At 33.7% G+C, this 144179-nt stretch overlaps 2 protein-coding genes across 9 annotated transcripts; both read right to left on the minus strand.

Moving 5' to 3' along the window:
* Positions 1 to 6872: 6872 nt before the first annotated feature.
* GET4 (guided entry of tail-anchored proteins factor 4) lies at positions 6873 to 27572 on the minus strand. Of its 2 annotated transcripts, none has more exons than XM_052000583.1 (9): positions 26272 to 27572; positions 18106 to 18184; positions 17517 to 17598; positions 16383 to 16532; positions 12387 to 12525; positions 10608 to 10748; positions 10417 to 10492; positions 10067 to 10139; positions 6873 to 9598 (listed from the first exon to the last, which is right to left on the minus strand). In XM_052000583.1, exons 1-9 carry the CDS (start codon positions 26427 to 26429, stop codon positions 9510 to 9512), a joined length of 987 nt encoding a protein of 328 aa, XP_051856543.1. In that variant the 5' UTR covers positions 26430 to 27572; the 3' UTR covers positions 6873 to 9509. The 2 variants fall into 2 exon arrangements, with proteins under 2 accessions (XP_051856543.1, XP_051856551.1); XM_052000591.1 differs by lacking the exon at positions 26272 to 27572 and adding an exon at positions 25855 to 26040.
* A 1462-nt stretch (positions 27573 to 29034) lies between these two features.
* Positions 29035 to 99480, minus strand: SUN1 (Sad1 and UNC84 domain containing 1). 7 transcript variants are annotated; one of them, XM_052000472.1, is made up of 22 exons: positions 98988 to 99480; positions 77480 to 77577; positions 66959 to 67144; positions 65359 to 65552; positions 61216 to 61242; positions 60930 to 61115; positions 55740 to 55937; positions 55073 to 55156; positions 54652 to 54762; positions 53148 to 53246; positions 52512 to 52605; positions 50853 to 50911; positions 50541 to 50686; positions 49385 to 49471; positions 46080 to 46123; positions 45104 to 45239; positions 40066 to 40317; positions 39189 to 39273; positions 35700 to 35815; positions 33713 to 33880; positions 32085 to 32177; positions 29035 to 30826 (listed from the first exon to the last, which is right to left on the minus strand). In XM_052000472.1, the coding sequence occupies exons 2-22, from the start codon at positions 77554 to 77556 to the stop codon at positions 30713 to 30715; spliced, it is 2556 nt and encodes an 851-aa protein (XP_051856432.1). In that variant the 5' UTR covers positions 77557 to 77577; positions 98988 to 99480; the 3' UTR covers positions 29035 to 30712. The 7 variants fall into 7 exon arrangements, with proteins under 7 accessions (XP_051856432.1, XP_051856441.1, XP_051856450.1 ...); XM_052000481.1 differs by lacking the exon at positions 98988 to 99480 and adding an exon at positions 84985 to 85168 and having other exon boundaries at positions 29035 to 30823; XM_052000490.1 differs by lacking the exon at positions 98988 to 99480 and adding an exon at positions 84985 to 85166 and having other exon boundaries at positions 66959 to 67072.
* Between the last annotated feature and the right edge of the window lie 44699 nt (positions 99481 to 144179).

Genomic DNA, 144179 nt, shown 5'->3' on the forward strand with positions numbered 1-144179 from the left:
CTTAGGTATTATGGACAGAATCGGACAACCCATCTAAAGATGATTCAGCTTTTTTTTTTTTTTTTTTTTTTTTTTTTTTTTTTTTTGAGACTACATTACATAAAGGGAGGACATATAGAAGGGGGGAGGAGGGATCAGATGAACAGAAGGGAATGGGTGATGTTTGTTGTCCAGCCATGTCCAACTCTTAATTTGGAATTTTTTTGACAAAGATACTGAAATAGTTTTCCATTTTTTCCTCTGGCTCATTTTATAGTTGAAGAAAGAGAAAAATAAGATAAGGTGACTTGTATAGAACCACACAGCTAGAGTCTAAAGGCAGAGTTGAACACTGGTTTTCCCAATTCCAGGTCTGGCTGCCAAAGGTTAAATTGAGGGGTTAAACACCCAGGGAGATGTTAAGGCAAATGAGCAAAGAAGGTAACCAAAAGGAGGATTATAAACCAGTGGTGAACTGCAAAATCAAGAATGTGGCAGGTGAGGCTACCATAGGGCATTGTCCTCTAAGTCAGGGCTTCTTAAAACTTTTTCTATGCATGACCCTTTTCTGCTCCCAAATTTTTTATACAACCCTTCTTCAATCTGAGCCAAGGTATTTCTGGCAGCATTTATGTATGTACAGTGCAAAATGAACATGCTGTATACTCAGAACCAAGGCTGCAGTGAAGTTGCATGATGCAATATAGGCAAACACTATCAGAAACACTTTGGAATCCTTATATGTTTGAGTTTGAATTAAGTTTTTGGTCATTGCATTCAGAAATGTTTTTACTGTTGCCAATTTTTTCACAACCCCCACATTCAGTTATATGACCCCATATGGGATTGCAACCTACAATTTAAGAGATTTTGTTTTATGTCACCTGCTATGTCAGCCTTTTTTTTTTGATTCAGGCACAACAGAAAATAGTAATCTTTGTGACATAAATTCTACAAGGCAGTAGCAGAGCCCAAAATAAAAATCTCAGAAATTCTTATTCCAAGAGGAATAGAGAGAATAGGAATGGATTAAATAATTATGAATCATGAAAACAGAGAAAGATGATGAATAATGAAGAATGCTGAGAAAAATTCTCTCTGGAAAGGGGTACAAAAAAACAAAATTAAAAAATTAGTGAACAGGACTAATTGAAGGGGAAGAATGGAGGAAGAGTGAGGAAAAGAGGAAAAATTAAATAATCAGTTAAAAGAAGGGGAGAGAGGAAGAAATTAATAAGCAAAACTTGGAAGGGAAAGGAGCAAAAAAATAGGGAGGAGGGAATCTGAGTGAGAGAAAAAGAATCAATGGGAATAGGGTCATCATTTTAAAAAAAAAAAGATCAAGCTAAAATAATTGAAGAAACATAGTATTTTTTTTACATTGAGAAAGAGGGAAAATTTTAATTTGAAAAAGGAAAAAGAATTAAATGAAGAAAAATAAACCTAACAATTTTAAACGTGAATGGATTAAACAATCCAATAAAAATGAAAAAGTGACAGGCTGAATAAGAAAACAAAAGCATATTAATATGTTGCTTACAGGAAAAGATTTTTTAAAAATATACACAATAAAACTGAGGAAATGAAACAAAATTTACTATGAACTAAGTAAATCCAAAAAAGCAAGAGTTAGTCATATTATCTAACAAAGCAAAAAATAAACAATTCAAAAAATAAAAAAGGGATAAAGAAGCTACATTATGCTAAAAAAGAAGTACAGACAACAAATAAATATTAAACTTACATGTTTCAAAGGCCTAAGTATTTTTTTCCTTTAGCAAAGTGCCTTTAAAAATGCCTTGGCATTTTAGTCTTAACAAATTTGCAGATTCATAAGAGAAACATTAACTGAGCTACAAGAATAGCTCAGTCAACAACAACAGGCAACTTCAATATCCCTCTCCGTTTTAGATAAGTCTAGTAGAAAGACTAACAAAAGAGAAACAAAGAACACTAAACAAACTTTTTTGCAAAAAAGCATATAGGAAACTTCTACTAAAACTGGCCATGTTTGATACTTGTGGAAATATGTAGAGAGGAACTGCTGTCTAACATATCTATGATCACATGCCAACTGGGAAAGGGGATGGGAAGGAGGGAAAAAAATTAGAATGCAAAGGTTTGTAGAGCGCAGGGTGAATGTTGAAAATTATCAATATATATATTTTGAAAATAAAAAATTTTAATTTTAAAAATAAAAAAAAAGAAAGGCAGAAAAGGAAAATAATTGAAGGGGAAGAAAAAATGTGGGAATCTACTGAGAGTGAGGAAAAGAGGAAGAATTAAATAATCAGTTAAAAGAAGGGGAAGGTATAGAAATTTTGCAAACAATTGTAAAAAGGCAGAAATACTAAATACAGCTTTTCTATATCATAATGCAACAAAAAGTCACTGGTTCAGGATAACAAACAAAAAGACATGGACCCAAATTGAGAATTAATAATGGAATCCTAAATAATGAACAGATAGAAGAATAAATCATAAAAAAAAAATGTTAAAGACAATGATAATGATACAACAATATACCAACATTCTGGAAAGCAACTAAAGCAATTTTCAGGGGGAAAATCATGTCCCTGAAAATATACATTAACAAAACAGGAAAAAATGGGATTACTAAATTGAGTACAAAAAAGGAAATATTAAAAATTAGGGGAGAAATAGGTAAATTTGAATAAATAGAAATCAGGAATAAATAAATTAGAAACAAAAACCCAATAGAAATGATAAATAAAACTAGAGTTGGTTCTTTGAAAAGACTACCAAACCTAACAACAGAAAAGAATTAGAGATCTTCAAAAATATAAAATACCCAAACTATTAGATGATCAGAGAGATTTTAAAAAAACTCAATCTCAGAAAGGAAATAAAGCTAGCAGTAAAGAATCTACCAAAATAAAAAAAATACCTGATCATGATTCACTGGTGAGTTCTATTAAACTTTTAAAGAACTATTAGTTCTTTCATCTATAAGGGATTTTTTTTTAAATGATAAAAGCAAAAGCAAAAGTTATATTCAATGAATACACACTAGAACTTTTCCCAATAAATGTAGAGGTGAATGAAGAATTACCCACTCTCCCCTCTTTTATTTGATATAGGTATAAAAATATTAGCAAAAATATTAGGCAAAAAAAAGAAATTTAAAGCACAAAGATCAATAGAGAAGAAATAAATCTATCTCTATTTGCTGATATAATGGCATACCTGGAAAATCCTAAGGAACCAGCAGATATTAGTTGATACAATAGCTTCAACCAAATTGCAGGTTACAAAATAAAACCTGAAAAATCCATTTAACAGCAAACTCCAAAATACAAAAATATAAATTCTACAACAAATAATAAAATGCATAAACTACCCAAGGATCAATCTTCCAAAGCACACAAAAGACTTGTGTAGACTTAATTACAAATGCTCCTTATTTAAAAAATAAAATAAAAAAGAACAGCTGAATGAATACTCAAGTACCAATATTAAAAAAAAAAAAGACAACACTACCACAGTTAATTTATATTTTTTATTGCTATACTAAACAAATTACCAAGGAAATACTTTATAGAAGTTGATAAAATAACTATAATTCATTTGGAAAAACAAAAGGATCCAGAACACGAGTGTCAAACACATAGACTACAACACTCCCAACTGAAGCCTGAATCAGATTACAACATAAATGGGAACCAATCAAATAAACAAGAGAAGATTTTATTGAACTTGGGAAAATAATAAAATTCATTTGAAAAGGAAAAAATAGACAATCAAGGGAAATGATGAAAAGAAGCAGGGACAAAGAAAGAATAGTACTTAACCTCAAATTCTATCATAAAGTGGCAGTCATCAAAACCATCTGGTATTGACTAAAGAATAGAAAGATCAATGGAACAGACAACAGGAGAATCAGAAACAATAGAATTCAGTAATCCAGTGTCTGATAAAAATGGGAAAAAAAATTATCTAGGAAAAATATCCTTATTTGATTAAAAAAAAAGAGTGGTGGGAAGATTGAAAAAATCTGGCAGAAAACAAGCTTTAAACTAACACCTTAAACTATATTCCACAATACGTTATTAATGGAGATAACACTTAATATTAAAGATCATATATACAAAAATTAAGTGATCAAGATATCATATTCTTACAAAATTATGGGAAGATGTTATTTTTTTTTCCCCTGAGGCAATTGGGATTAAGTGACTTGCTCAGGGTCACATAGCTAGAAGTGTTAAGTGCCTGAATTCAAATCTGAACTCAGGTCCTCCTGACTTCAGGGCTGGTGCTCTAGTGCACCACCTAACTGCCCCAGAAAACATATTCTTAATCAAACTATAGAAGTATTACAAAGGATAAAATTGATCTCTGATTACGTGACACAGAAAAGCTTCTATAGACAAAATTAATGCGCCTAGAATAAAATGGTCAAATGGGAAAAAATAATCATGTCAAATTTCTGATTAATAGTTGGTAGCCAAGATATGTAAGCAATTAAATATATATGACTAGTAGCCATTCCCCAATATATAGATTAAAGGAGTTGAAGTTTTTGAAAGAATGGGCCAAATTACTAATGACAAGAGAAATGAAACTCAAAACAACCCTGATATTTCACCTCATAACCTGCAAACTGGCAAAAAGAATAAAAAATGTGAACAATCAATGATGGGAGATATCATCGAAAGATACATAAACTAGCTATGAATTGTGTGATCACTTGGGAAAGCAATTTGGAATTACAAAAATAAAATTATTTAAATATCTATCCTTTGAATCAGAGACTCCATCACTAAGCTTATACCTCAAGGAAGTAATCAATAAGAATAAAGTCCTCATACTCCAAAATATTTATATAGCAAAGAAAATTGAGACAAAGCATTTGTCAATTGACTGAGGAAGAGTTAAATTGTGTACGTGAATATTATGTTGTATCTTAAGAAATTATGTTTGCTGAGTGTTCCAAATCATTATTGATCAGAGAAATGCAAATTAAGACAACTCTGAGATACCACTATACACCTGTTAGATTGGCTAAGATGACAGGAAAAAATAATGATGAATGTTGGAGGGGATGCAGGAAAACTGGGACACTGATGCATTGTTGGTGGAACTGTGAACGAATCCAACTATTCTGGAGAGCAATCTGGAATTATGCCCAAAAAGTTATCAAATTGTGCATACCCTTTGATCCAGCAGTGTTACTTCTGGGCTTATATCCCAAAGAAATACTAAAGAAGGGAAAGGGACCTGTATGTGCTAAAATGTTTGTGGCAGCCCTGTTTGTAGTGGCTAGAAACTGGAAATTGAATGGATGCCCATCAATTGGAGAATGGTTGAGTAAATTGTGGTATATGAATGTTATGGAATATTATTGTTCTGTAAGAAATGACCAGCAGGATGAATACAGAGAGGACTGGCGAGACTTACATGAACTGATGCTGAGTGAAATGAGCAGAACCAGGAGATCACTTTACACTTCGACAACGATATTGTATGAGGATGTATTCTGATGGAAGTGGATTTCTTTGACAAAGACTCAGTTTCAATTGATAAATGATGGACAGAAGCAGCTACACCCAAAGAAAGAACACTGGGAAACAAATGTGAACTATTTGAATTTTTATTTTTCTTTCCAAGTTGTTTTTATCTCCTGAATCCAATTCTCCCTGTGCAACAAGAGAACTGCTCGGTTCTGCACACATATATTGTATCTAGGATATACTGCAACATATTTAACATATATAGGACTGCTTGCCATCTAGGGGAGGGGGTGGAGGGAGGGAGGGGAAAAATCGGAACAGAAGCGAGTGCAAGGGATAATGTTGTAAAAAAATTACCCTGGCATGGATTCTGTCAATATAAAGTTATTATAAAATTAAAATAAGAAGGGAAAAACAAAAGAAACAAAAAAAAAAAACAAAAAAAAGCAAACAAAAAAAAGAAATTATGTTTGCGTATAACCTATATCAAATTGCTTGTTATTTTGGGAAGGGGGGAAGTTAGGGAAGGAGGGAGAAAAAATTTGGAACACAAAATCTTATAAAAATGAATGTTGAAAACTATCTTTACATATATTTGGAAAAATAAGATACTATTGAGGAAAAAATATTATATATGACTACAGAAAAGCATGAAAAGATCAATATGAATTGATGCAGTAAAGTAAGCAGAGCTAAGAAAACAATATACACTAAAATGTTTATTTTGTACTATATATGTAACTAAAATGTAAATTTTTTAAGACAAACCAAACATGAGAAAATTAAGTGAATGTAACAAAATTAAAGATTAAGTATGACCTAAGGAGATGAAACTTCCAACCTACCCCTTTTTGTAGAATTGAGAGATCCACAGCACTTGCTTTCACACTTTTTTAATATATCCATCAGTTATGATTTTTTTCTCCTCTTCAAAAATATTATTTACTATATAAGATGGTTCTTGAGGAGAGAGGAAGACACTTGGGGAAGGTAAGGTTAAGTTAAAAAAAAAAAAACAACCATCACAAATGACATCAGTAAAAACTTATTTTAAAAAACTTCTATAAATTGATTGTAGAACACTCTAAAATCAGAACCAAGACATATATAATGTCCATGATAAAGAGCAAAAGACAACAGAATTCAGACAAATGTAGTGACAAACTTTGAAACATCTTGACAAGAGGTGGTTGAATGCAGGTGTGAAATGATACATTTGTCACAGATATGTCTATTTTACTTAACTATTTTTCTTTTAAGTAGAGTTTCTATATGAAAGGGTAAGTACACAGAAACAAAGATGTTAACAAAAAACAGTAAAGGATCAACAAACACTTTTTAAAAGACCAACAAAAAAGACCATGTAAGAACAGGCTAGAAAATAAGAATAGGAAATGACATATGGATGGAGCCAAGTGATTTATTTCAAATTTTATTGATTTATTACATCTCTCTGGATCTGGAACTGTGAAGTAGAATTCTCTGATTGTAGATTTTGTTCAGGATTCTTCCCACAATTGCACGTGATCTATTTGGGGACATGAGGAAACATTTAAGAAGAAAAAAATCTGTACAGAAGTGGAATTAGTGGCAAGAAAACAGAATGCTAACATTATACTTAGTACAGTCACTCCACAGAGTCCAATCAGATGATGTCATATCTCTAACTCACACACTTTATAGGCTGGAAAGGTTTTATTGACAAGCTTATTACTGCACATGCTTAAATACACTACAGTAATGATACAAGGTACATGATTGTGTGATCGTAACATGGTCAAACTGCCCTGTCACTATTATAAACATCTGTGCCACAAAGAGGTTTTAATCTCTAAAAATTTTCTGATAAAAAGCAAATGAAATACCAAAGCCAAAAAAAAAGAAAGAAAAAAAATAAACAGTAGGGTTGGTAATCAAGTCATTATCAAAACTTAATTCTCTGGAGAATCTGATGGATGCCTAATCACAACACAACAAGAAAATACCAGATTACTTTGTAGATACCACCAATGAGCCATAAGCCTAAGAGCTGCTGGGAGGTCTCTTAGTTGGATGGAATAATTTTAATTTTTACAGCAAGTATACAGAACACCACACATTTTTCAAAAGGTCTTTACTAAGTGGAAGTAGTTACACTATTTAAAGTATCTTGACATTTCAACAGACCAAAGTTTTAATTATACTTATCTAGATGATTTCTAGATGTAGCTCTATACCAGGAAGGGGCAAACTAAAAAAATAAAAAATTAAGCATCGATGACAGACAGAAAACATCTATGCCAGTATGGTATGTTAAAAGGAATAATGGATTTGGAATCAGAAAACCTGGATTTTAATCTAGACTTTACCACCTATGTGAAGTCTTGGACAAATCACTTCCCTTTCTGTCTCAACTCAAAATGAGTAATTTGGATGAAATGGCCTCTAAAATCTCTTCCTTTAAACTTTAGCATCCTATTGTATGTGTGTGAGTATATGGAAATTGATGTTTTCTGTGTACCATCAGTGCCCAATAAAGAAAAATATCTCACCTTCTAAACTACACTAGAGAAGTTCTGATCTGTGTTACAGACATGGGGTACATGTATAGCTTATTGAAATAAGCTAGCCCAGCCTTGAGTAAAGAAACAAGGCCTAGCAACTAAAGAGCAGCTTGTAACTAACTGCTGCTCCTACCCATCAGAAATTTGATGGAATATAGTACTCAGTGTTTTCATGTTGGAGAGAAAAAGGCTTAAAATGAGACACTTCCCCTCCCCATTTAGATACTTCAAAAATCAACAGTGCTTCAAGTCCCAGTATAAAGTATTTATTTGAACTCAACATTAACACAAAACCTTCCTTTAAATTCCATTTGTTTGTACAGTAAATAAAATTGGATTTCCCTCCTCCCCATGCATGATCACTGTGTATTAATCTACGTCTTTTAACTGTGAAAAAATAAAGTGTTTCCCCCCCACCCCCTTTTGTAATTATATTGGTACTATCTGGCATACTGCACTGCATCATAAGGTGATAAAATGTAGACTTCCTACTTCCTGGTCTGCAGTTATTCCTGTAATTTCATGTCTTTTTTCTCTAAAATGTTAAGTTAAAGGAATCATTCACCCAATAAAAATAAATATTGCATTAAGATAGAAATTAAAGTTTTGCAGTATCCCTTTTCTTTAAATGACATTTCAAAAGTGGTTGTACTTAGAGAAAAAGGCAGGGGTTGCTGACTTGCTTTATTAAACACAACTGTCACCTTACATACATATACAACTAATACTATTAAAGTCCATCAAAGGCAGCAAAATCCCATGGATGAAGGAGATCAACATGAGAATTTGTTATGTATAAAGTCAGTAGGATGGACTTCAGTATCTTCAGCTTCTTACCTACATGCGACAAAGATCCATTCAAATTTTAAAGCAAAAATCAGAACGCACACATTTGAAAGGTTAAAAAAAAAAAAAATCAGTTTTGATGGGCACAAGTTACACTGTGATTTGAGATAGCCAACTCTTGTTTTCCAAAAATTTGCTGTACTCCAAAAAGTAGTTAGCTTGATGTTATCTAGTTAATGAAATAAACCTTTTCTTTTGGCATGTCTTAAAAACACATTTGGCACCAGGCTCAGAGAAAAAGCTAAAAACTATCCTGTCTTTTAAGACATTCCTCTGTGACAGCAAAGGTTGAATGTATCATTTTCCCCCATAAGAAACTGAAACAAAATGATTTTGAAAGGGTAAAAGTAACAGTAATGCCTGTGCTTTATTTTGTATTAATCTGAAAAGGAATACTGCATTTGAAACCATAAATGACTATATAACTCAATCAAAAGTCACTGGTCAGCATACTGAAAGGCTGCTAACAATCACTCCAATCAGTTCTTCTGGCTACCCTTTTTACATAAATAATATAGACCAAACATTATAAACATCTCAGCAACCTTTTTTACAGAATGGAGAGCCCTCCTAGTTGTGAAAAACAAAATTTCAGGGCTCATATTCTGAAAATGTCTTTTGAGTTATCAAGTTGTCTGATTCATGCAGTTCCTAATGAAAAGAGTTTTCAATCTAGTTCAATAGGACTGCTATCTTCTTGACCATCTTCTGCATCCTCTTCCTCCCCTGATCCCATAAGACTGTTCAAAAGGTTCCCTACAATAAATGAGAAATTAATTTAGGAAAAAGTCATAAACATTTCAAAGTATATTTTTAAAGTTTCAAAATTTATCATTTTCAAATTACAAAAAAATTTTTAAGTGTTCAGCCACTCCTAGTAAAGCCAATGGTAACAAGTAGGTACATTATGAGCCACTGCTACCTAGACAGCTTCAGAGGCTAGTAAGTGATGTTTCTTGTTCACATGAGATCTACTACACATCAAGTCAAAGGAAAGTACAGCTCCTTAGCATAATTTCTGCTATCAACTGAGATAAAAGGATGCCTGCCTTTATGGGAATTCAAGTAAATGATTTCTCATCATGTTGTTATTATTTTGTGCTTAAAGATGGAACATATGGCTAAACAAAACATATATAACAATATGAATTTAAATTCAAAAATTAAGCAAGGATAGTTAGATTAGTAATATTTGCAAATAAATTTCTCTGTACGAGTTTTTACCTAATAAGCCTCCATAGGATGATGTCTGCTTGGGTGGTACTCCAAAAAAGAGCTGTCCTATTCTATCGAGATACTAAAAAAGAGGAAAGAGATACTATTGTCAATTACAAATACTGGAAAAGGAAGTTTGACTTACATAGCTCACACAGATCCATCATAATTTTCATGACAATTCTTTATATCCAGTGTTTTCAAAAGACATTACATTTTGGTTAAATTTGTATCATCAAGAAGGGTAACATCATTCTATCCTATTGAGGGCAAAAATAAGTTTATGAAGTCCTTTTCATTTTAAATAGCATGTAGTGTTTAATAATACAACTTCAAATAAAACACAGCTGGCTACTAACCTCGTTGTACATAGGATCTCTCTTGAGTGAGGGCTGATATTGCTCACATAATACTGTAAATACGGTTAGTTTGCCTCTGAAAAAACAAACAGAAAAGAATGATGAAACCTTACACCATAAATCAAAATACTGCTGTCCACTCCCCTCCCCCCCAAAACCAAACAAACCCAACAACACCCAATAAAATTTACCCTTCAACAGCCAGCAGTAGAAACCAAATAAAGTTGAGCAAAGGCTGTACAAATGGAGGTCCCTTCTGTATTGAAGGATGTTTCTGTGTATATGTTGTGAACACCACTGAAGCACTGCTTTTATTTTTTAAACAGAGAAACCTAAGGGGAAAAAATTTTAAAAGATCATAAAAAGTAGTATGATTTCAGATTTTAAAATTTCATAGAAATGTCAAAGTATTTTTGGTTAATTTTTACAAGCAATTATTATCTCTATCAAAGGGAATTAAAAAGAACTGGCCCAAATTAGACAAAAATTTGTCAATTTGATATAATTCAAAGATCTAAGAAGCATTCTCTCATATCATTTTATTGCATACAATAATGAAAACATTTATCCCTTGGAAAAACTCAAATATTATATGATTATTATTCTCACACAGCATATAAGGGTAACGCCACTAGAAGCAAATTCCATATATGTCATAATATGTAAAGATCACATTAGAATCCCTTAAGCCAGGAAATAAGGAGCATAAACAACTTCTGTTTAACAGTCAAAAGCATTAAATGAATTTTTTCTTTTCCATGCTACAGCTCTACAACTGTACTTCATTGAAACATCTTCCCCACAAATATTAATCTCAGAACAATTTGGGGGTACAAAAATAGGCTATAATTAATTCATTAAAAGTATTGAGTTCAGTTCTAAAGAGACTATTTAGACCAATAAAAAACTTTTAAACTTTTATATCAATTAAATTCAAAAACATTATTGCACAACTCATAGTTTCCAACAAGACACTTGAAGACAAGAACACATTCTTAGATGTTTAACATATTCCTTTATCAATGAACCATCTGTCACCAAAAAAAAACAAACAACCCTGTGATAATGTTATTAAACAAAGCAAATATGAACCAGTATATCAAGTTCTGCACTTAAAGTGCCACAAAGCAAATCTCATCCAAATGTATCTATATGCCAAACCAAAATGGGTTTTAGTAGAATAGAAAAGTAAATTACACATGTAAAAAATATGCATATAAAGGAGAAAGATTTAGGGGAAAAAATCAAAATCCAAGCATCTAAGATAGATGACTTCTATCTTGTTTGGACACTACAATACATTACTCTACAACACATTTAGGTTATTCTCTTCCCTTTTGCTTCCTTTGTCTCTTAGGGGAATCTCCACTTCTGTAAATCCATCATTATTACATTTAAAAAATATTAGTAAAAATCAACACTACACAGAACTTTAATCATTATTACAAGAAAAAAAATTTTTTTAAGAAAATCAAATTTCAATTTCATTATGTTGGTGTTATTTAGAGTAAAAAACTTTCATGCATTTCTCATAATCAAATGTGTATCTCTTTTTTCAGAGAGGACGGTTTAAAGGGGGATAGATAGAGAAAGATAATGGTTTGGTTTAGTTTCCACCCCCACTCCCCCCAAATACACTTTAGAAATTAGACTAACTTAATTTGTAAATATTTCAAAGTAATTCTGGTGCTACTCAATTAAGATAATTAAATGACTTAGAAGTCCAAAAAAGTTATCAAAAATTAAGATTTACAAAAGTTTTGATATTCAAAGGTTAACAAGGCATGGTTCCTGAAAAAATTATTAAATCCACAGTCTACCATCTTAAGATTTTCATCAAAAGTACAAACATTCTTAATTTCAAATTATTCTTAATTTGTCAAATTATAAGCTGCAAACTACAGAATGTCACAAAATCTAATATTTTTCAAAGTAAATACTCTTGAAATGAACAAAGTAGGAACACCTACTGTAAGACTGCCTGTGCAACAAACATGTCCACCTCACTGCGATATCCTCGAGAGGCAGAATATTCTACTAACATATTCGCACATCCTTCTCCATCTGTGGAGTGCAGGAAATGATACCGAGACTCACAATAATTCTGTTCTAGAAGGGAGGAAAGGAAAAATACTTAGTATTGTTTGGATAGTTTTTAAAACAGAACAAATTTTTTTTTCAAAAATTTTCTGCTAAAATTATTTTATGGCATAGCTCAAGATCAAATTAAAATCTTACATCTGAAACAGGGAAGAAAAATTAGCTTGGTCATTAATACAAGTCCTATGGCCAAAAAAAATTAATGAAAACAAAACAGCATCCCTGAATACAAAACATTCCCATCTATGTAAGTAAATTATTTGAAGTTCACAAGTCTGTTAAATTTCAGAGCTTTACACTCTCAATAAAGAGAGTCATATTTTTGAACCAAAAACAAAGTGCTGGGCCTTACTTTAAGAAATAAAGGATGTGAAAAAATTTACTAAGAAATAATGTGAATCCCTACCCCAATTATTAGCCTTCTAACCTGTAAAAAATAAACTATCTTTAATTTATTTTGACTAAAAAACTAATTTCAAATCCCAGTAGTGAAAACACACCAGCAAATTCATTCATTAGGATCCTCTGTTTACATTTTATTTTCAACTTTAATCTAATATATACAGCTAACCCACAAAAATGTAAAATGGCAAGAAATCTTTGCTGTCAAGGAGCTAGCTAATGGTTATTAGTTTATTTTTAACTAATCCTCACTCTAACTGTACCTTAAGTTTTTGAAATTCTACCTATTTTCAAGGTCTAATCCTCGACAGGATAAGACAGCCTACTATCTTATCTCTATTATACTACAATTTATTGAAAACTAGTATCCTGTCCTATTGATTCTTGTATCTCCCTTGATGCCCAATAGTACCTTGCCAGATACGAGTAAACATTGAAAACATATTCGCTAATTATTGATGATATATGCTGACCAAAAGAATTTGAATTTAATGCTTACTCCATTTCCAACAGTGACTCAAATTTCAGTCAATATTTTCAAATGGTAATATTTATAATCAAGGCACAAACTATTCAGCTAAAAAAAGGGATTTTTCTCTCATTAAAGAACAAGCTAAAATTCTAATTAATTTACTGCATTGTAATTGTAATGTAAAGACTTTGGATACAGAAAAAGCTTCTTAAGTTCAACTGTTTTGCCTAACTTCATGGCAAAGCATACATGGGAAGAAAAAGGCAAAGGTAAAATTTAGAGGAATAAAATAAATCTCCAAAAAAAGAAGGGAGAACTTTTTAAAGGGAGAAAACAAAAGATCCAGGAAACCGCGCGGATAAAAATAAATAAATAAGAACAGCAAAGATGGAAAAAATTATCAATGCAGAATTTATAACTGGGTCAAACCAAAAATGAGAAAAAACACTGATGATAAGTTTTATGAAATGAATAAAAAAGGAACAATAAAGTTACATGGTACCGTAGAAAATTTCTTTCTTCAGGGACAGCTAGTACAGTGGATAGAGCAACAGTCCTCAAATCAGGAGGACCTGAATTCAAACCTGACCTCAGACACTTAACATTTCCTAGCTGTGTGACCCTAGGCAAGTCACTTAACCCCAACTGCCTTACCAAAAAAAAAAAAAATTCTTTCTTCAGTCTATCTGGATCTTAGCTTTTAAAATGTATGTTTATGGTATTTGGAAGAAAAGGCTCAAATTAGAAATAATTCAATTCTAATGAGATAATCCAATACATCAAGGCACAGTAGGAGGAGAGTTAGCTTCAAAGGCAGAAAGACCTAAGTAACTCTCTGTTATTCTCCCTATTCACCTCTCCCCCAACACACACATACATATTGGCAGGCTGTGTAGCCTTTGGGCTGGGCAGTTACATTCTTCAGGCTCTGGGGGGCAGCACAAATTCTGACCTACACTAGTAGAAGGAGCTTCATCTCCCAAGAGTTTTGCTGTCCCAACAAAAATCAAAGGACTAATCCTTATCCCTTTGATAATAATTGATACTTATATAGAGCTTTATGATTTACAAAGGAGTCTACCGTGATTAGTTCCAATATGACCAATAATTTTTTAAAAAAATAACTTGCCCAAGTTTACAGGATTAGGATACCAATGACTACCCCCACTTCCATGTATACCATTGTCTTCCATCCCTGGATACAGTCACTGGGCTGAGCAAACATCACAATTTTTTTAAAAATCACAACTTTTTCACAGAAATGGATGAATGACAAAAAAAGGGAAGAAAAATTCTTCTAAAAATGTCTTTTGTTGAGACTAATTTCAGGTATTCTTTTTAACTTATTAAAAAAAAAGTAAAAGAAAAAACAAACACTTGAATTGTGTTGGGAAGTGGTTCATTATTTTCATTAATAAACAAAATGAAAAAAAAGCTGGCATATAACTATGAAAAAGGATTGATTGAACATGTGTTAAGGGGAGACCAGGTGATGCACAGACTATTTTATGTAAAGAATACGGAGCTAGAAAAGACAGGCAGCGTAAATGAGAGGCCAGTGGAATGAGAGAACCTGGGTTCAAATTTCATTTTTCCTGCTTATTACCTTGGTGTGGCCTTGATCAAGTCACAACTTCTCTAGGCCTCAATTTATTCATTTGTAAAACGAGGTAGGCCTTAGATGAGATGTCCGGTCAGATCTTTTCTAGTTGTAGATCTATGACCCTCTAAGCAATGATAATTAAACTGTTACTTTATTTATGCAATAAAGAGGAAGCAGGGCAAAAAGGCTGGATTTATAAAAGATCTTAATTATGAAGCTTAAAATTTTTATTTATTTAAGAAATGCAATTTCATTGATTTTTTTTTCTTCTAGTTCCATTACTTTTCAGAGCAATAACAATCTTTTTACAAGCTTTTGCTAAAAGAGCAAGAAAAATCTGAGAGAACAGAGGTAACAACATTCTGTATTTATTGAACCAGTCCTGATTTCAAGAAAAGAAAAGCTACTTGTAATATGAAGCTTTATCAAAGAAATATTTCCAGACCACCTGTCCTGATTTTTACTTCAGAGATTAGTCACTATAAATAAGAAAAATGAATAAAAGAGTTAATTATTCAGATTTCCTAATTCCTCCCAGATTGCAAGAGAGCATCTCTCTCCCATATCCATTTCTATTATAATGAATATAAAAATGCTTTATGATGATCATTTTCATTGTTGTTATGATACTTGAAGGTGCAAGAAAAGTTTGTTCTCTCAAATATTCTAAACTTGTTTACATAATGAATTCCAAATGACTCACAATTAATGAAGTTTCATTGTATTATAATTAATTTTAGCCTAGGTAGCTAAAGTATCAAATCAAAGTATTCTTAAAGGTTTACTGAAAGCTAAGAAGTGAAATAAAGAAGCAGAAAGTATAGACACCTAGATCTAGACAAATGCTTCTTGATGTATTTTAAAGAATAGCCCCTCTCCACCTCTCAATCTAGAGCTATTAAGAACTATTTTAATTATAAAGTGAAAATGAAAATAAAGGTTATATGGCCATACCTATATCAATACTCAATAAAAGGTTATATTTATGCAATTAATCTCTATTATTCATCATCTTACTGCTTTACATTTACATAACACCTCATTTCTAAGTACTTTCACAAACATTACTTCTTATAATCTGTAGAATAATTACCTAAGCTAAAAACTCTTTTAAAGGTCATCTAGCTCTTTCAATGTACAAAAGAGGAAACTGAGACCTAGAGAAGTTAAATGATTCAAAAATAGTCATCTAGGCAGTAAACAACAGCAGAGCAAGAATCTGAGCCTAAATCTTCTGAATTCAAATTTAATGTCCGGTCCCTCCCACCTGCCCCCATTCCCATGCAGCAGTTAGGGTTCTTCTTTTTATACCCATGAAATTGTGACCCATCATGAAATGTTTCACAGCTACGTTTCAATTTTTAAATGATTCAAAGGAGTGATTCTTACCTTTCCATAGCGTGACAGCCAATAATTGGTGTAGTTTTGGATGGCCCAATTTCCCTGATCCACCACTGGACCACTTTAGTGCTCTGGATACAAACGCCACTCTTTCGGGAGAATTTGGATCCATCAAACTAAACACTTTAGCCAAATTTTCTAAAAGTAACATAAACATAAATCCTTAATCAAAGAAAACACGTATTTAGTGTTCTATAAATATACAACACTTAAAAATCAACTCTTTTACTTTAAAAAAAAAGTTGTTGCAGAGCATTTAAAGAGATATATATGTACCAAATGTACTATTAAATTCGTATTAATTCTGTGAGTTAACATCCAATTGACCTCTCCGCTGCAGTGCCAGAAGCCACACTCTCCCTTAGTGAGTAGGAAGGGAAAAAATATTTCCTGTCTCACTGCTTAGCCCAGATTTAATCAAGTTGGGGGTCAGGGACGTTTGCAGTGGGGAGATTGGTCCCCGTGGAAGAATGAAATATAGAATGGGGCAACACTATCAGGGGATTGGGGAGTAAATGCGCCAGAATGGAGTCACAGAAACATCATAGACTCCTCAATTTTATTCTCCGATTTGTCCACAGACCTCTGGAAGAGTAGTGGAGGCAAGGGGTGGCTAGGCCTCACCATATTCTTTCCAGCTGGGAAGCTCATAAAAAGGGCTTCACGAACTGCACGCTTACCGAATTAGACAGTCCGCCAAGCAAAGTTTCTTTGACAAAATGGCCGACTCGCGGGCAATGCGCACATCACCTCGCTGACTGGATGGGAAGCCGCTGTCCATCAAAGCGGCGGAGAGGTCAATTACTGTGCAGACATTACATGTTGCTCCTGTGTTGGGGGAGAGGACAGTGCCAAAAATCATGCTCCACCTATAAAACATAGTATGTTTGCTAAGTGTGCCAATAGGTTCAGTTCTAACTCAATCAGACTACCATCTTCAGTTGTGAAAAGTGCTGTGATGCTTCTACAGCAAAATTAATACCACATCATATCACAACTCAAGGCACCAAAGAGGGAGTTAAGAGGCTTAAGAAATCATTACATCAGTGGCCAGCTAAAAATAATCTCTAAAATGCAGAAGTACTTTAAGCATTGTAAAGCTCAACATAGTAAAATTCTCACCCAATAGCTCATCAGTTACTTTCGCATCTGATATCTCCAAGGATTCTAAAACCAGCATGGAAAGATCGGCAGCACTGTTTTGCTACAAAACATAGACAAACAAACAAGAAGCATACTGTTAGTTATGAAGCTCTGATTAGTTTCTAGAAACAAAAAAGGGATGCTTTTGGTTTTCAAAGACATATATTAAACAAGCAGTGCTAACCAGTTTTTCAAATTGATTCAATGCCTGTGAATAGATAAATGAAACTGTTCTAGCACAATAATTATTTACTGGATGTACTGTAACTAGCTACCATATGAATGAACATCTATGACGTATTTCTAGCTCTAACACTGCCACTGTAGCCTACAAGGGCTGGGGCCAAAGCCATGAAAGCAGCACATAATAAGGCAGGCTCCATGTAGCTGTTATTGCAGATGTGGGTTTGTATTCAACAGGAACAACCAGGTTACTGCTGTCAAAATTGATTCAAAATGGGACAGAATGCATAGCACCAGCCCACAGCTTGCTGCCTATTAGTCTTTTTCTTTAGCATTCATATTTCAGTTTTTTCTAGAACAGAAATAGAAACAAAAAGTCACTTACTTGACTGTGACTGAAGAACAATAATGCCCCTGAGTACATTAGTTCTCTTGCTTCTACGTGTTTGCCTTGTGACATGTACCTGTAATAATGAAGAAAATATGATGTTAAAATCGTCAAGCTAGGGACCAGTGGTTCTCAAACTTTTGTTCTCAGTATCTTCATGTTGTTAAAAAACTATCGAGGATCTGTTCAAAGAGTTTTTGTTCACATGGGTTATATTTAGAGCTATTTACTATATTAGAAATAAAAAATGATTTTGAATTTGTAGACCCTCTAAAAGGGTTTCAGAGGACCCAACAATACTTTGGATTACACTTTGAGGACCACCGAGTTAGGCTGTGCATCCAAATTGCTCCAAATGGACAAAAGAACTAATATCATTGAGAGAGTCTAACAAATTCATTCAGGTGCATTAAAAAAAATAAACTGACCTTATAAAGGCTAATTAAATTACATCTAGAATTTAATATTAAAATATACAAGTTTTCTAAGTTATAATTGGGCACCCAGGTGGCAGAGTAGTGGATAGAGATGAGTCAGGAAGACTCATTTTCTTGAATTCAATCTTGTCTGGGATTTACTAGCTGTGTGACTCTGGGCAAATAACACTTAACTCTGTTTGCCTTAGTTTCCTCATCTCTAAAATGAGCTGGAGAAGGAGAAATGGCAAAACACCCCAGGATCTTTGCCAAGAAAAACCCAAATGGGGTCATGAAGAGTCAGGCATGACTGAACTGACTAAACAACAGCAAAAACAAAACAAAACAAAAACCTAGTATAAAGTTTTTATTTATTGCATATACAACTTTATACCAGGGATAGTTATGAAGTCTGAAGACCAAAGTTCAAATCCTACCAAGTCTACTTACTCACACAAAGTAATTGTAAGTGTAACTCAAAGTAATTCATTTCCCTGAGCTTCAGTTTCATCTGTAAAATGAGAGGATAAGACTATAACATATCTAAGACTCCTTCTACCTCTCACACTCAAGAGATCTTTTTGGAGTTTCATAAGCTGAAAGAGAAGTCTGAGCTTCTCACATACTACCAAATGTCTTTGCATGGGGAAGAGAAGGACAATAGCAAAGAAGTGGCCTATTATCATTTACAAACATTTATTATCCAGCATTTATTTGTATATGATACATTTGGAAGAACCAAGATCTCTGCCCTCTCCAGTTTTACAGCTGGACAGACACCATAGATATGAATAAACCATAGATGGCACATTAGTCAATGAAAGTAAAATATCAAATATGCAAATATTATCAGCCATCAGTCCTAATATATGCATAACGTATACACTTGGAGGGCAGAATGAGCAAAGTAGACTCAAGACTACAAGCCCTGAAAGGAAACAGGCAGAGAAATAACTATCTCTATTATTCATTAGTCCTACAAAGCTGGGCAAATTTTCAGCTACCTGAATAGAAGACTCTAAATTTAACAGCATGGAGGATGATATTCTAAGGATAGAATGCTGCGTTAGGGCAGTGTGAGACTTCTGGATTAAAGAAGATTTAAGCAAGTATACAAAGGAATATACTAGAAATAAATTAGAATATAGAAGAGATAAGAAGCAGTAATTTGTTCCAAACTGCAACAAATAAAAAATCCCAACAGTAGAATAGAATTAGAAGTGGCACGAAGCAGAAAATAAATTGTACTGCACATATTCTCTTCTATATTTAATTTCCATTCAAAGTTCAACTACTCTAATGACTAAAATAAAAGAAAATGTCTTCAGCATTATATTCTTCAAAATCTTCTGACAAACATTCTTAATTTTGTTTCTTGTTTTGGAACAGAGCCAGGTAAATTACACTGGAGGTAATAAGTTGAAATAATAAATAACAATGACTTAAATAGGAAAAATTTAGTAAAATTGGTTTATCTCATTTTACTAAGATGAATAGCTTATCATCTCTAAAGAATTTAAAGATAATAACAAATGTATAAGATGCTTGGAAGTTTGCAGAACACTTATTATTTCATTTTATCCTCACAACCACCTTAGGAAGTAGGTACTCTTATTATTACCATTTTATAAGAAAGCTAGGCAACAGACAAAAAGTAAGTGGCTTGCTCCTTGTCATAAAGGTAATAACTCACTGGAAAATGGTCTTTATTAACAGCTGTAGTAAAACCTGAGGGATCAACTCTAACTCTCTGGTCTTCTGGGGTTAACCAAAGAATCCATTACATAATAGGGCATAGTCTCAAAGTTTCTCTGTAATGGAAGGCAACTATTTTCTAAGGATTGGGGTATGATTCACATAACTATAGAAGGCTGCTTTTTTTGCTATCCTGTCTTTCACTAAGATTCTCTGGGAATTGCACAGGTAGGAACCGTGAACATTCTCCACTGGCATAGTGTCCAAAATCTGAATCATCTTAAATACAAGATGAAGCATTACAATAAGATTTCAATGGAGAAGAAAACTTGGTAAACACAGGATTAAATAAGAATAATGACAAAGTGTCTACTTAGAGAACAATAGAGTGGTTTACCTATTATGTGCCAATTACAACAGATCTACCCACAGAGAGAAATAAGTTTGACTACACACACAAAAATTAGCCTTTTTTCTTTTATACTGTTTCTATGAGTATTAACTCTTACACTTTTTTGTCAAGATATTTTTAAAAATCATTTCACAATTAACAATAATATAAACTCATACACTAATTTTAACTTAATATAAACCCAACTACTCTTACATTCTCTTAGTGAATAATCTATGGGAAATGGTCAGTCTTGTAACTTTCTATTTACTCTGGGGTCTAAATATTGCTGCCATGCTGGTAGTGATACAGAGGAAGAATTCAAGAGACTTAGGTATAAGTCTACTTTATTACGAGGCTCCATTCTATCAATGAAGGATTCAATACAATCAGAAAGCTCAGTAAATGCAAGTTCAAATAAGAATAACAAAATGTGTCTGTGAAAGCAAGGAGCTGTCTTAATATTTAATACTCTGTGTATAATACAGTAGTTGTATTATAAAAACTGGTTTCTGTCATCAGATCTTACAACTGATTTATTATGAATGTCATCTGATATTTTAACGCATACTGTATATAATGTTATAAATGTTGAAGAATCACTTAGCAAACACTATAAGAGCAAAGAAGTCTTACAAAACTACTATTCTGTACCTCTTCTGGTTAATTTTGAGAAAGATTATTTGTATTTTTCAGTTCCATGTGATATTTTAAAACATGTAATCACATATAATGATTGAACTAAAAATGCAAACCTCTCTCATACTTTTAGATCTCCAAAAAATCTGGCTACAGAGGGAAGACTCTTTCAAAAATTTCATAGGGGAAAATTCTATTAAGAAAAAGTAAAAACTAGTAATGTGAACCAATGTTAGGTCTAATACTCAAAGGAAAAAATCAACATGTACAAATAAAAGCAGCATTGTATCAAAAATCTAGAATCAAGTACAAGTATCCAAATCATAACCATTTATATAGATAACTGTCAACATGAATAATTTGTAATTTGCAATGGAATCAATAAGATGTTCTAACTCTGTGCTCCTTAGAATTACATGGTTCTACAAGTTGTCCATCCTTATATTCTAACATTAAAGACACTATAGTCAATATGAAAGTCAATATGATCACTGAACAGTGATCCCTTATAGTGAATCAATAGAAAACATCAATATAGACACTGAAAGATATGACAAAGACAAATACAAAGATTTAAGTATGAAATCTGTAGATAGTCACTCATCATTAGGAACATATTCATACTCAATTGGTTATGACTAAGCCCTTGAGGCCAGTGGTATTTACTCATTTTTCAATTTGAAGATAATTACTAAAACTTTTGAGCTGATCTTTCAGTGGATTAAGAATGAATCAAGTATTCTTCTTAGAATGAAAGGAATAAGAGAAAAGAGGTCACAAATGAAACACAGGGCAGCTGACAATAGCTTTATATAGTCACTTGAATCATACCCAATCCATAAAAAATATTGGAGAATATTCTGAAATGTTCTCTAAATCAAATGTATGACCCAGTGATTCTGATTCTTTTTTTTTTTGACACAATCTATTAGCTTAGTTTCATTACAAACCAAATAAATGCTATTTTCCTTTAGAAATAAAGTTAAATGACAATGGATCCTTAAAATCTCTCAAACCTCTCCAAAATAGGAATTATATGCTTGTGATAAAGCAATTTCACCAACAAACCTATTAAGTTCCCAAATATACCAAAACATTTATAGCAGGACTTTGTGGTAACAAAGAATAGGGGGGGAAAAAAGTAGATGTTCATCAACAAAGGAAAGGCTAAACAAACTATGACACCCGAATATAACATAATATTACTATTCTATAAGAAATGATAAAGAGAACTATGAAAAAAAAATCTGTATGAATTGCCACAGAATGAAATCAACAAAGCTAGAAAAACAATACAAAGACTACAACAATGTAAAAGAAAAGAACCAGCAAAAATAAAAATGTCAAAAGTGAATGTTACAAAATTACAAATATTAACCACAGCTTAAAAAAAGAAACATGAAAAGATATCCCAACTTCACCTTGGGACATCTATTAATGAGACATATTGCAAATATATAACTTTTCCAATGTAAATCAGTTTTGTTGATTTTTTTTTTCTTTAAAAATATTATCTGTTAGCTGGGAGGATTCTCTGGGTGGGGATAATAGACAATACTGATTGTGAAATTTAAATTATTAAGTAAAACATAATTAAATGAAAATGTTTTTTAAAATACTCAAAATACTACTCTTATTTTCCAATTATGTTGATGTAAGTTTTGCCAAACAACAAAATACGAATACAAATGATCTTTAAAATTTGTATTTAGTTTTAGCAATGGCATATTATATTGTGCATGTTTAGCCCAAGTCCTAAGTACAGTATTTTAGACCAAATTCTACTAAACTAAGAATTGGCATTAAAAAAAAATCAATAAATATTTATTTTAAAAATAAATTTAATGAAAATGTATATATTTTGAGACTTTCCCAGCAAGACAATTAGGAATCACCAAAATTTAAATCTAAGCTCAATATGTTAATCAATTTTCTTCTTCTCTAAGGTTTGGTCCAGCCTTAACTGAGTGTATCAATTTAATTAATTACATTTACTAATCTCAATAACTTCAGATTCAATTGAAAGTAAAGAACAAGCTAAAATCCATGCAATTCTTTTCAGAAAACAACAGACATGAAAAAATTATTGTGTAGAATTCAATCTCAAAACTTTAGGATTTAATTATCCTGATTATAACTGACATGAACTTTTACTACTGAAGAAAACTTGACTGGCAGAGAATTAAAGCCAATTTTAAACATTCATAAACATTATCAAAATGTATGGATTGTTTTTCTCTCCTTTGACACTTTCAGAAGGTGACTAGCTGACACAAATAAATTTAATGTCTAAACACCTTTTTAGTTTACTTTTTTTTCTTAAGATCAACTTTACTAAGATACCACACAGCCCCTTAACATGTCTGCTAAGACTTTGTTTCAAATGTTAACAATTATAAACATGTGCATTAAGAATTTATGGTTTCTACCAAGAGACCAATTAAATAAGTTGTTTTAAACTATTGGGAAAAACTATTCTCATGTAAAACTAAAAATAGCTTTATTTTTAGGGAGCAGAAAAAATGTTTTGTAAGTAGAAAGATAAAATATAACAATTTGTGCAAATTTCAAAGCTATGTCAAAAATTATTTAGATATTACAATGGTCTAAAATTGTTTTGCCTTCAATTTCAAATAAAACAGAGAGATTAATATCATTTTTATCGTGGGAGCTGTAGATAATAATCCATTGGAATAAGTGAATTATTGGAGAAACTTCTTAGAAAAGAAAATATATGATCACTTTATCTAAACAACCTTCTTTTTATTTTCCTTGAACAAAAAGGAAGAATTACACTTACAAAACTTTTGGTAGTACATAAACTGGCAGCTTTTGTAGCAATTCAGATTAAACACCATTTTAGTAAAGGCATTAGTAAAGTTAACTTAATTACTTAACCTAATAGAAACAAACTCAAAATGTTCCTGAAACAATCTAGGAGCACATTAGACAATACTGATTGTGAAATTTAAATTAGGTAAAACACAATTAAATGAAAATGTTTTTTAAAAAATACTACTCTAAAAATGATCTTTAAAATTTGTATTTCGTTTCAGAAATGGCATATTACATTGTGCATGTTTAGCCCAAATCCTAAGTACAGTATTTTAGACCAAATCCTATTAAATTAAGAATTGCCAAAAAAATTTTTTACAAGTTCTAATCAATGCCCACTTAACTTAGTTTTAACTCATATTATAAAGAAAATTCCCATACGATCAACAAGTTCATGTAACCCCACTAAATTACAGGACTGGAACTGACACTATGATAAGGATTTTAAATTTGTATGGGACTTTAGAGATTATCTTCTCTAATCCAACCCTCTATTTTTACAGATGAGGAAACTGGAGGCCCAGAAAAGTGAAGTTTTGTGACTTTCACAAAGTCACACAGGGACAGAAATCATTAGACCTTGGTGTAAAGTGCACTGAGTCTAGATAGAGTAAAGATACCTTGGTTCTAAACAAAACTGCTACTTAATACCCTAGCTGACAACTTTGGGGCAAGTCCTTGAAGTTCTTTAGGACTTCCAAAGTTCTTTATCTTAAGTTAAATGAGGGAGTAGTACTACTAAGGAACTCTTCCTGCTCCAACTTTATGTCACCAACTTTAGTAACCAGATAAGAAATTGAACTCTTTTGACTACACAATATTATCCTTAAAAGAAAATTCCTATGGCCAAGCAACAACAAATATATATTCTTCCTGGCTGACACGGCAAATAAGAAACCTATGAAAGATAGCTGTGGATAAGAGAAAAAAAGGATCTTTAAATCCTCAATCTGATTTTTTTTTTTTTTGGGGGGGGGGGGATTGCATTTTAACTATCTTTAAAGAAAACCACTTACAGACAAGGTTTTCCTCAATGAAACTCAAGATAATTACAAATACATACTTGTCTTTATTTTGGAAGTCAACAACAACAAAAAAGTAGCCCAAATTCTAATACCAGTTTAGTCTTGCCCGGTCAACAAAGATCCTTTGAGAAAGAACCAAAGTCTCACAAAGATGACCTAAACCATGCTTACCCACAGTATTTCACAAACTCTAATCATAGTCAACTAAAGCCTCGCGTTAAGGAAATTAACCAATTAAATTCTATAAGGATGATGGGCCTTACTTAATAAAGCTCATCAATTTATGCACGACCACCAAGAGTAAGAGCGGAGAAAGACTATACGTATAAACAAACTTTCTACCTGGTTTAAACTCAAACCTTTGGAGAGGGAAAAAAGGAATTTCTCGGGGAAGGGATGGCAGGGGGCACCCAGCATGGGAGGCGAGAGGGATGTCTGGGAGAAGGCTAGCCTTCAGAGACAGAGATGGTCTAGTAATGGGGGGATGTGTCCAACCAATAACAAATGTCCGCTCTCTACATGCCAGAAGCAAAGAGATACAGACCCTAAAAGGGATTCGGAAACCCTGTACCCTCTCCTCTCCCTCATTCCCTCTCTTCCCCTACCCCCTCACATCCCGTCTCCCCCCCTTCCCCACCCACTCCGCTCCCCGCCTCAAGTCGCTGACCAGGCAGGCCCTTGGGCAAGGGGCTGAGGACTAGTCACTAAGCAGGGCTCCGGGAAGAGGGAGGGGCCCTCTTGCTACCTGCAAAGGTCAAGGCTGGAAGGGAGGCTGAAGGGGGTGGGGTGGACCCATCCGGAGTTTTGAGGCACGAAAGCCGGTGCATGGATGGGTCAGGACAGGGGCTTGGCACTCCTCTCAGTTTGATATTAGAAGAGGAGAGGGAGGTACGGAAGCCTCCATTCCCCATCCCTAGGCTCCCCTTTAGCGATCTCCCCGGCCCTAATCATACTAACCCCGGGCCTCTACCCCCCCTCCCCCGCGACAGGCAGTCGCGCGAGCCAATGAGAAAGCGGGCTGGTCTCCATTCCGCCAATAGAAACAGAGAGGAGGGCGGTGCCGGTGCCAGGTTAGGTTGACGAGGCGAAAAGCTCTGGAAAGCATAGGCCGGCGCCCCGAGACAGGCGGGCCGCCCTGAGTCCGGCCGCGAGTTCCGGCTACCTGAAGAACAGGGTCCGGTACATTTGGTGTGCCTCATAGTACTCGCCCTTCTCGACACTGGCGCGGAGCTTGCCCTCCACCCGCTGGACCCCGCCCCGGTTCCGGGCGCTGTTCCGGGAGCTGTCCTGCTCGGCCATCGCCGCAGCTGCTGCCGCCATCCCGCGGGCCCGCGCAGAGAGCAGGCGCTGAGGCTGCCGCAGCCCGTAGTCACCCTCCAGCCTCCCCGGCTTCCGTCCTGGCGGCGGCCCGAGGGCTTCTACGGTGGCTTGCAGGGAACAGTCGCAGGCGCTTCAGCGGGCGTGTCGGCGATGTGCCATTCCACGTGACCTCATGGGAGGGGATGCGGTGGCGAAGGCAGACGGAAGGAGGAGGCCGCCTGGGGCGGGCCGCATCCCAACGGAGGAGGAGCTACAACCGCCCCGCCCCAAGACGGGGGACGGGGAAGGCGAGTGACGTCATAATCTCCATGTGTGAAGGCGGCGGCGCGCAAGGGCTTAAAAGGACCATGCGCGTACGTTCTGAGAACTCGGCGTCGGGAGAGTATTTGATACGTACACTCTAATAATGTTTCCCACATTTAGCAAGAGTCACCCTTCCCCCTTCCCGGGTCGTACCCGGTGCTTTACTCCGGATTCCCGTACAATCCATCTGGAACCATCACCACGATACCCGTTCTCCCCTCCCCCCCCACCCTCGCCTCCAGTGGCGATACTGGAACCAAATTGTCTCCTTCCACGCCTCCTTTTGGGGCTGAGCATCTCTTAAATCCATCCACACTTCTCGATGGGATTTTTAACTTGATCATTTCCTAGGATGTTTTCTCGCCCTTATCTGCCTTGCTTCTGCCTCTCTCCCCATTAGATTTATGATTAAATAACATCTCTGTAGTATAAGAGCTTGATTGAGTTCGTCCTTGTAAACTGCAAAATTCGCATGCTCTGTATTTGGTTCATGTTTTTCCCAAGTCACCATCATACCCAGCTATAAGACATTTTGAATATCATTAAATGAACATTTTTTCTCTGGCTTTAATATTTTTGATATTCCACCAGTGTTTTCAAACTGTTAATAGCAAAAATAATGGCTAATGACAAAGACAAGTCAATATTTCCCTAATGGAAAAAAGGTATCTTTGCAAAAGTTGTATGGCCCCTTTTAGTTAGAAAAAGCAACAAAGTCAAAAAGAGAGAAAAACATTTCTATAAAAATACTTTGTGTCCACTTAAATTGCCATTTTGTAGTGCTATTAAAAATAAAACTCAGCAGTTTCCTAATATGACAATTTTCCCCTCATACATATGCTCAATTCTAAAATGTCTACTATTTCTTCAATTTTTTTCAGCATTATATAGTTCAAAAACATAAGTTGCATGAAACCATTGCCATACTTATATGAGAACATATATCCAAAAAAGCTACAGAAAGAACAAGCTGTGAATGAATCCTTTGACAATTCAGGTTAATCCAGTAGAACTAGCATTTGCAGTTAAGTATTATGTTATCTGTACTTTCCACTTTGCATATACATAAAGCAATAAAGCTCAATTTCATCATTCAGTTTTATTTAAAATGTCATTTCATGATGTGCTATAATGAAAAGATCAAGGTTCTAATCAATGGGAATATAATTTTCTGCTGGGACAAGTCACTTAATATCACTGAGCCAGTTTCTTCTAAAAAAAAAAAAGTAAAGAATAAGATTGCATTTTTTAGCCCTCATACTTGCAATGACGTCCCAGATTGAAAGTAATTTTAAGAGATTATCTTCATATTACATGACACAAGCAAGCCTCACTTTGGATTTATTTAGTTACATTGTAATACTTGAGACTTCTGTCTAACCATATGCTAAGTACCTTTGTAACCAAAACTCAGGATTTAAGAAACTAAGGCCAAAGTGCTATTATCCTTGGGTGACAGTTGTTGAAGTTAGGTTTTTTTTTTTTTTAAAACCTTTTCACTTGAGTTTAACAAAAGGAATTCTGAGGAGGGAAGGATTTGGTAAGGGATGACTAGAAAAAACACTTGTTCTGTTTGACCTGGGTAACCTTAAATCTGATGTGTACTTTTAACATAGTTATTTGTTCACTTTATATGTTCATTTTATTGTGTCAGGATTCCCCATGCTATGCCACCCTTTTTTTAAAAAAAAATTATTAGCAGACACCCTGTTCAATTATGCTCTGAGAGTGGCGTAACAATAATTCTTTGCCTTCAACTTGTAGATGAACTCAACTGCAGCAAAATCCCAGAACTGTTTCACACCAGCAGCAGGTGATACCTGAAGCACACCTACAGGACTGTGTTCTGATCATTAAGCACTGCTTTGAATCAAACTTGTTTCACTGTTGCTGTCACATCATTGCCATGCTGCAGCTTACTGCATAGCAATATCTGTACTGAGATGTGCCCACTAAAGTGAGTCTCTTCAGCATCAGAGGAGGCTCATTTGTCTCGTTTTCCTCCTCCATGAAATGAAAAAAGCTGTTTGCTTATGATCATTATTAGTTCTTTGGGTTTATTTTATTTTATTTTTCAGAGTTAACTGCAGTTGTGATAACTTGTGTACACTCTTTGGTATTTTCAGGGTTAACAATGGTGAAATAAACATTTTTTTAATCATTTGTTTTGAGAATTAACAGTTGCTTGTGGTAATGATAGATAAAATGCAAGAAAGGATTTACCAAGTACCTATTGGGATATTATCAATTTAAAGTTATTAAGTACCACACACGCACATCCTGTGGAAGAAACAATATAAACTGAGAAAAGAAATATACTTTTTATTATTAATTTGAAATATTACATGCACTTTTAAAAATTACAAATTCTTTATTTAAACATCTCAATAGCATCTTGTGAATTTGGAGGCAGCAAAAGAAACACTACCAAAGACAAATATTTTGAAAAGCATTTACAAAAATACATTGCACAAAGTCCTATCTTGCATCTTTAAAAATAAATTAGTATTCAAAATATTCCCATCCCAGTTCCCAAATTTAATTTACACAGGATAATTTTGATTTATATATTTAACCTATAATATATGAAATACCTGTACATATTTTATCCAACTTCTCTGTATAGGCATTAGTTCCACTTCTAAAAACAGTGAACAAATGCTAATTTATGGAGTTTTTAAATACATTTGAGGACTGTTGTGCAATATACATAAAACTCTACTCAGAAAACGAGTCAGCACCATCATTTTAAGCCTTTTCTGAAAATACAATATGTATGATAACATGTTAATCACAACCAAATAAGCCTCTAAGATCAGTCAAGCAAGAACGCTACATGCAGTTTTATAATATAATGCAAATCCCAATTATGTCCAGTAAAAATGCTCTTGTAAGGGAAAAACAAAGGCTTTAAAATGTAATAATGGCAGCTGAACTTGCCTACTATGTTAGCTAATACACTTTTTCAATATCATGTGACCATCGGGATAAAGATACAAATGTTAAGAACATATTAGTCTTGGTTCTATAGCAGAATTCAAAATCAAAATATTCTATTCTTTTCAGATCTTAATTTTATTTTCTTAGTGTATAACCCAGACTAAGCTAAATTAATTTAATTGAAATAAGCATCATTCAGACCTAAGAGTTGAGTTGTGATTTTAGATCTAGTTCACCCTTAAAACTAAGAAATAAAATTAAATTTCCATATTTTGCTCAACTAGTATTACAAGACACTATTTACTTTGAAAAGCTGGCTCAAGAATGAGAGCAAATCTGAAAACAAATTTGAAAGGTATTATTTCCTCACCTAATTTCTATCCCATCCAGCCCCCTTTCTTCCCCATCCAATCCCACAAATAAAGTAAATTAAAATAACAAAAGTAAAATCTGTGTCTGGGTTAAGGCAATTCCAAAGAATAGGAGTTTAAGCTGCTGATAAATAAAGACATTTTGGTTGCATTATTTTTCCCTGACAGTAATATGTATTAAGGTTTAATAGATAAAATACAAATACCAAAAAAAAGTCTTCAAAATCTAGTGAAAAGGCCAAAGTACTGAGACCAAAATCTTAAGGAAACTTTTAATGTCTACTTGCTTTGTTCCTGGTGCCAGACAAATATAAGTATATGTTAAAATAGATTCTAAAGTTGAAAAACAAAAGTAAAATAGTTTTGTTAACAATACAATTCAAACTAGGTACAAGAGACATCACCTGTTCTGCTAACCAATCTTAGTAAATCAGAGTATTCAGCATGCAGTTTCTCAGCATGACCATTTTTTTTTTTTAAGGTGTCAATGGCAAGCTGAGCATCGGGAACATTTTATCAGTTGAATTTTCATGTATTGTCTTGCTGGCAGTCTTTCGAAGTTTATTATAGAAGATAATTTTGTCCTGTGGTAAAACATGCCCTCATCCAGTGTTTCAGGTTGTTTGGTATATACAAAAATGTACAAGAAAAATAATGTAGACAGGATTTTTACTTCGTAAGTTCTCCATGTACTCTGAAGCGATATAGACATGTATATTCAGGATGGCCCCAATTAGAAAAAATTCGAAGTTCTACAATCTGGAAAGCTTTTCCAGGGCTCTTCTTAAAAAAGAAACAAACAAAAAAAAAACTTGCATTATTTAATATCTTTAGCAAACCAACAAAAATTCATCAATCATATTTCTTGAGAATAAGGATGGAGAGATTTGAGTTCAAGGCCTTGAAATCTTGAGCTAACAAGCTAAGCACATCTTTTAATCTGATTTCTTAATCAGCCAAGATAAGGAGAGAAGAGAAAATCTATTTCAAGTGGTCCTTCAAATCAATAATATATATAAAAAAGATTGTCACTTTGTTGTTTACTCAGCTTCTTCAAAAAATGCAGGATCTGCTCTCATGTGGGCTCTGATACATATTTGAGGTTAAATAAAGGAAGAATTTACTCCAAACCTCAAAAGCCAGGCTAAAGGGAATCCAGGGGAAAATGTTATGATTCATTACTTTCAGCAAAGTCAGAATTTACTTTTTATATTTAAAAAAAGTTAGCTTACAACTGAGTTAATTATCTAAATAAAATACTTGTTAACAGACCTGTGGTATTAAACTCCAAAAGACACTGCAGCTAATGATGCATATCTGTGGATATGGATACCTGTGAGCCAGGTATCCTAACTTAAGTTTTAAAATGTTATGATATTTATGTATTTACTTTGTTAAATATTTCAGAATTACATTTAAATATGATTGGTTCCCTTCAGAAGTATTGCTGGCCTTGTGTTGAAGCCTTTGGCCCAGAGGACAGAGCTGATTTCAGTGTCACAAAAAACCCAAGTTACTTCTTGACATATCTTGGTTGTATGACCTTGTGAGCAGCACTTAATTTCTCAGTGACCTCCTGAAAATGTCTAAAGCTACAAGCTGAAGAACAGATGCCAGTATATATTGGAAAAAATTCCCTTATATTAATGACACAACAGTGAGGATACCAAAAATAAAGCTATTAGTAACAGTTTGATTATTAGTCACCAACTTGCTTATAGCATCAATCCAATCAGTTTAGAGTACTTCATCAAAATGCATGATAGTCTTTTTCAAAATGCACGATAGTCTTTTTCAAAATGCAAAATTCACATCTCAATAGCAAAACATCAGGCTATTTTCTGGGGCTGGTATTTAAAAATAGTCAAATGTTCTTATTTTATGAATATATGTATCTATACAAAAACTTAAAAATCAACTATATTTGGCGTGGGGGGGGGGGAGAGGGAGGAGGGGGTAATCCTAAAAGTCAGGATACTTTGAAGCTTTAGTAGGGCTTAACTATAACACATATACATTATCTATACATGGAGGCTCTTACCATTGCTTGAAATATCTGAAGTGAGTCTCCTTCTTGATCATAAACAAACTGTCCTAGAAGCATTCCTTCTTCTTGATATTCATTGTCTAAACCCTATAATCAAAAAGAAAGAGTTGCTAAGTAAGAACACAATTAACTAAAATTTTTTCAAACATTAAGTTTATATAGTTTTAAAAATCAAGAAATAACTACTCAATAAATCATATCTTATTCAAGCCATCAGAAGCTAAAAGGTACATTTTTTCTTTTTTTACCCAAGTGCCAAAAATAATGTCATATCTGGATTAGGAGTCTGATGTCCTGGATTCAAATCTCAAATTTTAGAACTGTGCATGTGACTGAGTATATCATCACTTCTCTGGGATGAAGTTTCCTTATCTGTAAAATGAGGGATCTAGACAAGATGTTCTTGAAAGTATTTTGTAATTTAATCAAAAACAACTTGATCTTTATAGCATACCACATACAGAAAGGAAACAAATGTCCTTTGGTTTTGACACAATATATATCTTCTCTGGCGAAAGTATTCTAATGTTTCTTACCTTTATAGATACTTTTACTCAAATAGGAGTTAAGGGGTAGAGGTGGCCACTAAATGTAATTTGGCCACAGGAATTTTCTCCACCTTCCCTCCCTCCCACTCCCATCACTTGTCAGTTCAGGGCAAAGTTTGAAGTAGTTTTAGTCAAGTCCCTGAAACTGCTTTTCCCCCACTAAGGTCTGTCCTAGGAAGGGCATACCTCCTTAATTCCTGACTCCTTTTCAAACCTTTGCATTCTCTTCTTTCTATTCTTGGGGTTAACAATGAACTTGTTTTTTATACTATTTTGAAAACTTTTAATATAATTTGTTTCTTTCATCATTCTTTGTACTATATTTCATACATTTAGTTTAAATAACTAACTAATAAAACATATTCTGAGAAGGAACTCATGGGCTTAATGAGATCTATGATATAAAAAAGGTCAGGAACCCCTGCAGCAGGCTCACTTCTATCCCTGCATTTTCAGGTGTATGACCAGAATACTTGAACTTATTTTTTCTTTAAAAAAATAGATGAATATCAATTTTGTCCCTTGTGTACCAATTAGAACATCCTTACAAATTTTGCCTATAATATCTATCAAAAAATTTGGCCACCCAAATTTTCTCCACCTTCCCTCTCTCCCACTCCCATCACTTGTCAGTTGAGAGCAAAAATATCAAAAAATATCTATCAAAGGGGGGGGGGGGCACAAGACATACACTTTTAAACTTTGCTATTATTAGCAAAAACAAAAAGCAAATAATAAAAATTCTCAAAACTACTTATAGATGTGCTCCTGGTAACAGTACTCCCTTGAAAACAATGTTAAATGAAATGGCTTGGTGCTAATATACAAGACTACTATGTATACATCTGCTACACTGTGGGTTAATAGTCTGTGGGTGGCATATGTTTATTAAACATTGTTAAATTAAAACATTGTTTCTACAAAAAAAGTCCTCTAAATTCCAAATGAGAAGTCATTTATTTCTAAGGGAGATGTGGCTTAGCCAAATGTCAATCTCCCTGATTTTTCCCATAGAAACTTTTTACATAGAAACTTCTATTTTATCTATAAACATTAACAAAAATATATACTTACGTATACTGAGAAATCTTTAGGAGCACTAGTGATGTTGCCTGTTGGTGAAAGTGTCTTTGGTATATGTTCCATTGTAAAAGCTGATGGATAGATCATCATTGATAATCTCACAACAAGATATCCTTGAGATCCTTTAAATGCCCAGCAATTCCCTGGATATATGTCAGGCTAGAAAGAAAATAAAATACTGACAATTCAATACTTTTTTACAATGTATCATAAAAAGATTGCAATCTAACAAATATATATCGGATTCTTTCTCATCTACTCAAAAGGATCAGTTTATAAAAGAATTTCATTTATTTTGGCAAAAAAATCCAAGTTTAGTAACTAGTAAAAAATATAAAATGAGCTAATTTACTAAAAATCTATTTTAATCAATTTACATTTTATTTGATGCCTCAACATAAATGAGCTAAGTTTTTTTTAAATCCATATTAATATCAATACAATATATTTAACAGAGAATCAAAAAAGTTAGCAAATGTGAAAATGAAATATTTTCTAACATTTAAGGCATATTCAATTTTGGTAAATAATTGTAAATTGAGAGTAAATTGCAAAAACCATATAAATAGTTTTAAAAAATAATACTAGAAACTTCAAAACTGTGACCTATTAGTAGTCTAGTCATTAGTTGTGCAGTATAGTGCTGGACAAAGAGCATGGATTCTGGAGCCAGAGGAAAACAGTAAAAAAATCCCCTCAAAGGCTCACTACCTCTATGCAGGTCATTGCCCTTCTCTGGGCCTCCTCTTCCTCATCTGTAAAAAAAAAGGATTACCCTAGATAGAGGTTCTTGCAACTATGACATTTTTGGTAGTTTTTAATATTTTTAAAAAGTATCACCATGTTCCAAATGATTTAAATGGCATTATTAGTAAAATAATCCCCAAATAGTTAATAATAATATTGATATCCTCATAATGGGTCTAAAAATGAAATATTAAAAATGGTGGAAAAAAACCTGGCAATATTATATTATCTTCCTTGCCTGGTTTTACATATTTCTCTCTTTTCTTTTGAAAAAGAAGTAATCTGAGACAAACAGAATTTTGTCTCAGGGTAAAAGCTAATAAAGTGTCTGAGAGTTCAAACATGATTCTGAATTCAGGGCTTTCAGACTCCAGATCTGGTGCTCCATTCACTAAGCCACCTATACAGAAGGCACAAAGATGGGAGATGGAGTACTGTGTGTGAGTAATAATAAGGCCAGTTTCACTGGACCATATAGTGCAGGAAAATGAGTAAATACATAATTAGAATAGGAAAGTAGAAAGTAACCAAGTTATGAAGGCTTTAAAAGAAAAAAGAAGTTTCTTCTGGAGATAATAGGAAGCCCATGGGGGAATAAATTTGAGTCAGAGCACAGAAATATACCCATTACAATTCAGCTATAGAATATGTTAGTATACATTCTATTTGGGGGGACCATGATAGAGCAGTACTTGTATAGACGGCTCTCAACCAGTAAGAAATATCATGGGAGGTATGGAATGGCCAGAAGAACTTTAGAGAGATAGGACAGACTCCTCCTAAACTGGAACTCATTCAATTATATACTAGAATATATTTGATATTATAGTAAAATGAATATATTTAACAAAATTAACATCCTCTGTCGGACTTTCGAAAATTTGCTCACATAACTAGCCTTATAAGATAATGTATGTATAAAAACCAAGCACATCCTAACAAAGACAAAACCTCTTAATCCAAAATAACCTCTATAAAACTGTACCCACTCATTTAGGCAATACTATCAAACAAAGGAAAAAACCTTATGGAAAGGATCTTTATGTTTGGATCTAATGTACAAGTCTCCAACTCAAAAATATTTAGTAGGTTTAGTTTAACCCTTGGAAAAATGTCAATTTATTGGTGTGAAAGGTGCCTGGGTGGACATTTTACTTTAATTCTATTTGTATGTCTAATATGGAACATGACTGCAGAAAACAATACTAGATTTTAGACAAAATCCACTCACCTGAATGACAATCCGGGGAGACTGTGAGTGATACCACAGAGGAATTCCAAACACACTAATTAATGCAGTTTTGGTTTCATATGTTTCAGAACAACGAGTACTCAGAATGCTGCCACCTTAGAAACAAAGTCATTTTGTTTAAGTATCACATTTGACCACTGAGAAGCAATATAAAGTACTAGTTTTAGGAATCTTGTTTTCAAGTAAACTTTTCTTAAACCTCTGAAAATTTATCTAAGACCATCAATTCTAAAATGTTTAACATTAAATACTGTAAAATTTAAAAGAGAATAAACACTTACTTTAAAGTGATTTTAATTTAGTAAATATTTCTTTACTTTTAGTAATCTGGGAGGAAAGCTAGGAATGTTGTATATCTAAATGACGTAAGTCAAATATGAATTTCTGACCATCTGATGGTAATGTTGTGTAATAACAGCATTGGAACTAAAAGATTTGTATTGAATTCAATTTTATATTAAAAAAAATTAAAAGAGTTATAACTAGCTGATCTCTAAGGTCCCTCCCTGATCTTCCAGCTCTGAGTCTGATGTATAGAAATAACAGAAATAATCAGAGACATCAAATTTAACCAACTATCAGTATATTTAAAGAATATAGACACAAATGCATATACAAATATGTAAACGCACATAAATCAATTAAATATAGAAATAGAATAAACTAGATTAGAAATGTTTATTTACAACACATGTGTTGTACTTTTGTACTTGCAACACATTTATTAAAAACTGTATAAAGTTTTAAAGTTGTACATTTGTACTTGCAACACATTTATTAAAAACTGTATAAAGTTTTCTATTACTTCCTTTCTAATTTCTACCTTATATTTTTACTTCAACAAATCCATCAAGTGAAGAAACATATTCAAAGTATCATGAGATTTAATTTGGGGAAAAAGGCAAGGTGGTAATGAAAATAGTACCAGATATGAAGTCAGAAGAGATCTGAGCATTGCCTCTTTTATTTAGAATTTAAGTGACTTATTTCATGGTCACACAGAGCTTCAGTTCTTTTAATCTCTAAAACAAGAATAATATACTCTATACTAATATCTCATTTTTTGCTCAAAAATGCCTAAAAATTTTACAAACAGTAAAACAAAACATAAATGTCAGTTATTAGTTGTAAGAGGTATAGATCTATTATTCAAGGACCAACCCAATGTCACAGTCATCATAAGATGGGTGAAGACTGTCTATAATATTATAAAAGAGTTATGATCTATACTGGTAAAAAGAGAACTCATAGTGATGAAAGTCCCAAATCCTGACATAATTATTCTCAGAATGCAATGATCCACGACATCTGTGAAGAAATTACAACGAATAATGTCATCCATCAATATACCCAAAGGTCTATCAAACTGTGCATGTCCTTTGATCCAGCAGTGTCTTCTAGTGGGTCTATATCCCAAAAAGATCATAAAGGAGGGATAAGGACTCACATGTGCAAAAATGTTTGTGGCAGCTTTTTTTGTAGTGGCAAGGAACTGGAAACTGAGTGGATGCATATCAGCTGGGGAATGGCTGAATAAGTTATGGCATATAGATGTTATGGAATATTACCATTCTATAAGAAATGATCAGCAGAATGATTTCAGAAAGGCCTGGAGAAACTTATATGAACTGATGAGGCAATTCAAGGCAATTCGATGGAAAGAGCCATTTATCTTCAGAAAGAGAATTATGGAGACTGAATGTGGATCAAAGCATAGTATTTTCACCATTTTTATTGTTATTTGCTTGTCTTTTCCCCCCCTTTTTGATCTGATTTTTCCTGTGCAATATGATAAATGTAGAAATATATTTAGAAGAATTGCACATGTTTAACTTATATTGGATTGCTTGCTGTCTCGGGGGAAGGAGAAGGTGTGGAGGAAACATTTGGAACACAAGGTTTTGTAGGAGTGAATGTTGAAAACAATATTTGCATGTATTTTGAAAATAAAAAGTTATTATTATTTTTTAAATGTCATCTATTCCCAGAGAAAGAACTGATGATATCTGAATGCATAATGATACATTCTTTTTTTTTTTTTAAACTTTCTTTTTTCCTGGAGGGTTTTTTTTTGTTGTTGTTAGTCTTTTTTTTTTTTTTTCCACCACATGACTCCTGTAGGAATGTTTTGCATGACACATATATATAGCCTATACTGAATTACTTTATTCTCAGTAAAGGGATCTGGGAAAGGAGAAAGGGAAAGAATCTGAAACTCAAAGACTTTTTTACTCCTTTAGAAAAATATTTCTTTTATTATTAACTATTCTTTGTGGCAACTAAAATTTTCTAACTATATACAAAGATAGTTTTCAACACTCACCTTTTCAAAACCTTGTGTAGAACTCAAAGTTTTAAAAAACAAATATTAAAAATTATTTTTTGCATGCAAATGGGGAAACATAAAATACTTTTTTTAAAAAGTTTTAAATAATAAAGTGAATGAAGGCAAAAACAAAGTCCCGACGCTTGAATTAAATTTTTACTTTAAGGGATACCTATGTGGCACAGTGATTAGATATATACAGCATGAGCCCCGGAGTCAGGAGGACTTGAGGGTGCTCAGACATTTACTAAAACCCCCATTGCCTCAAAAAAAATTATTAATTTAATAATTAGAGATTTTATGAGAAATTTTTTACAAAATCTAAGAGCAATTTAATGGTTTTTGAAAAATGAATCCAAAGGTGTTCTTCTTATAGAAGATTTGCTTTCTTCTCTGCATCTATTTAAATAGATACTGTCTGTTAAGAGAAAGCTCAAGTTTCACCTATTTCAGAAAAGCTTTTCTAACAATAACCTACAATAATACATATAATAGTCTACAATCAACTTTCCCTCATCTGACTTCCTACAACCAATTACCAACAGTTATATTTGGCTTTACTGATATTTGCCTTTTAACATATATTTTACCATTTTTTTTATTCTGCCCTGAAATTTTACATTCATAATGATATGTACTATTTCATACTTCTTTGTTCTTAACATGTTTAGGCAACAAGCATTTATTAAGTACCTACTGTGTCCCAGATACTGGGCTAGGCACTGGTCTCATGAACATTGTAGATGCTTATTATTTGGGATGGTACTCTTACACTATGCATCAAATTAAATACCCCTACCATTTATGAGACAGGTTGTCTCATTACAGAATTAAGATGCTAATAGTTCAATAATACAGCATTAGCTTAAATATTTTATGGTTTAATGAGTTTTTGTGGAAATGGTTTTCTGATAGTATCAGCAAACTTATAATTCTAAGTTCAAAACAATTTATAATTTGTCATTTTAAAAAAAGCCTAATAAATGAATTCCTGGATTTAAAGATATATGAAAATTCATTATTCTATATCTTTTCTTAATATATTAGGTAAGGTTTTCAATGTTTCAAGGACAAATCAAGCAACTTTTGGTCTTAGTACTGAATAAAATGTCAAATTTTGATATGAACATGATTTTACTTACCTCCAGATTCTAAAGCAAAATCTACCATCCCTGTTTTGTCCTGGGAATACAGCTTCAGAGCATTATTAACAATAACACGTGCTTGCTAGTTGTACATGAGAATAGAAAGAGGAAATAGGGGGAAAAACATTACTTTTTTTAGTTTTGAAATTTTTCCAACTCCCTCCCCTCCTTTTCCCTCCCTATTCCCTCCCACCTTTTTGACTGAGGCAACTGAGATTAAGTGACTTGCGCAGGGTCATAAAGAGTATTAAGTGTCTGAGAGCATATTTGAATTCAGGTCCTCTCGACTTCAGGGCCAGTACTCTCTCTACTATGCTATATAGCTATCCCTTAAAACTACTTTAAAGAAGATACAAATAAAGAATGCTTATTTTAACTTCTGTATATTTAATAATATTTTAATGATTCTCTTTCTAAAATGTCCATCACTACAAATTAACCCATCTTCCCACTTATTTTGATATAAGTTAACTACTTCTGCTCAAATACTTATATCTAAATAAAACAAATCAACAAAATGCACATTTTTGAGAATGCATATTTCAAAGATTTATAAGAATAGATTTTTTTTTAGATGAGTTTAACTGCACCAAAAAAGACTCACTTGTAAAATGTCATGAAAACATACTTAGTTGCACTATGCTGCTGAAAGATATGCATATAATCAAAAGAATAAGTAGGGGCCACATAGATAAGTAGCACCTCACTGACCAAAATTAAAAAAAAAAGGAGCTCTTATGCAAAATGCTCTCTTTACACTTAGGGACTAAATGATTTGGTAAGAATAGCTTGATACTCCAAAATCTTTCTTAAGACAAAGACAATCCACTTCTTCATATAGTTTTTTAGCATTTAAAATTACCTTTTTACCTACCAATTCTGTTATGCCAGAAATCCTCACGCTGTCAGCATTTAGCAATGTCTCAGGAGTTGGAATTTGTTTTCCCACCGACACAAAGTGTGTAATATTCTTTAAAATTTGCAGCTCTAAATCCCGTAATAAAATTTGCAAGTCACCTTTGCTTACAAATTTGGAAGAAAGCCACTGCAGCAGCCATTCAAGAGAACCATCTTGATGATCATCAGAAAACATAAGTCTGATAGTTTCCTGGATTTGGGTATCTACCTAGTTAAAAAAATTGGTGCAATGGATTTGTGAATTTACAAAGTTAATTCAAATTATATCAATTCATCTATTCATTTAAAATTCTCAAAGCAATTATGAAAATGAAAGCAATTTTTCCCCCTACACTTCAGAGGATAAAGCAGAAAAATCTTAATGGAAATAGCAACATGGGAAAAAAAAAAACATGTAATAATATTTGAGTGCTGTATTTGGAGAATACAGAGAAATATATCAAGCCTTGAAATAAAAAAAACGAACATAAATATTAGAATCACTTTTTGCAGATGTGGAAACTGAAGCTCAGAAATGAAGTAATTTTGGCAAAATCATATATGTGGTCAGTGGCAGAACCAGGATTTGGTATCTGATTTTCTGATTCTAAATTCAATGCTTTTTCTACATTGTCAACTCTTGTTTTGGTTGTCCTAAATATAAATACAGCAAAAAGAATCTGACATTTTTTCAAAGAATCCAAAGATGCTAAGAGTATTTACCAAATTTACCAAAGAGGAATCTTCTCTTATACAAATAAAAAACTAAGATATTAAATGTTGTTTCTTGGATGGAGGGGAGGGGAGAGAAGATGTACTATGCTTTATATAATAAATGAGTTCCAAAAACTGTGAAATTTTATTTACATAAATTTAATTCATATTATACATATGCTTTTGGAATTTACTAAAGGAACTCTATTATAACCTTTCCACAAAATAAATGAAAAGCAATCTCTTAGTTTATATGTTGTAAACATGAATTTCACATAATGGCCTTTCTGGAAGAGTAACATCTAAGGTTGTCAGAAACACAATATTTACAATCAGAAACAGGTTAGTATCTTCTTCCTTTTTTGGTGACTGTTATCTTTTTTACTGGCTCCCTCCATGTGAATATACTCCTCAGAAGCTCTTTGTCCTCTATCTCTTTCTACATTCGTAAACTTGGTAATTTCATATGGTGGTATAATTTAATATTATCTATCATATCCATGCAGATGGCTGCCAAATCTGTAAATCCACCCTAACTTCTCTCAACTTCTGTATTTCTGACTTAGCGCTTAATATTTTACTCTAGATGTTCCACCCATCTTGAAACTCAACATGTTCAAATCAATGTTTTTTTTTTTTTTTTAAACACAACTCGGTCTATTCCTTTGAACATATTTATTTTCATCTCTTTATAATTCCTTTTGATAGAGGCTCAAAACCTCAAACATAAGATTCTTTCCTACTTCTCATTTGCTACATCTAATGATTTTCCCAAGTTCTGTTAAACTCTACATTCAAAATCTCTCATTCATATCCATCTTTACCTTTTTAACCAAATAATTTTTCTTACAAAAAGTGATAATATTCCCAAATACAAAAAAAAGATGAATTATGTCTAAAGCAACAGTATAAATTACCATGTATTCCCATTTTCATTTTAACTAAAAGAATTTTAATGGTTTTTTGTTTTGTTTTGTGTCCTCAATCTTTTATTTTCTTTTTGCACATTTACAATTTTATTGACATTATTTCTTCTAATGTCATAGCTAATTTTTTGTTGGTGGTAGTTTCTATGTTTTTTATATTCCTGCTTTGCTCACAATAGTTCAGACCCTCTATCTTTTAATACATTTTTTTAATCCATTATAATATTTTCCTTTAAATTCATGTCCAATCCAATTTCTCTTATGCCTCCATGATATTGTCTAAAGAATTTTACTCATCTACTGTTCTTATCAAGTTATTTCTTCATTCAAAAAACTTTCAGTACTACCTTTTAATTAAAGTTGAAATTAAATGTAAACTCTTTGATCATAAAGGAGGGAAAGGGACCCACATGGGCAAAAATGTTTGTGGCAGCCCTTTCAATAGTGGTAAGAAACTGGAAACTGAGTGGATGCCCATCAGTTGAAGATTGGCTGAATAAGTTATGGTATGTGAATGTTATGAAATATTACTGTTCTGTAAGAAACGATCAGCAGGATGATTTCAGAGAGGCCTGGAAAGACTTACATGAACTGATTTGATGCCGAGTGAAATGAGCAGAACCAGGAGATCATTGTAAACGACAAGAAGATTATACCATGATCAATTCTGATGGACATGGCACTTCTCAACAATGATATGATTGAGGCCAGTTCCAATGATCTTGTGATGGAGAGAGCCATCTATACTCAGAGAGAGGACTGTGGGAATTGAGTAAAGATCACAACATAGCATTTTCACTCTTTTTGTTGTTGTTTGCTTGCATTTTGTTTTCTTTCTCATTTTTTTTCTTGGTCTGATTTTTCTTGTGTAGCAAGATAATTGTATAAATATGTATACATGTATTGGGTTTAACATATATTTCTACCATCTTAAATATATTGGATTATTTGCCATCTAGAGGAGAGGAGGGGGGCGGAAAAGGGAGAAATTTGGAATATAAGGATTTGCAGGGGCCAATGTTGAAAAATTATCCATGCATATGTTTTGAAAATAAAAAGCTCTAATATAAAATTTTTTTAAATGTAAACTCTTTGCCATGGCCTTGAAATTCTGATTCCAAAATATCTTTCTAGCACTTTATTTCATTCTAATATATAGAATCTCCAGTAATCTTAATTCTAGCCTAACTAGAGTACTCCTTGATTCCTTAATCATTTTTGCTTCTTGCCATGTCTGCTTTTTTTAAAAAAATGAAGTTTTATCATCTTTCAAGCCTGGAACAGATTCTTCCCACTTATCTGTTGAAGTCTTCCCTTTCCTGAAACCTCATTTTAGGAGCCACTTTCTCTTTGAAGTCTTTGTACTCAATATTTTCACATCTCTAGACTGAGAGTTCATTCAGAATAGAGATTGCCTTTTGCCTTTCTTTGTATCTCAGTACTAAGAGCGTGTGGTATATAATATTTGCAATAAACTTATCAGGGCTTAATAAATGTATACCAGCTCATTACCACCAACCCTACCTAAAAGTATTTTTGCCACCAGAAATTTCTCATAACACTTTGTCTGGACTTTGCATCTATCTTGTATCAATACTACATATGTTTATTCCCTTCCTAACCTCAATGCCAATTTGTATTATTGAATATGTCTTAACAATATTCATATCACTAATGTACTTAATATAGCACTTGCTTATACATATATTGAACTGAAATGAAAAATCTAAAGATGATAATCCTGTTTCCAGTCTTCAACTTTCACCACAAATCCTATTTGCAATAAACTTACAATTAATGAAATGTAAAACTTGTTGGCTAACAAATATTCTGCTCAAATTATAGTTAGTTGGCATCATTCTGAAATCAATTTAAACTTTTGAAATAATATACTCAAAATTTGATACTGATTATTTTTTAGAGCATCTCACTACATCAATATTTCTGAAAGTTCTCTCTTATATAGTATAAGAAATTATTTTCTGAAGAAAACAGGAGAAGGGATCTGAATAAGGACCACTCTGGGAGCTCAGGACTCCCTGTAGGAGACAGAACAAGGAAAGAGGGCCAGGGAGACCTGAGATCTAAGGACATTCTGGGTGTCCTTCCTAAAACCAATGTAACCTCCCATAGTGACTAGGGACCAAAAATTGAAACCACAGACCTATATGAATATGTATCTACAGACAGACAGACAGACAGACACACACACACACACACACACACACACACCTGCAAAAACAAAAACTATTGAGAGAATGTGTGAACCACAATGACTCTTATCTTGTCACACAATTCTGGATCTAGCTCAGTTCCCTTTCTATTCAATTATGGATCTAGTCCAATTTTCCTGTGAGAAAAATTATGGGAATTGTGAGAAAACGTCATTGCATTGTTTGAATCTAGCCCTGCATAGCTAGTAAGCTGTACCACTTCTACTTGCTACTTAGAAACCTTTATTTAAGGACCTAGGTAACAATGACCAAAAACCCAGTCAAATTCAAAGACTGATGCAAGAAGTTTTCTTATAATTATATTTCAAGCAGCCCATATGTCTTATCTAGAAACTGGTCCCATACTGTTCAATCACTTACTGTTTCCTGGTTGCTTTGACTGAATACACTTAGGAGAAGAGAGCGGGATACCTTTTTTTCTGATTTTAGGAAACTGCATCTGTTCATTCATTCTCTCACTCCAAACTTGGAAAGTTCTTATTTCTTTCAGTTAGAAACCAGATTACCTAATCTTCTATCCTAGTTTATATTCTGTTAATCATTTTCTTTTAATGCACAAAAAAAGTAGGGAAAAAAGTGCCTAAAAGTCAAAATATATTTAATGCACCAAAAAAACCCTTCTTGTACTCAGGGTCCAATGCTAAGCTGAGGAGGTCTGATTTCAATTTGTTATGCAAGTAGCAAGAATTGCATAATAAACCAATATGCTCAGGAATTGAGAGGAAAAAAATCCATTCTGTTTACATTTTGTAAGTCTTATATCCTAGTCAACAAAATTACTGATGTGAACAATTAAGCTTGCAATTATAAAATACATGGTACAAGCAGAATTGGATTTGAAGTTAAAATACTTCATTTCAAAGCCCAGCTCTGCCATTTACTAGGTAACTTTCAAGAAAATCACTTCACCTTTCTAAATTTCAGTTTCCTTCTCTGTGAAAATAACATTTTTGGAGTCCATGATCTCAAATTTTTCCATCATTAAATCTACAAATTCATTTAGTTTTCACTATATAATACTGAAAACTATATATGCAATAATAATTAACAAAAAATTTTACTTCATGAACTTAAGAAATGTTGATACATACTTTTAATATCTCAGATCATAAAACATGTCAATAACCAAATGCTTATTTACCTTTTCATGCACTGCCTCTATTTTGTCACAGCTAGTCTTCAAGTCTTGCCAAGTTAATAATTCTGATTTCAAATGACCTAGTTCCAATTCTAGATGCTTAACTTTGGACATGAGATGCTGTCGTTCATCAACTCCACTGGTAAACCAAATGTAGAAAAAATGTTACATAACCTGAAGCTAAATTTTATTTCAACAACAAATTAAATGCCAGAAATAAGCTAACAAACACATCTTACAAAAAAGATCACATTATGAAAATTAAACATTAATCTTGTCCCAAAATTGAAAACTACTGTAAATATATATAATGATAATGCTTTTGAAAGAAAAAAAAACTTTCAATTATTAATGCTAAATCAAAGAAATAGAAGGAGCAATAAAAACACACAATTTTTGAGTACCAACAGAGTGAAGGATGTAGCTATATTATGGGAATTGATAATTCAATCTATACTCTAAAGATCTAAGAATATTTTTTTTCTCTTTCTCTTTCCCATCCTTCCTTTTCTCTCCCTCCCCCTTCCTCTCTCTTTTACTCTTATTTCTCTTTCTCTGTCTCTTTTTCTTCCACTCTCTTGCCCCCCACACACATATCTTTGAAAAATTTTTTAGAATAAGCCTCTCTATCTTTATGAGAACAGATTCAATAGATTTACAAAGTTGTTTACTACAGAATTAGTTAAGATTTTTATTTTGTACTTTTCTAATGTACTTGTGATTAATCCTACTTTTTGTTCATAGTAATCTACAAAAACTCTGAAAGCATTCTACAAACACAAGTTTTGGACATTATCAAAGTTCAGTATCTTGTTGAGTGTTAGCCAAAGTGATATTGAGGTGTTCTCTGATCATGTAAACCATGTCATGACTTCAACTAACATCGAGTCTAACACAAATACGAATTCTTCTGTATCACCATTTTCTCAAGTAGGGAAAAAAGTGCCTAAAAGTCAAAATATATTAAAAGTAGTCATACCTAATTATTCTTGACTTGGTCTGATCTAATTCTTCCTGGATAAGCTGAAAAATATAAGAAGAAAAACCAAATCCAGAATGCACATATTTATCTTTTAACATTTTAACAATTTATTATCTACTTTGTGAAGATACATATGCCAGGATAAGTGTAAATTCTATTAAGATCCATAGGAAATCTATAAAGAAAAAACCATTTGCCTATCTTCCCCAATTACTGAAATAACCACTTCAATCAAAGATGGAAATAATATGATTGAATTTATTATCCCAATCTTAAAACATTAAAAAGTAGCCACTGTATAGTCAGAGAGTGGAAAAGAAAAAACATTATATTTTTACCTTTAAAAAGTCAAAATTATTTACTAGTCAACAACTTGGTCTTTAACTGACCATCTTCATGACATAGCTGGATATCTTAGATCATAGTGAAATTTGCTTTTACACTATAATAAGGCTTAATGTTGTGACTTTCAGATTAAATTTACAATCACAACTGAAAATCTGAGATTATAAGGATATACAGAAAATGGAATAAGAATATCTCCCAGTTCCTTGATTCTGGATATCAAAGGGTTTGATCAATCCTTATACCCCATGCTTCCTTTTTAATTACAAACTATCTTCTTTCAATGGCTTAAGGATATTGGATAATACCTTAACATAGTAATATTAATAATTAATAGCATTATTACACCCTTTATAAGAAAGATACGTATATTATTTCATGCCACGTAGCTAACAAGATAGTTTTAGTGGATTAACTGAGCTGAAAATAGAGTCCACTATAGTTGCAATATCTTTTGGAAAATATATTAATAGATCAACATAAATATTTTTAAAAAAAGAAAAAAATGAAATGGTCATTACTCTCAAAAAATTTATTTTAAATATCAGTTGACTTTTTTTGTCTAAATGTTTCAAAGACATATAATATAGGGATTTAAGAACTTATTTAAAAGTTATTTAAAACGCCTAGAAAACTACTTAACACATGAACAAAAAAGTGGCAATTATTACCAAAAATGGAGAACATGAAACTTATTGATATACCTCTCATTTCCCTCCCTCCTTTAAAGAATATCAATGACAACAATGACACAACCTACCAAAATTTGTGGGAGATTGCCAAAACAGTATTTACAGTAAAATTTATATTTCCGAATTATACATCAAGAAAAGAGAGAAAGAACAGCTCAAAAATTTGGACATACAACTAAAAAAAAATCAGAAAACCAGCCAATTAAAAACTCTCAACTAAACATCTAAAATACAAATCCTGAAAATAAAATAGGATAATAAAACTAAAAGCAAAAAACCTGAATAACCATAGAAATAAAAGTAGAAACTGGAGTTCTGGGGGAAAAACAATAAAATTGATAAATCACTGGCTAATTTGATTTCAAAAAGCAAAATGAAACTACCAATATCAAAAACAGCAGTATGAAAAAGCTGAATTGACAACTATATTGATGCCAGAACAATATATATACAGTAACAGCAATATTATAGAGATGATTGATTATGAAAGTCCTAAGAACTTTGATCACAAATGATCCATCATAATTTCAAAGAATTTATAATAGAAAATGCCATCTACCTCCAGATAGAGAACTACTGATAAACCCATTGTTTATATATACATATATATATATTAAACTTTTTCTTTTTTATAGAACACGGTTAATGAAGAAATTTGCTTTGCATGACTTCATATTGCAATGACTTTTTTATTTCTTGCCTGCTCAATGGATGGGAAAGAGGAGGGAGAGATTCTGGAAGTTATGAACCAATTTTTTTTTTTAAAAAAGGAAATGATGACAGAGATACGATAGTTTCAGAAGAAACTGGGAAAAAATTTTATGAACTGATGCAAAGTCCAGTGAGCAGAACAAAGAAAACAATCTACATAGTAACAGCTTTAAAGTTTAACAGTTTTAAACTTAATTAACTTTGAAAAACTTAGGAATCAAAACAATCATCAATTGTTGTGCCAGTTTCCTTTTATAGTCCTGTCTCAATTTCCCTAAATTGTTCTGCCTCAGTTCCTTGAATTGTTCTGCCTCAATCCCCCTTGTTGCAACCCCTCTTTCCTGTTCATTAGGGCTGAGATAATTAGGGCTGTGGAGATTTAGCCATTCTGGCATTCCAAAAGAGTCATAAACTGTAAATGTATACTCTCAGATAAGGAGGAGTTCGGACATCCTGGCTTCTAAGTCCTCCTAAGTTATCAAGAATTTATGGTCCTTACCTCTGACCCTGTCAGAACCGAATTGATGGTCTTTTCATGGAAATTCCCACATTTACCAGTGTTCAGATTCCACCTCTTGCCTTTCTCTCCCTGACATCTGGAGCCATATATAATTCATTGGAATCTCACTTTGATGCTGATGATGAATGGTCCCAAACAATCTCTCCCTCTCAAAAACCCAAATAAAATATTAAAACTCTAATCTCTATCTTGCCTCAGTTTCTTCATTCTTACACAATCATAATTCCAAAGGACTCAAGATGAAACATGCTATCCACATCCAGAAAACTGAAAGATGCAGGTTATAGGTTTTAATATATTTTCTTCCATATTTTTCTTTTTCTTTTTTTCCCCTAAGACATGGATAATGTAGAAATGTATATTTCCCATCTGATTCCCATGTTTTATGAAAGTCAAAGGTATAAAACGTATGAGCATGATTAATGATATACTATCATCAATGCGCTTCCATTTCCAAACTTAAAATTCAATTTGTTTTAGAGCTGGCAGTAGCATGGGGATATTTCTACACAATTACCTTCACACAGTGGGTACCTAACAAATCTTTGTTGAATAGTTTGTTGAATGATGACAGAATAGAGCACATAGCTCATGCAGATGACAACCTTTAGCATTTTAATGAAAAAAACTAATTACAGAATACTTATTAGCCCTGGCACTAGAACCAGGTGGACAAATACTCAAGTCTTGTATTTCTTTTTGTATCCCACATCATCTAGCACAGTACTAGGTACACAGTATGAACTCAAAAATTATACTTAAGGGAATCCGAAGAGAATCCAAAAACAAGAATAGGAAAAATTGCTTATTAAGCATGAAAACCAGTAAACCCAAGTCACTAACAAAGGTTTTTGACAAATAATATAAAAGGTTATAAAAGATTCAACAATAAAAAAGCTGAAAAGTTCTTTGAATAATTATCAAGGAATTTTTTAAAAACTCTTTTAACTGAAGCTGATTATTGGTTGTCATTTTGAAAGATGAAAAATAGCCATTTATACATATGCTAAAGTTAAAACAGTAAAACTAAGTACCTTGTCCTTTTCAAACAATTTTCCAAGAAGATCTTCTAGCTTCAATATACGGAATTCATTTTCTTGTTGGAAAGATAGAAAATCCATCTTTAAGATAAAAATAAACACAGTAAATGAAAATTTAAAGCAAGTGATTTCAAACACACAAATCTTTTGAACTGCTAATTTCATTTGGTCACAATTTATCATATCAAAAATGAATATATAATATATATATTTTAATAATATCTGACTTTAGAGAGATTATTCTATAGGAAGTTACATTTCCAAAAAGAAAGTCAAAGCAACCTACAACAACCTAAAAATCACAAATGGATTCTCTTCTAATATTTTTCTTTAAATGACCATAAAATAATCCTGTAATTTCTGCTGCGATATCAAAAAAAAAAAAAACAAAAAACCTAAATATCATACTCTGGTCTGTTATCTCTGACATATTAAACATAATTAAACATAAATGAACAGATCTTTCTTAATGAAAAAAGAAGGAAGAAAGTTTCCTACTTCATAACCCAGTCTGTTCCTTAAAAACTTGGTTATTCAGATTATTATTACAAATATTACCAAGATATAATTTTAGGTACTTTTTACAGTATCATTTCATGTGGTTTCAAATCCAAAGACAATGTTGAAATACTTTTACAGATTAATAACTAACTTCCTTTAAAAACACAGTCCAAACCAAAAAGGATCTTTGACAAAAATCAAAGAATTCTCATTCATCTGTCCTTTCTTTGGTATGGGAAATTACTGGAAAATAGTTCAAATAAGAAAATCCATTATTAAAACCCTAGCAAATAGAGGCTTTTAAAAAAGGCTGACTATAAAATAATTTAGGAACTTTCCTCCAATAAATGAAATTATCAATTGTTAATTAAAACAAACATGCACTAAATAATGGGAGTGAGAGTGCGAATGTCAATTAGGACAAAAGTGAAAAACATAAGGAAGGTTATGACTTAAAAATACATTGTTGGAACTCTTTTAGAACATGCAAGAAGCTACAAAGCTTCTTTATATGAAAATTTTATCAATAAATTCAAAGAACAGTGCTCTCCCCCACTCCGAACCTCATTATTGGCTAACAATTTGGCTAATTTACTGTGTGGAGTAAAACAATAAATCAATCATCTAAGAAAGCATTTTAACAACTTACCTCTGTAGGCTGATTATCGTGGGAAGAATCAGGCTTAAAGAAGTATTTGGACTCATCTATCCCCTGTGTTTTATGTATTCTTGTCCAATTAAATATAGGCAAGAGTGAAAGGAAACTTTCCATGTTCCATAAATAAAGGCCTATCCCTTAGATTAAAAAAAAATCAAAAAACTTTAAAAAATTAACTTGAAGACTGTATACAAGAGATTATATTTAACTAGAAAAGGGACAATATCTTTAAAAATTAAACATGAATTATCAATTAAAATAGACATGAATAGACAGTTTAAAATGAAAGCAAACTTCAAATACCTGACAGAAGTAAAAGTGGGATAAGTAACAGTAGCAACTTGCAAATTTTTGGAAGGCACCTAGAAATAAAAATGAAAATATTTAACTTGCAACAGGTAGAAACTGAAAAATAAATCAACAAGAATTTATTAAGTACCTGCTATATGCCAGGCACTGTGTAAGTTATAAGATACAAAGAAAAGTTAAAGCAGGCCCTACCCTCAAGGAGTTCATATTTGAATATGGGAAGACAATATGTAAATTACTACGAACAAATTAGATATAGGAGAGTGTGTATGTCTATATCTGTACCTTTCTGTAAGAGATAAACTAAGAGATAATCTCACAAAAGAAGCACTCAAAATAAGATGAAGAAAAGCTTCTGGGGAGGGGGGATTTTTAACTGAGATTTGAAAGAAGCCAGACAAGCTAATAGATGGAGTTGAAGAAGAAAGGGATTCCAGGCATGGGGGACAGGCAGGGAAAAGCCATGAAGTTGAGATAGGGAGTGTCTTCTGCAAGGAAACAGTAAGGAGGTCAATGTCATTGAGATGAGAGACATAAAAAAGGCTAGAAAAAGAAAAAGGGGCCATGATATAAAAGACTTTAAAATCCAAAATATAATTTTATATTTAAACCTTGAAGGTAATTGGGAGCCACTAGAATTTACTGAATGAGGGAATGCTCTGCAAAGATCATTTTGATAGCCAAGTGGAGGATTGCCTGAAATAGGGGGAGACTTGAGGCAAGAAAACTATTATTGTAGTCCAAGCTTGAAGTAACTATGCCCTCTATGGACCAGATTAGTGGAGGCAGAATAGAAATGGAAGAATATACATGAATTGTTATAAAGATAAAATGTAAAGGACTTGACAATACAGTGAATATGACAGGGTTTGAGAGAAGAATGGAAGATGACAATGAAGATGAAAGTTTCAATGATTAGGAGAAAACTTAGGAAGAGAGGGAGTGAAAAGATAATAATGTTCATTATATGGATTTTCCTTCTAAGCATCTTATATAAAACATCTTTGCCCTTAAAAAATACTAATTTCCCATATGCATATCCATTTCTATCCATTTGCTCAATTTCATAAATCAAGAAACATAACCTAGTAATGCAGCACTGACGACTAGATTTCTAATATCATAGTAGTTATTATTATAGATGTGTATATATTTTATTATATATGTGTTTATATTTTACCAACTATTGAAAGGCATAAAGGAGTAAATGAACAAAATTTTCAGTTTCATTAAGCTTCTCGGATAATGCATATTTGATAACTGGAATTCTATGTATACTAATTATTTGTTCTAAATCATTCTCCTCCATGTATTTGATACATTGCCATATTATTGACATGACTATAATGTTGCTTTGGAATGTCCAAGATACCAGTCAATAGAATCAGTGTTATATTGTAAGACACTGCATATTCCATTGTAGAATATTGGAAAAGAAGTCTTTGAGTAATTAAAAATTTCTTTGAATAAAGTCTAAAGATGATCTGACTTATGCCCTATTCTATGAGATTCCAACACAAGTTACCCAAAGTGGCTCTAATACTTTTTACACCAAACCATGATTACTAACCCACAATTAAAGTGAATTTTAACAGCAAAATGACCCCCCACTTGTGAAACTTAAAATTGATGTTAAAACAGAGATGTCCTTACCTTGTAAGCAGAAACACATTTAACCAAGAAATCAAAGTAACAAATTGGTACCATCCAGTTCCTAGCCACCAGAATACTCCAGAAGCTGCCTTCCCTAAAAATAAAACATAAAAAGTGGAACTGTTCTGAGGAAATCAAAACCTCTAAGTGGAAAAGTTTGGTGACAACCAAGCAAGCAGCAGCAACAATAACAAATCATTTTAATTATTTTGAAAGTAGATGATCAAAGAAAATCTGTGAATAGGATTTTTCCATGCACCACAGTAAGACTAAGTCAAATAGCAGTGATTAAGAGTAAAACCACAGAGCAACATAAGTCATAGATGCACAAGACAAGATGCAAAAGAAGAAATATTTATTTAAAGCATTAAATTCATGCATCTCCATTTACACTGAAATTAAGCTACAAGCGATAAATTGCTATCTCAAATCTTTCCTTTCACATACACATAACCAAATGCTTATGCGACTAGAAATTTAGGATGTTAGCATTTCTAGGCAGTAATGATTGAAAAATGTTATTTCAAGCCAAAATGAGAACCTAAAAATGAATGTTACCAGATCACACAGAAAACAGTACTTAATTTGCCAAAAGCCCTTGAAATCATGCTAGCATAAAAAGCCAAAAATAACCACCTGGAGAAACAATAGCCAACCAAAGAAACGACAACACCTTCTTGGACACAAACCATCCTGTAGCTCCAATTCTTTGTAGTGTTTGCATCAAAAAGTAACCTATAACAGATAAAAAGTGTATGCAGGGTGCACACACAGAGAATATAACCAGAACACCATCCTCTAAATACATAATAAAACAGCTTCTTCCACTTGGCAAATCTATGAAACCAATAAATTTTGATGCTTTAAAAAAAAAATTTACCATTTTTCTTTTTAGTAAGTCAAAGGATTTCTTGGCTTTCAATAAAATAAAATTTACAAATCAAGGAAGAAATTCATTAAAATTGACTAGCAATATGTAAAAGCACTTGTAAATTAGAGATTTTTCTTCAATTCTATACTTTTTTTCTTTTCTTATCTTAATAAAATATCTACACAGTATCATTCATCTTATTAAGTTATTTCCTAAAAATCCAAGTTGGAATAATTATGTTGGAAATTTCTTTTATATGTGTGAGAACAGTACTACCAAATTTTATGATAGGAAGAATGCAATATTCTAAGGTAAATTAGGCCATTAAAAAAATCAGCATGATGCTCTTTGGAAAATTATATTTAAGGTATTTAACATAAAATATTTAAAAAACTTTAAACTTAATTTTTTATTTAAAAAAAGGTTTTATGGCCTCTTCCCTAGGGAGGAAAACCCCCCAGCAAAACACAACAAATAACTTTACATTAAAATAACATGTATATAATTATAGCTGCTTATGAGATTCCTTATTTGCAGTTTTTCTTTTACAGAAACATTAATATTATATACACGTTAATTTTAACTACTTGAAATCTGTGCATTTAAAGTATAAGAAGGTCCCAGTAATAGTTGGCTTTTATGAAAATATACAAATGTCAACTGTCAAACTATTGTTCATTTACTTGGTAACACCTAAAACAATTTTATTTTAACTAATTTTTGCAGTTTTGGAGGGGGAAAGTTACTATTCCTTTCTCCAGGAAATATACAAATCAAAAATAGACTGAAAAGAACACCTTGTTGACTTTTATAATACTTCCAATTAAGACTGAAAGTGGTGTTGCAGTTTTACAATTAAGACAAAATGCATTTAATATTAAGTGTTCTTTATTATGTAATTTAGATAAGTGGCTAGTTGTAAAATAATATTGTATCTCACTAGAATAATTAACTTGGATTTTACTTAAACTTCCATACAAAGCTTTCTATCAAACCTGTACTACATAAATTAGACAGTTAAGCTACAAATTTATCTATATTTTTATTAGCTAAAGTTTCTAATTTGACTTCATGAGTAAATATGGAGCTACTTATTCTCTCACAGAAGAGTTATAAGAAAAGTGCTTTAACAAACCTCAAAGTGTTATTAAAAGGTGAGTCACTGTTATTTGAAATCCTTAAAGGTTTTTATAAAAACAAAACAACAGATGATTAGCATTTGTGAAAGTGATGAAAAAGAAAAACAAACAAAAAGGTGCAAGAGTCAACCTGTGTAAGAAAAGGTGTGCCAAATGGTCCTTGCTACCCTTTTTGACCTTGAAGATTGCAAGTGGGTTGTTGTATATGTTTCAAGATGTTTCTTCCCCTTACAGTCATCACCTGTTGGTTGTGGTAACAATTAAGCATTAATTTAACAAATTAATAAGCAAGTCAGTCAATCAATAGACCTGTGTCCAGTCATGTCAAAATAGCAATTTATAAAAAGCAAAAACGTTCAGTTAAGTGAAATCTGACAGCTGTTTCTATAGTTATTTAAACAGTAGGCCCTTTACTAAACCTAATAATGATATTAGCATTGACATTTGGCATATGTCACTCATGTAATCTAATTAGGCCACTAAAAAATTATAACCTTTGCAGAACTGAGCCAAAAACTAAGTTTTCACACATATGATAAAGCCATACTTACACAGTGATTCCCCATTTACACTGAGGTGGCCATCCTCTCTGAGAAACTCTTTTACATTCACACACCCACAGTAATTCGAATGAGCTGCAATATATGTAAAACATGCTTAGAAAAATTCATCTCTCTCAAGTTCAAATTCTTCTAGCTTTACATGAAGTCAGTGCAATAAGATAGTTTAAAATGGATATCTAAAGTTCTACCTAGTCTAGGTGAATGCTGGTGAGGTTTTATTATTTAAAGGTTTAAAAAAAAAATCACCAACTGGTAAAATGAATTATTCCCCAAACCAGCAGCAAGTAAAAGAGAATCTTGTTAAAGAAAGATTAGAAATACAGCACAGAGGTCTAGAACTTAAAAAAAAAAAATCAATCCATTTAATCAATTACCTTTGTTTTAAAAAGGCACAATGAGTCAAGGAATAATAATGTTGGAAAAAAAAAGAGAGCCCATAGCAGTACATTTTGATACAACTGTTTAAGCAATAGCCAATTTTCAGCTTTAAACATAAAAGATAAACTAGTATCAGTAAGCTCAGAAAAAACAGCCACAAGAAGAAAGCACTGACTGCAGTAGAAGAAAATGTAGATGAAAAGCCATAAGAAAAAGTAGTGTTTTCTCCACCTCTAAAGCAGTGTTTGGTGGGGAAAGAAGAAAATTTGTTAAATACCTTTTGATTCATGGCTTTTCGTCTTATAACTTTTTGATTCACAATCTTTAGATTCATAATTTTTCAATTTGTAATTTTCTGATTCATAACCCAACTTCATTAAAACAACTTGAAAAAGTTGAACTAAGAGTGATGAAAATGATGCCGCTGTATGTTTGGCCAGACGTAAAATTCTATTCATGTGGATAGATGCACCTCCTATTAAAAAAGTGTGAATACCAGTTATTTCCTTCCACAAGATTGACACTTATTCTCCACTGATCAAAAAAATCATCTTGTAAATTACTTGACCAGATAAAATCAAAAAGACCATTTTAGTTAGAGAATTTTAACTCATACAAATGTCAACAAATGGTCCCAAAAGTTAAAATGAAATTTTTCTTAATGTTACATTTCAGCTGGGGAATATGGATGCTTAGAATATCCTGGCATGAATAAAAATTATGTGTAAGATTTATCAACACCAAGGATCTCATACTAACAAAACTATAAAATATCATTCAGGATGAAACTATTTCACCTTAACAGACTCTCCTGCAAAGGACAAGTCCTGGTCTTCACTGGTTTCACTAAGTAGTAGTAAGAAAAGTAAAGCACTTGCTCTTTCTATTGCACCTAAGAGAGTCTGGACATGCAGTTTTCTTTGGCATTTTTAACACTGTGACATCTTGAAAAGATCCACTGATTTCTAGTATTGATACCATTACTTATACATATTCAACAAATGCTTATTTAGGACATTCTATATGCAATATATTTCTACATACAAAAGAGAAATTTTTTTAAAAATGAGAATTCCTGATCTGATGGAAAATACAGCATAGGCTTATTTATATTCAAATTGTTAGAGCTCTTTATTCATCAGTTATTTTTTAGGATATGGAAAAATTTAAATTCCTCCAGCAAAAATTACTTATAGAGAGAATGCAGGGAAACACAAGATTGTTTATACTAATCAGTTCTCTTTGGTGCTTCTGTTTAGATCAACATTTTTCCCCTAGTACAAGAAAATCAGGACCATTTTTTTTTTAAATCAAACATTCAATCAATAAACATGAATTCAGGTAGCTACCATGTAACAAGGCATTGTGCTAAATGCTTCAGATAGCAAAGAAAGATTGGAATTAACCTCTGCTCTCAAGGAGTTTACATTCTCATGGTAGAAAAAAGGACACATTATGCATATGTAAAATAAATATAAAGAATCAATTTTAAGAGATAGAATTATATGAACTAAATTATTTCAAATTAAAGATGCTGACTTCCAGGTTGGCTAGATAAGAAACAGCTGTTAAGTAGAACATACATGCTCCTGGTTGTTCCAGCTTCTTATATTGCACCACAACTAAATACAGCATTAAGTGTTGTTAATATTAGCCTTTATAACCAGAAATCACATTGAAAGGTGAATTATTACCTAGGATACCATACTTATCTCTTCCCTTGGATATCTCTCTTAGGAAAAAAAAAAACAAAACAATGGCTTTACAAACCACAGCTTGCAGAAATCTAAGATCTAAAGAGATGTTTCCTACCCCATGTACCCTCAAGAATATTAGATTAATCTTCTAGGCAACACTACTATAAACCATATATAAGCACTATGTTAGTTTCTGCTTTTATTAGCTTTAGCAGAATTTGTAGAAAACAAATATCAGAAAATTCTTTTTTAACTGTTTTTTGGTTGCTAAAAGTACAATCTTCTTCACATCTTCTCCTGATTCCATATTTTTGTCCATGATGTACTTCACAGACAAAAAGGACCTCTTTCTCATTTATAAAGTGTAGAAAGTAGACTATACAGATGACTTGATATTCCTACCTCATTCTAAATCCCATCTCTCTATTAACATTCTTCCCTCTCTTCAAATCTCAGCTGTTATTATCTAATCCACAAACACATTCACTACCTAGAAATAACCTTCATTTCCTTGAATCTTTAAGATTACTATCTTACTACTACTTCTCTCGGAACTTAATCATATAAGCCACAATTTGCAGGAAAATTTTTTTTGTTATATTCTGTCAAATCAGTATTTTGTAAGGTATAGTGCTTTATAAGAAATTACAGAATCTCAAAATCAGAAAAGAACTCATATATAACTTCTTTTCAACAAGCATGGCTCTAAGTACTGAAGACAGAGACAAAACGCCGAGTTTTCTGCCTTTAAAGAGTATACTATCTTCTTCTCACTTGTCTGGATTATCTGGATTATTCCAATATCTTTAATAACAAGATTTTATTTTGGTGCTATTCTCCCTACCAAACCCCTATTCTAAACCATTCTTTATGACACTGCCATACTATCTTATTGTATAGCTTTGGTCAGTGCTTTTTATCTGTTCAAGAAAAATCTTCATTGGCTCCGAATTTTATCGGTGCATTTTATCACTTAAGGCTGCCCAAATTCTGGCAGTTTTACCTTTTTGACTCTCATACATCTTTTACCTAATACTCTATGCTCAAGCCAAAATGAAAAACTCTTCTAGAATACAACTTTCGGAATGCCAACTTTTCTGGAATGCCACTTTTGTTTATAACATTCCATTTATTTAATATGTCTTATCCTTCCTGTCCTTCCTCCCTGAATTCCTAACCATTTTCAAACATTCTCTTTTCAAGATCAATCTGTCCGCAATCAACCAATCCACAAATTTCTTTTCCCCCATCAGACTTCATGGCACATCTCTTTAATGTACTTACATACTGTATCAGATTCCCCCATAAAAATTTAAATTCTTTAAATTCAAGAACCATATTTTAGCTACACAATTTAAGTGCACAATACAGAGCTTTATGCAGAGATAAATAAATGTTTGTTGTATCCAGAGAGAGAGAACTATGGAGAATGAGTATGGATCACAACATAGTATTTTCACTGTTTTTTGTTTGTTGCTTTCCTTCTCATTTTTTTCCTTTTTGATTTGATTTTTTGTGCAGCACAATAATTATGGAAACGTGTAGAAGAATCGCACATGATTAATATATATTGGATTACTTACCATCTAAGAAAAGAGGTGAGAGGAAGAAAGGAAGAAAAAAAATTTGGAATGCAAGTTTTTCAAGGGTGATTATTGAAAACTATCTATGCATATGTTTTGGAAAATAAAAAGCTTTATGAAAAAATAAGATAAATGTTTATTGAATTCAGAGTTCCTGAACAATCACCCTAATGTCTCCAACAATTAATCTTAATTTTGAGGCTTAATATTTAATGGTGTCTTCAAGTATTTTTATATCCTTCATTTATGCTATTTTCCATCCCTGCCTCCAAAAACAAAAAGATCTCATTTTCTGTGGCTTCTGACCAAGGGGTTGAACTGACTATAAATCAGAACAACAAAACTAGGTTCACTTAATTTTCTATACAATGAATGCTACTTTGTTCCCATCTGTTAAAACAAATAAATTCTGATAATTTAACTGAGATGAAATGCCTTGATAATTTTCTTGGTGTTAAAAAAAACTGTTATTTTTAGCAAAAATAAAACTCAAGGGGAGACTGATGCTAAGGAATAACCATATTTAAATCTTAAATTCAGATTCAATTCAGAAAACATTGTTAATGTCTGTTTATAAAATAAAAATAAAAAAAATAGTTGTTCCATGTAACATTTTGCTTCCTCAACTATTTTTTCCTCTTTATTATATTACCAACGTAAGCAACAAGAATAAACAAAAATGGGTATTCTCATTTTGCCTACTGTGATATAAGAATATAAGACAAATCTTTTGAAGGTACACCCTACCTTCTCCAAACCTTAATAAGCAAGCACTTTCAACCTCTGGAAACCAAACTAAATTCATAAGAAATATGAAATGTGTGTGGTGTGTTTTGAATTTAAATGACTAACGTTCAAGAATTAAAATGTTCTGACAAGTAGTTGAAGTTATTGTTCAAATAGTGCCTGGAAGACTCTTAGAAATCCAGAGTCTAATGGATTGTAACAAAAGTGATAGTCACAGTAATGACTCTCAGTAAAACAGTTTTTCCAAATATCCCAGCCAAAGGGCAACCTCTCAGGCATAGCACTACAGAGAATTAGCCAAATAGATAACCCAATAGAACACACTCCGAGTTATGTGGCTCTACAATACTCTCAGTACTCTGTAAAGAATGAGTACAGTCACAGCCTAGAGAAATGAAGGGTACTGATTTCAAATAAACTAAATGTTTAGTTGACAGAAAGCATTCCCTAAGTACACAGAGGTGGGGTTCTTTGAAAATGTCCTTATAGATCTGACAGTGACAAAAGCCTCTAGATTCACACTCCATTCTGAGGTGATATTTCTGGAATACCTCTGAATTTGAATTCAAGTGAAGGTAAATAATGTTAGAAGACTAATATTAACCTGGAAAATTAATAGTTTCTTTTCCAATAATAAAAAGTCATCACAAACATAAATCATTTAAGTGTGGAAATATGTATAGAAGAATTGTACATGTTTAACATATATTGGATTGTTTCCCATCTAGGGAAAGAGTGGAGAAGAGGTAGGAAAAACTTGGGAATACAAGGTTTTGCAAGGGTAAGTGTTGAAAATGATCTATGCATACATTTTGAAAATATAAAGCTTTAATTTAAAATATATATAAATCATTACATAGCCCTCTCAAAGATCTAAATTCAGTAATTATCTCCATCTTTCTACCTATCTCACCAAACTTTCCTCTTGCTCTTCCTCAAATACTCCTCAAACAGAACTATAAGATTGGGGGGTTTGATTCAGCAGCAATATTTCTGCCTCCCTCTCCCACCACAATTTCCATAAAAGTTTTTTATTACAGAAAAAAAATTTAACTTTTTTTTTTATCATTGAGGAAATTTCCCTATTATCAGTAATTCAGATGATGCACATATGGGGCAAAAATACTAGCATAATATCTAATTTATTTTAATAAGGGCAGACTGAAAGTCGCATTAAAAGCTTTTTAAAAAGTCTAATGGGCTTTAAAAAACTGGAAAACATTTGTTTGCTCACTGAAATAACCAAAATGTTATCTTGTAATGTTAATGTGTAGAAAATATTCCCTAAAAAAATATCCTACAATTGTAAGCCCATTAGTTATTTCATTGCTTAATTTTTTTTCATATAGCCGGAATAATTTAAAGACACATAAATCAGTAGAATGAAATATTTTTACAAGGCTATCATCTTAATACTTTGCTTCAAAAAATTATACTTACGTTTTTGACTCCCATCCCTAAAATAAATTCTTGAAGATGGCACGTGGGAAGTAGAGTAGGCTGTGAGGACATCCTTTCTCTCAGAAAGCATACTGCAATCACTGCATATATAACCATTGTTCAAGGTTGTATCTGTTTCTCCAGTTGCTAGGTCACCATTTCCCTGAATGACAGTTTTAGTCCCACCTAATTTTTTTAAACAACAGATTGAAATTGTTTATTTTAATTTTAATAAACCTAAAAAATAAATGTATTTTGAAGAAAGGAAAAAGCATAAACTAATTACCTTTAAGATCACCATCATCATCAAGACCTAAAAACAAAACACATTCTTACTGTTGAAAACAATGCAAATTAAAACATGTAAAGGAGCTCAGAAACAATTAAAAATTATTTTGAAAATAAAAAGCGTTAGGGGCAGCTAGGTGGCAGTGGATAGAGCACCAGCCCTGAAGTCAGGGGGAGCTGAGTTCAAGTTTGGTCTCAGACACTTAACACCTCCTAGCTGTGTGACCCTCGGCAAGTCACTTAACCCCAATTGCCTCAGCAAAAAAATTAATAATAATGATTAAATTAAATTAAAAGCTTTAATTAAAAAAGAAACAATTAAAAATTAAAATTATATTGCATATTAAACAACATTTAAAGCTTCCCCTCCCCAATTTTTTGAAGTTCCCAAAATGTATTTTCAGCTACACACTTGCAATTACTATCTTTTATTACAATCAACTTTGGTGAGAAATATATATAATGAAAGCAATTTACTCTAATGAAAAATTTACAATAACCGTGTTCATCTGTCAAAGATATGGGAAGAAGAATAAGGAAACAAGGAATAAAATCATATAATTTCCTGCTTCCTCCATGTGACTATTGGGGAAAACTACATTAATTAGTAGCATATGCTGCTTCTGTTGCCTGGTAACCACTTTTGCTGCCTGAACAAACAGCACAGTGAAATAAGAATATCAACTCTTACCAAAATTAGCATATAATATTTTGGAAACTTATTCAAATATAAAAGTCATAAAGAGGCAAGCAACTTTTAAAGAAAGCTAAAATGACAAAAATAGCTAATATTTATATTATCTCTTTAAGGTTTGAAAAACACTTTATGTAGGTATCATCTCATAAGATAAAAAAATTACTAGAATGAACTCATTTATAAAATAATATATTTTATCAATATATATTACTATATGTAGTAAAAAAAAAAAAAAATGCCATCACCTAAGAGGAAACCTTTAGAAATTCTTAATAAAAAAAAAAAAGCCCAATTTCTTTTTTTGCAAATCATTTCATTGACCCCATTTTGGGTTTTCTTGGCAAAGATATTGGAACAGATTACCTTTTCCTTCTCCAGAAAAAAAGAGATAAATTACTTGTTCTGAGGCACAGAGCTAGAAAGTGTCTGAGGATGGATTTGAACTCAAGTCTTCCTAACTCTAAACCCAATGCTCTATCCACTGTGCTACCTAGTACCCACTAGATTAAAACTTAAAATTATGCTATTTAACTGAAATGATAAATTTGGCTTGGAAGGAAACACGAAAAAAAAAATTATCAAAGTCAAAGGAACATCAACTCTTGCTAAATAAGATAATTATCATTTTAAAATTTAAAATCTTTAAGTGACCCAAAAAATATTCTAAACATTATTCAAATTCCCATATTTAGTTTTATGAAAAATTATCTCAATAAAACTTTATTAAGCACTTACCACATGCTAAACACATGCTAAGAGTTGAGGATACAAAAAGAGGCAAAAGACAGTACCTGACCTCAAGAAACTTGCACTCTAATGATGAAGAAAACATGCAACCACATATTCAAAATAAACTATATACAAAATAAATAGATAATAAAGGGAAAGGCACTAGAATTAAAAGGGACTGGGAAAAGATTCCTGTAAAAGATAAGCTTTTAGTTGGGATTTAAAGGAAACCAGGAAAATCAGTAGATGGAGCTGAGGAGAGAAAGTATTCTAGGCATAGGGGCCAGCCAGAGTAAATGTCTTAAGCCAAGAGATGGGTCAGAAAGTAAGGTGTAAGAAGACTGGAAAGGTAGGAGAGGGCTTTGAATATCAAGAGAATTTTGGATTTGATCCTAGAGATGATAGAGAGCGATTAAGTTTATCAAGTAGGAAGGAACACGATCTGCACTTTAGGAAAAATCATTTTGATGGCTGAATGGAGAGACTGGAGTGGGGAAAGAATAGATAGGTCCACCAATAAGCTATTGCTAACAGTCCAGACTTCAGGTGATGCACTGGAGGACCTGGACTAGCATAAAAACAGTATCAGAAAAGAGAAGGAAATATATGGAAGAGATATGAGAGAGGTGAAATCAACAAGCCTTGGCACTAGCTTGAATAGAGATGTGGGGGGAGACAGAGGAAACTGAGAGAGGGTAGAAGTAGTGAAAGATAGTGAGGAGTTTCAGTTGTGGGCCTGAGAGACTGGAAGAATGGTGCTGCCATATATAGTTACAGGGTAAAAAAGTGAGGGAAAGAATATGAATTCTTTTTTGGACATATTTAATTTGTCTACTAGATCTCCAGTTTGACGTGTCTTGAAAGGCAATTGGCGATGCAAGATTGAAGGTCAACACATAGATTAAGGGGGATTTGAGAATCATCAATATAGAGATGGTAATTAAAACCATAGGAGCTGATAAGATCAGCAAATGAAATAGAGAAGAGAAAAAAGCTCAGGAAAGAATACTGAGGAACATTTATTATCTCATTCTACCTATTCTTCTTTTCATTCATCAAAGAATTTTGAAGATTAAAAGTGAGGCTGTGTGAGAATGTTTGTGGCAGCTCTCTTTGTAGTGGCCAGAAACTGGAAACTGAGTGGATGCCCATGAATTGGAGAATGGCTAAATAAATTGTGGTATATGAATGTTATGGAATATTATTGTTCAGTAAGAAATGACCAACAGGATGATTTCAGAAAGGCCTGGAGAGACTTACATGAACTGATGCTGAGTGAAATGAGCATTGTCAGGAGATCATTATATACTTCAGCAATGATACTGTATGATGATCAATTCTGATGGACATGGCCCTCTTCAACAATGAGATGAACCAAATCAGTTCCAATAGAGCAGTAATGAATTGAACCAGCTACATCCAGTGAATAAACTCTGGGAAATGAGTGTGAACCACTACATAGAATTCCAAATCCCTCTATTTTTGTCCGCCTGCATTTTTGATTTCCTTCACAAGTTAATTGTACACTATTTCAAAGTCTGATTCTTCTTGTACAGCAAAATAACTATTAGGAAATATATACATATATTGTATTTAATTTATATTCTAACATATTTAACATGTATTAGTCTACCTGCCATCTGGGGGAAGAGGTGGGGGGAAGGAGGAGAAAAGTTGGAACAAAAGATTTTGCAATTGTTAATGCTGAAAAATTACCCATGCATATATCTTGTAAATAAAAAGCTATAATAAAAAAAAAAAAAGTGAGGCCTGAATATAAAGAAAACTGCTTTGTCATTGTAACCCTAAATAATTCTGTCATTATAGTAATAGTACAAACAACAATATAACAAGTCTGAGATCACAATTCTTAGACGACCTCAATCTGCTAGATAGTACAAATAAAACTTATTTATTATTTTATCATTTTTAAGTAGTCCCCAATAGCCTCACTTTTCTATAGAAAGAAGGCTAATCATAAAATTACACATTTATGCCCATTGGGTCAAATCAGAAAGAGTCCCGAAGTACAATTGCTTTCCAATGTCTCAGGAATTTTAAAACAAAAATTTTCTTCTGTTTCATATAATAACTTCAAAGCTTTCTAGTATATCATATTAGATTAGCTAGTTTGATTTTTTTGTTAAATTTACTTAATGTTGATTTCTACAATACCATACTTAGAAAATACATCTAATTATGACATCCAATTATATTACTTTAATTGTTCAGATAAAAACAAAAACAAATATTCTAAATCCCCTGGGAAATTAAACAGAGCAAAATGGAAGAGTGAAGTAGTAATCAAATTAGTTATCTTTATATCCATAAGCAAATAATTTAAACTCATGGTAATTGTTTCCCTAACTATAAAATAGAAAGTGATTGATATGTGACCTATTACTTCCTAGGAATAGTCCAAAAAAATATTATTAAAATGTAAATGACATAGGAACAGCTAGATTGCACAGTGGATAGAGCACCAACTCTGGAATCAGGAAAAACTGGGTTCAAATCTGGCCTCAAACACTTAATATCTCTTAGCTGTGTGACTTTGGGCAAGGAAATTGCCTCATTTCCCCCTCCCCACAAAAAAAGAGTAAATGGCATAGTTTGACCTTCTTACAATTTGGAGATATATTCAAAATAAATGCATAAACACACCTCACGTAATTTATTCCAAAACAATTTTTAAAAAATCTCTCATTAACTCACCCCAGAAATGGACAACTTTGGTCTGTTTACGAATTAAAGACTCATCCAGGACAGAGGATCTTAAAGACGTATCACTAGCATGACTATCAAAGGTACTCTGGCTGAGAAGGGAGGAGGAGTTGGAAGCAGCTTTTCTTGTTGTATGATTTAGGGCCAAAGATTGTTTGTTTGTGTTTCTATGATGTTTAGATGTCCTATTCAAATAAAAATTTAAAAAAACTCAAACATATATAAACTTTCTCTGATAAATACAAAACAATCAAATTTTAATGATAAACTTGATTATGATGCATAATGAACATCAATTCAAGATTAACGTTTTAAATAATTTGTGATTTGTTTTTTGTAAATTTATGTAATATACTTTTTATATTTCAGCAAAACCAAGAAAGAAACTTCATATATTTCCCAAGGACAAGCAAAATTTTCATTTATTTTAGTGAATCAAGGTCAGGTTAAATATCTGGAATATGCCTTTTTGCATTTACAATTCTCCATCAACTTTACAAAAGTGACTTAAAAGCTAAGTTTTTATGAAAATTTAATTTTATATAAGAAAAATGCCCAAATTGTTAATCTGTGTCATTGAACACAATTTCCATATCAAGAGCTTCTTACACACAGGCTCAAATTCTCAGTTATACTCCTATTCCCCAGCTGAGTCCTCCCATCCTTCCAGAAAAGACAGAGAATTGTCAGACAATTCTTTCTATTAAGCTAAATTTATCCAAAGCATTTAGTATACATGTTTAATTATCTTCAAGTCTTAACATTAAAAACAGCATACTCTTTCTATCAAATTAATTATGGTAAGGCTACATAAGAAGACAATTTATAAACTTGATCCTCTCATAATTCATATAAGAACAATTCAATATGAAACTTTAATTGCTGGTCTTTTTGAGTCTGTCTCCTATAAATGCCACTCACTTTTTTCTCTTTCATCATCTTTGTTACTAAATATCTGTGGTAATTGATTACAATTCAGCTCGGAATAAGGTCAAAGCTAAAGCCTAATTCTTCTCAAAAGCATGAAAATCATCTCAGATTTTTTGATATAGTGATATGAAACAAGGTCATAAATTGTATGTATTTGAAAATCACTAAACAATGTATTCATAGACCTTAATCTACCATGTAATCTTTAATGAATACAGAAATACACATTATAAAATCTATCTTAATTATAACATATAGAGCTGAACTGTAGCGTGTTTGCTTTGTAAGATCACTTTTCCATTCCATGACATTTGGTCAGACAGCTGAAGTTCAATTTCCATTAGACTGGATGAATAAAACTTTCTAAACCATGACTATTAGTACTGTATCTAGAACTGTAGCTACTTTATTAGGTGGCAGCTGTCTCTTCAGCACTCTGAAACATAAATTAATAGGACTTCAACTGAACAAAATGTCAATGCTTAATTTGGTAGAACAATAATGTTATAAATTCTAGAAATGGTTATTTGAATATTTCATCAACAATTTGCAACATAATATTAATGCTGAATAGGGAAAATTTGTTAAGGTGAAGTTTTATACAGGATACAAATATATGTGATTTTGAATAGTGAATAGTGAATAGCAAAATGCTGCTTACTTTGAAATCTTGTCTTTGTGAGAAGTATTTCTAGTATAGGAGTGAGTGTTTTCCACCTGACCATCATCACTGGTGTATATTGTAGGGACCGAATGCAAGCTTCGACGTGACAGTCTTGGAAAATCAAACACAGGATCCAATTTATGTTCAGTCTCAAAATCCAAGGCATCTGAAGAATAGCTTGAACTACAATGAAAACAAACTCATCACAAGGTTATCAAAATTTAATTCATTTGGTATAAAACTTAAAAATATTTACTGGAACAGATTATCTATTATTTTTTGGCCAAAATATTTTTAAAACTACTAATCATTAACAGCAACTATAATTATTCTAATAAAAAATTTATTAAGCCCAAGATGGCTTGGCACATTAAAAAAGGACAGCACAGTTCTTGACCAAAAACTTCTAATAACAATCTCTACATTTTAAAAACAAATGAACAATATATTTCCTATTGTGATAGCAAGAGTTCTTAAACATCTATGTATTTAATTCTAAATCTAGGGAAAAAATTACTAAAGCAACTCAATAAGATAAAAAGAATATTTCAAATATTCATCCTGAAATATATATAATATGTAATATATTTAATATTCATGTTGGGTTAAAAGAACTTATAGCACAAAACAGAATACTTTACATACTATGTTTTTTTTTTTTTAATTAGATTTAAGAATCAAAAGAACCAGGTTCAAATTCTGGATTCTTCCCTTATTATGTATATCACTCTGAGTAATATTTTTTTTGGGGGGGGGCCTTGGTTTTCTCACCAATAAAATTAAGATGTTGAAATGTTTTTCTTAAGTACCATTCCACTTCTAAATCTATAATTCTAAACACAATCCAAGATAAAAACCATATTTTTTAAAAGCAGGATACTACAAACAATACTAATATTAAACTAAAATTTATTAGTATTAACCAAAGAAGTCTAATAAAGAAAATTTTCCCCAACAGGAATTACCAAACATTTGGTAGAGATATTTGTTTTAACCAAAATTAATATATAGTTATGTCTCTATAAATTTAAATTAATTTATAAAGAATTTATAAATTAAATTTTAAAATTCTTAAAAATTTTAAACTTAAATACTAAATAGTAAAAGAAAAAAACTGCTATATGCACAACAGAAGAAAGAATTCAAAATATAAAGCAATAAATTTCCATTTCAAGAAAGCCTACATAATAAGTACTACACATTGTGTTCAGAGCTGACTATCTTTTCTTTGCTTCCTCATAGGTTTTCTTTTATTCTCTGCTGTTCATTTTTTTCCCCTTTTTTCTACCACAACCTCCAAGGCAGCTATAATTAAGTACATATATAGTTATACATATGTATGTACAATACACATATAGATATATACACAAATATGTATATACACACATAAAAACATATATACATGTACATACATATACCTATATACTTATAATCATACACATATATAATAAATATATGCCTTCATAGGCATGTTATGTAAGAGTATACTATGCTTCCATAATTGTATAAATATGTATATATACAGTGGATTTGCAGTGGATTAAACATAATATGTTTAACATATTTTGGATTACTTGCCATCTAAGAGAGGAAGGGGGGAGAAGAGAGGGGAATTTGGAATATAAGGTTTGCAAGGGTGAATGTTGAAAATTTATCCATCATATGCTTTGAAAATAAAAAGCTTTAGTAAAATAAACAAACAAAAAGGATATACTAAGCTTATTTGTCCTCTGTTTCTGTGAAGGTAGCTAATATCTTCCCTCAGGAGTTCAAGTCATTCCATATTTTTCTAACTTTACCTACTCAGCATTTCCAACAGCACAGCAACATTCCAACCTTATGCTGTTTACTTTTTAAGTAGTCTAAAACAATATTGATTAATATGACTGACAAATATAGTGGTTTCTTATTTTTTTCTCTTTTGATTAAATCTAACAGCTTTAATTTTGCCTAAGATGACTATTCCCTTGCTTTTTTTTACATAATAAATTCCACTCCTGATCTTTTATGTATGGATATATCTATTATTTCCTATCCCTCCTGACTCCTCTATTTTACTTCTACCCACTACCTTGTTTTACCCTCCCCAAAGATTCCTTCCTTATCCTCTCCCCCCACCTTTTCCCTTTGTCCTTTTGTTGCTATCTGAATTTAGAAGACTTTTACTGCCTTCTACCAGCCATCCTTCCCTATCTAATTCCTTTCAGTTCTTCCTCTTTCAATTCATTTGTATAAGCTAATTAATGTTTTACATGGTTTTGCTTTCCAGAATCACATCATTTTTGGATCTACCCCAATCTTTGTTTCAAACTATTCAATTTCTAATGACAATCTTAGACATACATACAGTTTACATTTCCACATATAAAAAATAAAGTTTGTACTTACTGAGTCCCTTGTAATTAGTCTTTCATGTTTACCTTATATTTTTCTTGGTTCTTTTACGTCAAAAAAAAAAATCTTGAAAGTCTGGCAATTCATTGAATGTCCATTTTTCCATCCCATTCAGAATTATGTTTAACTTTGCTGGGCATATTTTTGATGTAACCCCAGTTCTTTTGCTCTTTAAAATATAGCACCCCAAGACTTGCAGTCTTTTAATGTTACTATTGCAAGGTCTTGTGTGATTCTAATTATAGTAACATCATATTTGATTTCTTTTTCTTGTCAATATATTCTCCTTGATCTGGGGATTTTGGAATTTAGCTATGATATTCCTCTAGGTTTTCCTTGTAAAATCTCCTTCAGGTGCTGATCAGCAGTTTTGTTTTGTTTTGTTTTGTTTTTTTCTTGTTTCTACTTTTCCCCTCTTGTTCTATCACTTTGGGACAATTTTCTTTTTTGTTCATAGCTTTAAAATAGTCTGATGATTCTTTGTTTCCTTAATCTGTTCCTTCAGATTAGCTGTTTTTCTTATGTTTCACATTCTCTTCTATTTTTTCATTCTTTATATTTTGTTTTATTATTTCTTGGTCTTTTGGAACTTCACTGCCTTCCTATTGCCCAATTCTAATTTTTGAGGAATCATTTTCTTCCTTAAGAGTCTGTATTTCCTCAAGCCATTCTCCAATTGATAAATGGTCAAAGGATATGAACAGACAATTTTCAGATGATGAAATTGAAACTATTACCACTCACATGAAAGAGTGTTCCAAATCACTATTGATCAGAGAAATGCAAATTAAGACAACTCTGAGATATCACTACACACCTGTCAGATTGGCTAAGATGACTGGAAAAAATAATGATGAATGTTGGAGGGGATGCGGGAAAACTGGGACACTGATGCATTGTTGGTGGAGTTGTGAACGAACCCAACCATTCTGGAGAGCAATCTGGAATTATGCCCAAAAAGTTATCAAAATGTGCATACCCTTTGATCCAGCAGTGTTTCTATTGGGCTTATACCCCAAAGAGATACTAAAAAAGGGAAAGGGACCTATATGTGCCAAAATGTTTGTAGCAGCCCTGTTTGTAGTGGCTAGAAACTGGAAAATGAATGGATGCCCCATCAATTGGAGAATGGCTGGGTAAATTGTGGTATATGAATGTTATGGAATATTATTGCTCTGTAAGGAATGACCAGCAGGATGAATACAGAGAGGCTTGGAGAGACCTACATGGACTGATGCTAAGTGAGATGAGCAGAACCAGGAGATCATTATACACTTCAACGACGATATTGTATGAGGAGATATTCTGATGGAAGTTGATTTCTATGACAAAGAGACCTAACTGAGTTTCAATGGATAAATGATGGACAGAAACAGCTACACCCAAAGAAAGAACACTGGGAAACGAATGTGAACTATCTACATTTTTGTTTTTCCTCCCGGGTTATTTATACCTTCTGAATCCAATTCTCCCTGTGCAACAAGAGAACTGTTCGGTTCTGCAAACATATATTGTATCTAGGATATACTGCAACATATCCAACATATATAGGACTGCTTGCCATCTAGGGGAGGGGGTGGAGGGAGGGAGGGGAAAAATCGGAACAGAAATGAGTGCAAGGGATAATGTTGTAAAAAAAATTACCCTGGCATGGATTCTGTCAATATAAAGTTATTATTAAATAAAATAAAATTTAAATTAAAAAAAAAAAAGAAGAGTCTGTATTTCCTTCTCCAGTTAGTTGACTATCTTTTCATAATCTTTCTGGAATTGCTCTTTTAATTTTTTTCCCCTTAATCTCTCGTTTCATTTTGACACTTCACATGAATCAAATCTCATTCCTCAGATTTGATTGTCCCAGGTAAACCAGTGTTTTGCCCCGAGTCTTGTCTATTTTTACCACTTTATATTCACCCTCTGGCACTATTTTGTCTTGTTTTTAGGGGAAATACAGAGAGCTTGGAATTTTCTAACCTATTCAGCCATCTTTCCATAATCCTCCCTCCATAATTATATTTTACAAGCAGATGTACACATCATCTTCAGAACCAACCTCTTTAGACTCAGCGCAAGAATTAACATCATAGAATCTTAGAGTGAGAAAACTTTTCAGATGTTACAAAATCCAAACAACACTTGGGTAGTTCAACAGAGACTATATAAGTATAACATAACATTATTTCCACAGAAAAATACACTCAGAGTTTGAACAAGTGTACAAGCTTTCAAAACATAACACATTCTAAAAAGGAGACTATAGTCTCTATTGAATGACTGGGGGATGAAAAAGCAAAACAGAACATGTGAGATGTCTCAATTTTTAATTAGAAGGGAAAACTGACATGAAAGTATATTCATAGTTATTTAGCAAACAATATAAAAGATTAGGAACATTAGCTAGAATAAAGCTCTAATAGTAAAAACCTAATCTGATCCTAAAAGAGAGTAAAACATTTTAATTTTGGTCTATTATCTTCATAAAGAATATTTAATTTTTAATTAAATTTCTATTTCCTGGCTTTTACATATTAATCAAATGTAAAAATATTTTTCTCTGAAAAACTATTCAAATAATTGTTCTATCCAATAAATACTGGAATTTTACCAAGTGATGTGAAGTGCAGTAAGCATTCAATAACCACAAGCAACTGTTTGCCAAAAGACTAATTCAGGGAGGATTCTGGGAAGATGGCAGAATAGGCTGGTAAATTTCAAGCTTTCCTGATTTCCCCCACTAATAGGACAAATTTGAACTGCAACACAAACATAGACTGGTGATTTTGAAAAATCAAAAAGATTTGGGGCAGAAGTGGGAGTCCTTCTGATACAACCAGAGAAGATCTGAAGAAAAGATCCTGGGCTGGGGATTAATCAGTCTGAAGTGAAGACACCTCCTCACTAGCTCCACAGAAACAGCAAGTGGGGATCTCCCAGATTGGGTGGATGTGGCTGGAACTTCATTCAGCAAGAACCACAGAGACTTTCACCTCCCAGATTGTTTGTAGAGTTAGGGTTTGAGTCTGGGAAGATTGAAAGAACCTCCCTCCTCTGGTTGGGAAGTCAGACCCAGCAGGGCTGCTGAGATATTGCCCTGGGTGAGAAAGAATCAGCAGGTGAATACAGAGGCACTAGGTAAAGAACATTGTTGACTGTGGGCACTTGCAGGAAGGTGGAGCTCTTGCTTTGGAGTTCCTAGTTAGAGTGGATAGCTGAAGGGAAGCTTGAGGCACCATCCCCCTATCTTACAATTAGAGGTACTTACACTAATACCTCTTAATTAAAAAAAAATTAATCCGCAAAGAAAAAGAACCTCACCACTGAAACATATTATGGGAACAGGGAAGACCAGGGTTCATTTCAAAGGAGAATACTTTAGTTAAAAAAAAAAAAAAAAAAAAAAAAAAAGGTTCTACCCGCAAGAATAACATAAAATAGCTTCCTGCCCAGTAAGAATTTATAGAAGAACTTAAAAAAGAATTTTAAAATCAAATGAGAGATATTGAGGAAAAACTAAAATAAAATAAAAACATCCAAGAAAAACAAGAAGCTTATGAAAAAAAGTTAACCAACTAGAAAAGTTTGTACAGAGTCTCAAAATAAAAATAATTCTTTGAAAATTAGAATTGGGCCAGTGAAGCTATGAGACCAAGAAATAACAAAACAGATTATGAAGAATGAGAAAATAGACTGTGAATGTGAATGTGAAACATCTCATAAGAAAAATGACAGATCTGGAGAAATAGATCAAGAAAACAAGAATAATCTAACTGCCAGAAAATTCTGAACAAAAAGAGAACTGTGACACAATAATGCAGGAAATAATTCAAGAAAAATTTCTTGGAGTGATACAACACGAGGGGAAAGTAGAAATAGAAAAAATCTATCCATCACCACCTCAAAAGAGATCCTGTGTGGAAGACACAGGAATATTATTACCAAATTTCAAAACTCTCAGAATCAAAGAAAAAATTTTGCAAGAAACAAGAAAAAAACAATTCAAATATGCTGGAGCTACAATCAGATTTATACAAGACTTATCAACATCTACAATAAAAGACCATAGACCCTGGAATCATATCTACCAACAATGAAAAGAACTAGGCCTGCAGCCAAAAAGTCATATTCAGCAAAGTTACCAATAATTTTGAATCATAAAAAAAGGACCTTCAACGAACTTGCAGATTTCCAGGACTTTCTGTCAACCAAACCTGAACTTAAAAGAAAATTTAACATAAAAGAGTTAATATGAAAGATAAATTTTAAGGAACTTAACATTTAACTATTTAACATATTTAAACATAGACAAATCATTTATTTTTTTTTTAAATATAGAAAATATATACTATATGTTTAAGATTCACATTAACAATAGGGTAGTTCAAAAGAAAGATTGGCAGAGTCAAAGTAAAAATAAAAATATTATACAAATAAGGTACAGAATAAAAATAGACATGAGGCATTTGGGGGGAGGGGAGAGAGGGTTTGTAGTTCTGAGAACCTACTCACATTGGGAAAAGGCAACACAGGCAGCACTACATATATACTATGAAGGATATAGCACCCTCCAAAATCTATAAAGAAACAAGGGGGGAAGAGATGGATGGATGGGGAAACAAAGGGTGAGGAAAGAAGACAAAGGAGGGATTCTTAGGTGGGAGGAGGTTAAGTAATAGCAAGGCAAATTATGGAACTGAATTAAAGTGGCAAGAAGGATAGGGAAGACATGAGTGTGGATGTGAGGTAGGTGTGGATGTGACTATGTGTATGCATTTATAAATCTATATATGTAAACATAATTATATCTTTTCTTAAATATAGCTTGCTGGGGAGGGGGTAAATAAAAAAGGGGGGGAGAATAAAGTAAACAACATGTACAGCAGAGAACCAAAGAACAATTTATAAGTAAAGAAAAAAAATGGACATTCAATAATATAATTTCTTCTCCTAAAAATATATACACTTTCTTGATCTGGTAATTTGTTATTATATATTTTGAATCCTCCCTGATTCTGCTGGGCACATGACAATGTTCTCTTTTGTTTTGCTTTATTTTGTTTTGTATTTCTTTCCTGTTTATCTTTTTCCTTATTATTTTTTCAAATAAAATAAATTTTTTAAAAAAGGCAAACTCACCAACATATAAATGAAATCCTTCAGATATTTTTAGCTCTATCACCTCAAATTTATGAGAAAAGCAACTAAAAAGGTGCATGCTGTGCAGTTCAAATAAGGGCACAGGTCAAATGATGGCAGAACTCTCAAGGTCTAATCAAATTATCTTGTTTTATTGGCTACTGTCTGATATAAACAGGCAGTAGGTATAGCTTGTAAAAAAAATTTTTTTTTTACATAGAAATTTTTATTTGCTATAACAACTTGACCTAGAGATATATCTTACTTTAACACCAAATCAAATCTATTAACTCAGATCAACCCTCAAAAAAAAAAAATCAGGAATGTTTCTTTATCTTACAAAAGGATTCATTAATTCTTGAAGGGTAAGTTACCCTAAAGCATTTAAAATATGATTTGCTTTTATAAAAATTAAATTTATAAGGATTTTTAGAAATTCATCTATTTTTTAAAGTGAGGACATAAACAAAAATCAGTGAGGCACACAAACTTAACCATATAATTCTTTGATAATAAGTATTAGCCCAACATTCTAGCCTCTCCCAAGCTCTCAGGGTATCTATCCTCTTTTAACTTTCAATTGCATATTCAACTAGGCAAGTCCCAAATCTACTTACAACTATAACAAGGAAAAAGGAGAGTTAATTTTACAGAAACTTCAATGTTCATCTCTTAGGCAACCACAAAACACCAATGCTGCTTTCCTAACATAGACTTGATCAAAAAATTTAAAAAATAGTCTGAAATGAATGTCTTCACAACTAGTAAATAAACATAAAAATTACGAAGACCAATCTTTAGTTATGTTCATTGTAAAGAAAATAAAAACTGAGTTTAGTCATTCTACTATGAAAGACTATAATTCTGTTTATGTAAACAACACAGGTTGCCATGGAAAATGTGATGTCAATCAGATCTATGAATCAGATATAAAGTAATCTAAGAGAACTGAACTTAAGATAGTATTTTTTTCTAAATTTTCAAACAAAATTCTTCTAAAATGCCTTCCAAAGTTTTTTTTATAAATGTTAAATATCTTTATTCATTAGAATAACAGTTCATAAGAACTTGTAATGAAAGCTGTATTTGTGAATATACATATAAGTTAAAACATGCTGCCCTTAAATTCAACCAAAACATTTTCCAAAAAATCAAGTTTTTAATCAGTTCAATACTGTTAATTTCTTATATGTATGTAATAATGTAGACTATTTCTGACTGTAACCACACACACTCTTTTAAGTTTACAAAAAATCCAACATTCTATTGAAAAGAGATATAGTAGAACAAACATTAGTTTAGAAATTAGGGGGTTTGAATTCTAATTTCAGAACTACCATTAATTATCTTGGCAATTATCACTTTCACCTAGGCAAATAAGCCTCCATTTTCTTGTCTATAAAAAAGATTAAGTTAGAAAATCTAATTTGTAAGGTCGAGTTTGATCTTTCTAAAATCTTATGATTCACAATTATAGATTTTTTTTAAAAATCTATCTTTTTAAACCTATCAATTTTAGCATTTGAGGAAGACCATAAGATTTCATTGGAGTATAGAAATGCCAGTGTTCCTACAATTCAGGAGTCCATGAACTTGTTTTTTAAAGCTTAGGGTTAGGGGCAGCTAAATGGCACAGTGGATAGACTACCAGTCCTGAGTCAGGAGGACCTGAGTTCAAAACTGATTACAGACACCGCTTACTAGCTGTATATGACCCTGGGTATATCACTTAATCCCAATTGCCAAACCAAAAAAAAAAAAAAAAAGAATATAAATTGCTTCTTTTATAATCCTATGTATTTTATGCACTTAAAATATTATTCTGAGGAGGCTCAAAGATTTCACCAAGACGCTAAAGGAATTCGTGATATAAAAAAGGGTTAAGAATCCCTCTAGACTGTGGGAATTGAATGTGGTTCACAACATAGCATTTTTACTCTTTTTGTTGTTTGCTTGCATTTTATTATTATTTTTTTTAATTAAAGCTTTTTATTTACAAAGCATATATGCATGGGTAACTTTTCCAACATTGACCCAACTTGCATAATCTAAATTTTCTAAATTTTCCCCTCCTTCCCCTCACCCTCTCCCCTAGCTGGCAGGTAGTCCAATACATGTTAAATATTGCATTTTATTTTGCTTCTCTCTTTTGTTGTGTAGCATGAAAATTGTATAAATGTACGCATATATTGGATTTAACATATATTTCTACCATGTTTAACATAAAAAAAAAAAAAAGAATCCCTCTTCTAACTGATGCAGATAGACAACTGCTAAGCAACTGAAGAGTAATGGAAAGTTGCTAGGGGAAACAGGGAGGGCCATAGAGCCAAGTATGTGTCAAAGGCAGAACCTGTACTCCAGTCTTTCTGACTCAAAGACCAGATTCCTATGCACTGAGCAGCACCTCTTGAATTTTTAGTACAGAATGATTTAAATGACAACACACTAAAAAATAGAAAACTGATTGTTTATTTTTAAAAGTGGGTTCCTAAAGCCTCCTCAAGTGACATTTGTTTTACATGGTTATTTTGTATCTCATGTTACTACAACAACAAAAAACAATCTTTTAAAGATTTTTTTTACATCAATACAATTAACTTATTGTCAAAGAATCATAAATATAGAACTGGAAGGACCCTAAGAAGCCATTTAATTAAATACTCCAATTTTACAGATGAGAGATCTGATGATCCTATCACTACAAAGATTTTTCTTTATGTTAACAGTCATTTTGGGTGGAGTTTTGGAATAACATTTCATTGGAATGGGTAATCACTGAGTCACTAGAAATCTGTTAGTTAAAAAATTTGTATTTACAAATCAGCTTATTAGTAAATTAAATTTTCATGGTTATAATGTTTATATACTTTATAAAAAATGAAAAACACTCTGATATACATTTTACATTTAGAACAATGTGGATAACATCACAATCAAAAACCCAAACCATTTATACACACAAACACATATATACCCACAGTCACTCACCTGAGTCCATACGTGTAGCCAGTATTCTCTGGCACACTCTGAGGAGGAGTATATGTATGGAGACGTGAAAAATCCATGTTCAAGATTTCAAAATCATACTGGAGCAAATAAAAAAATAAGCACTTTTAAAAAATCACAAGATTTTAAAAGTCATATAGCTTAATAGTAGTAGCTCTATTAAAACATTTCTCATAGCTATACACTCTAGAATACCTCCTTTTAGTAGTTTGTTTTTGGTTATTTATTCTATTTCCCTCTCAAAAATTATATATATATTTTTAAAGTGCTGAATCCTATATATAAAGCCCCTAGGATTTGTACAATATATTTCAGAATATGATCTCATAAGAATTCTCATAACACTTTGCATTCTCACTTTTCAAACTGGATAGTTTTAAGAAGCTTTCAAAACATTATTAGATTGCAACTTCTTTCCTATAAGAACTAAAGAAAGCTAAAATCAATTTCTATTTTTAATAAGCATTATAACTGCTAGATAGCAAGAGCTTTCACCAAAGCACAAACCATACAAATAAGCTTAAATTAGAATTAAATTGTTTCTTCACTCAAGTAAAAACTTAAAATATTAAATTCAAAATCAATTGCAGAAAGTATATTACCTATGTCTTTTAGACTGATTTAACAAATTCTCTTCTGAGTAAAAACATTTTACACACCCAGAAAACTACAACAATAAACAGCAAAGTGATGAGTCACCACATAGTTGAAAAATCTAATGAAGACAGAAAAAGAACAAAGAACTACCTTGTATAAAATGTCTATGTATTAAAGAGTAAGTTTTTAAGAGTATTCTGAGTTACTTTAAATGAAACTGCTTTTTCTTTTAGAAGGGATTAAGGAATAAAGCTATTAATTTTGTTTTTCTCCTTATGAAAATTTAAGGGGTATAGCCAATTTTAAAAATATATCAGCTTAGTTAAGAAAGTAATTATAAAATACTTTTCCCCCTTCATATATTTCACATTTTCCAGTAACTTTCCAGGAAGCCCCTGATTCCAACTGAGGTATATACACTTTCAAAAAGGGTAACTGCTCCTTCCTTACTGGACATTTCAATAACATGTATTTTAATACTATTATTTTACTTATCTAATTCATAACTACAGCACTTTTGATGTAAATTGAGTTCTTTTTGGGAAAAAAATGATGTAATCTTTGGGAGGGACCAGATACTCCCAAACGCTGGGAAAAGCATACCTTCCCAGACAAGCCCTTTCCAAGTTAAATGGCTTCATTCAATTGGAGATCTTGGTCAAATCACCCTCCATTTATCTTTTGGGGGTGGCTTGGATCCCCCTTCAGGGAATTCCCAGACTTTGGGGAAAAGTTTTCAAAATGATTTTATTCAATTGGAGATCTTTGTCTGATGATCCTTTATTGATTAGCCCAGATAGCTCTCAGGCCCAGGCCAACATTTTGCCTATAAAACCAGAGGTCTGTTAAACACACTTCTGCCAAATTCCTCTTTAGGAATTTTGCCCACTAAGAAAGTCTCCTTCAATAAATCTCTCTTCTGCCACTCAGATTTTTCGGGTTTGCAAATTCTTTCACACTGGACTTGCGCTGACCAGAGGAGATTCCCCATCTCAATTCTCACATCTCTTTACTACCATTAGCACTGCATCACCTTTATAAGGTAGCATACATTATTTATTAGTCTGTTCATTTGCCTGTATTTCCTTTTTTGTCTGTCTATACGGTTAATTGATTTGTGCAATGGAACACAATAAAAGATTTTACATGAAAATGATGAAAATTTAGATTTGATTTATTTGTTGTAGTTTTTTGAGACAACTGGGGTTAAGTGACTTGCCCAGGGTTACACAGCTAGTAAGTATTAAGTTTCTGTGACTGGACTTGAACTCAGGTCTTCATGACTTCAGGGCTAGTGCTCTATCCATGTACCCCCAAAATTTGGATTTGAATGCAACAAATCTAAGGAATCAAAAAGAAAATGGAAAAGAAAATTCCCCAACTTTATGTACTTTTTAACTTCATTACCAACCACAAGAAGCTTCAGTAACACACATTTAATCAATTATAAAGTTCGTTATTTCTTGCCACAGAACTAGATCCATATTAAACCGCTTCCAAACATCTTATTCAGCAGCAATCTCATAAATGCTTGCAGACTAACTGCTGAGTGATATTTTAAGCATCCAAAAGATGCTGGACTGCATAACTTATTAACAATCATCCTTTGGATTAGGTAATCAATTTAGTGATCACCACCTCATATATTCAAATAATGGAAAAATAAAACATTCCTAACTTTTCTATTCCCAAATAATTACTTAATTTAAAATACACATTCATTCAAAAGGAACAAATCCACCACCTACTACCACCATTCTATCTATATGTATTGGTATTTTTTCATTAATAACAACTTGACAAGAAAGTTTCATAACAATTACAAAACTAATAGATTTCTAACAAATGTTTCATATGTAGTTAATACTGTGCAATATCTGAAATTAAGATATAATAATATCTTCTTATATAAAATAAGTCATGGAGGACTCTAGGTGCTTAAAAGACTTCCCCAATGATTCACTCAAGCACTTATTGAATTGAGCTTCTGTTCAATAAATATATTAAGTATTTCTAGACTTGGTTAATTGTTAAATTTGACATTGATTATAGGTGTCAAAATACAAAGGCTATTTGCTAGTTAAAATTAATCAAATTTTTCCAGTAGATTGGCCCTAGTAATAAGAATTTAAAATCTGTAGAAAAAAACTTTAGGCTACAAAAAGTCATGCCATATTTCTAATTTTCTCTTTAAAAAGTAAATTAATATATTGCTTTGATTATTTTTTTTTTGTATATTGAGGTCCTCAAAGGGAAAACATTTGAAATTTCAGTATAAGTAAAGGAATTAATTGTTACCATTATCAGCCTACTACCTTTAGTATCAGCCCATTAAAACAAATACAACTTTGTCAAAGGCTTACTATGTGCAAAGAACTTAATAAATGGGGAAAAAATTTCCTTCCCTGAAGAAGCTTGCTGGGAGTGTGAGGGTAAAGGGAAAGAAACATATGTTTGATACAATATGATACAGGATAATCTGAAGGTAGAGAGAATACAACTAAACTAGAGAAATCAGGAAAAGTTTCACACAAGGTAGCACATGAGCTATAATGAAGGATAATAATTTTGAAGATGAGAATTCTGAAAGAGATGGAATCCATTATAGCACGAGTCTCCTTACACCTGGGGGAAAGCCTACCACTGAAGTTGGGTGAAACAAATTATTCAGTTTGGCTAAAATGTATAGTGTATGAAAGACAGCATGTACTAATAGAAAGCTAGATAGGTAGGCTGAAACTGGAATGTAAAGGGATCTTGAAATGTTAGGTTGAGGAGTTTGTATTTGAACTAAAGAAAATTGGAAATCATTGAAAGTTTTTGAGAGGCTAGTGATATGAACTGGCCTGTATCTTAGGAAGATAATTTTAGCAGCTTTATAAAAGCATGGAAGGATAGATTAGAGAAGGAAGTAACTAGAAGCAAGAACAGTCAGAAGGTTATTACAATAATCACAGATAAAAGTCAGGCAGGAAATAAGATGGTAGCTTGTGTGGGTTCCAAAAATTCCAGAATGCCTAATTTTAAAATAAATTCTAAATGGCAGGACTCATAGCTAATACGGGGCTGTAAATTGAGTTTCAAGTTATAAGTAAATTTTATCTAGCCCAGTTTTAAGGTAAGGTAAAAATGTGTATCAATTGTTGATTCTAATATGTTGATATAATTTGGATCCTATAGCGTATCTTTACTGGCAAAACCAGTGGTAGACTTCTGAAAAGTTTTTTCATATTATAGCCAAGGATATTAAATATAGTAAAAGGTGTATGAAAAAGACAAGCTGTTTGTTCATGTCTTCTATAAGCCAGCACTAAATTCTAATAAGTACCCAGGATGAGGAATCATAGTGGCAATAATAAGAAATGTAGAAAGCAAACTAGGTTTGATAAATTTCTTGGATTCTTAAAGTGTGTCTATAGTAATTACAATGACAATAGAGGGAAGGCAGGGAATCAAGTGATTCTTTAAACTCTATGAAAGATTAGTTGCTACTCTTCCTGTTATTCCTAATTTGCTTTTATAACTGTCAGTATTTATTTTGTTATAAACAATCCTTTCTTATTGCATGAGTTTCATGACATTTATTCTGCTAAATTAAGCTCCGCAGTCTCATTAGTTGCATTAAAGAGGAAATTAAGAAATAAAATTGACCTACTAAAATCCAAGAAAGGTAACAGAATGCTAATTCTGCAGCAGATAATCCATTTAAAAATAAGCACTCCCTATGTTTAATTGTAAAGCTCAAAATATATTTAGGAACCTTCTATCTTTTCTGAGATAAAGACTTTATCAATTCTATATGGCTCACTTGACAACTAGCTAAAAATCAGTGCATTATTTACAATGCAAAGTTTATTAGTACAAAAGGAAATAATTGTGATTATTTTAAATATTCAGAATCTAAGCAAAAATATGACAACAAGCTATTTTCCATAGCTCCTATATTTGAATTTAGGAATCTTCAAACCACTGGATCAGACCTTTGGTTTAACTGAAATAGGGGGAGGAGGGGGGGAGAAAATATTGCTTTAATTATCACTTCTTATGTTGTTGAATTGTTTCAGTAACATCCAACTTTTTGTGATCCCATTTGGAGTTTTCTTGGCAGATACTGGAATGGTTTGCCATTTCCTTCTCCAGCTCATTTTACAAAGGAGGAAATTGAGGCAAATATAGTTAAGTGACTTGCCCAAGGTGACTGAGGGTAGATTTGAACTCAGGTCTTCCTGACTATAGGCCCAGGCATTCTATCCATGTGCTACTTGAGTTATTATCTCTAGAGACCAGAAAATAATTTCTCTCCTAGAAGTGCCACCATGGCTTACTTCATCCAGAATGTAACAGAACTTTCTAAGATTGACCATCACAATTATTTTTTCAAAGGGATAAAGAGATGATGCTACTCAGAAACTCTTTTTCAGGGAATAGTTGTAAGTGATCAAAAATTGGTATACCTATCACAAGAAGCTACTAAGAGTCTCTGATCTTTCACTTTTCCTCTGGTATCTCGTAAACTCACTTTTTTATTACCTTGTGCTTTCCTTCTCCTTTAAGAGGTCATAATGTAGAATTGATCTATTTTAAAATATTTTATTTAACTTGCATTCCATGCTAATATTTTAAAATTAAGTTACTTTAACTATCCGCCCCATTCTTTTCCCCTAAAATTAATCCTCTTCTTACTTTAATGGGAGAATTGATTTTTTTTCCCTCTGGATTACCGAATGAACAAAAAGTAATAGATCCAGATTGTTTTGTAAGCCTTGCTAGTCAACATGTTAAAAGTAGTGAATTTCAACTTATTTTTGTTTATGCATTAGAATATTTGAAAATAAAAATACAGTTTGAATCTAATGACAGCCATTTAATTATTTTTGGAATATAACCAGTGTTAATAGCATGTTTTTAAAAAAAACCCTACTGATCCCAGTTTCCATTTATATCACTGCTAATTAAAGGAGATAACGTAATATTATATCTTTGCCATTTGCATCCCACAGTGAAGGAAGCCACACTAGTCATAACCCATGACCTACACCCTAAAAATGACAAATATCAAAGAATACAGCTTATATTTACATCTAGTTTTCGGAGTTAAAATATTATATATCTTGAGAATGACTGACAACTTAAAAGAAGACAAAGATCCTGGAAAATCTTCCAAACATCTTAAAGTATGAAGACTATCCCAGGCACGATGCTATGTCCAAATCAAGATATACAAACAGCAGTTCCACTCTCAGATCTTGATTCTATTTGTTTGAGACATACCATATTGCTCATTTCACCCAACTTTTCTATTTTGTATAACAGTTTTTTGAAAAGTTATAAGTTGCATTGTTACAAAGAACTTTGTATTCTATGTAGAAAAAGAAATAGTAAGATCTAAGTTTTATAATAATACATAACAATTTTATTTTTAAGCCTGAGAATGAATCTTTGCCCTACAATGAAAATTAGTTGCACAAATTTATACTAAGCTTGATGCAGAAACATTTAATTTCCATATGCATTACTTTAAAAGAAGTTCTAGTCTGAGTAAAATCCTTTGCTAGTTGATTTTTAAAGAGTTTCAGATTACTATTGCTGTCTGTAGCTGCTTAGCTCAATTGATTAAAGACCAATGATACTGACACAGTATGATGGACTCATAGTTGTATTTGCACAAACTAGCCTCTCTCTGTTCCATTCTTAAATTTAGCTAGTCTCACCAAAGCATGTTTTATATTTCACCACACAATCACTTTTGATAAATAAGTGGATGAAAGACAGGAACTTTATACTATTTTGGTTTCATAGCAAGATTAAAATTTAACATTTGCATCTTCTACCACAACTTACAAATTGTGCATCAGTAGTATCATTTTCATACACGAAAAAACATTACTGTTACAATGAACATAAAAGTTGCAAGAAAAAATGCATTTGGTCTCATCTAAGTTGTTTTATTGATACTTAGTACAATTAAGGTCAACAACCCCAAAAATAATTAACACAATATCAATAAATCAGTATGCTATTTCATTATTGACAGACAAATGTCAGTTTCAAACTTAAAGTATTTTTAAAGAGTTCTCAAGAATTTTACAGCATAATATAAATTTTTTCTCTTAACTTTTAAGGTGGAATATACTAAGAGTTTTTCTTCTTCAAAAGATTGTTTATTCATGGCTGAAAATGACAATATAACAATTTTAATGTTTGTTATGAAACCAAAATAACATATCATACACAATCTGTTTTCTATTCAGATCTAAGCACTGTTGAACTTAACAGTTTAAAAAATGATACACATCAAAGTATCCTCAAAATGATAAGTTATACAACCACATGTTTCAAGCCTACATTATAAACTAAAATAATTAAATGGGACCACAATAAATAAAATTTGGCATTTAACAGATTATAGCATCATTAAATCAGTTTTGAAAATATAATGGGAAAAAGCAATAAATGTCTTACTTCAAAAATGACAAATAACACAAATTTTCAACACTGTAAACAAACACTATCCAGAAAATGATGGAAAACTTCACCAAGCATTAAAAAGTTGCAATTTATTCAGAAGGTCTAAGAACATTTAGGCTAGTTACAATAGGTCACTAATAATAAACTTTGTCACTTATTAAGTGGGGGAAAAAATAAAAACAGATACACAATTTCACCCATAGAAGAAACCTTTAAAGTTAAATTGAAACTGAACTTGCCAAAAATATATCTCAATTGGCCACTTTAGGTAACAGAGTAGTGCTCTAATAGCTTACTACTACAGCATATATGAAAGCAAATAAAATGACCAAAAAGAAAATCGGTCTTATTTAAAACATGCCTAGAAAGCACGAAGATTAGTCTCTTTATTACAATTCAATATGACAATAAATATATCAAACCTCTTTATTCAAAGTTCCAGGATCCACTGTCAGATCACCTGCTGAGAGCACTCTTACATATCATCATGATTATATTCCAAAAGTTTCGCAAGCACACAAACCGATTCTCCAAGAGGGAAGTTTGCAAGTTGACAGCACAATGTTTTCGCTTCCACACCAAAGAATCCTAAAATGGCTTCCCAGTCTCAACAAAGCCCGAAGCCAGGACTAATCTGATCCAGCCTCTCTAAGCACCAACTGTCAGTCAGAGGGAGTCTTTAAACTTATTGGACAGTGCAGTTTTAGCCAGCCCACAGATATTTAACCCATTAATTTCCTCTCAAATTTGCCCAAAGTTTCACATGGATAAACTAGAATCTAATCTTAGTCATATAATTTAGGGAACAAAGATAGCAGTTTCCATAAAATGAGCTTCATTTATATTTCCATTTCAAATATGATCATATATAAAATATAAAATCTAGTTCTTTTATATAAATTACACAACTTATTATAATTTTTAATAATTTAGAATTAAGATTATATTCTTTCCCCCTTTTAAGCTTGTATTAAAGGCTAAATTAACCATTTAATTTTTTTTTCTATCTAACATGGAAAATAACTGCCCTTCAACTAACTAAATTAGATTTAATTTACATATAGAAAACATCTGAAGGAAGTAAAACAATGTTGGTTTAGAAAAAATGTTAATTTGTTGTTCATTCTGTCAGAGAGAAACAAGAAATACTTATATAATACTTCAAGGTTTCCATTTGATTGTTATAATCCAATGAGCTTGATATGGACCGTAAGAATTACTATCACCATTTAATAGATTAGGAAACAAACCTGAAGAGAGAAATGATTTGTATGACTTGTTAATAGTGTCATAGACAAAATTCAAAATCTTCTAAGACTAAGTCTCATTCTTTTTACCTCTTCCACTACTACTTTTTCTCTCCAGGAAAATAGAAATAACCCTTAGAGACAAACTAATAATCTCCCACAATGAGTTAACCATTCAGAACCATATTCATACTAGCTAAATTCCCCTTTTGAAGCATATGATTTGGAAATTTTTAGGTTCAGTCCATACAATGCACAAATCCAGACTTTTTCATCTGAAGGAACAAGACAAAAAGAAAGGTGGGACATATTTACAATGTATAAAAAGCTCCAAGTTATACTACTTTTAAGGAAAAATAAAACTTATCTTAAAATAATTTAAACACATGCTTACATGTCCAAGTGATAAATTTCCTAAGATCTTTTCAGTAAAATCCCACTTCCTCTTACTGCAGGATTATTTAACTATAGTAAAATCAGAGCAATCAAACAATATCCTCAATAAACAGTAATATGCAACATGTCTGTGTGTGTGTGTGTGTGTGTGTGTGTGTTTACATAGATATGCGCTATGGAAAAATCCAGTACTAAAAATTTTATTGTATATGCTTCAGAACTAAATTGTTAAGAGTGTAAAAATCTTACCATAATGAAAACCTTTACAAAACATTCTGGTTTTTTTTTTTTTTTTTTTTTAAGTATCATTCCCAGCTAAGATTGCCCCAGCAACATTTTTTTCAACAACAATGAATAAAAATATACAATAATTTTCTGTGGTCCCTAGCCATTTAAGTCATTTTTTTTTTTTTTTGAAAAATACCCAGTTGCATCTTCGCTAGTACCTAACACACTGTTTTGTACATACTATGATAAGCCAATAAAGTTAGAGACTATTAGAATACTGGATCAGGTTCTCCCTCAGATGAGACACATCTCAACTCTTCTATGACTCAATATACCAGGAATTATACCATCAATGTAGGTTCAAAATTAAGAAAACTCTAAGCATAAGTAACCATATCAATAACAAAATCAACTAAAATCATATGATTATCTCAAATAGAAGCAGAAGAGGCTTTTGACAAAATACAACATCCACTCCTATTAAAAACATTAGAGAGCATGGGAATGGAGCTTACCTTAAAATAAATAATATACATCTAAAACCATCAGCAAGCATTATCTGTAATGGAAATAAACTACCGGCATAATCAAGAATAAAGCAGAGGCTGTCCCTTATCACCTCCATTATTCAATACTGTATTAGAAATAGAAACCCTGAGGATCTTCCCCTCCCAGTTTATTTATTTAGATTTTTTTTTTTTTTTTTTACTAGTTGAAAGAGGCGATTCTTTGCCTCAATTGTTACACCTAGCCTTAATTAATGAATGGGTGTGGCCTCAGTCAATTTAAGACCTGTTGAAGACCTTACCTTAAAAAGACCAAGGTTGAGCAGGCAGCTAGTTGTAGGGGTCCTCAAACTTTTTAAATAGGGGGCCAGTTCACTGTCCCTCAGACTGTTGGAGGGATGGACTATAGAAAAAACAAAAACTTTGTTTTGTGGGCCTTTAAATAAAGAAACTTCATAGCCCTAGGTGAGGGGGGTAAATGTCCTCAGCTGCTGCATCTGGCCCGCAGGCCATAGTTTGAGGACCCTGAATAAGAGCACCAGCCCTGAAGTCAGGAGGACCTCAGTTCAAATTTGGTCTCAGACACTTAACACTTCACACTTCCTAGCGGTGTGATCTTGGGCAAATCACTTAACCCCAATTGCCTCAGGAAAAAGAAAAAAGAAAAAAAAAAATAAAGGCCACGGTCTCCCACTGCATTCAGGGTCATCTCCAGTCATCCTGACCTATGTCTGGCCACAGGATCCAGATGATTTGAGGGGAAAGTGAGGCAAGTGACCTTGTACAGTCCTTCCTCATTTAAATCAAATTCACTGCATGTCATGGTCTTCTTCAAAAATAAATGACTCAGTTTTGAAGAGGGGAAAAGGGAAAAATTTTCACCCTGAAGAGAATGTTACTAAATTTCTAGAAACTCAACTCACTATTGATTAGAGAAATGCAAATTAAGACAACTCTTGAGATACCACTACACACCTGTCAAATTGGCTATGACAGGAAAAGATAATGAATGTTGGAGGGGATGTAGGAAAACTGGGACACTGATGCATTATTGGTGGAACTGTGAACGAATCCAACCATTCTGGAGAACAATTTGGAACTGTAATCAAAAAGTTATCAAATTATGCATATCCTTTGACCCAGCAGTGTTTCTATTGAAATTATATCCCAAAGAGATCTTAAAGGAGGGAAAAGGACCCCCACATGTACAAAACTGTTTGTGGCAGCCCTTTTTGTAGTGACAAGAAAATGGAAACTGAGTGGATGCCCATCAGTTGAAGAATGGCTGAATGGTATATGAAATGTTATGGAATATTATTGTTCTGTAAGAAAGGACCAGAAGGATGATTTCAAAGAGGCCTGGAGAGATTTACATGAACTGATGCTAAGTGAAATAGGCAGAACCAAGAGATCATTATACATGGCAACAAGAAGACTATACAACACTCAATTCTGATAGACATGGCTCTTTTCAACAATGAGATGATTCAAACCAGTTCCACTTGTTCAGTGACAAAAAGAGCCACCTACACCCAGAAAGAGGACTGTGGGAATTGAGCGTGGAATACAACATAGCATTCTCATTCTTTCTGTTATTATTTGCTTGCATTGTTTTTTTTTCTCAGTTTTTCTTTTTCTTCCTTCTTGATTTGATTTTTCTTGTGCAACAAGATAACTGAATAAACATGTATACATATATTGGATCTAACATATATTTCAACATATTTAACATGTGTTAAATTACCTGCCATGTAGGGGAGGGGGGAGAGGAGAAGGGGAAAATTTAGAAGAAAAGGTTTTGCAAGGGTCAATGTTGGAAAAACTACCCATGCATATGCTCTGTAAATAAAAAGTTTAATAAAAAATAAATAAATTTCTAGAAACTCTGCTAGGTTGGTCTTCTTTTGATTAGCCAGAATTTTGTGGAAACAATTCATAAAAATCAGTATAACAGCCTTCTCCATCAAAAACAAGCACTATCTAAATGCCTATTCTCTTTCTCTCTTTTTTGACTGAACTCAACTCAAAGAAAATAATTCAAAATATTTATAGAAATTTATTTATTTATAAGCAGCCATTAATACATAGAGGTAATATCCAATCAGTTGTCCAATTTTGTCATTTCTACCTCCACATCTTATAAATTCCTTTCTCTCCATTCGCATACTCATTATCATGGTTCAAACTCATAGATTCAAGAACTTTCTAACAATTTTCCCTGCCCCACAACCTTCCCCACTTTAAACTATCCTCCACTTCCTCTGATCATGTCACAAACAGCTCCCTTATTTTATAAATGCCAGTAGTTCCCTGTTATCTTCAGAATCAAATATAAACTTCTGGTTGACATTTGCAGCTCTTCATAAGCTCGTCCTATTCTAACTTTCTACTCTTTTGAAATGATAACTCTATGAAATCTATAGTTGAACAATACTACACAGCTTTATCACACACAACATTTCATCTTCCATCTCCCTATCTTCACACTGGATATTCTCCATGTCTGGAATGCACTTCACTTCTGCCTCTTAAAATCCTGTTTGCTTCAAGGCTCAATTTAAAATGTTACCTTCTAATAATTAATCCCATAAAAGTTGATGAGGTCACCAAGACAGTAAATATAGAGAAAAGAAAAGAACCTAGGCCAGAGCTTTGGGGAATACTTACATTTAATCATCTAGATGATGAAACTGCAAAGAAGGAAAAACAGGATCGAATAGAGAATACTGAGGAAAGTGTCAGGTAGAAGGAAAGGATGATGAATATCAACTATAGCAGATCAGTCAAGAATGAGGACTGAAAAGAGATCAATTTTGTAATTAAAAAATCACAAGTAATTATGGAAAGAATTTTTTCAGGCAATAATTGTTTCAGTAATAAGGATGAAATGTAGATTGCAAAGGATTAAAAAGTGATAAGAAAAGAGAAGGTAGAGATAACTTTTTCAGGAGTTTTGTTGATAAAGGAAAAATAACTTCACACTTCTAATTTTGGCTAATGACAGGAAAAGATAATGATAAATGTTGGAGGGGATTTGGAAAAACTGAAACACTAATACATTGTTGGTGGAGTTGTGAACTGATCCAACCATTCTGGAATACAACTTGGAATTATGCCCAAAAGATTATAAAATGATGCGTCTACTTAGATCCTGGAGTGTCTCTACTGGGCCTGTATTCCAAAGAGCTCATAAAAAAGGGAAAAGGACCCACATGTGCAAAAATGTTTATAGCAGCCCTTTCTGGAGTGGCAAGGAAATTGAATGGTTGCCCATCAGTTGGGGAATGCATGAATAAATATAGTATGAGAAAGTATGGAATGAATATTTGAATGTAGTAGAATAAGAAATGTTAAGCAGGCTGATTTCAGAAAAGCCATGGAAAGACTTACACAAACTGATGCTTAGTGAAGTGAGTAGAACTAAGAGAACATTGTACATAGCAACAAGATTAGATGATGATCAACTGTGATGGACTTGGCTCTTTTCAATAATGAGGCTATTCAAAGCAATTCAATGGAAAGATCCATTTACATTCAGAAAGAATTATGAAGACTGAATGTGGATCAAAGCATTTTATTGTTGTTTACTTGAATTTTTTCTTTGTGTTTTCTTTTTACCCTTTTGATCTGATTTTTCTTGCACAGATGACAAATATGGGAATATGTTTAGGAAAAATTGCACATATTTAACCTTTATTAGATTGCTTGCTTTATAGGGGAGAAGAAAAGGGAGAGGAAGGGAGAAAAATTTTTGAACACAAAGTTTTGCAAAAGTGAATGTTGAAAACTTTCTTTGCATGTATTTGGAAAAATTAAAAAACAACATAAAAAAAGAGAAAGGGCACCAGGCCTGAAGTCAGGAGGACCTGAATTCAAATCCGGTCTCAAACACTTACACTTCCTGGCTGTGTGACCCTGGGCAAGTCACTTAACCCCAATTGCCTCAACAACAACAAAAAATAAAATAAAACAAATTAAAAAGACAAAGGGCATTTTTTTCCTTTTTGATTTGATTTTTCTTGTGCAGCAAGATAATTTGTATGCATATATTGGATTTAACATATATTTTTACCATGTTTAACATATATTTGATTACTTGCTATCTAGGAGAGGAGATAAGGAAAGAGCGGAGTGGGAATTGGAACACAAGGTTTTGCAAAGGCTAATGTTGAAAAATTATCCATGCATATCTTTTGAAAATTAAAAACCTTTAATTTAAAAAAGAGAGAGACAAGCAGACTCAATCCAAACTCCTCAGTCTGACACTCAAGGTCCTTTCACAATCTGGTTCCAAATTACCCTTCCAGTCTTCCCTTACTTTAGTTTTCATTATGTACCCTTGAATAAAATACAAATGACCTGGGTTGTAGCCCAAGGTCTATCAGTAACAGTCAGTTGTATGACCTTTGAGTAAACACATACTTAAGGAAGTTAAGCTTAAGACACAAGTACTGATACACAGGAATTACCTTTGAGAAGTGACATCTGGAAATTCTACACTCAGGGCATCTGGTAAGCTATATGGCACTAGTTTCTATGCTAGTTAAGCCATTGGTGATATTAAACTGGCCAAAGTCATTCTACAGTAGCAAGGTAAAGTGCTTGGCAAATACAAGGTAGACAAAAGATAAGTCAGTATTACATAAACTCCAAAATGTTTTCATAACAATCCTATGAGAAAAGAAACAAGAATGTTGTTTTATGGATGAAGATACTGAGGTCCAAAGAGTAAAGTGATTTACCCATGGTCCCTATAGCTAGTGTCAAAACAAGAATTTAAAGTAGATCTTGTAACTATATAAGCACTGTTCCTCCCATCACGTAAGTGTTGTCTCTTTTCCCAGAAACAGGGAGCATATGAATTAGAAGCAAGAAAACCTAAATTCACATCTCTAACATTTCCTGTGTAAATGACTTAGTCTTCTGAGTTAAAGGGAGATAATAATATCTGTAGTACTTCTTTCATAGGTTGTCATTAGGCTCTGAGATAATATTTATAAAGCCCTTTGCAAGCTTTAAAATATAAATTATATTTTGCATAATACATAAACATATTATATAATAAAAATATATATTATTATATAAATAACTATTATTATCTCTGACAAGTGGCCAAACATGTGATTTGACCTTAGGGACTTTAAATCTATCCCCCTTATCTGTGATTACTCAAAGAATCATTATTTGGAGAGGATTATAAGTATGTGTGTAGTATGTATGTAGAACTATAGCTCTAAAGTTGGAAGATGCCTCCAACCATCAAGTCCAATCCTCTCAATTTAAAGAAGAAAAACAGGGTTGGAGAGGTTAAAGTGAGTAGCTAAGATCACATAGGTGGTAAGGGAAGATTTGAACCCATGTCCTTTAATTTCAGAGCCAGTGATCTTTGGATTGTTCCATGTGTTATGTGTTCTCAGTAAAAGGGTCATAAAATTGCCATTTAACACATATGCTTCAGGTTGTTGGAAGCAAAGACTTACTTCAGTACAAGTAGGTCAACAGCAAGGGAATTGTTCAGTGAGCAAGAAAGCCCCTGCAGACTTCAGACACTTATTCCATGTCTGAGGCTATTACAGGCATTCCTCCCAAAGGAGCAAATACACTGCCTAGACCTCTAATGGATCTCTTTGTTCTCTGACTTCTCAGCACTTTACTTCTAGCTCTCCAATACCTGTATGTTAGACTATAGTTATTTATGATTGTGTCTTAACTTTCAAGGATATATTGGTCTTTTTGTACTTCCATTAGTCATCATGCATGGTTTCATGCATTATTAAAGTAGGCCTTTAATAAATATTTGCCAAAGAAAGTGATATGTTTGGAATATTTTGAATTAAAAAAAACTTTTCTGAATTTATCTTAAGAACTACTTGTCCACTATATGTGCCAAAATGTTTGTGGCAGCCCTGTTTGTAGTGGCTAGAAACTGGAAATTGAATGGATGCCCATTAATTGGAGAATGGCTGGGTAAATTGTGGTATATGAATGTTATGGAATATTATTGTTCTGTAAGAAATGACCAACAGGATGAATACAGAGAGGCTTGAAGAGACTTACATGAACTGATGCTAAATGAAATGAGCATAACCAGGTGATCATTATACACTTCGACAACGATATTGTATGAGGATGTATTCTGATGGAAGTGGATTTCTTTGACAAAGAGACCTGAGTTTCAATTGATAAATGATGGACAGAAGCAGCTACACCCAAAGAAAGAACACTGGGAAACGAATGTGAACTATTTGCATTTTTGTTTTTCTTCCCGGGTTATTTTTACCTTCTGAATCCAATTCTCCCTGTGCAACAAGAGAACTGTTCAGTTCTGCAAACATATATTGATGTTTATATATCTAGGATATATACTGCAACATATCTAACATATATAGGACTGCTTGCCATCTAGGGGAGGGGGTGGAGGGAGGGAGGGGAAAAATTGGAATAGAATCAAGTGCAAGGGATAATGTTGTAAAAAAAATTACCCTGGCATGGATTCTGTCAATATAAAGTTATTATAAAATAAAATAAAATATTAAAAAAATAATAATAAAATAAAATTTAAAAAAAAGAACTACTTGTCCAATTTGGAATTATGCACAAAGGACTATCAAACTGTGCATACCATTTGATTCAGCAGTGTCTCCACTGGGACTGTATCTCAAAGAGATCATAAAAAAGGAAAAAGAATCCACCTGTGCAAAAATATTTGTATCAGCCCTTTTTGTAGTGGCAAGAAACTGGAAACTGAGTGGATAACCATCAGTTGGAGAACAGCTAAATGAGTTCTGATATATGAATGTTATCGAATATTATTGTTCTATAAAAAACAATCATCAGGATGATTTCTAAAAAGCCTGGAGATTTCCTACATGAAATGATGCAAAGTGAAATGAGTAGAACTAAGAGAACATTGTACACAACAACAAGAAAAATAAGTGATGATCAATTGTAATGGACTTGGCTCTTTTCAACAAGTCTATTGGCCAATTCCAAAAGACTTGTGATGGAGACAGCCATCTGCATCCAGAAAGAATACTGGGGGGATTGAACATGGATCATACCATAGTATTTTCACCTTTTTTTGTTGTTTGCTTGCTTGGTTTTTTCTTACTCAATTTCCCCCCTTTTTGATATGATTTTTCTTGTGCAGCATGATAATTGTGGAAATGTTTAAAAGACTTGCACATCATTTATTAACCTATATTAGACTGCTTGTTGTCTAGGGGAAAGAGGGAAGTATGGAAGGAGGAAGAAAAATTTGGAACACAAGATTTTGCAAGGGTGAATGATGAAAACTACCTTTGCATGTATTTTGAAAATAAAAAGCTATTATTAAAAAAAGAACTACTTGTCTGAGTTGATAAAATGCATATTATTAAGGTATATTATTTAGCACAAAATTCAAAAGCATTTAATATTTATTTAACTCAATTCTTCCCTTCCCTTTCAATAATCTATATAACAAAATTGTGAATATCAGGGGAAAAATGCAACTTAATAAGCATGATTTACATATATTTAAAACACTGCAAAGCCAATTAATGAATCTACTTAAATGCTGTAAGGCAACTATAACATGGAAATAATTATGACACAGGCAAACACTCTACCAGCATCTATCCATTACTAGCTTATACTAATAGCTCATACTTATCTAGTACTTTAAGGAGTTTTCCCTATGGTGACCCTGTGACATGATTTTATTGTCATCCCCACTTAAGAGATGAAGAGACCAGTTTACAGATGTTAACACAGACCTATTATCCAGCAGGGCCAGAATCTCCAAGTCCAGTACTCTTTCTATTCCATTTTCCGTACACAAGTTTGTAGCAGTAGATCCTGACACAGGGAACAAATAAAAGAATGGCTTCAATTTGTCACTATTATTACTACCATAATGTAGTGACTTCATAGGCAATTTTTAAAAATATATCTCTTATTTTCCTTTAACTACATGTAAAGACAATTTTTAACATTCATTTTAAAAACATTTTGAATTCCAAATTTTTTCCCTTCCTCCCTCCCTTACTTTTGCCCTCTCTGAGAAAGTGCTTATAGTGGCATTCAGACTTAGCTGTTTCTTTAGAAATGGATAAAATTTTTCATCATGAGTCCTTTAGAACTATTGTGGATAACTATATTGTTGAAAATAATCAAGTCATTCACAGATGATCATACAGTATTGCTGCTACTGTATACAATGTCCTCCTAATTCTACTTACTTCACTTTACATCAATTCATTCTAAGTCTTTACAGGCTTTTCTGAAGCCAGACTGCTCACCATTCTTTATAGCATAGTAATATTCCATTATGATCATATACCACAACTTGTTCAGCTATTCTGATAGGTACCTCCCACCTTTAAAAAAAAAAAAAAAATTTCTCTGGAATATAGACCTAGTAGCAGTATTGCTGGATCAAAGGATATGTATAGTTTTATAACCCTTTGGACAAAATTCTTCATAACTGCCTTAGTAGCAGGATAATAATAAGCAATAAAAATAATAACAACTCATATTTATATAGGCTTTAAGTTCTGCAAACTTCTTTATGATTCACCCAGAATCACACAAGGCAAAACCTTGGCTCCAGAAGTCACTTTGCTTAAGTTTTGATTCCTACTGCTTCAGCAAGTAAATAAATAGTATAAAGGTGCCCTATATTAAATTAATCTCTTTAATAACAATATTATTAAATATTGCTAACAATATGTATTGTTAGCAATATTGTTGTTAAAGAAAATTTAAAAAGATAATAAACTCTGAAAGACTTAGGAACTCTGACTGACACAATGACAAAACCACAATTCCAAAGAACTCTTGGTAAAACATACCACCCATCTCCAGATAGAAAGATTATGGATTCCTGCTGCAGATTTTTAAGTGTACTTTTTTTTTTTCTTCTACCCACCTTCTCATTCACCCATTCCCTCTCTCCCCACAACTTCGGTTATTGTGGCAATTTATTTTTCATGACTGCATATCTGTAATAGATTGTGTTTTTTTTGCCTTCTCAATTAGGGGAGGAGGTGGAAAATTCAGCATTAAAAATAAACTAAAAAAGAAAGAAGACAGAAAAATAAGAAGAATCCTTTTAGTAAACGATTCTACACATACTTTTGCTAAATTCCCTAGGAAGAATTCCATGACTTTGCCAAGTTACAAACTAACCATATGCCCTGAATAAGGGCTCCCAAGTGAATTCAAGATCACAAAAGAATAGCTCTATTTCAAGTCCACAGTTGCACCCTCAACATGGTCTGTCACAGAAATATACAAAAATCCTGATGTTGTACAATAGACATTTAGACTGCAACAATTCCTGTTTCATCAGCCACGCAACTCCCTAATTCACTGCCATCAAACCCTGAATAGGGATGTAATGCTAGTATTTATTTTAGCATGCCACAAATCTGGTATACTTTCAAAAGAGTGTGACACACAGAAGTCTCATCTCCGTTTTCTATTCTACACTTCAGCCAATTTGAACTTCTGGAAATTTTCCTGACAATGCCCTTTGACCATATGACAATAAATCTTACCAGTTTTTTAAAAGCTAGTCCAACTGCCTCTATTTCCATGTTTTTCTTGATCTACCCAGTCTTTGTACTGACAAAGTTATCTCTATCTGTGAATTCCAAGGGCACTTTGAGGTAAGTAACAAGGGAATTGGACTTAAGGAGCAGAAGAGAACAGGATAGAGATCAGTGACATCTTGCAGAATGAAAAAGATAATGATTTTAAGAAGGTTGGAAGAGAGGGAAACACATTCTAGGAAGGAGAGGTGTCTTACACAAACACATAGAGGTAAAGATTGATAATTAAGTTTGAGTAAACAGTCAAGGAAATATATGAAGAAAATTGTAAAATTAGATCAGATTGTAGAGATATAGAATTCCAAATTTAGATTCTAGATTTCCCAGAAGATCCTAAAATATAATTTTATTTTGTATGTAAATTTTATTTTACATATAAATATTGTAGTACTAATTAAATGAATGACTGAAATGTATATAGTAGATTGAAGTGTCAAAGGCAGAAAAAAGATTTCCAGGAGATTCTATAAGTTTAGAAAGCTAGGGTTAATATTTCTCTTCAATTCCACTGTGTTGAAACTATTATTCTTCATCATATTAAAGTATCTCCATTTTGGATGATTTAGTAAATTGGTGTCACAGAAATTACCTTTCCTTGATATAACTGAAAGTGTCAGTGAACAACTTTGAAGGGTCTCCAAAATCTTCGAACCAGCTGAATGAGATAGGGTTAGGTTTAGATTCTCCAGGACAAACTAACCAAAGTTAATAAATGGGCATTAGATGTGATTTAATTGGCATAGAGAACTCCCAAAGATTAAACTCCTCCAAGGGGGCATCATCTCTGCAATTAATTCTTAAAATCTGTCTAAAACAATGAGAGGCTATGTGACTTGCCCAGTGGCACATAACCAGTATGTGGCAAGCAAGACATATCTAATTCTCAAACTACCTCTCAACCACTTGGATATATATCATTTTTAAAAATCCATACCGAAAAACCGAATGGCAGTGCTTTCAATGAGGTATCGATAAGGCAATGTTTAATTTGTAAGTTTTTAACTATAACCTTCCAAATTCTGTCATATTACAAAAATGATGGCAATTTTGTCATATTACAACTAGATATTAACATTCTACCACTTGAAGGACCCTCATAAAATCTATCCTCTGAAAACTATCAGTAATCCTTAAAAATATCAATTCACTAGGACTAGGAAGATCCTTAACTTCTTGAAAGCAAATTTATAAAATGGAAGAACTGGGATATGCCAAGCAGATTGGGAATTGGGGAAGGAGAGTGGGTGGGGAGAAGAGTCAAAATAATCATCTTTCAAGTACCTGAAGATCAGTCATGTAAAAGGACGAATCAGACCTGTTCCATTTGACTCCAAGAGCAAAGGATGGATTTAGTTAGAAGAAAATTTAAATTTGAGGTTAAGGAAAAAATTCTTAACATTAGAACTGCCAAACTAGAAAGACCTGTTTTGGGAGGTAGTGGGTTTCCAGTCCTTGCAGTTATTCAAGTAGAGGCGGATGTCCCTTGTGGGATATGTCACATTTGGGATGCTTTTCATCCCTGATCGGATGAATTGGCCTTCCAATTCTCAAATTTGGAGTTTCTATGAAATGTCTGCAGGCACGACCAAATACCGCATTCAAGGACCACAACCAGGAAAGCAGAATCCAGGGCCCTCAGAGGCGCGCCTTCTGCTCACGTTCTCCTGGCTAAGCACCATAAAATATTTACAGAGCGAGCTCCCGAGAGGGTAGGGGAGGTGGGAGGGGTGTTCTAAGGTCTGAGCAAAGCTTCAGCAACACCCTCACTATGATGTAGGAAAGTAACAGCGGGGGACCAAGGAGGGAGGCTCTGAGAAGAGGAGCCTTCAAAAAATAAATAAAAAAATAAGACTAAATCGAAAAAAGCTGCAGGGAGGTGTCCTCAGGATGCAGTTCCAGCCACGCCTAGCCACGCCTCGCGGCCGCACGTGGCCACCACTTAACCCGCGATGCAAATAAGGACGGGGGAGGGGCATACTCGTCCTCTCCCCCGCCCTCTCTCCCTTTCCCCCCGCCCCCCCTTCTTGCGGTCTCAGGCTCCGGGGTAGGCACAGAGGAGAGACGGGCCGAGGCCTGGGAGAGCGCTCCTCCGCTCGGCTGAGACTCAGTCCCTAGCCTCTTGGGGACCCGCCGGTGGCGCCAAGTCGGCGGCTGTTAGCGGCGAGGGCGGTGCCCGGACCCAGCTCCGCCCCGAGCCGGCCAGCTCGTGTCCCTCCCAACCCGGGATAGTGGAGGAGGGGAAAAACCTGCTCTATCCTCGCTGAGAAAGGGACCGAGGAGCAAGAGACGAGCCAGCGGTCGGGCCTCGCCCTTCCCGGGAGGAGTCGAAGAAAGCCGTGGGCCCCGGAGAAACCTCAGCCTCTTTTCTGCCCTAGGAGGTCCGGCGGAGGGTGGGGGAATCAGAGGGAAGAAGATGGGCCCCGCGCTCGCGCGCTCCCACTTGGGCACTCACCTGCTCTCGCGCCGCTGCCACTGCCGCTGCCGCCACCGCCGCCGCCGCCCCGGTCTAAACCTCCCCTAGAGGCTCGTGCAGATGCCGTCACGCCCAGCACGCGCCCCTGGCAACGTCACCTACACTCTTCCCCGCCCCCTTCTCTCTCTGACACCTTTCCATCCTTTCGTCTCCCACCTCCAGCCCAATCGGGTTCACCCAAAAGAGGCCGAGAAGCTCTGCCGCGGGCGCGGGCCAATCTTGAAGCTCGAGGGCTGTGGAGAAACGCACAGGGATCGTCCCGATGATCACTCCCTGAAACCTCATAAGGACCGCTCTTGATCAATTTAAAGTCGACCTACCTGAGAGGGCGGGGCCTGAATTGGGCCAATCGGAAAACGCGCCGCTGTCGCTTTTCGAGATCCTTAAACCCCGAACCCTGGGGCTGCTAGATGACAGGTGCTGAAGTTAGAGTCCTGTCCTTGGAGACTAAAACAGGAGTTTGGATCTTCTTTCCCTCCTGTACTCCCTCTAATAAATTAGTTACCTTCTCTCAGCCAGTCTCCTTTTTCTTATTTTTTAAAATCCTAACTAAAATCCTATCTCTAACAGAAAGTCTTCCTTGGCCCCTCTTAATTACAGTGCCTTCCTTGCTAATTGTTTCCTATTTGGCCAATCTCCAAGATAAGATCAAAATGAGTACATAATTTACATATAAAGGGTGATACTCTTAAGCAAATGAAGAGAGTATGAAATAGATTATCTGTCAAATTTATGAATAAGGAAAGAATTTATGACCAAAGAAGATATAGAGAGCATTATAAAATATAAAATAGATAACTTTTGATTTTATAAAATTAAGGTTTTTACATAATAAAATCAATGGAACCAAAATTATAAGGAAGGCAGCAAACTGGGGGGGGGGGAGATTTTTGTAACAATTATCTCTGACAAAGGCCTTATTTCTCAAATATATAGAACACTGAGTCAAATTTATAAAAATACAAGTCATTGTTCAAATAAACGATCACAAGATATGCTCAGTTTTCAAAGGAATCAAAGCTGTCTATAGTTATATGAAAACATGTTCTAAATATTGATCAGAAAAATACAAATTAAAATAACTCTGAGGTACCACCTCACATCTATCTGAGTGGATATAACATGACAGAAAAGGAAAATGATAGATATTGAAGAAGATGTGGGAAAACTACTAATATACTTGTTGGTGGAGCTGTGAACTAATCCGACAATTTCTGGTGAGATCCTCAAAAGAGAAAAGGACCTATTTTACAAAAATATTTATGACAGTTCTTATTGTAATGGCTAAAAATTGGAAATCAAAGGGATGGCAATCAATTGGGGTATGCTTAAACAAGCTGTGGTTTGTAATGGAATATTACAAAGCTAAAAGAAATGACAAGCAGGATGATGAAAAGGAAAGACTTGAACTGATGCATAGTGAAGTGAACAGAATCAGAACTGTTGTATATACAGTTAACAGCAATATTGTTTAATTAAGAACTATGAATGACTTAGGTATTCTCAGCAATATAGTGATCCAAGACAATCCCAAAGGATTAATGATGAAAGATGCTATCTACCTCCAGAGAAAGAACTGATATTGCTATTTTTCACTTTCATTTTTTCTTTTACTCAAGTCTTCTACAAAATGACTAACATGGAAATGTTTTACATAGTTGTACATTATAACCTATATCTGATGGCTTACTATCTCAGGAAGGGGTGAGGGAAAGGAGAAAAGAAGGGATAGAATTTGGACCTCAAAAATTTAAATTAAAATGTTTTTTAAAATTTGGGGAAAAATTATTTCCAATTTATCCTATATATAATTTGTATTTATTTGTTTGAATATTGTCTTTCCCATTCGATTGTTAATACTTTGAGGGCAGAAGTTATCTTTTCCCTTTTACTATGTTTATTGAATGAATAAAATGAAACCAATAATACGACCTATCTCAGAGAATTGCTGTGAAAATCAAATGTGATAATATATAACATAAAAGGTTTTGAGAACTATTCATCACCTAGTGGAGAAGGGTTGGCAGGGAAGGTACATTATATGATACAATATATTACTGGACATAATTATCCCTTCCACATTGAGATTTTTCTCCATCTCGTTTTCAATATATCCTGGGTCAACATAAGAAATTACAAGGAAATGTTTGAAGAGTTTTTCAGAAGCCTAGGTAACACTCCAAGCCAGCAGATGACACAGAATATGTTTAGAAACTCCAAAATGCACAAAATACCTTTATAGCACTATGTGATATTAACCAAATTTTATAATAAGGTACTAAACACCCCATAATATAAAAAGAAGAAAATTCAGATTTCTTCCCTAGGGCCAAAAAATTTCACAAGGATTTTCCAGATGGGGTAGGGTGGGGTGGGGTAGGGTAGGGGTGGGAGAAGGCAGGGGAATCTTGCCACTTAATACCTGAGAAATGGAAGGATTATTACTGTAGGGTTTTGATGTGGTTTCTCCCTCAGAACTTGGAGAAGTGAGAGGTGTAATTAATTGCAATTAACCTAAGATTGACTATGCATTTAATTCTTGTGACTATATTTGCTATTATTTACTGTTGTTTACTGTTCAAAGAAAGGGATGTGACCTCGGGCAAGGGACTTCCTTTGTCTTGTAGACCTAAGCAGACTCTCTTCCTAGGAAATTTGGATTTCTCTTTTCTCTCCCTAAAGGGGGAAGATACCCTAAGGACAAAGGATGTCAATCCTTGATATCCAAATCTCCCTTTGCCCTAAAGGGAACAAAATCGGAGGAAGAGGATGACTATGAAATCAAAGAAAATTGTTCTTAAGCAAGAAAATAAAATTCTGGGATGAGCAATCCTGATGATTCAAGGTTTGAATATAAACAATAAGATAAGGGAGTGCTCCCCCAAACCAGAAAGCAAGATGTGTCAGCATCCCATAAACAACGGTTAGGAGAGTCTCTGACAATAAGAATGACTCCAGAAGGTCCATAAATCATCAAGTAGCTCAGGGTCTGCTTCAAGACAGGTATGAGCTTAAATGACTCCAGAGTTGTGGATTTTCTGCAGACAGTTGACTCTGGCGAAGAATTGTCAAGCTACTTTGAATCTTAGTTAATATAACCAGTATTCATCACCTATCATAACCTATTATGGTTACCTGGATTACTGGGGAGCTCAAGCATTACCTGGATAATTGGGGAAGGATAATTGGGGATAATTATCTGGGCCTCAAATTCTTCCCTTAAAAAACATTTTTGTATACAGGTTATATTTAACAGTAGTGACTGCTCTCATCATTTCACATCTGACTTACTGCAATAGCCTGCTGGTGAGTCTGCTTGCCTCAAGTCTGTCCCTGCTTCAGTCCATCCTCCATTCAGCCACTGAGGCAATTTTTCTAAAGCACTTATCTTCGACCCTACTCAAATTCCAGTTGCTCCCTGTTGACTCTAGGATCAAATAAAGAAATCTCTGCTTCACCAAGAGAACATTGTACACAGCAACAAGATTACACAATGATCAATTCTACTTGACGTGGCTCTTTTCAACAGTGAGATGAGTTCCAATGGTCTTGTGGTGGAGAGAACCATCTGTACCCAAAGAGAGGACTATGGGGATGGGATATGGATCACACCTAATATTTTCACTTTTTTTTGTTGTTGTTTGCTTGCATTTTGTTTTCTTTCTCTTTTTTTCTTTTTGATCTGATATTTTTGCACAGCATGATAATTGTAGAAATATGTATAGAAGAATTACACGTTTAACATATATTGGATTATTTGGCATCTAGGGGAGAGGATGGGAGGAATAGAGGGAGAAAAAAAATTGGAACACAAGGTTTTACAAGGGTGAATGTTGAAAACTCTTTATGCATATGTTTTGAAAATAAAAAGCTTTATTAAAAAAAAAAAAAAGCTCTACTTGATGTACCTTTTCAGTCTTACCGCTTATTTCCTGTAACATACTCTTTGACTGTACAACACATTCCATCTCTCTGTTGTGGACATTTTCTCTGGCCATCTCAAATACCTGAGGCATTCACTCTTCTCTGCTCTATTAATTTCCATGACTTTTTAAAGTTCTAACTAAAATCCCTTCTTGTCCTGAAAGCCTTCTTCAACATCTTTTAATTCTAGTGCCTTCACTCAGTTGATTATTTCCTATTTTGTTTTCTCCATGTATATTAGTTTGTATGTTATCTATCTCATTAGATTGTAAGCTTCTTGAGGATAGGAATTGTGCCCCCCTTTAACCTTTTCTTTTATCCCCAGATCTATTTATTATAAAGTAAATCCTTAATACACTTTTAGTTGTTAAGAAAAAAAGTCCTTAAAAGCAGAGCACTTCTCTTTTTTAAAATTTGTATCCCTAAGTGCCCAGGTATAGATAGTACTCTTAATAAGCCCTTAACATTATAAGTACTTTATAATTATCTAATGATTGATTAAAGGATATATATGCCGAGAGAGAGAGAGAGAGAGAGAGAGAGAGAGAGAGAGAGAGAGAGAGAGAGAGAGAGAGAGAGAGAGAGAGAGTTGGAATAGATCTTCAAGATCTTCCCAAACTCTTTTATTAAGTGATTATTAGGTATCAAACACTATGTTAAACTGGGAATACTTACAAGGAAAGGCAAAAAACATAGTCCCTGCCTGAATAAAATTCATATTCTATTGGAGAAAGCATACAAATAACTATATACCTTAGGCAATTTAAACAGAGTATTGTTGTCCAGTTGTGTCTGACTTTCTGAGCCCTTTGGGGTTTTCTTGGTAAAGATGCGGGTGTGGTTTGCCATTTCCCTTTCCAGCTCATTTTACAGAGAAGGAAATTGAGGCAAATAGGGTGAAGTGACATCCAAGATCACACAGTTAGTAAATGTCTGAAGCCAAACTTGAATTCAAGAAGTTGTACTCTACCTGATGGAATGAATCAGATCTCAGCAAATAGACTAGATACTTGTTTCCTTGGGTAGAGGAAGAGGAAGAAGAAAAATAGGGCGAGACATTAACAGAATTATTTTGTCTTTAAAGTGGACCTTTGTTGTCCTTTCTTGGGTCATAGTTCCAGTGGCCCTTAAGGTCCTTAAGTGGCCCTTGTTGAATTCCTTGCTTTGCAACTCCTGAGCTTATTCCTTGACTATATAAGGCACACCTTTCTCCTTTCCCCCTCCCCCACCTTGCTAATTATTAATTCTTTAGGAACTTAGCTTTCTTTTTGGTCCACCTTGTTCTGCTACTGAGTTACTCTAGGGAATTTAGCCCTTGCTTTTCCCCACTTCTTTGCAAAAACTCACCTTTGGAACTTAGCTTGCTACCATCAGTGTAAGAGCATTTTTGCCTCTTGATTTGGAGATGTTATAAGCCAAAAAATTCTTTTGAATTTGCGACACCAATCCCCAAACCCAACCTCCACACTCCATTATATCTCTAGGACATCTACCCTGCCATATACTATCCAAAAAAAGATCATCTTGGAGGAAAGTTTCTGGTGTCCAGGAGGTACAAAAGAATATTGGGAAAGGCCCTCTAAGACTTGAGCTGAATCTCTCTTTTTTTAAAGCTTTTTTTTCTTTTCATTTTTTAATTAAATCTTTTTATTTATAAAACATATGCATGGGTAATTTTTCAACAATGACCCTTGCAAATCCTTGTGTTCCAAATTTTCCCCTCTTTTCCCCTTCCCTCTCCCCTAGATAATCCAATACTTGAACTGAATCTTAAAAGAAATCATGAAGCTGAGGTAAGGAAGAAGAACAGTCTAGAAGTGAGGGACAGAGAAAATGTCCAGTCAAGAGAGTTTTGTTCAACTAATGGGGAGGTAAGTGTAGATGTATAGAATTGGTGGGGAAGAAGGGGAAATGAGAGAAGGTGGGAGAAGAGGTCACGAGTAAATTTTTTTTTATTAAAACCTTTTATTTTTAAAACATATGCAAAGGTAGTTTTCAACCTTCACCCTTGCAAAACCTTGTGCTCCAAATGTTTTTCTTGCTCCTTCCCCTCATCCCTTCTCCTAAACATCAAGAAATCCAATATATATTAAACATGTGCAATCTTCTATACATATTTCCACAATTATTATGCTGCACAAGAAAAATCATATCAAAAAGGGTAAGAATGAGAAAGAAAACAAAATGCAAGCAAATAACAACAAAAAAGTGAAAATATTATGTTGTGATCCACACTCAGTCTTCACAATCCTTTCTCTAAGTACAGATGGCTCTCTCCATCACAAGACCACTGGAACTGGCTTTAATTATCTTGATGTTGATTACAGCAAGTGCAAAAGAGCCAAGTCCATCAGAATTGATCATCCCACAATCTTGTTGTTGCTGTGAACAAAGTTCTCCTGGTTCTGCTCACTTCCCTTTGCATCAGTTTATGTACGTTTTTCAAGATCTTTCTAAAATCATCCTGCTGATCATTTCTTATAAAACAATAATATTCCATAATATTCACATACCATCTCCAATTAATAGGCATCCACTCAGTTTCCAGTTCTTTGCCACTACAAAAAGGGCTGCTACAAATATTTTTGCACATGTGGATCCTTTTCCCTTTTTTATGATCTTGTTGAGATATAGGCCCAATAGAGACACTGTTAGATCAAAGGGTATGCACAGTTTGATAGCCCTTTGGGCACAGTTCCAAATTGCTTTCCCAGAATGGTTTAATAAGTTCACAATTCCACCAACAATGCATCAGCCTCCCAGTTTTCCCACATCCCTTTTAACATTCATCATTATCTTTTCCTGTCATTTTAGCCAATCTGAGAGGTGTGTAGTGGTATCTCAGAGTTGTCTTAATTTGTATTTCTTTGAACAATAGTGATTTAGAGCATTTTTTCACATGATGAAATAGTTTTAATTTCTTCATCTGAAAATCATCTGTTTATATCCTTTGACCATTTGTCAATTGGAGAATAGTTTGTATTCTTATAAATTTGGATCAATTCTCTATATATTTTAGAAATAAGGCGTTTATCAGAACCCTTGGATGTAAAATTTTTTCCCAGTTTACTGCTCCCCTTCTAGTCCTGTCTGCAGTGGTTTTGTTTGTACAAAAACTTTTTAACTTAATATGATCAAAATTATCCATTTTGCATTCCATAATGTACTCTAGCTCTTATTTGGCCATAAATTTCTTCCTTCTCCATAGATCTGAGAGGTAAAGTCTCCCTTGTAATCCTAGTTTGCTTGTAGAATCATCTTTTATGTCTAAATCATGAACTTAGTTCGACCTTATCTTGATATAAGGTAGTAGGTCATCAAGTAAGAGTGGAACAGAGGAAGAATAGAAAAGATCCCAGGATTGAGCCTTCAGTGGCCACCATGCCTAGTAGGCATGATCTAGATAATGATCCAACAAAAGGCCCTAGGAAGAAATAATTTGAGATACTTAGAAGGAGAACAAAAAGAAATCATTGTCAGGGGAGAGAGTATCCAGAAGGAAAAAGTGATTGACAAGATCAAAAGGCGCACAGAGGTCAGAATGGGGGTAGAGAAAAAGCATCAGATTCATCAATTAAGACATCTTTTCTCAGATAGTGCAAAGGGAGTGGGGGTGGGGAGGGTTGGCCACCAAACTAACTATTTCAAAGTATTTTAAAGATTGTCATACTGAAAAGGGATTAGACTTGTTCTGCTTGGATTTAGAGGGCAAAATTAGGAGCTATGGATTTCCTTAGCTGTAACAGTTTGACTAACTTCCAACCCAATATGTTAAATACAATAGTCTCTTCTTGGCTCAAACTATTCTGCCTACTTTAAAAGAAACAGGTTGTTATTGCTGTTTAGTGTCTCTGATTCTGTGTAACCTCATTTTAGGGTTTTCTTGGCAAAAATATTATAATGGTTTACCATTTCTTTCTTTCTCTAGGTCATTTTACAGAGAAGGAAACTGAGGCAAATTGGGTTAGTTGACTTACCTAGGGTTACACAGCTAGGAAGTGTCTGAGGCTGGATTTGAACTCAGATCTCCCTGACTCTAGGCCCTGGATTTTATTCAGTTAGCCTTCTATCTATCTTTGTTACTGGAGGAATCACCAGAGGAAATATATTTGTTCTAGTTAGTTATCTGCATGTATTTCATTTTTGCCTCTTAGAATGAATGAAGCAGCAACTATGTACCAGGCACCATATATCTGACACATAAAATCTCCTTTAATTTGATCCTCACAACAACTCAGGTGCCATTATGATCCCCATTTTATAGATAGAGAAACTGAGGCAGATAGTTTAATGGCTTGCCCAGAATCACACTGCTAATGTGGCAGGATTTGTATCTAATTTATTTACTTATTTATTTTGCTGAGGCAATTGGGGTTAAGTGACTTGCCCAGGATCACACAGCCAAGAAGTGTTAAGTTCTGAGGTCATATTTGAACTCAGGTTCTCCTGACTTCAGGTGCTCTAACCACTGTACCATCTAGTTGCCCCATGTGGCAGGATTTAAACCTGAGTTTGAGTCCAGCATGCTATCCACTATGCTGTAATACTTATTGGAACTGAAAGCTAGATGAATCAGTCAATATGTAAACATTAATTATGAGCCTATTATGTGCCAAATACTATGCTAAGTGTTAGGGATACAAAAAAGGCAAAAGATTATATCCCAGAGGAAATCTCAATCTAATGAGGAAAGCAACACGCAAGCACGAATACAAACAAGCTATATACAGGATAAATAGGAAATAATCAACGGAAGGGAAAGTCTTCTTGTAGAAGCCTGTTGAAGATGGGAATTTAGTTAGGTAGATCACAGAGAGACTTCAGGACAAGACAAGGTTGAGCAGGATAGAGTACAGAATAGATCATTGGACTTTGGGGTTTGTTTTATTTTTCTTGCTATATAAATTCAACAACAACAAAAAAAAGTTATATATCCATTTCAACTACTGAAGATTCTTAATGCAAGAAGCTAAATAGACTGACTGATAACATACCCGCTCTCTTCAACTTTAATAGATTATTCCAGTAATAGTTTGATACTAGTAGTATCAAATGCAAAAAGAAAAAGGCCAATAACTGTACATAAGAATCTCTGCAAGCATTTGGAACTCTACCCAAAGAGCTATAAAATGTGCATAACCTTTGATCCAGGAGTGTCACTACTGGGTCTGTATCCCAAAGAGATTATAAAGGAGTGAAAGGGACCCACATGTACAAAAATATTTGTGGCAGCCCTTTCTGTGGTGGCAAGAAACTGGAAACTGAGTGGATGCCCATCAATTGAGGAATGGATTATTACAGTTTAGGTAGGTCTCTCCAGGTCTCTCTGAAATCAGTCTGTTGATCATTTCTTACAGAACAATAATATTCCATTCCATTCATATACCACAACTTATTCAGCCATTCTCCAACCGATGGGCCTCCATTCAATTTCCAGTTTCTTGTCACCACAAAAAGGGCTGCCATAAACATTTTTGCACATGTGAGTCTCTTTCCCTCCTTTATAGTTTTATAGCTCTTTGGGCATAGTTCCAAATTGCTCTCCAGAATGGTTGAATCATTTCATAATTTCGCCAACAATGCATTAATGTCCCAGTTTTCTTACATCCTTCCAACATTTGTCATTATCTTCTTTTGTTATTTTAGCCAATCTGAGAGATGTGAAGTTGCCTTAATTTGCATTTCTCTAATCAATAGCGATTTAAAGCATTTTTCATGACTAGAACTGGCTTTAATTTCTTCCTCTGAAAATTGTCTTTCATATTCTTTGAACATTTATCAATTGGAGAACAGCTTGTATTCTTTTTTGTTTTTTTTGCTGAGGCAATTGGGTTAAGTGACTTGCCCAGGATCACACAGCTAGGACTTGTTAAGTGTCTGAGACCACATTTGAACTCAAGTCCTTCTGACTTCAGGGCCGGTGCTCTATCCACTGCACCACCCAGCTGCCCTAACAGCTTATATTCTTATAAATTTCAGCCAATTATATATTTTAGAAATGAGGCCTTTATCAGAAACACAAAATATAAAATTTTTTTCCCATTTTTTCTGTTGTAATCTTGGCTTCTTTGGTTTTGTTTGTACAAAATCTTTTTAATTTAATATAATCAAAATTATCCATTTTGCATTTCATAATGTTCTCTAGTCCTTCTTTGGCCATAAATTCCCTCCTTCTCCATAGACCTGAGAGGTAGACTTTCCCTTGTTCTCCTAATTTGCTTCTAGTATCACTTTTTATGTCTTAATCATGAACCCATTTCGACCTTATCTTAATATATGGTACTAGGTATTGGTCAATAACTAGTTTCTGCCACACTATTTTCTAATTTTCCCAGCAATTTTTGTCAAATAGTGAATTCTTATTCCAGAAGCTGGAGTCTTTGGGTTTATCGAACACTAGATTACTGAAGTCATTGACTGATGTGTCTTGTGAACCTAACTTATTGCACTGATCTACTACTTTATTTCTTAGCCAGTTTTGATGACCACTGCTTTACAATATAGTTTTAGGTCTAATACAGCTGGGCCACCTTTGCATTTTTTCCATTAATTCCCTTCAAATTCTTGACTTTTTGTTCTTCCAGAGGAATTTTGTTATTTTTTCTAGGTCTATAAAGTAATTTCTTGGCAGTTTGATTAGTATGGCACTGAATAAGTAGATTAATTTAGATAGAATTGTCATTTTTATTATATTAGCTTGGCCTACTTATGAGCACTTGATATTCTTCCAATTGTTTAGATCTGACTTTATTTGTGTGAAAAAGTGTTTTATAATTGTGTTTGTATAATTCCTGGCTTTGTCTTAGCAGGTATTTATACTAGCTACAGTTATTTTAAATAGTTGACTCTTTCTGATTTAGGCATCAACACTATATCTATATCATAAAAGGAATGTGATAGGACTCCTTCTTTCCCTATTTTTCTAAATAATTTGTATAAGATTGAAATTAATTGTTCTTTACATATGTTGGTAGAATTCATATGTAAATCCATCTGGCCCTAGAGATTTTTTCTTAGGGAATTCATTAATAGTTTGTTCAATTTCTTTTTTTCTAAAATGGACTATTTAAGAAATTTATTTTTTCCTCTATCAATCCAGGCAACTTATATTTTTATACTTATTCATCCATTTCACTTAGATTATCAGATTTATTGGCAAATGGGCAAAATAGCCCTTAATTATTGCTTTAATCACTACTTGATTGATGGTAACTTCACCCTTTTCATTTTTGACAGTGATAATTTGGTTTTCTTTTTTCCTTTTTCTAATCAAATTAATTAAAGGTTTATTTATTTTGTTGGGGTTTTTTCATAAAACCAACTCTTAGTTTTGTTATTAATTCAATAGTTTTCTTACTTTCAATTTTATTAATCTCTCCTTTGATTTTTAAAATTTCTAATTTGGAGTTTAATTGGGGTATTTTAATTTGTACTTCTAGCTTTTTTAGTGGCATGTCCAATTCATTTATCTTTTCTTTCTCTATTTTATTTTTGTAAGTATCTAGAAATGTAAAATTTCCTGTAAGAATGCTTTGACTACCTCCTGTAAATTTTGGTAGGTTCTGCTTTTGAATGAAATTTTTAATTGTTTCTATGGTTTATTGTTTTACTCACTCATTCTTTAGGATTATATTATTTAGTTTCCAATTAATTTCTGATCTATTTTTCCATGCCCTTTATTACATGTATCATGATCTGAAAAGGATGCATTTACTATTTCTGCTTTTCTGCATTTGATTGTGAGGTTTTTATGCCCTAATCTATGATCAGTTTTTGTGTAAGTTCCATGAACTACTGAGAAAAAAAAATTTTCATTTCTGTCCCCATTTAATTTTCTCCAAACTTTTTTTAAACTTTTCTAAAATTCTACTTACTTTGAGGTTTTAATGTCTTAATACATGGTCAATTTTTGTGTAGGTCTATGAACCACCAAGAAAAAGTATACTCTTCTTTCTCCATTCAATTTTCTCCAAAGGTCTATCACACCTAACTTTTCTAAAATTCTATTTACCTCCTTAACTTTTTTCTTATTTATTTTATGGTTCAATTTATCTTGTTCTGAAAGAGCAAGGTTGATATGCCCACTAGTATAGTTTTGCTGTCTAATTTTTCTTGCAGCTCTCTTAACTTCTCCTCTAGGAATATGGATGCTATACCACTTTGGTGCATATATGTTTAGTATTAATATTTCTTCATTATCTATGGTACCTTTAACTAGGATGCAGTTTCCTTCCTTCTCTCTTTTAATTAGATTTATTTTTGGTTTTGCTTGATCCAAGATCAGGATGGCTACCCCGTTTCTGTTTTTGTTTTTTACTTCATCTGAAGCATAATAGACTCTGCTCCAGCTTTTTACTTTTATTCTATATGTATCTCTCCACTTCAAATGTATTTCTTATAAACAAGATATTATAGGATTCTGGCTTTTAATCCACTCTGCTATTCCTTTCCATTTTATGGGTGAATTACTATTTCCTATAGTACAATACACTGAGGTATAGTGTGACAATAATATTGTCAAGTACCTTTAATACAAATAATTTTTCAGTTTTGAAAAACTCAAGAAACTAATCAATGCAAAGAGCAACCAAGATCCCAGAGGACTGATAATTAAGCATTCCCTGTCCCACCTCCTATTAGAGAGGTGATAGAATAAAGATGCAAAATTCAGGAAATATTTTTAAACATTGTCAGGTTGGGAATTTTGTTTTCCTTAACTGCATATTTATGGCAAAGGTTAGAATTTTTGTTGTTTATAAAAAAAAAAATTATTGTCAGAGTGGAATTGGGATAGAGAGGTAGGACAGATGAAGGATTTGGAAAGACAAAAGGAAAGAAGGAAAGAAGAGAGGGAGAGAAAGAAAAAGAGAAAGGAAGAAAGGGAGGGAGGGTGGGAGAGAGGGAGGAAGGAAGGAAGGAAGAAGGAAGGAAGGAAGGAAGGAAGGAAGGAAGGAAGGAAGGAAGGAAGAAGAGAGGCATCATTGAAGCACTTTTTTAAATGTATAGAAGAGAACAGGGTGAAGACAAGAGGGTAATGTAAATAGGAAGCAGTTTTGAAAGTTACATGTTGGAATGTTATCCCCCCCCCAAAAAAAAAAAAACCAACCCAACCCATATTAATTTAGTTCATTCATAACATTCTAAATTTTAGAGCTGAGAAAAAATGTGTTATTTGGTCTCACCTCCTCATTTTATATATAAGGAAATCAAAGCCCAGAAAATTAAAATGATTTTTCTAAAATGATATAATTGTTTAAGTAGCAGAATCTATATCTGAGCCAAGTCCTCAGACTCTAAATCCAGTGTTTTTTCTAACATACCATATATTTAATTGTTTCCAATAGACCATAAACCCCTTGAAGGCAAGAACTGTTTTTTTTTTTCCTTTGTATCTTCAATAACTGGTATGTGTTGTGTTTTTCAGTTATGTCCAACTCTTTGTAACCCCATTTCCAGACCATTTTACAGAAAAGGAAATGAAGGCAAACAGGATTAAGTGACTTGTTCAGCATCTCATAGTAAATGTCTGAATTTGTATTCGAGCCCAGGAAATTGAGTCTTCTTGACTAGATCCAGCACTTTATCTACCGTATCACCTACTTGCTCAACTAGTATGCATTTAATATATGTTTGGGGAAGAAAAGTTATATGATAAATTTGTCATGTTCTTTTAAAGGGAGAGTGAGCTGTATGTGGTGGTAATCTGCAGTTTCATGTACAATCCTATTTTTCTGTTTTGCTTTGTATATGAAAATGCTCATAGCCTTTGGTGTTTGACAATTTCAGAATTTAAAGATGTAAATATATACAAATACATTATTTTGGTCCTTAATCAAGATTTTGGAAAACTTGACAAAAAAAGATCTTGTCAAGTTTGGGCCAAAAGTGTTTCTGATTCTTCCCACTGGTTGCCTTGATTTAATTTTATCCAATTCCTTTGGTGTGTCAGCTATCTAAGCATTTCCCAAGAAGCATTCACTCTGCACAAAACCACAGACATCCTTTTAAAGGCATCCTCAATTGACCACAAGTTACTACAGTTGGCAGCAAAACACTATGATTTCATATGGTATTTTAAAGCAGAATCAGAATAAAGTACTAGATGATTTTTCATCATTTAGAACTGTAATATTATTTCATTGAGAAAAGGTAGTTTCTAGGCCTAAGGCAAACAGGGTCCAGTTCATTTTTGTTAACCTGACACTATAGATAGAATCCTTAGCCTTATGGTCTTGATCCAGTTTTTCTAATCTTGATATACAAAGAATGGAGTATACTATTTCTAACTAGTCTTACTATTCCTTGCTCAGGAGTCAAGTAGCTGTTTACAATTGAGAAAGGGAATCTGCTAGCCAAATCTTAAGAGTGAACTCACTAAGAAAACAGTAGTATCTCCTAGAAGAAAATATTCTTTCTTCTTTATTTTGCCCACCTTGACCTGAAAGGCAGAACTCTCCATAGTAAAAAGGAGAGGGAAGAGGATATTTACTAATTAAAATTCCATCCTCAGCCTCCTTTAAAAAAATCTTGCTTTTACTGATATCTTTTATTTTCCTGTCATCTTCATTTCCAAATATATCCCTCCCTCGTTCTCTACCCAGCCAGTCAAATTTTATGACATATTTTAAAATAGTTAATTATTTTAATTTTCAACCAAGTTTTTCTTTTTAAGAATTTATCTGTCTCTCCCACTTTCCTACATGGAGCAAATTCCCACATTAACCACATCCCCTAAATTTGTCTCTTTCTACATTTAAGTTCATCACCTCTCTCTTGAGGTAAACTAGGTGGCAGAGCAGATAGAATCTCTAGCCTGTAGTCAAGAAGATGAATTCAAAACCTAACCTCAGAAACTACCTAGCTTTGTGGCTCTGAGCAAGTCACTTTACCCTGTTTGCCTCAGTTTCCTTATCTGTAAAATGAGTTGGTGAAGAAAATAGCAAATCACTCCAGTACTTTTGCCAAAAAAGATTGCAAATGGGGTCTTGAAGAATCACTGAAAAACAAGTGAACCACTACCAAAAAAACTCTCTGCCAGGAGGTGAATGATACAAAATAGATTTTAAAAGAGAAAAAAATTAATTCATTAAAGCCAATCACCACATCTACTTTTTATTCTGTTTCCCTCACTTTTATGATTATGTATATTGTTTTTCTGAGTAATGCTTATTCTGCCCCAGTTCTTTTGTCTTCCCATGTTTTTCTGTGAGCATTTATTAAATGTCTACTATGTGCCAGGCACTGTGCTAAATGTATTTCAAATATTATTGTCTCACTTGATCCAGAGGACAACCTTATAAAATAGGTGTATTGTTGGGGAAATTGAGGCAATGTCATCCAGGATCATATAGCCAGTAAATATCTGGGGTAAGATTTGAAGTTAGGTCTCCCTGATTCTAGGCTCAGCACTTTATCCATTATTTCCCCTTGTTACCTCTGATACTCTCCATCCCACTTCTGTCAAAGTGCTATGTGACCCGGGCCATGTCATTTAAATAGTCTCTTCCTCCATTTTATTATAAGTTAAATGGCAATGATGTCAATGGATACTCCATAGATAACAGAAATGTTGGGGAGGATGAATTAAATAAGAGCAAACTATGTTGAATATCAAAGAGGAGGGTGCTTTATAAACATAAGACATTTTCTATTTTTCTCTGAACCTGTATAGACAATTAACAGAATTTAGGCTTTGACCTTATAAATTGACCTTGCTGTCCCTTTTGTAACAGATACTAGGAAGAAAAGCTTAACCAGAAGAGAGATAATCTCTCTCCATTATACTTGAATATCCCATCTGTGGATAAGTAAACTTAACAAGCATGTATTATAGCACATACAGATCATTGTACTAGATGCTAGGGATAGAAAGACAAAATAACAAGCAGTCTCTGGCCTCAAAAAAGCTTATATTGTATTTAAGGTTTAGAGTGGGGTTGTTGGAAATATAAGGTTTATACAGATAAGTAAATCCAAGATAATATGAGGTAAGATAGCTCACAACAAAGCCACTGTACTTAGGCTGCATGGTTGCCTTAGAAATCTCTAAAAAGTCATCTTTCTCTAAAATTGATATGACACGCTTTAACAACTGCTATGATTCAAGAGTTTAAAAGTAATTTAAATGCCATTAAAATTAATGAATTGAGACTAATCACTTCCCCCCAAATCAAACAACAAAAATCAAACTTAAAAACGTACCTAAATCAACTTAGAGAGAACATTGAGTAATGTTATTATTTGTCCTTTGTTTTAGAAAAGAATCAATAATGTCATGGGGTAATGTCTTGACTCATGCGTGAATTGAATTTAAATGGGGCTGAAAGTCATCGGCCTCAATTTCTTTCTGGGTCATCAAAGTCCAGTGGTAAGATAAAAGTCAGAATAACTGACAATAACTCAGGATGTAGTGGATGACTTTGGCATCTTAAAAGCTCTAAGCACTCCATAATACCTGCATCAACTGCCCTCATGACCATTGGAACAAATTGTTCTCATTCACCCATTCCAATGACCAAAATCTTCACTTGCTTGGGATAGACATCCCCCCTAACTTACCAAGGATAGATAGTTTCGTGAAATGTGACCGCTGTGCATGCTATAACTTCTTGAAGATACAGGTGAGAGTTGGATGAATCAAGTGGACACCAAATGTGGATGAGCAGACATGAAAAGGGCTCAGCAGTCCTCATACCAGATGTACTAGTCCTCCTAAACCTTGCAACCCACTGAATAATGAATAAAAGAACCAAAGAACCAATTCAATATTTACTGGGACAGAGTAGTGTTTTGAAACAAATGAAGGGAAGGGGTTGGATGAGATGGCCTTTGAGATCTTAGAAGCATTGTACAGTTATTAGGTTCCACATTGCTATTTTCAACACAGTTTCAACATATAGGAAGTCAGCATAAGAAATTAAATGGGGATTTGGGGGTTTTTTGGAAGCTGCAGACACATGAAGACTAGCAGATGACATAGAAAAAATTTAAAAACTCAACTGCATAAAATATATGTGTAGTGTTATATAATATCAACACTATTGTTTAATGCCATAATGATTTAGATTTCCTCTCTGGTATGAAAGGAGAACCAAAAAATTTACATGGATCTTCCAAATCATAGAGGCACCATGTCCCTAATCCCTGAGATATGGGGGGAGGGAGGGATTCAGGATGCTTGAGCTTAACTCCTCTGATATTTACTACCTATAGGACACAAGCCCCTTAACTGCCCTATGCCTGCTCTCTTCAAGAGTAAAATGAGGAAATTTTACTTGTCTGTCTAGTCCTACATCACCTATGATCGGGGGAGTTTGCTGATCACTTTAATGAGTTCCTCTCTCCTCCCAATCAACTTGATGAGGTTACAAGATGCCAGTTTTGCCCTAGGCTTCTAAAGAATATTGCCTTGATTGAGCTTCAGAACCTGGCTTGACATCTGGTGATTGAGACTCAAGAGTTTGGACTCTCATTGGTCTCCCACTTCCTCCCTTAACCATGATCAGTAATCTAGGATCAAGAATCCTATAGGATCATAAATATAAAATAGGAAGAGATCTTAAAGGACACTGAGTTCATTTCATGGATGAGGAAACTGAGCTGGAGAGATTAATTACCTTGTCACAGTTACATGATTATTAAATATCTGAGGTAGAATGTGAACTCAGGTGTTTCTTATTCCAAGTCCCGGATTCTATCCCTTATGACACCGGTGTTACTCAATTTTTTTTCTTTTCCTCCTACTATCTCCACCTTGGACTTCCAGACCAGAGCATAACAAGGAAGGAAAGGAGAAGAAAGAGAATTTATTCCTCCCAGTTTTTCCAGAAAAAGAAAATGGTGACCTGCAAGAGAAGCCCATGGTCGGTCTGCCTTTTGTTTAAGCACTGAGAGTGCTTAACTCATTGAGCTAACTCACTGAGAGTAAGAGAGGAGTTTCTGGATCTGGCTACTACCTTCTGCCAATGTTCCCTTTTCTAAGCTTGGAACAGAGACTAATGATCCTTAAAGTGGATTTTTCTAGCCTTGTAGTTAAGTCATAAGTAATCTGGAAATGAAGAGTTAGACACTAGACTCCCATGGAGAGATTTCCTTTTTAGCACATTTCTCAAATTTGATAATATATATAAAGCACTTTGCAAACCTTAAATGCTAGCTTGGAGAAGAAAAGGATGATCTTTAGTAGAGAGCCTACAGCATGGGGGACTGATCCCTTCTAGAATATTGCTGAGAGTTATTTGGACAGGTAGAAAGTGAATGAGAAAAATTGGTTCAGCAGACCTGAAAAGTATTTAACATTCTGGCAGAGGGATTTATCTAATGAGACTAATAAGCTTTTTTGCGTGTTCTATGGTTTTTTCAGTGAATATTTTGCAGCTTATGCATTTTCTGTGACAAGTAAAATAAATGCTCTCTCACATTTTATAGCTATACTGTGCATTGAATACTTATGTGGGAGATGGTAATTCTGTTGCCCAAATTTGGTGAAACCTAAGTTTTATTTAGGAGAGTTCTCTGGAATGTCAGGGGTGGAAGCATCAATCAAAGAGAAAAACTGATCTCTTTTGGGTGAGGATCCCAGTATACTTGGGAAAAGAACCCAAGTCATAGGTTGCTTTAAATTATAGTGGGAAAGAAAACTTTTTAAACTTTAAATTAATATAATAATAATCACTAACATTTATGTGTTACTATGTGCCAGGCACTGGCTAAGCATTTTATGATTATTATCTCATTTGATCCTTATAATGTAGGTGCTATTATTATCACTATTTTACAGAAAAAGAAATTGAGATAAACAGCCTAAAAGCATCCTGTAAGAGTTGATTAGGTGGCACAGTAACACAGTGGATAGAGTATCAGCTTTCAAGTCAGGAGGACCTGAGTTCAAATTTGACCTCAGATATTTAACACTGATTAGTTGGGTGATCCTGGGCAAGTCACTTAACTCCAATTGCCCTGCAAAAAAGAAAAAAAAAATGAAGTACTAAATAAAGGATTTTTTAATTTTTTTTTTTGAGGCAATGAAAATTAAAATGACTTTTTGGAAAAACTGGAAACTGAGTGGATATCCATCAATTGGAGAATGGCTGAATAAATTGTAGTTTGTGAATGTTATGGAATATTATTGTTCTGTAAGAAATGACCAACAGGATGGTTTCAGAGAGGCCTGGAGAGACTTATATGAACTGATGCTGAGTGAAATGAGCAGAACCAGGAGATCATTGTACATAGAAACAGCAAGATTATAAGATGATTCATTCTGACAGATGTGGTTCTTTTCAACAATGAAATGATTTAGACCAGTTCCAATGGTCTTGTGATGGAGAGAGCTATCTGCACCCAGAGAGAGAACTATGGGTACTGAGTGTGAATCACAGCATAGTATTTTCACTTTTTTTTTTGTTGTTTGCTTCCATTTTATTTGGTTTTTTTCCCCTTTTTATCTGACTTTTCTTGTGCAGCATGATAATTGTAGAAATGTGTATAGAAGAATTGCATATATTTAACATATATTGGATTATTTGCTGTCTAGAAGAGGGGTTAGGGGAAGGGAAAGAAAAATTGTTATATAAGATTTTACAAGGGTGAATATTGAAAATTATCTGTTCATATGCTTTGAAAATAAAAAGCTTTAGCAATTAAAAAGAAAAAAGAAAAAGAAAGAAAAAGAAAATGATTTGCTGGGATCACACAGCTAGTAAGTATCTAAAGCTGAACTTGAACTCAGGTCCTCCTGACCTCAAGGACAATGATCTATCTACTGTGCTACTTAGCTGCCCCTAAACCAAAGATTCTTAATCTTCTTTGTGTCATGGACCCCAGTGGCAGAATCATGAAGACTATGGACCCCATCTCAAAGGTAATGTTTTTCAATACAGAAAATAAAATGTATTAGATTACAAAGCAAACCAATTACATTAAAATAGGTAGCAAAATATTGTTTTTTAATTTACAGAAATCCTATTCTGAAGGATTATGAATAATTATTAATACTGATCCCCATCTATATGTTAAAACTGTGGCAGGGTATAACATAATCATTTTTCCCTTTTGATCTGATTTTTCTTGTGCAGCATGACAATTATGGAAACATATTTAGAAGAATTGAATTTGTTTAACTTATATCAGATTGCTTGCTGTCTTAAGGAGGGGTAAGTAAGAGGAGGGACAAAAATTTGGAACACAAGGTTTTTGCCAAGATGGATGTTGAAAACTATCTTTGTATGTATTGGAAAAACAAATTCCACAAGTCACTTTTTTAACATAAAAAAAATACTGGCATATTGGAAAGAAGAATTAAAAGAGGAGAGTTCTCCTCTCATAGAATTTTTTGATGCTTCTTTAGTAAGTGAGATTACTATCTTAGTATGGCCTACTGTTGGAAAGGCACTTTCTGAAAGGATTGCAGAACGCATGCAAAAAAGGCTTCTGAGGCCTCATTTTGTTAATAGGAAAAATGTGAAGTTGACAAGTCATCAGGTAAATTGTGTAGAGTAAGGGTTTAATTTCTGGTAAATTTCCACCAGAATCCTTCTGCATTGTTCTTTGCCATCAAATATTTCAAAGGAAAGTTTACCTTTTCCAGTCTGACTTTATATATTCCAGTAAGATAAGCCACCTTCTATTCAATGATATTTTTGGTACATGACTTCAAGCATTATTTTTGCATTATAAAAGTCTTTTAACACAGAAAATAAATATTCCATTTTCTTTCTCTTTAAAATTTCTTTTCCTTTTTAATTTTTTAATTTAAAAAAACAGTAAGAAAAAAGGAAAACAGAAAAGAAATGCAAAACAAAATAGAGCATCATCATGTGCTCAGCAGAACATCAGGGAGGATTCAAAATATATAATAACAAATTATCAGGTCAAGAAAGTATAGATACATTAGTAGAAGAAATTATATTCATGAATGGCCATTTTTTTCTCTATTTCCTTGTAAAATGTTCTTTGGTTCTCTTCTACTTACCTTATTTACTTTATTCTTTTTTTCCTTCCTTTCCCCATCACTCCCAAACAAGTTACATTTAAGAAAAGATATATTTATGTATATATATATAGATTTATAGATATATACACATACTTACATCCATACCTACCCCACATGCACGTCTTTCCTATCTTGGCTGCTGCTTTAATTAAATTCTGCTCCATAACTTGCATTGCTATTACTTAACCTCCTCCCACCCAAATATCCCTCTTTTGTCTTCTTTCCTCACCCTGTGCTTCTCCATCCACCCATCCCTCCCCCCTTATTTCTTTAGATTTTGGAGGGTGCTGTGCCTTTTATGATATGCTGTGCCTTTTATGATATATATATATATATAGTTACCTATTGAGCCCATTCCCAATGTGAGTAGGTTTTCAGAATTACAAGCCATCCTTCTCTCTCTAATGCCTTGGTGTCTATTCTTCTTCTGCACTGCATTTTTATAATGATTGCTATTTTTACCTTAACTTTGCCAATCTTTCTTTTCAACTACCTTATTGTTAATGTGAATCATATATATATATAATTTGTCCATGTTTAAACAGTTTGTCCATGTTGAGTTTCTTAAAACTGATCTTTCATATTGGCTCTTATATGTTAAATTTTTAAAATTTGGATTTGGTTGATAGAAAGTCCTGAAAATCTGTAAAGTCTTTGATTGTCCATTTTTCCTCATTTAGGATTATAGATAATTTTGCTGGATATGATATTTTTGTCTGCAGGCCTAGTTCTTTTGATTGTTGGTAGATATGATTCTAGGACTTGTGGTCTCTTAGTGTGGCTCCTGATAAGTCTTGTATAGTTCTAATTGTAGCTCCAGCATATTTGAATCATTTTTTTCTTGTTTCTTGTAAATTTTTCTCTCTTATCTAGAGGTTTCAAAATTTTGCAATAATATTCCTGTGTATTTTCCACACAGGCTCTCTTTGAGGTAGTGATAGGTGGATTTTTTTTTCTATTTCTACTTTCCCCTCATGCTCTATTACTCCAGGACAATTTTCTTGGATTATTTCCTGCATTCTTGTGTCAAGGTTCTCTTTTTTGGAAAGAACTTTCTGGCAGCCCAATTATTCTTATATTTTCTTTTATTGATTTAGATCTGTCATTTTTCTTATGAGGATTCCATTTTTCAAAAATAATAATAGCCTTTTTATTTTTCAAAATACATGTAAAAATAGTTTTCAACATTCACTCTTGCAAAACCTTATGTTCCAAATTTTTCTCCCTCCCTTTCCCCTCTCCTAGACAGCAAGTAATCCAATATAGGTTAAACATGTGCAATTATTCTAAACATATATTCATATTTATCATGCTGCACAAGAAATATCAGATCAAAAGGGGAAAAAGTGAGAAAGAAAAAAAAATAAGCAAGCAAATAACAACAATAAAAAGGTGAAAATACTATGTTGTGACCCACATTCAGTCCTCATAGTCCTCTTTCTGGATGTGGATGGCTCTCTCCATCACAAGTCTATTGGATTTGCTCTGAATCACCACATTGTTGAAAAGAGCCAAATCCAAAAGGATTTCATTTTTAAAATAATTAATACATTTTGGTGTCAAAAGCCCCAAGAAAGAAGACAAAAGGAGTATTGGTGAATGAATGATGATCTATTTATTACTGCTTAGCTGATCTTTACCCTGGATGACACCACATTTTCTGAGCTCCTCCCTTCAAGCAAGACTTTAAAAAATAAATAACTGAGGCTCTGCTTCAACCTCCCCTTCTCCCACCCCAACAATAAGGACAGCTAGGTGGAATAGTGGATAGAGTGACCCTAGTTAGGAAGACACCTTTCTGAGTTCAAATCTGGTCTCAGACACATTGGCTGTATGACCCTGGGCAAGTCACTTATGCATGCTTATAAAGTTATTTAACTTTGCCTCAGTTTTCTCATCTGTAAAATGAATTGGAGAAGGAAATGGCAAACCATTCCAATATCTTTGCAAAGAAAACCCCAAGAGAGGTCACAAAGAGTCACATATGACTGAAAAATAACTGAATAAGAAAAACACACTTCAATAATAGAAATAGAAGGTGCCTGAGGTAAATTGACTCTGGAAAATCATAACTCCATCTCATTTACAAACTTTTCCCCCACAAGGACTACTGACTCTTTTGCCTGGAAGAATACAGGTCTCCTTGTTCCTTATTTTGGGGAGACTATAAAAATGTGAATGAATAATTCTCTTTTATTCAGCTCAAACCTCCTGCTGAGAAAACCTAGCAGTTATGAAAATCTCTTCCCTCCTATGACTTCTTTACTACGTAGTACTTCTGTGTTGAAGGACATACACAAATCAGTAATGAAATTAATTACTATGTTATCTAGCAAAAATGATTTCTTTGTTTCAAAACAAGTTTCTCTGATAAGGACTCATTTTTCAAACATAGTCAAATTTATAAAAAATAAGAGCCATGCCCCAACTGATAAATGATCAAAAAATATGATCTGTATCCAAAGGATTCTTCATTCATGCCTATCCTTTGACCCAACAACACTACTACTAGGCATGAATACCAAAAGAGATTAAAAACAAAAGGAAAATGACCTACATTCAAAAAAATATTCATAGTAATTTACTTCTCAGGGCAAAAAATTGGAAATTGGGGGAATGCCCATCAATTAGAGAATGGCTCAATAAACTGTGGTATATGTTTGTGATGGAATATTATTATTCTTTGGGAAATTAGTAGGATATTCTCAGGAAAAAACAAACAAACACCTGGAAAGTCCTTCATGAACTCAAGCAAAGTGAAATGTACTGTATACAAAGTAATACCAATATTCTGGGATGACCAGCTGTAAATGAGTTTGCTATTCTCAGTGGTATAATCATCCACAACTACTCTGAAGGAGTTATGAAAACTCCTCATACCCAGAGAAGGTACTGATTATGTCTGAATAGAGATTAAAGCATTCTCTCTCTTTTTTTTAACACTTAATTTTTCTTGAGGGTTTTTATTTTATTAGGGTAGGAGATCTATGTTTTCTTTCACAACTTGACTTTTATGGAAATGTTTACATAATTTCAAATGTGTCTTCTTAATTGTGGATGGAGATAAGGGAGAGAACCCAGAACTCAAAAAATTTCAAAATAAATGTAAAAAAATGTGTTTTGAATGTAATTGGGGGAAATATGAAATAAATCAAATCCAAAAAAAAAAAAAGGGAAAAAATGATTTAAGTAAATGGAAAAATAGAAAACAAAATCAAATCCTGATATAGAAGGGTCAGGGATTCACGCACTATACTTTTTAGAAGGGTATGGGAATTGGAACAAAAGGTTTGGCAATTGTCAATGCTGTAAAATTACCCATGCATATAAGTTGTAAATAAAAAGCTATTTTAAAAAAAGAAAGAAAGAAAAAGAAGTCTATGGGAGTCAGGATAATTTAAGGGATTAGAAAGGAAGGTATTGCCAATTCTGTTCTCAGAAACAGGAATGCTTCCATCTACTCTCCATCTGGTTTCTGAATAGCTCTGTTGTAACCTTTGTCTTAGTGTCTCTGCTGCCTGTACACTTGTGATAATCTGTGGCTGCCTCATCCCTTGCTCCTTTATGGCCTCTCATCTATCCCTGGTATGAGAGAGAGAGAGAGACTAGCTTTTTAGACATAATGGCATCTGTGTAACCCATTCATTCTCATGGTAAAGGCAAGCAGGGGGGTTTGGCTCTGACTTACAGGCCTCCATCTTCAGAATCCAACTCCTAGGCGACCCAGGAAGTAAAATTCCATCATTGAATAAAACTTTAAGTTTTGCCATTTGTTGTTATTAAATCATTTCAGTCATATCCAGTGTTACTCTGTGATCCCATTTGGGGGAAAACAAAGAATTTTTTTAAAAAGGCAAGCTGTAATACTGGAGGGGAGGGGGGAGCTCAACAGATACCTGAATTTTGGACCCTGATTCTGGCACTCACTTGAGTGAGTTATTTAATATGGAGCCTCAGTTTCCTCATCAATTAAGTGGGAATAACACCTGCCTCACTTACCTCACAAGGCTTTTTCAGGTTTTATAAAACTTGAAGTACTCGAGGTGGCTAGGTGGTACAGTAGCAAAGATATTGCCATTTTCTTCTTTGGTTCATTTTACAGATGAAGAAACTAAGTAAAGTAACTTGTTACACAGCTAGGAAATGTCTGAGACTAGATTTGAATTTAGGAAGATGCTTCTTCCTATCTTCAGACCCAGCACTCTGTTCACTGCACCACCCAGCTGCCCCATTAAGCTTTGCCAAGTGCTTTGCAAATATTATCTCATATAATCTCATAATAGTAGGTAGGTGTTGTTATGGTTCACATTTTACAGACGAGGAAACTGAGGCAGGCAGTGGTTGAATAACTTGCTTACAGTCACACACTGGACTATTACCAGTTATCTTGACATGTCTTGCCACTGGACTTGGGTGACTTTGCACAGCCCTGCATCACTTAAATCTAGTTCACTTGCAAGTCAAAACCTCACCCTCCTGAAGTCACTGGTCCTCTTCAAGAATAACGAACAACAACAATATAGGGTCACATAGCTAGTTAGTGTCTAAGGGTGGATTTGAACTCGGGTCTTCTTGATTCCTGGTGTATCCTCTTAGACATTTAATGGCCTCAAATGATATTGATCGAGTATCCACGTAATGGTAGCATTATTTTACAGCTTTTATTTTATTTTGTCAAATTATTTAAAATTTTTTTTTATAATGGCTTTTTCAGTTCTCAATAAAAAAGTTCGCAAAAAAAAAAAAAAGCTGTCTCTCAACCATTATTTTGTGTTACTCATCACATAATTAGCTACTAAATCATCTTGTTTGTTGTCTCAGTTTTGTGGGTGAATCATTTCATATCAGAAAAATATCCAAAGTCTTTTTTGTCTCTCTGGAATAAATGTCATTTTTCTTTCACCTTTAAATTCATACCTAGGCAAGTCATGCAAAATGGTTTTCTTTACTGGGACTAACTCTTAACTCATAAAGAATTAAGTAAGTTTTGCTTACTTTGGTTCCAGCCAGAAAATTCTACTGAAGACCACTAAAATTTTTTCTAATATGTTCCCTCCCCTCTGAGAGCTCCCCTTTTTCTTATTCTACTCCAATCAGAATTTAGAATTCGTTTTTTCTTATTTTTCTTATTTTTAATATGATCTTGGTCTATGACTAGAATGTAAACTCCTGTTTTCCATGTTTTTGTCTTCTTAAACCCAGTAACTAGCACAAAAGGCAAAGTATTTAAGTATTGTGCTTAGAAAAAGCTGGTAGAATTGAATGGAATTAAAATATGAAATAGAAATGACTGCTCAGAGGTCCATGAAAGGCAAATAACCTGATAAACTTTAAAAAAGAGAAAAATCAAATTACATAAAATAAAAACAAAAATTGTTGTATAGTTGTGTTAGACTTTTTGTGTCCTCTTTTTGGAGTTTTCTTGGCAGAGATACTGGAGTGGTTTGCTATTTCCTTGTTTACTGAAGAAAACAAGATTAGGTGACTTACCCTGGGGTCACACTGCTGGTTAGTATCTAAAGTCAGGTTTGAACTCATAGTTTTCTTGACTCCAGGCCCAGGAATTTTCTTGGCAGAGATACTGGAATATTTGCCATTTCCTTCTCCAGCTCATTTTACAGATGAGGAAACTGAGGCAAACAAGATGCCTTGTCAAAGTCACACAGCTAGTAAGTGTTTGAGGCCAGATTTGAACTCAGGTCTAATGCAACTGCAGATCCAGAACTTTATCCACTGAAGCACCTGATTAGCTGAAGCTAATTAAAATTAGGTGGAGACAAAGAAATCAAAAGGAGGGGTGTTTTGATTTTAAATATAGGAGACTAAGTAATTAGAACACCTCATCTAGTTGATTATAGAGGGACAGAGAAGCTTAAAGAGTACAGTTGAAAGGAGAATGAGAACACTAAAAGTTGTACTGAGTACTTAGAACTGTAGGAAGTGCTGACGTAAGTGGAAAAGACTCCATATAAGGGGAAAAAGAACATAAAACTCTACCATGAATAAAATCAATGTTGGAATGGAGATCCAGTTCCTTAAGAAAGGGAAGAGCAGATACTATCTGATGGGAGTTGTAAAAAATTGCAGAGTGATAGTACCATGCTGACTGATGGAAAAGGCCCTGAACTATTGAGTGAGAGCTATGGAGAAGTACAGGCAGATAGAATGAAGTTTAGAGAACTCATGGTTTGGAACCCTGACAGGAAGCAATCATGATTGCACTGAGGAATCACAATAGAGCAGGGATTCTTATCCTTTAAACCATGAAGCCTGTGGACACTACCTCTTAGAAAAATGGGTAACCAAGAATTGGTTATACATTATTAGTGGGGAAGTGAGATGATAGCTGTGGATAGAGTGCTGGGAGTAAAGAGACCTAAGTTCAATCCAGGCTTCAGATAATTCTAGCCACATGACCCTAAGCAAGTGACTTTATTTTTTGCCTCAGTTTCCTTATCTGTAAAATGAGTTAGAGAAAGAAATGAAGAACCACTCTAGTATCTTTGCCAAGAAAACCCAAAATAGGAGTCAGTAAGAATTGCATATGTGCTGAACAATGAAAACAACAAGGTTTATTTGGCCTTGCCCAGTTTGTCTGACATGGAGGGGTCCTTGCGGAGTCATTAGAGCATGTCCAAATTGCCTAATTTTGTAGGCTTCTATATTCCCTATCACATGGAGAGGGATGGGGAGAAGCCCCCTTTGATTAGCTGCCTGTATTCAGATTGTCTAACATGTCTAACAAACATGTCTCTTCATCCTCTCTTATGAGTCTCTTTTGGGTTCTGTGCATCCAGCAATTCTAAGCTGGTCACTTTCTTTTAGTCACTTTTTCCTATCACTTTTCTGTTCTTTTCAGCTACCTTTTTTTCCTTGGTGCTTTTTCTTGTTTGATCCAAAGGATGAAGATACCAGATCTAGGTCCAAATTCTCCTTGAAATCAAGTCCCAGACACCCTGGGTTCCTGAGACTTCAGGCCAGGCTGCTGACTATACCATTCTGCTTATAATCCTAACTTCAAGATTGTAATGGTTTGGACTTTAAGTTCCAAAGGAATCACTTCTGGCACCTGAAACTGAGAAGGACAAAAAATAGAGAACTGAAATAAACATCCCCAAGCTCATTTCTGGAAGACAAAATAAAAAGGAGAATGGGAAAGAAGTCCTTACTCTCCCATTGGTTTAGTTCATGATGCCTGTACTGTGTGTGAACTGGGAACTATGGGTTATAAATGGTTTAATATGCATTAAACAAAATATATAGAATCATAAAAAATTATATTAAAATAGTTATCAAAATATTTTACAAAAATTTCATTTTTCCAATTATATATAAAAACAAATTTTTAATATTAGGTTTTTTTTTAATTTTGAATTCCAAATCCTCTTCTTCCCTCCCTTCCCTACCACCATTTTGAGAAGACAAGCAATTTATAAAATTTTTAATTAGCTAAAAGCTTGAAATCTGTCCATGGACCTAAGGGATCTCAAGACAATTAGGTTTAAGAACCTCTGTACCACAAGGAGTATCCACTGGAAGCTCTTTTCAAGACAATTACTGGGACTGAGACAAGAGGCTTCTCAGAAAGCCTTATTCAGAAACAGGTGTCATTATAACCTTTGATGAGTTCCTTTTATTGAATTATAAACAATCCTATTCATTCTTTGAGCCCTGGGAACATATGCTTGCTTGTAAAGACAGCTGGTGACAGCACAGTGGGTCATGTCAGAGAATGAATTACCAAGGTTATTCTGGAAGTGGGGGAAATGAGCTGAAAAATACAAATTCTTAGGTCCATTATTTAATGGAAGAGCCTCTATCAAAGGGCTTTATAGACAATATAACTTAGTTCTTTAGAGTAGATTCTTCTTTTAAAATAGTATTTTGTTTTTCCAAATACATGAAAAGATAACATTCACTTTTTATAAAACCTTGTTTTTAAAATTTTTCTCCTTCCTTCCTCTCTTCCCCCTTCCCAAGACAGCAAGCAATTCTATACAGGCTAAACATGTGCAATTCTTCTAAACATTTCCATATTTGAAACTGGGAAAACATTTTTACAATCAAAGGTTCTGATAAAGGCCTCATCTAAAATATATAGAGAATTGACTCTAATTTATAAGAAATCAAACCATTCTCCAATTGATGAATGGTCAAAGGATATGAACAGACAATTCTCAGATGAAGAAATTGAAACTATTTATAGACATATGAAAATATGCTCCAAATCATTATTAGTCAGAGAAATGCAAATTAAGATAACTCTGAGATACCACTACACACCTGTCAGATTGGCTAAAATGATAGGGAAAGATAATGATGAATGTTGGAGGGGATGTGGGAAAACAGGGACACTGATACATTGTTGGTGGAATTGTGAACATTTCCAGCCATTCTGGAGAGCAATTGGAACTATGCTCAAAAAGTTATTAAACTGTGCATACCCTTTGATCCAGCAGTGTTTCTACTGGGCTTATATCCCAAAGAAATACTAAAGAAATGAAAGGGACCTGTATGTGCCAAAATGTTTGTGGCAGCCCTGTTTGTAGTGGCTAGAAGCTGGAAAATGAATGGATGCCCATCAATTGGAGAATGGTTGAGTAAATTGTGGTACATGAACATTATGGAATATTATTGTTCTGTAATAAATGACCAGCAGGATGAATACAGAGAGGTTTGGAGAGACTTACATGAACTGATGCTAAGTGAAATGAGCAGAACCAGGAGATCATTTTATATACCTCAACAACGATACTATTTGAGGATGTATTCTGATGGAAGTGGATCTCTTCGATAAAGAGAGCTAATTCAGTTTCAATTGATCAAAGATGGACAGAAGCAGCTACACCCAAAGAAAGAACACTGGGAAATGAATATAAACTGCTTGCATTTTTGTTTTTTATCCCAGGTTATTTATACCTTCTGAATTCAATTCTCCCTGTGCAACAAGAAAACTGTTCAGTTCTACACACATATCTAGGATATACTGTAACCTATTCAACATGTAAAGGACTGCTTGCCATCTGGGGGAGGGGGTGAAGGGAGGGAGGGGAAAAATCAGAACAGAAGTGAATGCAAGGGATAATGTTGTAAAAAATTACCCTGGCATGGGTTCTATCAATAAAAAGTTATTAAAAAAAAATTTCCATATTTGTCATGCTGCACAAGAAAAATCAGACCAAAAGGGAAAAAAAAAACAAGAAAGAAAAAAAAAAAAAACAAGCAAACAACATCAACAACAACCACAAAAGGAGAAAATACTATGCTTTGAACCACATTCAGTCTCCTTAGTCTTCTCTCTGGATGTGAATGGCTTTTTTCATCACAAGTTTATTGGAATTGCCTTGAATCACCTCCTTATTGAAAAAGCCAAGTCCATCACAGTTGGTCATCATATATTTTATTTATTTTTTTTTTGGCAAGGCAATGGGGTTAAGTGACTTTCCAAAGGTCACACAGCTAGTAAGTATTAAATATCTGAAGATGGATTTGAAATCAGATCTTTCTGACTCCAGGGATTATCTACTGAACCCATTTAACTATCCCCACATAATGTTGTTGCTATATACAATGCTCTCTTGGTTCTGCTCATTTCACTTAGCATCAATTCATATGTCTCTTTAGGCTCTTCTGAAATCATTTCTTATAGAACATTCCTTATTGAACAATAATATTCCTTTAAATTCTTATACCATAACTTATTTAGTCATTTCCCAACTGATGGGAATCCATTCAGTTTCCAGTTACTTGCCACTACAAAAAAAGCTGAAGAGCAAAGATTCTTCAGCTGTGGGTTACAACTCCACATGAAGTCACATTAATCGAATTTGGGGGTCATGAAATTATGATTTATTATCATTAAATGTTTGATTTGTATACCTATTTTATATACCTGGGATTATGCAAAAATTTTTTGTGCAAAAAGGGATAGCTAATGGAAAGAGTTTAAGAAACTCTGTTTTACAGTGCCTCTATTGGGCCTATAGAGGTTTAAAAAAAAAAAAAAGGGAAAAAGATCCATATGTGCAAAAATATTTGTGGCAGCCCTTTTTGTAGTGGCAAGAAACTGGAAACTGAGTGGATGCCCATCAGCTGGGGAATGGCTGAATAAATTATGGTATATGAATGTTATGGGATATTATTGTTCTGTAAGAAATGAGCAGGAGGATGATTTCAGAGAAACCTGGAGAGACTTACATGAACTGATGCTAAGTGAAATGAGCAGAATCAGCAGATCATTTTACATGGTAATAGGAAAATTATCAATTCTGATGGACATGACTCATTTTAACAATGATGTGATTCAGTCTAATTCCAATAAATTTTTTTGCTGGGGCAATAGGGGTTAAGAGAATGCCCCCCAAAAGATTTGTGATGTAGAGCTTCACCTGCATCCAGAGAGAAGGCTATGGGGACTGAATATGGACCACAACATAGTTTTTTGTTGTTTGCTTGCTTTTTGCTTTTTTTTTTTTTTTTTTTTTTTTTGATGTGGTCTGATTTGATTTGGTTTTTCTTGTGCGGCATGATAGATGTGGAAATATGTATAAAAGAATTGTACATGTTTAACATATATTGGATTATTTGCCATGTAGAGGAGGAGATGAGAGAGGGAGGGAGAAAAATTTGGAAGACAAGGTTTTTCAAGGGTGAATGTTGGAAACTACTTTTGCGTGTATTTTAGAAATATAGCTGGGGGAAGCTAGGTGGTACAGTGGAAAGAGCACCAGCCCTGACCTGAGTTCAAATCTGATCTCAGACCCTTAACATTTCCTAGTTGTGTGACTCTGGGCAAGTCACTTAACCTCAATTGCCTCAGCCAAAAAACCACAAACATATATATAATTAAAAAAAAAAAAGAAGCCACTCTGCTTTAAAGGGGTGGCTTGCTATAGGAGAGGGAAGGAAACAAGCATTTATTTAAATACCTACTTTGTGCCAGGTACTCTGTATTTAACAAACATTACCTCTTTTGTTTTGATTCCTATAACTCTGGGAGGTAGGTGCTGTTTTTATCCCCATTTTACAAGTGAGGAAATTGAGGAGGACAGAAGTTGTGATTTGCCCAGTCATACAAATTAGCAAGTGTTTTGAAGTCAAATTTGAACTCAATTTTTTCTGACTCCCAGCCGAGGGCTCTATCCACTGTTAGATTATCATTACTTGTTGAACATTTCCCTGAAGATCCATTGGGGAGAGCAGTTTGTTGAGTTGGAGAACTGGAAACTTGATTACAAGAGAATGAGTAGTGAGTGTAATGTGAGGATAAGGAAACAATGAATTTAAACTAGTGAAGCAGCAGTATCAAAGTCAAATAGAAGCAGAGAATAGAAACATAAAGGTCTTTTTGAATCATAGATTGAAAACCTATTATCTATGTTGCATTGAATTTTTATTGATTTTGTTATGTCCCAATCAATACTATTTCCCTTTAGTAACATTTCATTTTGATCTGATTCTATCAAACTGTGTTGAAAGGGGCTGCGTATTTGAAACCTCTAGTGCAGGGGTGGGGTATGTCCGGTCTGTGGGATGTAAAAGGCCCGTGAAATCATTTGATCTGACCCTGCCCAGGCAACCACAAGAAATGACAAGCAGAAAGTTAGGTACAACAACCTCCCACAGCTTGAGTTTTTAAATTGATAATTTTGTATGGCCCACGAATGATGTTATAAATACGAAATAATCCTTGTCAGAAAAAAGATTCCATACCCTTGCTCTAGTACAAGTGAGAAGGCTACAACATATAATGAAATCCAAAGAACGGGAGTTCTTTGATTATCATCAAGGAATTATATGAAATTATATGAATTATATGAAAAGGAGAGAAGATGAACAGGTTTCATGGCAAAAATGGGAGATGACAGGAGGACAATTGGAGTACTGGAGCCTTTATGATTTTGGGAGAAAATAAGGAAAGATTCCAGGACATTCAATGAATCTCCCTTCTTATCATTTTCACCATCACTCCCACTTTCCACTGTGTTCTTTGAGGAGAACATGGGTTATGGTCATGTTGGATAGGCAGGTATTTAGCCCAGTGTCTGCACATAGTAAGTAAATCTCTCCCAACATTCTCACCACCCTCTACCTCCCCCGTGTTCTTTTGGGAAACTGTGGGTTAGAGTCACACTAGATAGGCAGGCACTTAGCCTAGTGCCTAGCCTATAGTAAGTAAATTTCCTCTTCCATCATCTCTCCCCTTCTTTTATTTTCTCTGGGGAAAACATGGAGTAGATCATACTGGACAGAAAGGCATGGAAAAGTTGAGATTTGCATGCTTGAAGGGAACTCCCAAATCACTGGGATCATGGATCCATTTGAGCTGTGGGTGAGTATGATTATAGGGAAGAGTAGAAGAATTGTGGTGAACAAGGAGCAGTCAGTTGAGATTAGATAACAAATTTGTAGTGCACACCCCCAGCATAGTTGAGTGATTTCCTCATTCAGCACATGAGTAGGAGTAGAAGGAGGCAGGGTTATCTTAGGTTGCAGTTTGGCAAGGGCAAGCTGTGAAAAGGGCAAGGAACCAGGGTAGAATGTAAAGCTGAAGCTGAGTGGGTAAACTGTAGCTTGGGATTTTGAAAGGAGGAAAGAGGGCAGAACAAAGTATTGCATCTGAAAAAAGGGAAAAGTAACTGGAAGTTGATCTTAGGAAAGAACAGTATTTAGAGGGTTAGGGAAGAAGGAGAGACAGAAAGAGAAGAAATTTTACTAACATCTATCAATTTGTTTATCTGCTAGTGCATTTGGAAGAGCAGGCTCCTTTTGCCTTTCTGAGTAAAATGATGCTGTCCCTAAGTGTTACTTAGACTTCCTCTTAAGCACTGGACAGGGCTACTGTTCCAGGAACTAAGTAGAATGTGTTCTACTTTGCCTTTTTAGAAGCCAACTGAGACTGTTCTGACTCTAGAGACAGCTGAGAAACTGGGCAGCCAACAGCACAGACTGGCACATGTGTGTATCCTTCGGTCTTTATTTTTTCTTTTCTGTGTATCATTGGTGACTTGTCTATTATATCAATTATTTGATGAATACATTATATCAATGTATTCTGTAGAGCTAGATTTTAGGAGTTTGCAGCTGTGTTTTCTATTCCTTGAAATCAGACTAACTTACTAACTCATAATGTCATTATATCTATCAGTTGGGGAATGGCTGATTGGCATATGAATGTAATGGAAAATTATTGTTCTGTAGGAAATAACATACAGGTTGATTTCAGAAAAGCTGGGACAGACTTGCATGAACTAATACTAAGTGAAGTGACTAGAACCAAGAGAACATTATACATAGCAACAAGATGATTATGTGATGACCAACTTCGATGGACTTGGCTTTTTTCAATAATGAGATGATTCAAGGCACTTCTAATAGACTTGTGATGGAGTCATCTGCATCCAGAGAGAGAACTATGGAGATTGAATGTGGATCAAATAATAGTATTTTCACTTTTTTTGTTGTTCTTTGTTTTTTTCTTCTCTTGTATTTTTTTCACTTTTTAATCTGATTTTTCTTGTGCAGCATGACAAATATGGAAATATGTTTAGAAGAATAGCACATATTTAGATTGCTTGCTTTTTATGGGAAAGGGTGGGAGAGAGGGAGGGAGAAAATTTTGGAACATAAGGTTTTCCAGAGGTGAATATTGAAAAAATTCTTTGCATGTATTTGGAAAATAAAAAAATTATTAAAAAGACCCCCATAACCTTAAAAAAAAAAAAGTGCCAGTCTAATTGATTGGTTCTTGATGGACTCTGGGCTTTCTAAATCTACATGGCTGAGAAACAGTCCCTAAAATATAGAAGGAATAATAAATTTTGAATTCTCTCTAAAACTGACTCACCAGGATTATTAGTTGGGTCATTGATCAGAACCTGGTGTTGATGAGTCTAAGATGAGCAATTTAATTTCAGTTATCCCTATTCCTTTCCTTCCTTGTCCTTATTCCTACCTCTTTTCCTATGCCTATTGGGAGAAGTTAGCTTTGCATAGAGAAACATCCTGCTATTATATGGTAATAGGACGTCTGAATTTGGACAGCTTTTTTTTATGGTTGTAACTGTAATAGGGTCATGGAACATGCTTAGATTTGCCCTTCTGCTAGATTGCACAAAACGAGTAAGTATTCTCTGCCAGCTTCCAGTTCACTCTGGAATCTTGCCACATTGGTGAGGAAAGGGGAAGAAAGGTTCTAACCATAAGCGATGTGTGAGTCTCTAAACTGGCTGCTGAGCTGGATGAGTTGAAGACCCAAGGGGCTCTTTTTTTTTTTTTTTTAAAACTGTTCAGGTAAACAATTACTTTACTAAGCAGAACAGCTGAGGACAGCTGTCTATTGTTTTCAGTTTTTGTGCAAACCAGTCTTCATGACCCCAATTGGGGTTTTCTTAGCAAAGATACTGGAGTGATACTTAGAGTTTTTCTAAGATCATTTTATAGATGAGAAACTGAGGCAAACAGGGTTAAGTGACTTTTGCCCAGGGTCACACAGCTAACAAGTGTCTGAGGCTGAATTTGAACTTATTAATAAGATGAGTCTTCCTGACTCCAATCCCAGTGCTCTATCCCAGGGCTTGTCTACCTTTTTCCACTCCTGACTCCTTTTTCCCAGAGAAATCTTTACTCAACTCTGAGCATATAAGTTTATAAAATAGGTATACAAATCAAACATTTTTACTGATAAATCTAATTTCCTTATCCCCACATTCAGCTAGATGACCCCATATGGGGTTCCACTAATCATTGCATTACTTAGCTGCCCTAGCTCTCTGTAGTCTACCAGTAAATATGCTCAGGGACCATCCTTCTTTCTCCCCAAGCAGTACATATACAAGTTCCACATTATCTGAGAAGTCCAAATCCAATAAGTATGGTGGGCTTGAGAACTCACATTTAAGAGCAGTTAATTCAAGATTCTCAGTGTCTGCTTCATAGTATCCTGGCCTACAACATCAGATTTTCTTGACCTTAACACCATTTTTCTATGCATTATGCTAATAATTTGTTCGGATATATCCTGCATATAGGATTGCACAGCTTAAAAACTTTGTCTTACCTACTATTCCTGCTGAGGAAACTGATCACTTAACCTGCTACCCACCTTTCCCAATTCAGGTACCTTTCTCCACAACTACTAACACTAGGTCAAGAGACTACATCCATTTTGTGTCATGGGCTTTTGGGTTATTTCAGAATAACATTTTTATGTATAAAATGAAATAAATGGGGTCACAACCAAAAGAAGCCTTTTAAAAGAAGGCAGCATGTAGCCAGGATTGTGGTGAAGACAGCTCTAACTTGCTCTTGAGACAAATTGTTAAATACTACAAATAAGATTTGATTGTTTTGTGGATTGTCAATAAGAAAATGATAGTGAAAGTGCTAATAATGCCAATTAAATTTAAAAGTGTTCAGTGTGTGACTTTTGTAACATTTTATCAAATAAAGTCCTCTGAATAAATATTTAAAAAATGTTGTGGGTATATTTCTTTTTCCCTGGAGGCTGATTGTTAACCATCTGCACACACCTGCACCTTCCCCAGTGATCAGGGAAGTTGAGGCTGGGCAGATCTTTTGAGTTTGGGAGTTCTGAGATGCAGTTGATGGCTATCTGCACAAAAATTCACCATCAATAAGATAAGTCCCCAGAACTGCAGGCCACCAATTTCCTTGGTTGTACAATGGCAATCTAACCCATACTGAAGCTAGTTTCAGAGGACTTGCCTGGGAAAGACTGCATTGTAGACACCAAATTGATGGTTCTATCGTTAAAATTTCTGAGTGAAATATGAACACAGAAATTCAACACAGCAGGACAGCTGATCTAGAATGGGACTGTGTCACTTAAAAAATGAGCAATTCATTTTCGGTTATAAAATCCATCATCCTTCTTTAATCTTTCCCAAAACATTTTCTATTTTAGTTAGTGAATTTTTGTGTTCAAAAGATGAGTCCTGTTCTTGACAGCCATTTGGAATTATGCAAATACAGTGACTAAAATTTTGGCCTAGAGATTCCACTGTTAGGTATATATACTAAGGATGTCAATGGCAAAAAGAAAGGCCCTATTTGCAGCAAAATATTTACAGTAACACAATTTGTACTAGCAAGAAATTGGAAACAAAGTCAATGCTTGTTGACTTGTGGCTTGTAAATGGAATGGAATATATTACTACTCAGTAAGAAACAATACATATGATGAATACAAAAAGCATGGGAGAATCTGCACTGTACAAAGTGAAGTGAGCAGAACCAGATAAAGAGCATAAACAATTATCTCCAATAAATGTAAATGGAGAAAGTAACCAAAAAAAATGGAGTTGAATGTAAACTTATAATAACCAAAGCAGGCACTTTACCCCTTCTCCTTTTCAGATAAGGGAGAACACAGGTGTGGGAAAATGCATATAATACTAGACATATTAGATATATATGCATATATACATATTTATATATGCTCTGTATATTTCTATACACCTATTAATTTTGTTGATATTTTTTCCTTCTTTTTTCTAAGGATTTGTTAGGTGGTAAATGGAGAGTGCTGAGCCTGAAATCAGACACACTCCTTTTCCTAAGTTCAAACTTGCCATGCCCCTGTTTGCCTCAATTCCTCAGTGGTGATGCACTAAAGTGTCTCTGCCAAGAAACCCAAATAGGTTTATGAATAGTCAGACACAATTGAAAAAAGACTTAATAACAAGAACCACCATATGGTCTTGCTCTCTGTGGAGCTAATGGAGAAATTATTCATTTGGGAAATGAGATTTAAAAAAAAAAGCATTTATTTAATATGATTATTATTTATTTTTAAAAGAAGTCTATCTTCTTTAAGAAGTCAGGCTAGAAAATGAAGAAACCATTCGCCAAGAGGAAGGGTTGTTGAATGAGCTTAAAAAAAAAGCTAAAGAGAGATTTGGATAGAAATTAAGAAGTTACTCTTCTCAGAGGAATAAGAGATGTGGTAAGGAGGTAATTAACACCTTTCCTTTGAATAGCAGCCAAAGGCTAAGAATAAACAAGGCAAGAACTAATAAAGGGTAATCCTGGAAATGAGAAAAAAAATTACTTCCTTTAGGTTAAAAAAAATAGCTAAATAAACTAAGTTTATAGCAGTTAAATGATGCCAAGGGTACTTAATTTGTGCTTAAGGATTGGTTTTTTGTTTAACCCTTCTAAATAGAGCATCATGTTGGTTCTAAACATTAAGAATTATTTATTTGTAGAAATAGTACAAGTACATGAAATGTTTTGTTATTGCTTTTCTCAATTATCAAACATATGAAATGTCTATGTATAAACCTGTTACTTTAAATAAGCATCCTCTTTCATTTGATGGCAACTACCCAAATAAGGTGTTGGTTGGCTTTCATTGTTTTAACTTTATATCCTCTCATCTTATTTTAGTAATAAAAATATAATACTCCCTTTTGCCATTCCACTATTTTTCTTTTTATTCCAGATAGGGAACTAGATGAACTGTGTAGATATAGGGAGCAAAATGCTGTGAGTAATTCTAATAGTTTCACATTTTGTACCTTAATGATCTATTTTTATTACCTCAATAACTACTTCATTTATCAACCTTCCTTTACCAATATTAACCTGGCCTTATTTTTTTTCTTCTCTTTCCCCATATTTTTCTGTATGGGTTTGTGAAATTTAAGGCATTTACTCTTAGAGACAATGGTTATTTGGGAAAGTATTGTGTTCTACTAATATTAAACACAAGGTAGTTTATAGTATTTAGGGGAACATTTATTAAATAGTTAATTTACTGCCTGCCTAAATGAGTGTCAGCTCCAAGAATAAATGGCAAAATTGAATCGGGGGTCAATGGCTTGTCCAAGGTCAGGGAAGTCAATTGCCTACACTGATAACTCAGGCTTTTATAGCTCCATTTCTCTACTCACTCATGCTTTCACTGACTTGTTATTTTTAATGTGACAGCATGAAGGCAACTGTTGTCAACAAACAGGCAAGGCATAGGAAAACAGTTGGAATGGAAAGATGAGTAGCTAGCTGCTTACTTCTGTGTGTGCTTGGCAAGGAGCCGTGACCTGATGCTTGCCAAGGGTGAGTCTGCCAGAATGTTAATGAGACACATAAAAGGCTTTGTAAAGACAGAAAGCTGCTAATAACAAACTATGCCTACCTAAATCAAGAACTTTATTGTGTGCCATTTTCTAAAAGCACACTGCCAATACACTTATGAAAATTAGCATTCATCCAGCATGAGGCAAATAGATTTTTGGGTGGGTGTGGGTTAAATTAGAATTTGCCTATAAGTTTAGGGGAAATAGTGTTTAACACAAACAAGTCACATCTGGAGATACACATTACAAAAATCTCACAGATGTTGAATGGTAACCATTTAAGAAACTACCTCAGGTAGGAAAACATGCAGATTTAATTAAACTATTTAATTTGGTTCCTAAGTAGCTAATTAAGAGAATTATATTTTGATGTTAAGCTACTTGTAGCTCAGTTTCCTTATTTTTTTCTAACAAAGTTTGATTTATAAAGAAGTTTTGATCACATTGCAGTCATTTTTCTTTTTTTGCACTCTCTGCCAAGTCTTCATTATATGATAGATGTATTTTCTTTTTCCAGATATATTTTCAATAAAACAAGACAGTGATAATGGCTGATAGTAGATGCCTCCTCCCTCACCTGCAGTCATATTCATTGCCCTCTAGAAGAGGTAGGTATGTTTATCATCAATTCTCTGGGCTCGGGTTTGGTCAGTCCACTGATCTGAATCATAATAACCTTTAATGTTATCTTCCTTTACATTAATTATAGTCACAGTATTTATTATTTCCCCGGTTCTGCTTATTTCACTCAATCAGTTGACAGAAATCTTCCTATTTCTTTGAATTCTTTATATTTGTTTTCTACTTTGTCACAATGATAGTAAATCAGATTAATATAACTTTTTTTATTTAGCCATTTCCCCAAATGATTAGCACCTACTTTATTTGTGTTTTGTTTTTGCAACATTAATAAATGCTATGAATATTTTGAAATAAATGAGGCTTTTCCCTCTAGATGGCAGAGAGGATAGAGCACTAGTTCAGGAGTCAGGAGGACCTGAGTTCAAATCCTACCTCAGACACTACTACCTGTGTGACTCTGGGCAAGTCACTTAACTCTGCATCAGTTGCTGATGTGTAAAATGAACTAGAGAAGGAAATGGTAAGTCACTCAATATCTTTGCCAAGAAAACTCCCTATGGAGTCACAGAAAATTGGACGTGCCTGATACAACCCAATGACAATGTGTGCCCAGCAGTTTTATTTAATAATAGGGTTTGTTTTTTTTTTTTAAGTTTTATCGAAGGCTTACTAAATAGTACAGTTATTGATGATATAACTCCCAACCTACTCAATGAGTCTTCTTTGTAGCAAATAAATAAAGTGTCTTCTTTAAGATATAACTTTCATGAGGACAGGGATTATTTTGTATTTGTTCTTTGTATACACAGGATAAATGCTCACCTGGTTGGTTGACACAGTAACTACATCTGACAATGAATATAACAATCTGCACTCCTAGTCTCCTATTGTTCTGTCCTAAGGAAGGAGGTACATTTTTTCATCTTTTCTTTGTACTCAAAACTAGTCACTGTAATTATTTAGTTTTCAACTTTGTTTTTGTGTTACTTTCATTTCAATGGTGGTTCATTATGCTTACTTTAGCCTGCTATATTTCATATGTATTCTCAAGTTGCTTCATATTTTTATTCATTAATTATATGGTGTAATGATATTCTATCACATTCATATACAATAATTTGACCAGCTACTAATCTCTGATGATAAACTTTAGTCAAAGGAATTTTTCTCCTCCAAAAACATCCATTACTAGGATTAATGACTCCCTATGAGACAGGAATTTGTGGGCACAACTAGAAAATCACTTGCAAAAAATTAGGTTTAGATAAAAAATATTTATAGCATATGCCACAATAAACTTTAAATGGATCTTCAACCTACATTTAAAAAATTGAAATAATGTAATTGTCATTTTTTAAAATAGAGGAGTATGGAAGGAATTATCCTTGTATAACTATGGCTAGGAAGCAGGAGGAAATTATTTTAATTTAATCTTTTTTCTCCTTTTGCATGTAAAATCAATTTAACATGTTTTAAAAATTTTTAAATACTAAATTATCACTCCCTTTTCATTGACAAGGCAAGCAATTTGATATATGTTTTTGTGTGCCATTGTACAAAATATATTTCCATATTAGTCATATTGTGAAAGAAAACAGATTGAACAAAATAGAACAAGAAAAAAATTTTTTAAGTATGCATTCCAGACTCTATCAGTTATTTCTCTGGTGATAGTATTTTTCTTTTTTTCCCCCTCAAATAACATTTTTTTTATTTTAAAAATTCATGCAAAGATAATCTCCAACACCCATCCCTGTAAAACTCCATGCTCCAAACCCTTCTCTCTGTCCTCCCCACCTCCCCAAAACAGAAAGCAATACAATACATGCTAACCATATACAATTTCTCCATACATATCTTCACACCTAGGTGATAGTTTTTTCATCTTAAGTCCTTCAGAATTATCTTGGATCACTGTATTGCAGAGAAGAGCTAAGTAATTTACAGATTATTATTATATAATATTGCTATTACTTAGTACAATGTTTTCCTGGTTGTGCTCTTTCACTTTGCATCAGTTTATATTAAGTTTTTCCAGGTTTTTCTGAGAGAAAAGGAGGAAATTCTTAATTAAAATAAGGGACAGGATTGACATAAAAAAATGTGAAAAAAAAAAAAGAAAATTAATGTTTCAGCAAGAAGAGATGGTTAATTGGGAAAAAATATTTATAATGAATTTTTTTATAGTAGTTGGACATTAAAAATGTAGAGAGAATCAAATATATAAGAACAAGAGCCATTCCCTCCCTCATGGATAAGTGGCTAAAGAATAAAACAGGAATTTTTTTTAAAACGCAAGCTATCATAACCAACTTGAAAGAATAACCAAATAATTGGTAATAAGATAAATGCAAATTATTGACTTACATCCAACAGATGGACAAAGATGACAAAAGATAGGAGAGTTAAATATTGGAAGGAATGTGGGAAAATAAGCAAAACCAATCCAGGTTAGAAAGTTCAGTTGTTAGAAAGGTCAGCAGCTTACAAAAGATCTAGATTCATTCAACCTGTGAACAGACTAACATGATATTACAGATGAAAATGAAGAGATAGTTACACACTTGGCTGAATAACAATACTGAAATTTGCTCAAGTGATATATTACATCAGAAGTGCAGGAAGCAGCAAAACTCCACTCCTGGAAATAGACTAAAATTTAATTGGGAAATATTTAACAAAATGAATAAAAATATAACATAGATTTTAATTTGTTGTTTTCTAAAGCAATATTCAACCAGCAGAGATCTATTTGTTTTAATATCACTGCCTTACATGGAACTGCATGTTAATTGATATAAGTTATTGTAAAATTAATTCATGCTTATTATTTTGCTATTTTGTTTGTTTATCAGTGCTAGTGTTATTAATGTAGGGTAGCAACACTTCTTTATTAGCTACACACTATTTTGCTGCTTAATGTTTGTGTATATGCTAAAAACTATGCATGTTTTGTTCTTTCATATGCTACAGCTTTATTTTGCTATCTAAATTATTTGATTTTGTGTTATGGATATGCATGTACATTGTTTTTCATGTCATTAAGGCATGGTCACTAAAAGCAGTTAGTAAATCAATGCTTTGTATCATGTCTGTGATGTAATATAATTTTGTGGTCCCTGACCTTGGGGGGTATCTGTTCTAAAAATAAGTCAGTAGTCCTAAATCTTCTGGCTTTGGAATCTGCCTCAGGAAATCCCCACACCCAATGTCTGATCTCTCCTTAGTCAGATAGCTTCTGGCCTCAGCAAACTCCCACAGATCAAACCCCTGAAACAATAGTGAATAAGACCGCTCCTCAATTCATTGCTGACTGATAATCATGTCAGTAATAATAGGGTCAAGAAAACCTCTCCTTCTGGAGATCAGTCCTTCCTACCTATGAACCATAGAATTGGCATATCTATGATTGAAAGTTGGATAAATATATCTCCTTGCTTCTGTTTCTCTGCTGGATTCTCTTAGAAGTCAAGCCTGTTTTTATAATGGCGTTAATATTGCAAGCTTTACCCCTTGGCTAATGAGATGGGTTGAAGATGGCAAGTTCTTTTGAGACTCTAAACTTTTGGGGTCCCCTTTCCCAGCTTCAACATCTGTATCATGTACTGTTGATTTATATTTTATGTGTACATGTCATAAGATGATTACCCTAGGACTGGGATAATCACCTTTGTTATTTTATAGTAGTGATGTATCTTTTATGTTTGGGATCTATGTTAACAGATTTCAAGTATTCCTCAGCTGACTTTTGCAAGAGACTGCAACACTTCTGGCCCGAATGAGGAATGTAGTAGCGTCTCCCAGATTTCCAGTCTAGGGATTGCTGTCAGGGAGAATCAAGATGCTGGAAACTACTATGGAAACAGCACACTTTTAGTCAGTTTTCCAAAGGACCCATGGCATTTGAAGTAAGCACTGGAAGAGGATGATGGGAAAGAGAGTAAGAAGTATTTCTTTTAGCCCAGCCAGGTGGAGTACTAGGGGCAGATTGAGAGTCAGAGTAATGTGCTATCCCTAGGTGACCAGCTTCTGTCTCTGGGAGTCCTGAGGATTATTGTTGATGACAATATTGACCAGTACCTGTGCGATGGAGCTAGATAAGACTGTGGAGAGATAGACAAGTGGAGCAGTGAAAAAAGAGAGAACTCATTTGAGTAGGCTAGTGAGCCATCCAGATGAGGTACATGATAGCTTTGTTTCCTCTCCTTATCCCTGGTTGGATCCCCACTTTTGTTACTGTCCAGACTGTTGAGGTCTAGATTTGGAGTACCTAAATGACCGGCACAAGGATACGGCGGTAAATGGGGTCTAGTAGCTGCACGAGTTCCCAATAAAAGCATTTATTGGCCCAGAGAGCTAGATTGATAAAAGAGGTTTATTATTAGGTGAAGATAGAGCTAAGGAGGGCACTGGACAAAGAGTCCAGTGGACAGAGGGTCCTCACATGGCTACCATGTTTGGAATCTCTGCAAAGAGGGGTTCCCAGCATGGCCTTTTTATAATAGGAGACTTAGCTCAAGGGGCTTTGGGGTGTAGCCCCAAAGTTGGCTCAGATCTCGGTGGGGCTGGGAACAGGTCAGATCTTCTACTGGAATTCAAAGAGACCAGAATTTGTGAGTTAAAGGGCAATTTACATTATTAACTAGGAGAGGGTGGGAATCTAGAAAGGAATCTTTCCCGCATCACAGACTATTCATATTTCTTTTCTACTATTCCCTGCTTCCCCCTGGCTAGAGAGAAGGAGCATCCTGTTTCCTACCCACTACAGGCTCAAACAATTGGCATTCCAAAATAACTGCTCTCCAATTGATTTCTGTTGCTTCCTTGTGTATTGTTATCATTTATATAAAAGAAAACTGATGGCTACTAGCACCTTCTAGTAATATAATTATTTGGCAACCAATATAATTGGGAAGAGGCTTTTGCCCTTAAAAATGTAGGAATATTTTTTTTTCTCAGGAAAGGCTAAAGTGGTCAGAGTAGAGTCTCATGGAGCCCATGAAAGACCTACAAATTGTTATCATCATCATCATCTTCTTCATCTCCAAAAATCTAGTAAGAGAAACCATTACATGCATTATTCTAGTAGGATCATCCTTATTATATATGGCATTCCCCTTTGCAGTGTGAGCATATTAAAGATGAAATTCTATCCAAGTTGTCCTTTATAAATCAGGAGCTTTCCTAACAGATGGGAACTTCTACTTCCTCTACATGTGAAAATCCACTTACAAATTTCAGATGTATATCCATACCTGTCTATGCCTATACCTCAAAGGGGAAATCATTTTCCTAGCTCTCGAATGTATCCTAAATATTAAATGTGTAGAACTCTATACTTTATATGTATATAGTTCTGCCCATCTAAATAAACATCTATCCATCCATCCATCCATTTAAATATCTATCGGTCCACCTATCTATGATAGATTAGAAAAGTCATCAAATGTTGGAGTCCAGGTCCAGTGAATACAGAGAGTGTGAATAAATATCTGAAGCTAGGCAGAAGATGTGCTTTGTAATCTCCATTTATTCATCTGAGTGCCAGGGTTTAAATATTCTTTAAACCAGTGT

The sequence above is a fragment of the Antechinus flavipes genome, chromosome 1 (assembly GCF_016432865.1).
Source record: "Antechinus flavipes isolate AdamAnt ecotype Samford, QLD, Australia chromosome 1, AdamAnt_v2, whole genome shotgun sequence".
Taxonomy (NCBI): Eukaryota; Metazoa; Chordata; class Mammalia; order Dasyuromorphia; family Dasyuridae; genus Antechinus; species Antechinus flavipes.

Excerpts from the sequence above, each read along its gene's own strand:
- GET4 (XM_052000583.1), bottom strand. The coding sequence starts at position 26,429 with ATGGCGGCAGCAGCTGCGGCGATGGCCGAGCAGGACAGCTCCCGGAAC. Across the intron at positions 18,185-26,271 it reads TACCGGACCCTGTTCTTCAG|GTACATGTCACAAGGCAAAC; the intron begins GTAGCCGGAACT and ends TCATTATTACAG. Across the intron at positions 10,749-12,386 it reads GTTGCACAGGCAGTCTTACA|GTTTCTCTGTTTAAAAAATA; the intron begins GTAGGTGTTCCT and ends TTTTCCCCTTAG.
- SUN1 (XM_052000472.1), bottom strand. The coding sequence starts at position 77,556 with ATGGATTTTTCACGTCTCCATACATATACTCCTCCTCAGAGTGTGCCA. Across the intron at positions 50,912-52,511 it reads AATGTGTTTCTGCTTACAAG|GTGCCTTCCAAAAATTTGCA; the intron begins GTAAGGACATCT and ends TTTTATTTCTAG. Across the intron at positions 32,178-33,712 it reads CTAAAGATTTCTCAGTATAC|GGTTTAGACAATGAATATCA; the intron begins GTAAGTATATAT and ends TTTTGATTATAG.